The 120,777-nt window shown below is 38.0% G+C and overlaps 3 protein-coding genes across 5 annotated transcripts; 1 reads left to right on the plus strand and 2 right to left on the minus strand.

Moving 5' to 3' along the window:
• Positions 1–66,428: 66,428 nt before the first annotated feature.
• Positions 66,429–68,913, minus strand: LOC134802029 (transcription factor MafK). Its single transcript, XM_063774644.1, has 4 exons — positions 68,754–68,913; positions 67,780–67,898; positions 67,115–67,217; positions 66,429–66,607 (listed from the first exon to the last, which is right to left on the minus strand). The coding sequence occupies exons 1-4, from the start codon at positions 68,799–68,801 to the stop codon at positions 66,461–66,463; spliced, it is 417 nt and encodes a 138-aa protein (XP_063630714.1). The 5' UTR covers positions 68,802–68,913; the 3' UTR covers positions 66,429–66,460.
• An 869-nt stretch (positions 68,914–69,782) lies between these two features.
• Positions 69,783–89,794, minus strand: LOC134801950 (uncharacterized). Its single transcript, XM_063774586.1, has 7 exons — positions 89,657–89,794; positions 88,329–88,480; positions 85,779–85,909; positions 81,755–81,936; positions 79,907–79,986; positions 72,998–77,660; positions 69,783–71,689 (listed from the first exon to the last, which is right to left on the minus strand). Exons 1-4 carry the CDS (start codon positions 89,668–89,670, stop codon positions 81,928–81,930), a joined length of 306 nt encoding a protein of 101 aa, XP_063630656.1. The 5' UTR covers positions 89,671–89,794; the 3' UTR covers positions 69,783–71,689; positions 72,998–77,660; positions 79,907–79,986; positions 81,755–81,927.
• A 446-nt stretch (positions 89,795–90,240) lies between these two features.
• Positions 90,241–115,751, plus strand: LOC134801941 (RNA polymerase-associated protein Rtf1). Of its 3 annotated transcripts, XM_063774571.1 has the most exons (20): positions 90,241–90,414; positions 92,109–92,223; positions 95,327–95,533; positions 96,780–96,843; positions 97,288–97,407; positions 97,806–97,939; positions 98,604–98,711; positions 99,302–99,489; positions 100,137–100,248; positions 101,273–101,414; positions 101,921–102,026; positions 102,576–102,707; positions 104,436–104,564; positions 105,662–105,774; positions 107,168–107,336; positions 108,001–108,099; positions 108,558–108,656; positions 110,255–110,369; positions 111,271–111,382; positions 115,736–115,751. In XM_063774571.1, coding segments are annotated over exons 1-20 (2,331 nt in total). In that variant the 5' UTR covers positions 90,241–90,348; the 3' UTR covers positions 115,737–115,751. The 3 variants fall into 3 exon arrangements, with proteins under 3 accessions (XP_063630641.1, XP_063630640.1, XP_063630642.1); XM_063774570.1 differs by lacking the exon at positions 115,736–115,751 and having other exon boundaries at positions 111,271–111,776; XM_063774572.1 differs by lacking the exon at positions 115,736–115,751 and having other exon boundaries at positions 111,274–111,776.
• The last annotated feature ends 5,026 nt before the right edge of the window (positions 115,752–120,777 follow it).

Below are 120,777 nucleotides of genomic sequence, written 5' to 3' on the forward strand. Positions count from 1 at the left end.
CAGTCACATCATTTTATCACGAAAATTGACAGTGCTACAGCAGTAACGTTGCCACAGAGTAATGCTGCTGCAGTCGCCATATCTTAGAAAGTAACAGAAAACGCGAGCGAAGCGAGCGCGAAAATTTTTCGATATAAAAACCCAATTTGATAGGCAGTTAGACAGTTGTACATTTTTACTTTTAGTATGGAAGTCAGTCACATAATTTTATCCCGAAAATTGATAGTGCTGCAGCAGCAACGTTGCAACAGAGTAATGCTGCTGCAGTCGCCATATATTAGAAAGTGATCAATAACGCGAGCGAAGCGAGCGCGAAATTTTTTCGATATAAATAGGCAATTTGATAGACAGTTGTACATTTTTACTTTTAGTATGGAAATCAGTCACATAATTTTATCCCGAAAATTGATAGTGCTGCAGCAGCAACGTTGCAACAGAGTAATGCTGCTGCAGTCGCCATATATTAGAAAGTGATTAAAACCGCGAGCGAAGTGAGCGCGAAAATTTTTCGATATAAAAACGCAATTTGACAGACAGTTGTACATTTTTACTTTTAGTATGGAAATCAGTCACATCATTTTATCATGAAAATTGACAGTGCTACAGCAGTAACGTTGCCACAGAGTAATGCTGCTGCAGTCGCCATATGTTAGAAAGTAATAGAAAACGCGAGCGAAGCGAGCGCGAAAATTTTTCGATATAAAAACCCAATTTGATAGGCAGTTAGACAGTTGTACATTTTTACTTTTAGTATGGAAGTCAGTCACATCATTTTATCACGAAAATTGACAGTGCTGCAGCAGCAATAACGTTGCAACAGAGTAATGCTGCTGCAGTCGCCATATCTTAGAAAGTTAATGAAAATGCGAGCGAAGCGAGCGCGAAAATTTTTCGATATAAAAACGCAATTTGATAGACAGTTGTACATTTTTACTTTTAGTATGGAAATCAGTCACATCATTTTATTCGGAAATTGACAGTGCTGCAGCAGTAACGTTGCAACAGAGTAATGCTGCTGCAGTCGCCATATATTAGAAAGTGATTAAAAATGCGAGCGAAGCGAGCGCGAAATTTTTTCGATATAAAAACGCAATTTGATAGACAGTTGTACATTTTTACTTTTAGTATGGAAATCAGTCACATCATTTTATCACGAAAATTGACAGTGTTACAGCAGTAACGTTGCCACAGAGTAATGCTGCTGCAGTGGCCATATCTTAGAAAGTAATAGAAAACGCGAGCGAAGCGAGCGCGAAAATTTTTCGATATAAAAACCCAATTTGATAGGCAGTTAGACAGTTGTACATTTTTACTTTTAGTATGAAAGTCAGTCACATCATTTTATCACGAAAATTGACAGTGCTGCAGCAGCAACGTTGCAACAGAGTAATGCTGCTGCAGTCGCCATATCTTAGAAAGTTATTGAAAACGTGAGCGAAGCGAGCGCGAACATTTTTCGATATATTATTAATTTATTAAATCAACATAATTATTCAATTATTTTTGTTGATATCCGTGTCTTCTAAACTTAGAGTTAATTTGGCAAAATCTTTCGTCGGTGGCTTATTCATGTCACAACGTATTAAATTCAGCTCCATCTGTTAGTTTACCAGGGTACTCAATAGTGGTAGCACATATTTGAAAAAAGTTTGCCCCTCCTTCCTTAGTAGCGCCATAAGATTCAGGGGCAAACTTAAGTCAATCGAGTGTTATGGCTACCCCCCCTTTTAGGGGTTGAATTTTTATAGCCTATAACCCGGCCGGGGATTTTCTCGACAGATTAGGAAAGTTTTCATCAAAATCCGTTCAGCCGTTTTCACGTGATGCGCGTTCAAATAAACAGACAAACAGATAAACAGATAAACAGACAAACAGACAAAAATTCTAAAAACTTTTGGAACGTATTCTGTTATCGATTCTAAGTATCCCCAGCCAACTTTTTTTCAAATATCTTCCATGTACAGACTTTCGACCGTCTTCAGCTTTATTATATGTATAGATTATCTTGTCTTGCTAATTATTACTAAATTTTAAATTAAAAAAAATATAATAAAAGTGTAAACCAAGCGGTTTAATTTGATACCAAACTCGACCATACTTTCTTGCAATTTAAATGACCAGAATAGCAACCCCTCACAAATAGCTTTTTATCATTTTAAGCTCTTTAGCTCAATTACCTCTTGATCGACCCTGCTCAAAGTTTAATGACTAAAATATAATGCCCTCAACTATACGTTCACCCAATTTCATTTAAATTAGAACAAATTTACTTAAGTTATTGTGTATCAAACTATCCTCTGATAGTTCAGCTTAAAACATCGAAATGCCGGGACGAGCCCCTAGCCAGCCGTGTGTTCCAAGTTGAATGTAAGAACTTCACTTCAACTCCTAGCCAAATTTTTCGACGTGAGTATATATCTTCTAGACACACACACGTAGAACTTCTTAAGACAAATACAATTTTGATTAGTTAAAATAAAGATTCGTCCCCCTCGCTGTCGAGACCTCAGGCTGCTGGTGCGCTGAGGGTATGTCCTTCCTCCGGGAGCTGGGTCGTCGCCTGCTAGAAAGAGGCCTTGACCCCCGCTCCGGGTTTTTCCTGATGCAAAGGCTGTCCATCGCAGTCCAACGCGGCAACGCAGCGAGCGTGATGGGCACCTTTGCGTCGGGGGCAGCCCGGGACGGGCTTCAGTAGGCAATTTTTTATACTTATTTAGTTTATATTTATATTTAAGTTTAGTTTTTAATTAGTTTTATGTTTAGTTTATGTATTATTTTAATTATGAAATAAATTTTTTACAAATAAAGATTCAACATAGATTGGATCAGGAGACCTTTTTATAGGTCTATAGAGGATATAGTTACTGCTAGAGGATATAGTTACTGTGAAACTTTTACTATGGAACCAGCACCGAAATTTTGTGAGTTGGTTCTTGATTTCTCTCTTTTCTACAGCTTTTCTTGATCTGCCCCTTCGTTTGATTTTTTTTATAGATTTTTAATTAATATAACAAAGAGTGTGGAGCAAAAAAATCCATAAAATTTTTTAAAGCTCCTAACTCTTTATAATAATTAAAAAATCTAAAAAAAAACAAGCGAACTGGCATTAAATTAACTAAGATCTATACCTACACATTTAATTGTGCAAAAATATTTTCGATTATGTCAATACCCAGGGCGGAAAATGGGGACTACGTTTGTATGGAGAAGCGGTCATCCCATTTCCTCTAACTATCAATACCTGAAGAGAAAAATAAAAGTATGTAGCTGCTGCGCCCATCCCCGGGCAGGATTGTCTGCGCGGTTAAGAAAAGTCTGCGCAATGTGCCAATATACATATTATTAATTGTCATTGAAAAATAAAACTCAATCTCAAACGAATTTACATTAAGGATAACACTAAACTTATTTAATTACAGGAACGGGTCGGGGTATTTAAGGCAAAAACAATGAAATCATATCGCGGTAGACCCGTTCGTGAAAATCAGTATGTGTAAAAATAAAAGTGTCTTATCCACACTATGCCGTCGGACTTGGTGACAATTAAACGCGTCGAACTGGCGAATAAAAACAAATTGTAACGAGACCTATTATGCGCTGTGCATACAGTGTGCATACAATTCACAATATACATGGTGTGCCTTTACAAAAGCCTTTTCTGAGAATAGGGTATTTTCCTACTAATCAAATGAGTTACTTTTTTAGAACTGTCAAAACGATTTGCTAATATGGAATTTATATGAAACATTAGATCGTGACGTCACGATCAACTCACCTACTTTTTATATTTCTATCCTATTTATTAAGAGCCCATCAACGTGCACACTAGCGCCACTGCTAAATAATCGTGATTATTTAAATTTAACGACAGGTATTTAAAAAAGGGGTCCGCTACGGACTGTATTGTGTATTTAAGTACCTTTTGAATACATCAAACTAGTTTTTATGTTACTGGATTCGTCAATCTGCGCGTCCAAAGTTAAACCGGCCGTTTTTGTTTTGAGCTCATAGGTCGACGAATCCAGCAACATAGAAACTAGTTTGATGTATTCAAAAGGTACTTAAATACACAATACAGTACGTAGCGGCCCCCTTTTTTAAATACCTGTCGTTAACTTTAAATAATCACGATTATTTAGCGGTAGCGCTAGTGTGCACGTTGATGGGCTCTTAAGTAGAACTTGTGTTTAAAAATAACTCTTATCTGTGTTTTTCTAATAATTTTCTGGTGCTTTATTTCATGCATTGTGTAAAATAATTTACTTTAATACCCTATTCATAGGATGTGCGTTTCAAATGGACAATATAACAGTCAAGGGTAGATACTTTTTATCGATGCGTGGATCATAAAAACAAATGTAACGAGACCTGCATAATTGTTTTCCATCGTATTTTCACGGAAACGTACGAACGTGTCTTGCTACTTCAGTCAGTCTCGGAACAAAAAGTACTGAGGTTGACTGAAGTAGCATGACAAATACGAACGTTTCCGAGAAAATACGATGGAAAACAATTATTCACTACATCTGTAGGTACACAGTGTGCACAACTACGACAAGCAGAAACGTCTGCGAGCGATAGGTGCTACAATTTTTTTTATATTAAAGGAAAAATTGTAAAAATTACACCTCCGGCAAGACTTCTGGCCGAATAAACCGTTTTAATTTCGCTCCGGACATCCAGTACATCCGAATCCGGACACCGAATAGGTAATTAATAACGATTTTATCAATTCGCCATTTTGTCCGGTTGTAATTGGCATAATTATGCGACCCGTGTCGAGTTGTACCACAAAAACGTACCCAGTGCAGTGGATAGGGAAATACAGTAGGCGTGGTTTTTATCCGGGCAGAAAACTGGGTACCCGGGTATCTTAACTATCTCTATACCAAATTTCAACTAAATCGGTTTATAGCGGTTTAAGCGTGAAGAGGAATATAATTTTTTATACAGATACATACCTACCTACCTATTTGATATGTTTAATACTTAGGAATGGTATCAATGTGATAGGTACCATAAATGAATTCGGCATCCCGGATTTATACGAAAACGATACCAAACTTGACCTAGAAGCTTAAATGATGTAGATACCTCAAGATAAAGTTGATCTAAAATTGACATCAACAATCGTATCTTAACCCAAGTAATAAAATTCTTGACCCAAGAATTAGTCTTGAATTTTGAGAATTTAAAATTATTGAACCGTTAGTGAGATCTAATATATTTCCAAACTCCGTGTAAACAATTCGCACAGGACCGAGAAGACGCTGTCGTGTGTCGGAAGCCAAGTCTCATTTTTGGTCACTGAACCAACGGAGTAAGTTAGGTATCTTGGATCAAGATATATCGAATGATATATATGTTCTTGTTCTTCAAGTGTCACAAAGGCCAGTGATTGAGAGATTTAGCCGTCGTTTGATCTAGCTAGCCTACTGTCCCATTGTTCACTGTATTCCCGTATATTAATAAAAAGCGAGTGTTGTCCGCCTGTCCTGTCGAGTAATTGCGTTTGAGTAAAATGGCATGTAAAAGTTTGCTGTTTTAAAAACTCCTGACTGCGGTATGTTGCCGAAATTGTTTTATTTTTGACGTGATATACCCGTACCTATGTATGTCAGGTTGTGTCTACCTTCCCACTTGTAAAGTAACCAATATGTATAGCCTCAAGTCTCCTAGAGAGTAAAGAACACAATAGCAACACACAAAAACGGCGAAGCGGCGAACTACATACAATACGTTAACCCTTTGGCCGCGACTGACTTCAACTGACGCGCGCGGCTACAGTCCAAGCCTTCGTGCATTCCGACAATGTTTACGATGACGCGCCGCACACGATAGGCGTGGCGTTCAAAGGGTTGAAACGCAACGCAACCAATTATGCATAATTTTACCTATGTACAGTCGCGATCAGATATATCGGAGCGGCCGAGGTATTCACAATATCTGAACACGCACTCTAACGCCTTGACAATAGAGGCGTGTTCAGATATTTGTGAGCGCCTTGGCCGCTCCGATATATCTGATGGCGACTGTACTTGACATACCTATTATATGAGTTAACATTTCAATGAAGCAACAAAATCACAAATAAAGACGATATATATACCTACATATACAGGGTGACCTTAGCCATTGGACAAACCCTGAAATCCCACGTAGGGTTACTTCTCAGAAATGCTCTAACGGTATTTTTTTTTAATTCGAACAAAAAATAAAAAAATAAATTATCAAACAAAAGTTATTTCCAATACCAAAGACATATGTAACTTCGTATAAGACGAATAAAGTCTAAGGAAAAAACGTGCCTCAGATTTCAAGTAAAAGTCATTCTCGAATAGATGGCGCACACACCTTTAGCCTATCCTCGGCTAGATGGCGTGACGACACCGTTTCATATTTAACAATTTTAACACATAGATATCAGTGAATGAACATGGATCAAAATGATATAAAAATAACAAAATCATTTTATCCATATATATACATTTTTTGATAACTTTATACGTTTTCATTTTGAGTCTTAGTCGTGTGTCGATAGATGGCAGTAAATTTACAGTGACTACAAAATTTACAATGACAGGACCCCTCTATACTATCTATTCTTTTTGCCAATACTAATCGACAACAAAAAGAAACATACTGTATTACATTGGCAGTGCATTTGACAATCTGTTTGAAAATGTGCGGCAATGATGATATCTGTCAAAAGTCACAATCTTATTAATGTCATAAATCATCAAAAAAGATAATCAAAACGGTCGAAGAAGGTTTCATACTATTTATTACCTCAGGAGCTACTAACACATACATGTTGCTCCAAAGTAAAAAAATCGTAATTTGTTAATTTCTTCGTAACCGCTACACCGATTGTTATCAATGACCTTTTATTTATGTAGACGTGTGACGTTCATAGTTGACAAAATTAAAATTTGATCCAACGATTGTGACAACTTGACAGGTTGGCGTCACCCATACGACTAACTAAATATAGGTTCCGGAACCTATATTTAATGGCTCACGATCGTGCGCCTGGTACCATATCTACCTCAATTTACTTACATCTATGATTGTTATGATACTTTGTATACCTAATGGTTCTAAATACCCTAATGCATATGTACATTTCGGCTTTGTCCAATGGCTGGGGACGCGATGTACAAATCACCGCATTCGATTCAACGCCATCTAGCGTCCCATTCACCAAACATTTCAGTATAGATCACACAAAACAAAATAGCCAAAGGGCACCCAATTGAAATAATTTAAGTGTATCACGGTTTAATCTTTAAAGGGCTTCGGAAAATGGCGGGAAGGAATGCGGGGGGAGGGGGGAGCTTTAATGGGCTAAATATCTTGAGCCCCAGATAATTCGTGGATGGAGGGTTAGCAGAAAAAGTTAAAGGCTTTTTGGTAAAGTTAATAAATAACTAAATGTTAAGTGATCATTCGTAAACCGTATTGTAAATAAGGGTCACCGATGATCAGTTAAGAGTCTCTCGAACCCTCCGCCAGAAAGCCGCTCCCATACAATCGAAATTGCTCTCTTATTTCATCACGACATGCTTAAATTACATGAAATAAATGCCTTTATATTTGTACTTATTTTGTATTTTTTTTTAAACTGGGCATGAACACTAACGTAACATTTATTTAGATTTAGAATTCTTTATTTCATGATAAGAGTTACACTATAAATTTGCATCAATGTCAATGTGTGTTTATGACTGGTACCAGTTTTCAGTGTTAAACATTGTTATAAAAAAATACAATATTAGAAGTTACATATCGCCGCTTCTATTCTCATTTGATTACAAAATGTTGAACTGTAACTATCGTAACCAGAATTTGATTTTTTTTATGATATTGGAGGTAAGTGATTATGCCGGCCCCATGGCCATGGCATGGTAAATAGTAAAACCTCCATCCATCATATCATATCGGGTGTTGTGGATATCCATGGATACCCGCAACACCCGAGGTTTTACTATTTAGTTTTCTAATCAATGAGCATTAGGTACCTATAAAAGTCCATCGCATGAAAATCACAATTTATTGTCATATATAAGTATAAGCTTGTTTCCATACGGTCTTCGATGTATACACAAATAAAGGAAGGGAGGTGACAGGGCTAAGGAAGATCGCTAATGAGATGGACCGACCAAATCAAAGCCCAGTATCGGCCACAGTAAGCGAATGCTCACGGAAAGCAGCTCTACGGGAGGAATGGCGACGTGTCGTTAAACAAGTCGCTCAAAAGTCCACATAATGTCCACGACCACTTTGTCAAGAGTGTAACGAAGAAGAAGAAGTATACACAAATAGAAATAATGTGTCGTTCGCTGGCTACGCTGCTGACGCTACAGCATCTAAAGTATTAGCAAAGAAGATTGGCCGTAAGTCGCGCCATTTGCCTCTGATTCACAATAACGGGACAAGACGGGTAGTTACACTTTTCAATAAAACAGTATTATCGGAAAATGTTGATTGCTCCCCACTGGGTGCGTGGGGACAGACTGAGCCCACGTAACGCTACGTATGCAATGCATTACGAAATCTGGACCCTGAAATTTGTATTATTAGAAACATACTTGAGAAGTGACTTTTGAAAAGGGCTTATATTTGTATGGTGTTGATATATATATATATATAGCTATCCATGCCGTAATCGGCAACGGCGACCCTAGCTAATTACGAGCGTGAGCTCTAATATGGCTGGCAAAGCCGAACTTATTGTTATTGTTATGAAAATGATATAACAGTATTTTCGATCACGTTAAAGGACCTTTAATATTACTTTGATATTACTGTAACTCCTCGAATTTGGAATAAGCTTAGAAGCAGAATACTGTATGTGGGGTATTTTTTTTTAGTTTTACTGAAAAATATATCATATAAGTTCGAAAGTAACACATAATGATAATGAATATATTTACTGTTGATTAATTTAAAAACTGTGACTCATGTGTGTCATTTTATGTTGTTCTAAAATCCTTGTAACTCAAATTTTGACACAAAATCGCCTCTCCTGTAAAATTACTAAATTGGCACTTACAGTCTTATGCCTCTCAGGTACGGAATTGTTCTCCAAATCTCCAACTAATACGAGCAAAAAATTTAACTGTAGTCTGTACTCCTCATACTGACCAACATTTATTATTCAGCGATTAAAAATTACTTGTGTTTTGATTTTTGCCTACTTTGCTCCAAAATTTCTTCCACAATTCAAAATTTAATTAAAATTATCAAAATATATTATGCTAATATAATATGTCGCTTTAAAGTAGACCATCACTACTATGAAGTTGTAACACTTAGGTAGGTACATGAGATAGTGATAAAGCTTTTTTGCCTTATTGATTTCTTTTGCTTCATTGATTTCTCCAACAAACGAAATTTATCCAATGATTTTGTGATATTAGTTTTCGCACAGTTAAGGATGACTCACGCTAGACCGGGCCGTGGCCGGGCCGGAGCTTCCGGAGCTTCGTTTTCTATGGAGAGCATCACGTGATCACCGGGGCCCGGACGGGGCACGGTGCGGGCCCGGCCCGGTCATAGCCCTGACGTCCCGGAGGCCCGTGACAACCCGGAGACTCAATTTTTCTCTTCGGGTGGTATTCTACTTGTTTAAGATTTTTGTCCAATATGCATTGCGTCTCACTCTCTCATTAAGCAAAATGTGAGCCGCAAATACACATTGGACCAAGATTGGACAGATGGAATACCACCCTTCACAATATACATGCCCGGCTGTGTCGGAATATATTTGCCAAAATAAGAAGGTTGCAAAATGTCATAAATTTGTTTGTTAAATATGATGGTATAGCTAATTCGTTACTTGGTCGGTTTATATTAGGTACTTGGCGTCATAGCCCTGACGTCACGGAAGCTCCTGACAGCCCGGAGACTCAATTTTTCTCTTCGGGTGGTATTCTACTTGTTTAAGATCTTTGTCCAATATGCATTGCGTCTCACTCTCTCATTAAGCAAAATGTTAGACGCAAATACACATTGGACCAAGATTGGACAGATGGAATACCACCCTTCACAATATACATGCCCGGCTGTGTCGGAACATATTTGCCAAATTAAGAAGGTTGCAAAACGTCATAAATTTGTTTGTTAAATATGATGGTATAGCTAATTCGTTACTTGGTCGGTTTATATTAGGTACAGGCGTCTTTGATATAACATACGTCAAGATTATATAGGTTGGAGGTGGTCTTGATTCATTTTGTGAAATATGGAGGTGTTGCTGAAATATAATTTAGTCGGATTATATTAAATGAGACACCTATTGATGTTACTGCTTGTAAAACTGATTCAATAATGAGCATGTAGGTGTATAATGAATATTAAGATACTAGTTTTTTCTCACATTCCCACTTATTACTTAGATACTTTTTATTTCGTACGAAGTTCATAGAAATATATATATCAATAACATATCTATAGTTAGTCAAACCAAATTTGTCAGTAAATAAGAACAAAAAAACTATACTCATCCTTTTCTTTTGGGTGCTAGTACTAGTGTAAGACAAAGATAGTATGATTCTCTATATGTTTGAAATGAGACAGCCCTTTGACAAACTATAAAAAACATTTTTATTCATTCATTTAGAGTTCAACTGATCTTCTATAAATCTGCCTGCACAGAGTACAAACATATATCATATTTCAGTTGAGACCAGAACTTGGTTATTGTATGTATAGGCTATGTTTAGGCTTTGTGTTTAGAGTCGCACCAATAAAAGTCTGCAGCGGATTTGATAGCCCACGCAGTGTAAGTGTTATTCATACGTCATAATTTCATAGAAGTTTGACATTTAAAATGACACTTGCATTGCGTGGCCTATCAAATCCGCTGCAGACTTTTCACGGTCTGACTATAGTTGTGGTGGTTAGTTTAAGTGTTGCCAGAATGCAGCACTAGCATGTATTGTAAACCATAGAGTAACTTATGGCTTTGCGCCGCGATTCCCACACGAGTGTGGAGCGGGCTAAACAGTTTTTTGTCAACTTTTCACTATGACATTGATGCATCAAGGTGATTTGTTTACAAACTGCCTGTCGCGAAACGCGATAATCGAAAGTTCGTTATCTGCCTCTCCGTCGATATGCAGAGAGGCAGATATCGAAATTCTTATTTTCGTGTTTTGCAGTAGGTCCTGGGGTTAGTGCTAGTAACGCCCCCTACGCAGAATTTTGCGTAATATTCCCTATTTCCTGCCTAAAATTACCCAAAGGCACTAACTACTGAAATAATACAATAAAACTCTTCGTATATTTTATTGTTCTTAAGTATAGAGTCTGGCTACTGAAATATTACAAAATTGTTTGGCGGGAAATTCAAAAAAATCTTGGGCTGGTCACACTTTGTGTAGAAGGAATTATAGTTTTGATACTAGAAAATATTTTTGATTTTCTGTGAACACGTAGGGTACCTAAGGATATAAGTTAAATATACGTTGACGTGCACTCAAAGCAGCTCACATAATTTCTACCACTATGTAAAGTACAGTCAACCATCAGTCAACGATAAACACATATGTTAACACTTTCTCACCATATACCATTGTAACAAGGCGAAAAATGAAATGTAGTTTAAATAAGATCTAGCTCGATAATACCGTAATATTAATCCATCACCAAAAAAATACATAAGTACTATACCAAATATGCTAAATGCTAAGTATCAAAATATTTGTAGAGCACCAACCTCCTAATTTGTTTACATTTGTTTAGGAGTTGTAAACATTGCAGTTTTTCGTTATACAACGCTACATGTCGACTTCGCACATTGTCGTAATTATTTAAGAGCTTAAATAATAGTTTGCGAACCTCACTCAGTATAGACATTATTAATATTATTTGAAATAAACCCCTTATAAACCGCAAACAATTTGAATGAATGACATAAATTGACAACTGACTTTTAGCTTTTTTAGGGTTCCGTACCCAAAGGGTAAAACGGGACCCTATTACTAAGACTTCGCTGTCCGTCCGTCCGTCCGTCCGTCCGTCCGTCTGTCACCAGGCTGTATCTCACGAACCGTGATAGCTAGACGGTTGAAATTTTCACAGATGATGTATTTCTGTTGCCGCTATAACAACAAATACTAAAAACAGAATAAAATAAAGATTTAAATGGGGCTCCCATACAACAAACGTGATTTTTGACCAAAGTTAAGCAACGTCGGGAGTGGTCAGTATTTGGATGGGTGACCGTTTTTTTTTTGCTTTTTTTTGTTTTTTTTTTTTTGCATTATGGTTCGGAACCCTTCGTGCGCGAGTCCGACTCGCACTTGCCCGGTTTTTTTTAAATCATAGACAATTAGTGATACAATAACGAAATATCTGTCAACAATTTTTGGCTAGCCAGACTCTATTAATGACTATGGGTGGTATTCCACCATCCTGTCCAATTTCTTTGTCCAATGTCATTGCGTCTCACTCTCTCATTAAGCTTAATATGAGCCTCAATACACATTGGGCAAAGAAATTGAATAGATGGAATACCATCCTAAGACGTGGAACGTGTCAGGGGGACCGCTAAATATCCCAAATAAAAAATTCATCTATGAGCCTCTCTTTCGCACAAATATATATAAGAGTGATATAGAGGCAAATAGATTAACTAACGAAGTGGTTCGCGGTTATAGCCCTGACTGTATTGAAGTATCAAACCAGGGCATACTGCATGTGTACCTAACAATATTAAATTACAATTCTGCTAGGTACGGCCATTCCCAGTAGTTTTACCAGTTCCTGGGAATTTCCTTCCCAATAGTCTTACTGATAGTAAGATTTCGCGGCTGATACATACATAGAAAACAGCCATGACTCAGGAACAAATATCTGTGTTCATCACATAAATAAATCCCCTTACCGGGATTCGAACCCGGGATCATCGGCTTCACTAAGGCTTCGGCAGGGTCACTAAGGCCGGTCGTCAAATGATGATGATGTAGCGAGAGGGGACTCATGCCATTCGAAAGTACATACTCATCAACCTGTTAATAAAAAAACATTGGCTTCCTGCCAGTTATAATATTACCTTATTATAGTATTCCGTGTTTCCTGCCGTCACCCTGGAACACTCCAAATACAGCCACTTTTTATGTTCGAACTTTTATGAACATAAAGGTATGGCATGAACAGCATTCATCACGCTACCTAAAAATGTCTATCAAGGACTATTGGGAGTTTTGTTTCACTGGTAAGTCTACTGGGTACAAAGTTCCCAATGGTCTTACTAGTAATTCATGATAGCATAGCATAGCATGTAAACTATCACAAAGTATCAAGCGGGAGGCGATGACTGACGGTATTTGCTCCTGGCCCGCGGTCTATAAGGTGGTTCTTCTGTGGAGTATGACACGAATCCCATAGCCTGATCCCTAGGCAGTCTAGGGGTCCTGGTTGCTGCTGCGGACTCTGGAGGTGTTATAAGTTTGGTGTATTTATTTGCCTTGTATTTATTAGAAAACCTCATTCCCCCAATGAGAGTGCAATTGGACGGTCGACGCAGTCTTAACAACATTTTGCCATCTTATTGACGTGCATTTTTACATATCAAACAGCAAGAAATAAACTATTATTGAATAGGTATTCATAATCTTCTTAGATGTGGCTGCTACAGTCTTGATTTGCCGAGTGATCATCTGATCATCGCTTTCCGGTTGCAACTTTGTGCCATCGAGGAATGTCCATGGTACATACATGAAAAAAAAATTGTTTATAATACCATTCATTGTATCACAATACCTATTTTGAGTCTATCGCGAAGATACATACACACTTTGCAGATCAAACGTACCTAACTAAGACGACATATCGCCAAACGTGAAATACGCGTCGTTAAGGTGTTCCGTCTGGTCTTCATCAGCAGTTTCACTTCATCAAATGTAAATGCTTGATTTGTTGGTCATCGTCATCATTAGTCGTGTGTAATGTTAGCCTTGCATTTTACAAAACTTAGAAATTATTAACACCCTAATACCTAACAACTTAAGTTTTTATTCTATCAAACAGGAATTTACTAAGCAGCAATTACTAAGGAATGAGACATGAAAATAGACACTGGTATTACTATAGGAATAAATTCTTGCGGGATGATCATTCACAGAGGTAGAAAGACGGACAAAGAAATATGTGGGTCTTACCAATCTTATGATATGACCTCTGTTCCATAAGCCATGTTCGTTTGCCTCCTATTTAAAAAAAAATACTACTTTACATAGCGCTGTTTTTTGGAAATACTGTAGGTACATACAGACATAATATTACAATTTGATTTATCTTCAAAGGATCGTAGACCTAAGTATATAAAAGGTTTAAATTTCAACTCGATACCTCCACTCGTTCCCGAGATAAAGGGTCTCGACAGACAGACGGCCAGACGGACGGACGGACGGACGGGCGGACGGACGGACGGACGGACGGATGGACGGAGGGACGGACGGACTGACGGATAGACGGACAGACGGACGGACGGACGGACAGACGGGCAGACCGACAGACAGACGGACGGATACTTTAAGGGTTCCGTGTTTTCCTTTTGAGGTACGGAACCCTAAAAAATAACTTTTGCTTATATCATAGCGCTCTTTCTTTGGACATACTGTGTATGTATAGTAATATTAAATTAATTTTACACCTCTTCTTATTTCTCACGTAGTATGCAAGTAGGTACGTACTACTTGCATACGTGAAAGACATCACTATTAAGGTTATACTACTATTATTTCTAGAACCAAAAATTATACTTACCTACAGACAAACCTACGTACCTATATACCTATACTTACAAATACCTATTTTTAAAACATGATCCTCCTACTCGAAAGCTGCTCTTTTATAAATGCAATACATGCAAACAAAACTGCTCCAACTTAATCGTGTTTTGCTTCAATGTCATGGGTTCATGGGTCCAATATAGATATTTGATCCTTTACAAAAAACTTATCTTCTAGCCTAGCCTATTGGCAGTATTTTCTCGAGCTTTACGCAGTTGATTCAGGAAGTTGCCATACAAGACACAAGACAAAATTTAAGCATTTCGAAGACGACGTTCTCATGGAACACCCCATCTATCTATAGTTAATGCAAATGCTGTATTTGTCAAAGAAAATAAAATCTCTTCACACGATCAGGGTTTCACCCTTAAAAACATGGAAATAATTTGCGTTCGTATGTTTGTTTTGGATACCTAGCTAATGAAATCCTAAAATTCAGACAGACAAATACCCTGGGGCAGAAAACAGCATCAATGTATACTAATATGTAGATATTACAAAGGCGAAAGCAGCAGCAGAAGTAGCTCTGTCGATCTGGTTCCTATGCTGATACAAACGGCGCTACACCATATCATACCAATTAACCAATACCTTGACACGCGGGGTAACACGATACATATACCTGCATTCAACGTGTTCTTGCGTATAAATTCAAATACATTTAGTATCTTTCTACAAATTTAATATCACTATTTTTTCTCTCTTGACATGTTTATGATACTATTCGAAAAACATGACAGCGTCAAATATTTAAAAGTCGTAAAATGTATATAAGTAAAAAGGCATTAAGAAAAGAGTCCACAACATATTATTTATTAGATCTAAGTATTAGAATCTTAGTAATTACAGGCTAAACCTAAAGTGCCATTGCAATGCAAGCTTACGAATAAATATAAACTAGCGACTCGTCCCGGCTTCGCAAGGGTTACACAAAACCTTAAAAAATTATACACCGAAACCTTCCTCAAGAATCACTCTATTGATAGGTTAAAACCGCATGACAATCCGTTCAGTAAGTTGTTTTTGAATTTATCGCGAACATACATACACACAAGCAGACAGACGCGGCGGGGGACTTTGTTTTATAAGGTGTAGTGAAATGGAAACGGCTGCATACATACTTATAAGTCACAGGAAATCTGGAATTTACATATTTAAAGTATTATATTGTTATCTTCATCTGCACGGCTTTTTTGTATGAGGGCGTTGAAAGCGCTAGAGTGTTACTTGCGTCCTGGGCGCCCCGCACTTTTAGTTACATGTAAGGAGCAAAGAGAATATAGTCACTGGTACGGAGTGCCTAAAAAAATATTAAATTATTATACATTTGAACTTCTAAACTAAGTAGTGGCTTACAAAATATACCTACTTTCCAAATTCGTTATCTTATACTTTTTGAGTAAAATAGCTGTGACATATGGACAGACAGACAGACGGACATAATAATATCAATATCCAGTGAGGAAAACGGGAAATATGTTTGTATGGAGAACCGGTCATTCCCTTTCCTCTTAATAGCTTAATATGCTTCGGCACATTATTATACATATTTATTTGTAGGTAAGTTGCCTATCTTACCTTAAGCAGAGAACCAGACGGTGACTGCTGGATATTGGTTTCTGAAATCTTGTTTTTGTTTTACCAAACGTTGTTTAATTCTGTCGTGAACGGTTTCGAAAAAGTCTTGGGTCATATGTAAATAAAGCTCTTTACATCATGTTGTGTATTCTCATTTTTCCGAACGTGTCGACCAAAGTGGATGTACGCCCCATTACCTCTTCATTAGTCATTAAGGCAGCCAGGGCCAATATTTTGAGTTTATTATTTCCTTCCATATCCGCTTACTTCCGATCGAACCATTTTTTTCAATCTGATTGACAGTTATTATGACATTTGTCATGAACAGTCAGCTCGGACGTCCCGGTCGGCTCGGATAGTGTTGGGTAGGACTCGAGTCCTTTCAGTCCTCTGCTTGAAGACTACTCAGTTTTTCAGACTTTTATAATTAAATTAAAACTCGAGTTCTTTTCAACTAGAGAGAGACCCAAGTCTCTTGTAGAGACTTGAGTACTTTTTAGAGGACTCTCGTTTTTTTGACTAAAAATGTCGAAATGCATTGTCTTTATGTATAACTTGTAGATTAGATACATACATAAATCATACACTAACCCTTAATTTCTTTACTGTTATACAGGAAAAACCTATAAAATTGTTCACGGAGTCTTTATTTATAGGCTCGAGTTCTTTTGAGTTGCTCTTAAAAAAGATTACAAAGGACTCGACTCGGGAGAAGTTTTTTAAGCGCAGTCTTGTGAAAACGATCTGTTCTTCAAATTCAGACTGAAGAGACTCGAGTTTCTACAAACACTAGAGGCTCGAACATTGCTCGGACAGCACTAGTGTTAATGTAATAAACTAGTGTCGGGTGGCCCTGACGCCCCGGTCCCGGAACGGCCCGGTCACGGTGGCGCTCCTGACAGCCCCTGTGTCGGCTCGCTCCGGCCCGCCCCGGTCCGGGCACGGCCCGGTCTAGCGTGAGTCATCCTTTATATAAATATATCGTTCATAATCTGAATAAGTTCTTACAAATTTGCAGGTACCTTAAAGCTCATACTATCCCTGAAACAAGGGCCTGAAAAGGTAAAAAATTCAGCACCTGACCCTTCCCCTATTACGTATTTATTGCTCCATACATTATGCTTTTTGGATTTGAACAATGTTAACGTCTCTTTATTATTTGAAAAGCTGGCGACTAGATATAATCACATATAAAATTCATATAGAGGAATTTCATACTTTGTTTTTAAAAATATCGTTTAAAAAGTATTAGAGTCGGGCCAAGAAAAGTCTGCAGCGGATTTGATAGCCCACGCAGTGCAAGTGTCATTTATACGTCATAATTTCATAGAAGTTTGACGTTTAAAATAACACGTGCACTGCGTGGGCTATCAAATCCGCTGCAGACTTTTCATGGACTGACTATAGACGCCGTGAAGGCCTGATTCAAACTTTAAAATACGTCTAAATTTTGCTAAGTAAAGATACGACATGGATCGGATATGTCATCCATATTGTATCTTTAGCAAATCTTAAAATTCGAATCAGGCCGTCAGTCATTTTACGGATCTGAAATTATTATGTTATTAGGCATTACGCAATATGATAGTAGTTGTGAACCAAGGGATGAAATGATGCCTTTCACCCGAGTTAAACACTCTACTTTTCATTTCGAATACGAGGAAAGTAAAATGCAACTGTTTTTCAAAAAAACATTACTACTTAAGTAGAAATTTTTATACTTACTCAGTATTTTTTTTTTTTCTAAATAATTAACAATTTAAGTAAAAATATCGTTAGGTATTTATGGAATGGAGAGTTAAGTTTCAGAATGGACATTGTATAGGTAATAAATCCTTGTAAAACAAAATTTCAATTGTTATTCTTAAAAAAATTAAAAAAATCTTATTTGGTGAGTAAAATGCTCCAGTGCAGAAACGTATTACTTTCTGCACACTTTTTAGAACAACAATGACCCTCTTTCAGAGCATGAGAAATGAAAATTACTTTGTTGATAACTTCTCAAACTAACGAACTCCACACAAATACACACTGCCCAATTCGAACTTTAAAGATACGTCAATTAATAGATCTAGAAATGATAGGGATTAGATGTGTCAGTGTCAAAACTGACGTTTTTGTTTGAAGTAACGTCACATTTGACACTGACATATCTAATCCATATCGTTTCTAGATCTATTAACTGACATGTATTAAAGTTCGAATCGGGCCGACAGTCAACACGCCTAAGGGGTCATCCATTAATTACATCACACGTTTAGGGGGGGGGGGAGGGGGTCAAGAAAATGTGACATATTGTGACATGGGGGAGGGGGGAGACACAAACTTTGTGACGTCACTTTAACTTCATCAGTAACCAAAATTTTATTTTAATCATTTTATTTACTGTACAGTTCAAAAACAAGTTTTTGGAACGATAATCGTTTTTATTAGTTTAATTTTTTTTCATAATCAGTTTTGGGTTATAAATTTACTAATATTTTGACAAAAAATTAATAATACTTAATTCAATTTGCCGATTTCGTTGAAAAAATGTGACGTCACACCAGGGGGGGGGAGGGGTTTGCCAAATGTGACCAAGTGTGACAAGGAGGGGGGGAGGGGTCAAAAAACCTTGAAATTCGTGTGACGTAATTAATGGATGACCCCTAATGAGGAAATAAATTATTCAGCTTAGATGATACAACGTTTGCCTTAGTTATTATTAATTGCTGTTGATATTGACTATAGGTACCTAAGACGACAAACTTTATTAGGATTTGGTGAATTGATTAAATTTTGATCTTGTTTGACACCGCTCTCAACGCGTAGGGCTAAGATGAAGCTTTCTATCATTTGTCACCATGCCTGTCACGTTCTAACAAATATGTAAGTGCGATAGTGACGCTTGGCATGACAGGTGATAAAAATGCGACCATGATTATGATATACCGCTTTGTCAGCACAGCGTAATAAAACGGTATCCGTCACTTTCTATCCCGCGGTGTTAAGAAATGACAGTTATTTTATCACGTGGATAAACGTGGATAAAGCCATCTATAATACGCCGGCTGGAGGCCAATTGATATCTGAATTAAATGATATCTAAATTATGTCATTTAGTTATCATTCGTGCGTGCTCTCATACTGTCCCTAATTGGCGCGAGAGAGACGCACGAGTGAATGAGAACAAAATGACATCATATAGATATAATTTTGATGCCAAAATATCATTTGCGTTTATGTTCGTGATTATTATCTATCTATCTATTTAATTCGGAATCGATGTAACTACATAGTAACTACTAGTAGAGAAAGGCCTCAGAATTTCTATTCATGTTTTTATGAACCGTATTAATGATCTTAAGAGCCAACGGGAGTGGTCATTTCTCCATACAAACGTACTCCTCGTTTTCCCCCGTGGTTTTTGAAGCTAGAGCAATGATTTTTTCAACACAGATTAATATTGTCAATATCTGTGTCGGACCGTTTTGCTTTTTTTGATATTTGTGTTTTTTAAGGCGCTAGAGCCCTTCAAAAATGGGCAAAATGGCCTAATTGACTATGCCGCTATGAGAGGCGTGGCATTAAAAACTGATATCAATTAGCCAAAAAAGCAAAACGGTCCGACACAGATAATTTCATGATCATTTAGATTTCCAAATTTGGTTACGATTGGTTAAGTTTTGGAGGAGGAAACAGAGGAGTACGAAACCTCGATTTTTGAGATCTTTATGCAGGATTTTTCGCCTTGTCCTTATCGCACTACTTTTAGGTGCCGCTTCCGTTAGCGAGACGGGTATATTTACCTAAAATATTTAAAACTCAGCTCCTGTTTCGTCTTAACAAGGGCTATGATTTATCAAAAACTGCTGGCTGAACCTACACTTTAAAACCATATAAAATGATTAAACAGAATTCGCCTCAGGGTTAGCATGTAAATTGGCTCGGGGTTGTCAAACAAGCAATAAAGAGTAGTGAGTGGTTAATATGATTACATGGACCCCATCGGCTGGTTTAAACTCGACTAGGGTGCGTAACATCATAGTGAGGGACATTTTTGAAATATTTGCTTATGCTTGATAAATAAGTTTTTGGCAAAAATTTCATTTTTGGTACAAGCTTTTATCGCTGACTGTACTTTTCTTACGACAGACAACTAATACTCATCGAGACAATTCTAAAAACCCCTAACACAATTAGGTTACGTTGTTTCATCACGGAGCTCCTATGGCCACCTCCTGTCTCCATCATCAGATCAGTTCGACATTACCATATTATTGTATTGTCATCAGAACTACATACAGCTGCCAATTTTCATGACGCTACGATCCTTGGAAGATGGTTAAATTAGTTACCTTAGATTCCATTACATGTTAGTTACATACAGGTCGACCTAATAAAAGCTTGTTAAAAATAGTTTTATTTCTATGTAGGTACCTAATAGCATTTTTAGGGTTCCATACCCCAAGGGTAAAAACGGGAGCCTATTACTAAGACTTTGTGGTGATGGGAAAGGTGGACGGCAGACGGCCTAGAGGACCAAGTACAACGACATGGTGTGACCAAATATCCGCCCAGATGGACATCACACTAAGCAACGCTTTCCACAAAGCAACCGACAGGGAGAAGTGGAGAGCTGCCATAGGAAACATTAGCAAGCGGAGTCATGATCCTCAGCAGTAAGGGACCGACTTAGAAGAAGAATTTTATTACTAAGACTCCACTGTCTGTCTGTCCGTCTATTTGTCTGTCTGTCTGTCTGTCACCAGGCTGTACCTCATGACCCGCTATCAGCCGTATAGCTATCAAGCTATACAGTTGAAATTTTCACAGATGATGTATTTCTGTTGCCGCTATAACAACAAATACTAAAACCAAAATAAAATAAATATATAAGTGCGGCTCTCATACAACAAACGTGGTTTTTTTGCCGTTTTTTTACGTAATAGTACGGAATCCTTCGTGCGCGAGTCCGATTCGCACTTGGCCGGTTTTTTTACGATTTTTAGGCCACTCAGAATACCCATCGATTAGAGCCAGGTATAAAAATATACAAACTTACAAATTTCATCTGCTAAGTTACAATTTTTACAAATTTGCCAGCTGTGCCAAATATATGGCTATGGACAAAGCTATCCTATAAGGATTACTAGATGACTGATGCGGACTCCTAAAAACGTTCGAATCCATCCTTAGTAGGTAACTATATAAATAGGAATCTATTAATCAGGATTAGTAGAAATAGATATTGTAGATGCAGACTGCCTAGAATCCTAGATTATTCTAGACTGATCTCTAGAACAATGCCTGGAATCTGCGTTGGTCTAATTTACCCACATCATTGTGTATAAGACGTAGTGTAGTACTCGTACCTGTAGATAATATTACAAACGGTTATCTAATAATAGTAGTTTATATGACTGCTATATAATGAGGTAGGTATTAAAATATAACAACATCACACAAGTGTTTTAATGCCTAATTATGTACTAGGGTGGCCCAAAAAACATTTTTTTATTTTCCTACGGGGCACCCCCTTATTTTGTTACACTTATTATGCTGATGAAATTCACCAAGTTTCGTAATTTTATCTCAACTACAAGGGGGTGCTCAACCACTTTGAAAATTTTCTACCAAAAAAAAAGTATTTATTATTCAGAATTTTATTTAAGTATCTGGTTTCACACTATTTGCACATGTGATTTATAATTACTTAATAACTTTTAAATCACACTTTCAAATAATGTGAAAACCACTACTTACATAAAAATCTAAAAAATAATAACTTGATTTTTTTGGATTTCATACAACTTTGAAAAATTTCAAAGTGTTTGAGCACCCCCTTCTAGTTGAGATAAGATTACAAAACTTGGCGTATTTTGTCAACATAACAAGTGTAACAAAATGAGGGGGTGCCGCTTCTTCTAACTAGAGTTTGAATTTTTCCCATACAAACGTGAACCACCCTATTATGTACAGTCACATATACACTACCTTCTATATCTACACCCATACACATAATTATTATAAGCTCTCTACGATGTGTTCACGAACCGTGCTAGTTTTAACCAACGGCGCGATTCGGGAAATGAATTAAAGATTCACTAGATATGAAATAGTAAAGATATCCGCGGCAAAAGGTACCATTGCCCCGGCTGAATATTGGAGCGGCGTTAATAATAGCTTAAGCGCCAGCCGCAATAAGGTACCTTTTGCCGTGGAACGTCACATATCTTTACTATTTCATATCTAGTGAATCTCTAATTCGTTTCCCGAATCGCGCCGCAAGGCATTTGCGAAAACAAGTTTTAACTAAAATATCCCAGTTACAACTAGTTTTCACCGAGGCGTTACGGAAAATTAGTTTTAACTAGTGCCTACCGGAACGCGTCTATAGGTATCTATAGACGCGTTTTCACTACGGTGATACGAACAACTAGTTTTCCATAATAAATGGGTTTTTACTGTGACATATACAATGTACTATACCACTAGCGTGGTCGAAGTCTATCTACAACAAAATCGACTCCAAAATCGGATAACCTAATTCATAAATCCTTTTATAAACATCAAACTAAAGAGCATAAATAAATTTCGTAAAGTAGAAATCCCTCCAAATTTAAACTAAAAGCTAAAATACAAAGATTCAACAGTTAGCTAAGCAGTCCCTAAGTGATTGGCCCCCACTACAAAGGCATTAAATTTTCAATTTCAATCACTCCCTGTGTCGCAGGTGGCGGGTCGAGTCAAAAGATTATGGCGGATTTATAAATTTTGCTGAAATATTAATCAATATCTGGGAGACCAAGCTTTTCGCGGGAAACATATTTAAACCCAAACAATGCGCGTTTTACCAGAGATAAGACCTAGCTAGATCGATTTTTCGCCCCCGAAAACCCCCATATAGCAAATTTCATCGAAATCGTTAGAGCCGTGTCCGAGATCCTCGAAATATATAAATATTATATACAAGAATTACTCGTTTAAAGGTTTTTGAAACGATTCTGATTTAAATTAGTTATGGTTTTGATCTTGTTTCGATAAGACCATGACGATAGCTCACTCTGATTGGTGCGAGCGAAATGCACTACAATTCGTGTCATTAGACGTCTCGCTCGCGCGAATGATAACCTACCTAAATGACATCATTTAGATTATCCTTTTATGTCAAATGTACGTTCGTATTGGCCGCCTGTTCCAACTGAATGAATGGGATCATCTTTTGTTTCTATTTAGATAGCTCTACAATTTCGAAGATGGTAATACGTATAAAAAATATCCTAAAAAACCTAAACTTTCAATCGCCTGTAAGGGCCGATACAGACGGACTGCAACCCGACTGCAATTTGTATGCCTCAGCTCAGGGCCTAGGGGGAAGGAAGGTCATGACCCCCATGACCCTTGTATCCGCTTTCCGCCTGTAACTCGGTGACTGAAACCGCCTGAAACCGGAACCCGTTCATTGGTTTAACAAGGCCTGTTCAAGCCGAGTGAATGTGAGTTTTATAAAACTACCCTACTGTTAGGGAAATTACCGGTAGGTAGGTAATTTAATTAAAATCGATTTTAGAAATACAAAGTATGTTAAATGTAAACCTATAACCTCTCACGTCGTATGATGGTCCCTATGATAGTTCCGTCAGTAGGGCTAAGATGGTCGGTTTTTTATCCTCTGTCACGTTCTAACAAGTATTTAAGTGCGAAAGTGACGCATGACATGACAAGTGATAAAAATGCGACTATGATACCGCCGCAGGTCTCTTTAGGTTAATTATTTACCGTACTTTATTTGCGATTTCGGGTTTTTTAGGGCCAGTTGCACCAACCACATTTGACAGACTGATCAACGTCAGCCGGCGCGCCCCGGCGCTTTACTATGAAACTTTCCATACATAAAAATTTTGCGAACTCTTTAACGATACGAACAGTTTGGTGCAACCGACCCTTAATGTTTACAATGTCTACCCGATGCGATGCCTACGTTGGAACCGTTTTGTCGCCTATAGTCTTTGGTTTTTTAAGTTTATAAAAATGCATAGGTATATATGTTAGTCTGTAAGGTATTTCTAATCTGGGCCTTATTGCCTGATTTAAAATGCCAAATTAATAAAAATAAAAAATTGAGAAATATTGTTTACTCTTCTAATGTAGGTACGCTACATTAGAAGTCTTTCAAAATTTCACACATTTATAAGTGTAAATAGGTTCACATTTTGCGTCCATGTTCGCTAGTAAGGTAAACGTACCTACTCGACATGCTAATGCCCAATACATGACACCTTGCTGTCACCTCTATTGACAATGACTTAAGTTTCAAGATGTCATATACTGGGACCGCGTCGTACGTTTAGGTACCTTACCATAGAGAAGAATGCAAGTTAATATTAAACATTAAGAGCTAGCCCATGGGCTATGGCTTCGCTTATCATTAGACGATACGTTGCTCGTTTGCTACCTATATCATAAAAAAAAAACAAATATAAAAAAAAAATATGATGGGCCTTCTTTAGTGCAGGTACCTTACTGGATTTATAATCCCCTCTTTGAAAGTCTTTAAAAACTGCAAACACTATATATTCTAGGTAAAGTTTAAGCTCTGTGTGGGACCTGGATGATCCCATTGCTTTGTGTCATGCTCGGCCGCTTTAAGACGGCCATGGTTTAACCCTTAAATGCATGATTTTTTCTTTTTGCCCGAAATTTATTTATGTATCATGTGATACATATATATAATTAATTACACAAACGGGTCTACCGCGATATAATTTCATTGTTTTTACCTTTAATTCCGACGTTTCAGCTGAGTTGCACCAGCCGTGGTCACGGAAAGACTGACGTCCCAACACCGTTTCCGTGACCACAGCTGGTGCAACTCAGCTGAAACGTCGGAATTAAAGGTAAAAACAATGAAATTATATCGCGGTAGACCCGTTTGTGTAATTAAATATGTGTACAAAACGCGAGAGTTTAAAGTGTTATATATATATAATTGTTTGCCGATTCTAGGAAAAATAATAAAAAAAATATAACTTCGATTTTTTACTGCGAAATCAGTGTTAGAAGTTGAATTGGCTAAATCATATTTATGTAAATATGTAATTTTCAGTAATATATAAATGTTTTTTTTTACTACCATTATAAAGGTACCATATTTGTGATATACCTATGGTAAAGTTTTAAAATATAAAATAATTACATATCCCGAAAAAAACGTTCAAAATCACATACTAAAAATTATCAACTTGTGGATCTTTCCAAGTTTGCCGACTTTTCGTCTTAAAACGAATGTAATTTTTATAAATTAAAAATATTGCGTAAATTTAACCCTTAAATCATCACCTTATTACTTGACGTTTGGTATAAAGGTGCGTTCAAGAACGTAAGCCTTTTTATTTTAAAACAGTGAGCTGTCTAATGGTTTGTAGACATTTGGCAACACTATGCATTTAAGGGTTAAGTATCTTGAAGGCTGGGCTTAAAAGGGATAATAATACATAAAGGAACCTACGAGAAATTTTATTTTTAACAAATAGAAAATAGATTTCGGGAGGACCAGTCTTATTTAATGTAGAGTGTTCACGTAGGCGTAGGTACTTACTTTTAAAAACTCTCACATTTTTAGGGTCCCGTACCTACCCAAAGGGTAAAAACGGGACCCTATTACTCCGCTGTCCGTCTGTCTGTCCGTCTGTCTGCCACCAAGCTGTATCTTATGAACGGTGATAGCTAGGCAGTTGAAATTTTCACAGATGATGTATATCTGTTGCCGCTATAACAACAAATACTAAAAATAGGATAATAAAAAAATGCCGTCTTTTGCGTAGTGATGCGGAATCCTTCGTGCGAGAGTCCGACTCGCACTTGGTTTTTAATTCCTAATTATATTTCTCCTAAAGTGGGAACTACTGGAACTAGTGGAAATACTTAGAGAGGAATTTGATAAGGCAATTGCGAGACTTCAAAATGGTAAAGCTGCAGGTGCTGACAATATTTACATACAATTGATTAAATTTTCAGCTTGTGATCCAGTCATTGATGAAATTTTCATGCTTACGAAACAAATACATACCACAGGCCAAATCCCAAAAGATTTTAAACAAAGTAAAATAGTAGCTCTGCCCAAGAAACCTAATACCTTACTTTGTGAGGAGCACAGAACCCTTAGTTTAATCTCGCATGCGAGTAAAATACTTTTAAAAATAATTCAGAACCGAATCAGACCCATATCAGAGAATTACTTAGGCCCCGACCAATATGGTTTCCGTGAAAGCAAAGGTACCAGAGAGGCTATACTAGCTCTTAGATTAGTAGTAGACAGACGGCTGGATGTAGGACTCGACACTCATATCGCCTTTATAGACCTAGAGAAAGCCTTTGATAAAGTTAACTGGAGAAAAATGATGAGCATCTTGAAAGCAGTAGGAGTAGACTATAGAGACAGAAGAATAATTTACCAACTTTACAAGGAGCAGGAGGCGTTGATGGAAGTGGGAGAGGAAATGGGGAATGCAAGGATTAGGCAAGGAGTGCAACAGGGGTGTCCACTTTCACCTTTAATATTTAATATATACATAGAATACGCCATACGAAAAATTGTTGAAACAGACATGGGAGGGGTAAAATTCAATGGGGAGAAAATACATTTTATACGATTTGCAGACGACATCGCAGCATTTGCAGAAACTTCAGCTCAACTAGAACATCTAATGTTAACAATGGACACAGTGTTTAACGAATTAGGCTTAAAGATAAACATGAAGAAAACGAAAACTCTTACAACTTCAAAACGCAAAACTAGTCATCCACCAATAGTTCTAAACAACACCCCAATTCAACAGGTTGAAAGTTTTAAATATTTAGGCAGCTTAATTACCAGGGACTCCAGGTGCACACCAGACATCGTTGCAAGGATTGCTATGGCAAAAAAAGCATACAACCAGAAGAAGCAACTATTGAAATCCCGTTTGTCATGTAGAAGCAAGAAGCTACTGATTAAGGTGTACATCTGGAGTATAGCCCTATATGGAAGTGAAACGTGGACAATGAACCTAAGAGATAGAAAGAGAATGGAAGCATTTGAAATGTGGTGCTGGAGGCGTATGGAAGGCATTAGTTGGAAAGACAAGATAACGAATGAGGAGGTGCTAAGAAGAGTGAATGAAAGGAGAGCTATCCTGGACACCATCGCAAATAGACGCGGAAAAATGATTGGACACTTAATACGACACGACCACTTCTTTAAAACTATCCTGGAGGGGCGGATAGGACACAAGCGGGGAAGAGGAAAACCCAGACGCAGCTTTTTGGAGCAAGTGAAAGAAAAAGTGGGGGTCGTGTCGTATCAAAAAGTCAAAGAGCTGGCGCAGGATAGGGAAAGCTGGAAGATACTCCACCGACAAGAGAATAACTCTTAAGTTGATGATGATGAAAGTGGGAACTGTGTAACAGCGTGTGATAGGGACAACATTCAAATACTGCTACAAAACAATGCCGGTGCAATATAACACTTTAAACTCTCCCGTTTTGTACACATATTTAATTACACAAACGGGTCTACCGCGATATAATTTCATTGTTTTTACCTTAAATTCCGACGTTTCAGCTGAGTTGCACCAGCTCCACACACACCACGGCTGAAATTATATCGCGGTAGGTTTGTGTAATTAAATATAATGCCGGTATTGCCGGTGCAGTCTCAATTCGAACGGCACCTTAAGCCGTAACACCTAAAAGCACTCACAGCCATTGACTTAATGAGTCCAATGTAACTCGCCGGCCTACTTCGACTTCGCATAATGAGGCTCTGTTTCAAATCGTAGATAAGTTCGTTCGTGGCCTTTTTTAATCGATTTTATTTATTGGGATTATTTGGGGAGAGTTGGTGAACATTTTTTCCCTTGTTTTGGTAGCAAATACAAATATTTATTGATATCACCAATGTTTAATATGTCAATTATGTATAACTATGTATAACTATGTAGACCCACTTCTCGGTTTCCGATGAAGCTGAAAATTTGCAGACGTGTGTAAGTCGGGTGACAATGCAATATTATGGTACCATGGAACTGATCTGACGATGGAGATAGGAGGTGGCCATAGGAACTCCCTGATAAAACAACGCAACCTAACGGTGTTTGGGGTTTTTAGAATTGTCTCGATGGGTATTAGTTGTCTGTGGAAAGAAAAGCATACAGTCAGCGATAAAAGCATGTACCAAAAATTTTTTTTTGCCAAAAAACATTCTGTTCAAGTCGGTGCCAAGTTAGTTTAGACAGACTCTAGCACATAATATACTGGTCGTACAGGCAGGTATATGGTTTATAAAATGTCTGGATCAAAAAGCGACCAATTAAAAATAAATTACCGCACCACTTCCCGCCAGTGAAAAGCGCAAAATTCAACGTGAAATATGCCTTTGACTGTCGGAGTGTAGAAAGGAGTATATGATATATGTTTAGGTACATTGGTTTTTAAATCAAACTTGTGTTTTGCTCTGGCTCTGGCGTAGGCTTCAATATAATATCAATACTTAAATATTTTTATTCGAAAGTGCCTTGTTCCTTCTGTTGAAATACAATTTTGCCGTTTAAAAAAACGTGTTGATGGGAGAAAAGCTATTATATTACAATCACAATCTCTGCGGCGAAAAACAATTATGCTACCAATGATTCCCTCAAAAATCACCAAACTTTAACTTCAAAAAACAAGCTGAAAAGTTAACGCAAAACGATTCAAAAATATCCCAACGTAAGACCAAGAAAGTCGACCGTTCCATTTCGAACGCGTCAGCGCCAGCGCTCATGAATTTCAAATTTGGAATTCGTGTTCGCTTTTTAAAGGATTACCAGTTGTCAAACTAATCCCTTGAATTCTTATTTTTAAAAGAAATTTTTGTTCAGTATTGTTTTAAGGATGCTAGTTGCTTTAACTAGTTGATGTTCCAAACATCATTGGTCTGACAAAAGGCGCAAAAGCTTCGGTGGCTCGGCCATCTTGAGCGAATGGGAGGCGATCGGACGGTGAAAAGAGCGTTTGAGGGAAAACCGATAGCACGCCGCCCGGTCGGTCGACCTAGGTATCGATGGGCGGATGTGGTGGACGCCATGCGGTAGAATGAGATAGCAATATCACTTGCTCCCTCTAACGCATAAATGCGTCCCTTGGAGTGGCCGGCGTTGGCCCATCGTGTAGAGGAGCCATAAAACTGGCGAGAAACAGCACAGGACCGGGATCAGTGGCGAGCAGTCATGTTGGAGGCCAAGACACACTTCTGGTCGCTGCTCCAGAGGAAAGTAAGTATTGTAATGGAGGATATTTTTATTGTTATACATTGTTTGTGTTTTTAGGCTGTAAAAATGGAGTGAAACCAAAATGGGAAATCAGTAAAAACAATGAAAAATAAACTCTAAACATATTTTTTAAACCTAGAGGTCCTGTATGCACTGCACTCACTCAAATCCCCGATTTTAAAAAGCCACGTATCCTTAAGCTGGCTACACACTCCGTCTTAAGCCGCCGCTGCGAGCCAATCAGGCCAATTCAAACGAACATTGACATCAGAATTACATCTAAATGATGTCATGATATCGTGCATTTTGCTCGTACTTGTCCGGACATGTATTGGCGCGAGCGAGACGTATGATAACTGAATGACATCATCATATCATTCTGATGTCAGTATATGTTCGAATTGGCCTGCAACTCTTGTCTGTATTTGTGCTAAATTTACTTTCACATTGTATATTGCTTTGTCTGGACGCTGGTGGCCTAGCGGTAAGAGAGTGCAAATTACAATCCGGAGATCGCAGGTTCAATTCAAACCCCGGCTCGTACCAATGAGTTTTTCGGAACTTATGTACGATACCTATATCATTTTACCAGTCACTTTTCGTTGAAGGAAAACATCGTGAGGAAACCGGACTAATGCCAAATAGTCTCCCTTCATAGTTGTAAAATCAGATGGCCGTCGGATTATACGCCAAGCGGACCCCGGCCCAGACTCCCATGACATGAGCCATGGCAAAAAAACCAGGACAAATAATTTATTCATGTCTTAATTGTAAAATCTAACCGAATAACACATTTTCTAATAATATATGTAACCAAGTTTTCCATTAAAACAAAGATATACGATTTAAAACAACAATAAATCCCGCAATACGAGTATAAACTCACACAAATCCACGATTTTAAAGCCACGTAGCCTTAAGCCGGCTACACACTCGGTCTTAAGCCACCACTACACGAGCCAAGACTTAAGGCGCGGTAAACATCCCCCGACACTCAAAAATACATTTTTCTTCTGGAATAATGTTTTAATAATGCTCCTGCGGTCACAGCGAAAATATGGAGGTAAAGTTGTGTGGAACGGGCTTTTTTATTTACTTTTATGTGACTAAAAAATTCGTATTTTTAGTAGAGATGCACTGGATATTCGGTTACTATCCGGTATCCGGCCTATCCGGCCCTTATTTTAATATCTGGCCGTATACCGGATAGAAACGTTTAACTCACTTACACGCGCACTCATTTCGAAACTAGAAATTCAATAAATTCGCGCGAACGTTCACTACGAAACGGGTCAAAACCTACACAATGCGAACCTGAAAAACCGAAATGTACATAAGTAGATATAGTTCCGCCGGCCGAATATTCGGCGGCCGGATACCGAATGTTCGGCCTGACCATCGACCGGCCAAACAACTATCCGTTGCATCTCTAATTTTAGTCACTTAAGTACCTACATGAGGCCAATTCCAACTTCTATTGATGATGATCTATCTAAATGATGTCAATCATCCATGCGTCTTTCTCGTCGTACGGATAAGTAAGAACCTACGAGAGAGATCTAATGGCTCCTCTACACGATGGGCCAGCGCCAGCCACTCCAAGGGACGCAGCCATGCGGTAGAATGAGATAGCAATATCACTTGCTCCCTCTACCGCATAAATGCGTCCCTTGGAGTGGCCGGCGCTGGCCCATCGTGTAGAGGAGCCATAAGGTAGCAAAATCACATATTTACGGCTTGGGCGCACATTGAATCCTGAGCGTAGTGAAAACACATACTGCTTTTCAAAAATAAAAGTAGTTTCAAAATAATAATTGACCTAAAAAAATAGTACCTATGCATGTAATCGATTATAAAGAAATTGTAATCGATTATGTGCATACTATTGTGTTAATATTTTATAATGGCAATAAAATGTCCTAGAACAGAAAAATGCCACTTTGATACCTCCTAGCAGGGAAGAACCTTGGCCCTTTTCTGAATAAGTGATGTGAAAATAAATTTTGAAGAGAGCAAAAACGTAAGAAAAGGCCTGTTTCTTTTAAATTTTCGTAACGGCTTCCTAATTTTAGAGAATAGGTATAGTAAAAATTAAATGCCGGTATTGGAGAAAAGCCGCTTCCACACCACCATAGCCGCAGCTTGTCCGGACATGTCATGAAATTCTCATTTGTGCGTCGCTTCATATCGCCCAGCGGTTTACACTTTTTACCCCCTGGTGTACATTCAGCGCTAAAATATTATGCTAGTCTAATATGAATACTACCAGTGGGGGATTTACTAGTAAACGGTGGTTGTAGGTCGAATCTTGGAGGCCAATTTCAACTTACATTGTGACATCAAAATGATATCTAAAGATGGCAGTCGATCGTGCGTCTCGCTCGCGCCAATATAATGTACGCACAAGTACGAGCGAAATGCACGCGCAAATGACTTAATTTAGGACTGATTTAGACGGCGCGAGAACTCGTATGCGATTTTAGTTACATTGAGGACTATTGGTTACAGTCGACGTCAAATACATGTTTACAAGGGAATAAGGTGCAAAAGTGTAAAGATATCTTTGACGTCGACTGTACATCCAATTCAGCCGACCAATCAAATACTTACCACAATGTAATTAAACTCGCATGCGAGTTCTCGCACCGTCTAAATGAGCCTTTACATATAGTTTTTGAAATCAGAAGATGACAGTTAGTTATCGCGCGTCTCGCTCTCGCCAATACATGTACCTACGAGCAAAATGCACGATGACTGAATAACATCATTTAGATGTCATTCTAATATCAGTGCACTGTCGACAAGGCCTGTTAAATTGTGACATGAAAATGATATTGATATGATGTTAGTCGCCCTTGCGTCTCGGTCGTGATAATTTGCGGGCATCTTTCTCTGTCACTCTAATTACGCCTTCATTGAAGTACACGAGAAAAATCCCCGCAAATTGCGAATTTCAGTTTTCGCGGTAGACCCTCTGACATCATTTAGATATCACTTTGATGTCACAATGTCAGCTTAAATTGGCATCCAATACGATTCCAATCTAATCTTAGTGAGTCAGTACATATGTTTCAGAACACACTTCTAACTCAATAATATTCGAATAGTCGCAAAAACATGCACATTTATATGCGCTTACGCCGTTATAGAGTTGAACAGTATATGCTAATATATTTTTTGCTTAAAACAGTTATCTGTTGAAATGTTTTCGTAATTTAGGTTTGAGCAGTCTCTATTCGACATGTAAAAAATGGCCGGGAGCGTGTCGGACCATGCTTAGTGTAGAAGAATTTGAAACTGTTGCGACGTCGTATCGTGGCACGATGCGCATGTAGTTTTTGAGATATTTAGCCATGTGACAGACGGACGGACAGAGTCGCGCTAGAAAGGTTGCAATAACTTTTTCGTACGGAATCCTAAGTTTATGGCAAAAATTTAATTTTTGGTACAAGCTTTTATCGCTGACTGTACTTTTATTTTATTTCGATAGGCAACGAATACTCATAGAGGCAATTCTAACAACCCCAAAACCAATAAGTCTGCGTTGTTTTATCACAGAGTTCCCATGGCCACCTCCTGTCTCCATCATCCAGCTCCATGTAAGCAAATTTTCAGCTTAATCGGAAATCGGGAAGTGGGTCAAATATAGCTTCCAAGATTTTATCCACACTAACAGAGCAAGTTGAATAAAAACTTATACACGTTGGCAAAAAAATAAGTGCATTCCCGTTGCCAGGGAGGTTATGGGATTATACTGAGCATCTTCTACTATGGGGCCAACCCCGAAATCGCGAAAAAAAAATTACCCTCCCATAGAAAATGGACCAGCCAAAATGTATGAAATACCCAAATTATTGTTCGCGGTTTCGGGGTTATAGTAAAAGTTGCTCAGTATAATCCCAAAACCTCCCTGGCACCGGGAATGCACTTATTTTTTTGACAACCTGTAATGCATACTGCCTGTGGGGGATCAATAATAAATGTGTCCTTTTAGCATGACAATTTTATTATAGTATGTAAATTGTATCTCTGTTGGTGATCCTAATAAAAAACAAAGCTTGTAAAAAGCGACCTAGATTGGCAATGTTTGGCATGGTGCAATATTGAGAAAAAATGTGCAAAGTTTTAAATAGTTAGTAGTAGGCAACGATAGAAACAATGTTTAGTTAATAATACCATCAGAGTTTGAACCCACGACCTGTTAGACGAACCGGAAGTGGCCGCCAGCGGTGATTGAGCTTCCGGTCGCGCCGGATATTGTGTACAAAGGGCAACTTGCCTTTCTGCACCTGTGGACTACACTGCAGTCTAGTTGCGGATTTTAAGACTTCGATTTATTTTACTACTTCTAAAGAGAGCACTGGTGGCCTAGCGGTAAGAGCATACGACTTTTAATCTAGTTCAAACCCCGACTCATACCAGTCGTACCAATGAGTTTTTCGGAACTTAAATAACTATGTATTTAGATTGGCCCGAAAACAGGCAATAAAACACATGGGCGATGAGGCGACCCTCGGTGCGGGGCCTCATTTTACTTGTCACAAATGCGGGCGATTATGCCGTTCAAGGATCGGGTTGTATAACCACGAGCGGCGCTGTTGCTAGATCATAAATGCTGCTTAAATCATCTGCAAAGATGCACAAGGCTTTAATGATGATGAAATAACTATTTTTACTGTATGGTGAATCAACTAGGGGTTATAACTAGGGGTTAGGTTAGTTAAAAACAACCTGTATGTTTATTCATAATAAATGATGATGATGATGATGTCCTCATTTGAGGCGGGCCGACCCCAAATAAAGGGATTAGGCACGGCAGAAGAAGAAGATGATGATGTCCTCCCAGACGTATCCGTCGACGGCGACACCCGGACAAATCAGGTATTCTGTAAATTCTGACGTGCAGGGGCTCGAACGTGACTTGCCACGACGTGACAACGTGACGTGACGTTTGTGACGTGTCATAATAAATACCTACACGTTCGCAGTGTACACCGGCCAGTTAGTTTATCCCAGTATACAGGATGTAGTCTTAAAGAGCGGCCCGATTATGAGGATTTATGTTCGCTGCAGACAGCGTGTAGAGAAAAGGTTACTTCCGAGCTCTCAACAATGAAATTGTGCTTTATTGAAAAGGTAAAATGGAAAAATTTACCTTCACGAGATTCGTGTTAGACTTCATCATCATCATATCAGCATTTTATCGCCCACTGCTGAGCTTAGGCCTCTCTTAAGCAGACCACTGACTAACAGGCCGCCGGACGATATCGGCCTGTCAGTTAGAACAAAAAATTTACAGTTCCTAACAACTGACCGGCCGATATCGTCCGGCGGACTGTTAGTCAGCTTTAGACTTAGTGAGAGGTTAATGAAACACCGGCTCACCGCTCTATCAACTAAGCTACTGGGACCAACATAATCATTTCAGAAATAGGTCTCTTCTGTAGACAATACATTAAAAGTTTACGACCCAGGTACATGTTTATCATACATTTAAGTCGTAATAAAAAAATGTATCCAGTCTGTAAGAATGCAGCGGACTAAATTTGCTTTTGATTTTCTTAACTTTGTGATGTTTACGAACAAGTTAATAATACAATTAAATGTGTAACGACACTAACGACTAAACGTTTTGACGGTCAGTTCAGGGCCCCATAAAGGCCAAAAGTCAAGAAAATTCTTTGGTCTAATGCTAGATTCGACGCTCTGAGTCTTCGGCCCTAAGCGTTGACCTTGGCCTTCGGCCTCGCCTTTAAAAATATTTGGCTTTTGTTGGTGACCGAGCTCAGAGGTTCTACCTCGAAAAGTCAAAGTTTCATTATCTGCCTTTCTATCGATGCAAGAGTTTATAGCGAGCTTATAGCGACGAAAGTATAGAGACAGATAATGAAATTTCGATTTTCGTCTTTCGCGATAGGGCCTCAATTCTCCTGAAGCTCAGCTTTTGACATGTCCACAAAACGTTTCACGTACTCCATTACAGCTGCGTCCCTGATACAGCCTTCCTGTTTTGGTAGTTTTTGTAACGCCGTTTCACATAAGGGCCATTTTATTTAAAGTAGTCACGTACACGTTTTTATTAATTTGTGAAATTTTATGTTATTTTCTACTCAGAATCACGAGCTCTTTCTATCCTAATAGGAGAATAAAAGTGTCCCAAGGTTTTTATTTCCATTCCGTTACCATTTTTCATAGACTTCGTATGGCGGTCACGGAATGGAAAGATCGAAAATTGTATGGACATTTTGGGATTTTTTTTCTCCTATTAGGATCAAAATACAGTAGAGTCCGGTTAGTACGACTCCGCATATAACAACCAACCGCTTATAGCGACGAAAGTATAGGCACTTGTTTGGTTTTAGTTAGTGTCCGACCGAAGGTTCGGTTTCGGTTTCGGTTTCGGCCAGTTTCGGCCAAAAAATCATGTTTCGGCTGTAGTTTCGGTTTCGGCCAAAAAACGGCCGAACCTTTCGGCCGGGCCGAAACTTACGAAATGGTACTTCGTATTATGAAACTAAACTATGTGACAAAGACCAAAAGTTGTGGAATAAGTAGGACAACAATACTCGTATTAATATGTACCTTACCTACATATACTGATTCATGTATTGTATAGGTACAGAAATTAATTGGTTTATAATAAAACACAATTCCACTAATGAGGGCGCCACTAGACGGTCGACGCAGTCTTAAGAGGCTGTTAATGCGCACACTGTCTAATTGTATCGGAGTAAATGAGATAGCACTGTCACATGTTACTAGGCCTGAGCAAAGGAATAATAAGAAAAGTCATCATCTTCCTCGCGTAACCCCGGAATTTTTGCCACGGCTCATGGGTGCCTGGGGTCCAATTGACAACTAATCCCAAGAATTGGCGTAGGCACTAGTTTTTACGAAAGACACTGCCATCAGACCGACCTTCGAACCCACAGAGTAAACTAGGCCTTATCGGGACTAGTCCAGCTTCTTCACGATGTTTTTCCTTCACCGAAAAGCAAATAGTAAATATCAAATAATATTTCGTATATAAGTTCCGAAAAACTCATTGGTACGAGCCGGGGTTTGTACCTGCGACCTTCGGATTGAAAGTCGCACGCTCTTACCGCTAGGCCACCAGCGCTTAAAGAAATATCTCGCTTTTTAATACAATGAACATTGGTTGGAGTCTGTGCTCAACTACTTATCCTGAAGCCTGAAGCACGGCTTTGACTTCGCATGAAAGTTCGCCTCACTGGGGCACTTCGGACGTTTAGGCGCAGGTGAAGATCGGTACCCGGCCTTGCGATATTGTCAACAAAAAATTCGCGCTCGCTGCGCTCGCGTTTTTGGTTGACCCTGTATCTACATGTTGGCTTGACTGGTGAATGAATAGAGTTAGACCAAGAAAATTCTGCAATTATTTTGATAGCATACGCAGCAGTGGCGGCACGCCTATAAAAGCTGATTCCCACCGGCTGGTTTGTTTTTGGACGTTTGAGCAGAGTTGTAAAGGAAATATGTAAGCCAAATTAGCCCCGGTTTGCCTAATGGATATGTTTGACGCGCCGCCACTGATACGCAGTGCAACTAGGGCAAATTTTATTTATACGTCATCATTTCATAGAAGTTTTGACGTTTAAAATAACACTTGCACTGCGTGTGTTATCAAAATCGTTGCAAAATTATCTTGGTCTAACTCTAGTAATTTTCTTAAAAAACTGCATAAGTAACATCAATTTCAAGGACATTGGTTGTTGACAGCCCCATAATATGTGTGTAAAAGCGGTTTTATGACATTTTTTCAACGATTTTAACAAGTCGACAAAAGGTTCGGTTTCGGTTTCGGTTTCGGCCGAAACAAGAGCCAATGCCGAACATTCGGTTTCGGTTTCGGTTTCGGCAAAAAAACATGTTTCGGTCGGACACTAGTTTTAGTACAAGCTATGTAGCTCATGATTCTGAGTAGAAATAACATAAAAAATGCCAAATTTGAAAAAAAGTGTAGGGGACAACTTTAAATAAAAAGGCCCATAAGCATTGTAATTTTTTCCAGTTTGAACGGAAAATTACCAATCCTGTTTTTCTTCTCGGAGTTCCGATATTTAAACCATTAAGGCCTCGTTTTTATTTGTTACTAGTTGAGTGAATTGCAAATAATTTGTACATAGTTTAAGCATCTGTAATTAGTCTAAAGTTAATTGATTCTATTGTGTTACCACAGTAAAGCCATTTCTATTTAAGTTAGATGCATGAAAGTGTGTTAGCGTATACTATAGACTTATATGTGTACGAATTAAGTACAATAAATACAATACAATACAATTTACATCGTTAATTTTCGTAACACAAATGAATCAATTAAGTTAAGACTAATCACAGCTTCTTAACTGCGCTTAATTACATTACCATTTTTTTGCAATTCACTCAGTTAGCTATTTAAAATCATTACACCTGCCTAAGTACGGGTCCCTCGTAAATACAGCTTGGGCGAATGCATCGCTAAGTGATATTCCGAGCGATTGCGCGTTTCGAGCGGTTTAACATTATGGGCCCTTAAATCGAGCCCTTACCCTATTCTGGTGGCCGGCGATATTTTATTTATTGCGAATTAAGATTTTTGGAATTGGACTGGGTGATTTGAATGTTTTAAAGTAGGTACCTAATTAATTTGATGGGTGAATATTGAATTAGGATAAGTGGCACATTCAAACATAACGATTTCAATGTAACATAATCTTAAGAAAAACCGCCTTCACAAAAAGTTTTAAATCATAAATCATATATTTATTTGTAAACATAGGTTTTTAAAACAGATATAATTGTACACTTAATTTTATTTTATTTTATTAAGGTTCACCAACAATTGTTGAACTTAAAAAGAGTATCACTAAATATGTTTAGCCATTAGGCATACAAATATTTTCCAGATGGTGCATGCATATATACAAACTTAATTTATAAAAATAAAATATAATTTAGTAATTTACATTCCTACATATACCTATATAATTAATATTCTGTATCTGACAAATATTCTCCGATCGAGTAGTATGCTTTCCTAACTAAAAATTTAAACAGACTCTTTTTGGAAATACTTTATGTCATCTAATTTAGTGATATCATCTGGCAGTTTGTTATAGAGTTTAGGGGCCATGCCGCAAATACTTTTTGCCATAAAAGCCGTTTTTATTGATTTTATATAAATTTTGTTGCAACGACGTGCACTATTGGTAACAGAAAATTGGCCAATATTATTTTTAACATAATATACCGCTACTTCGTAAATATATAGGCAAGGTAATGTGAGCATGTTGAGCCTAATGAAATTTGGTTTGCTGGTTTCGGTTTGTGGAACCCGACACACTGATCGTAGACATTTTCTGTGCCTTGAAGGCCATATCTCGGTCTGTGGAGTTTCCCCAGAATATTAAGCCGTATCTCAAAGTTGAGGTAACAAAGGCTTGATAGGCGGTTAATACTGCTGTTTCATTGACAATTTTAGCCAGGTTATATAGAGCAAAGGAAAATTTATTAAGTTTTTTACATATTATGTCAATCTGATCCTTCCAAGTCAATTTATTATCTAAACTTAATCCTAAAAATTTTGTCAAATATGTCTCCTCAATAAGATGCTCTTTATATTTTACAGTGAGTTTTGGTAATTTATCAACTCTTTATCATAATTTTGGTTTTGTTTAAGTTTATGCGCAAATTATTCTTATTCAGCCAGTCAATTACCGTCCTCTAAAGTTGTATTTATTTATATTTGAAATGTTATTTATATTATTTATAAGCATAATGCATGTCATAAGAATTACAATTACCGCCAAGACTTAAAATGCTTTTTGTGCTCTATTTTGTATTTAAAATTAATGAATAAAAATTTTAAATATATTTTTTTGTAATAATTACGTGTCTATCTATAAAATGAATACAATCCTAAAACATTGTCAACATCCCTATTCCCGAAGAATACATATCGCCAAATATAAAATATATTGAGGTCTCCGTTCTGGCCATCAGCAGTTGCACTTTATCAAAATTCACTTTTTTGAATGTATTTACATTCAAGTGCTTGATTTGTTGATGGGAATACCGGAATACACAAATAACTATATATAAGTACTTACGTATGTTAGCCTATAAGAATTGAGGAGTTCCCTGAAACGACGGAGTTCTGAGGTAAGTAACAAACAATAAAAAAAAAACACAACCGTAGTGAAACTACTCCTTTTGAAATTATGAAATCGGTTAAAAAGTGTCATAAAAAATAATTTATCATAGTATTCACAATACCTCCCCCACTATTTCTGTTTCATATGATAGCAATCGTATACTTTGTAGTCAATGATATTACATCTACTGTGCGACGGAGCGCTCAGACAACTAGCTTTTTAGTTTTACTTCTATTATTGTTGAATTCTGCAGTATGTTTGTACTTTTTTTTATGATCATCATCATCATCATAACTTAAGAGCTTTGCTCTTGTCGGTGGAGTAATCGCCAATCATTTCTTTCTTGTGCCAGTCTTTTAATTTCCACATACGACGCATAATTTTTTATTTTTTTTATGATATAGGAGGCAAACGAACAGACGGATCACCTAAGCGATTACCGGCGCCCATTTATTTATTTTATTTATTTATTATTTAAATACATTTACACGGCATTACAGCATATGCCAATACACCGCATAATTAAACTAATTACGTATTACAAACACAATAAATATATATAAAGTAAAATACAGGTAAACATTAAAAGTCAAATGCAAGTGCTGGAAAGCCTTTCATCCATCATCTCACAAAACCTCAGACACTCCCGGCACACATTCGCCCATCTCCACGCAAACAAGTCACACTCTGGTGCTGATGTCAGGAGTGCGTTGAGCAGCGATAACGCGCGGAGGAGTGGCGAGTTTCTGTGCGATACTGTGCGCGCCGCCGGCACGGCCAACAGTGGACGCGTTCGCGGCCTCAAACAGACTCGAGGAATATCCGGGACGTACAACCTCACGACTCGAGCTATCAGTTCCGGGCAGTCCGAGTCACCGCGCAGTATACGACAAACAGTAGTCAGTAAGATGTTGTTACGCCTTACCTCTAGAGAATTATATCCAAGGCAGCCTAGTATGAATTTTGTTGGGTACAAAAAAGGGTAGTACCCATATCTTTTTTTGTACACAAATCTCAGAAAGGCCTTTTGGATTTTCTCTAGAAGTAGGGCGTAAGAAGACTCGTACGGGTTCCAAATAATAGATGAGGCCTCAAGCTTGCTCCTCACTAAGGCGTTGAAAACCATCGCAATGGCCCCAGTGTCACGGAAATCCTTGACATTGCGGATCACGAAGCCTAGTTTACGAAAACATCCTTTGGCGAGGGTCTGCATATGCTCATGAAAAGTGAGGCGCTCATCAAAAACCACCCCAAGATCTTTGACAGAGAAAACTCTATCAATAGTCTCGGTCCCCAGTGTGTACTGAACATGTAGAGGAGTGGAGGAACGACTGAAAGTACATACACAACACTTCGCTGTGTTAAAAAGAAGCTTGTTTGCAATACTCCAGTTGACCACCGAAGTAATATCGTCTTGCAAAGAGGCACAGTCTCCGCTACTCTTAACATCATATATAAGTTTCAAGTCGTCGGCATATAGTAAACATTTTGCAGACTTGACGACCGATTCCAAGTCGTTAATCATTATCCCAAATAAGAAAGGACCCAATATCGAGCCCTGACTTACGCCAGATCTGGTATGGTACGGAGCTGAAATAAAACACCCATGTCGAACGTACTGCCTTCGATCGCGTAGATAACTGGCAAAAAAAACTAATAATTTTGGCGAGAAGCCTAGAGCATTCAGCTTGCTCATCAACACGTCGTTGTCTACGCGATCGAAAGCCTTTTTAAAATCGAAATACACGACATCGACCTGATTACCCCTGTCGAGATACTCAGAGATAGTGTCTGTTAATATTAGGAGGTTGGTGTTAACAGAGCGATTTGCTCTGAAACCATGCTGGGAGTTGGACAAAAAGGGTTTTAACTGAACTGCTAATATTTTATGGACGATAGATTCAAATAACTTCGCCAATGTTGACAGTACAGCTATAGGTCTGTAACTGTCAACACTGTCAGTGTCACTAGTCTTCGGGATAGGCGTAACCCTTGTTGTCTTCCACAGCTTCGGATATGTTCCAGTCGAGAGTGCTAAATTATACATAAAATGAATAGGAACTTTTAGCTGGTCTATGCATCCTTTGAGTATATACGCTGGAATATTGTCAGGTCCAATAGAACTACTAGCTTTCAGTCTCTTTATACCAGCAATAACCTCCTGAATAGATATGTTTGTAATATTAATACATTGCGCCGAACCGATCTGGTTGCAATTTTGAAGCGAGTCTACATCTAGTCGAGGGCAATCACACAAAAATACGCTAGAAAAAAACTTAGAGAAAGCTTCAGCTGCTTCGACTCCAGTAAATCGCTGCCCTTCCAATACGACTTCATTAGCAAATCCACCCCTGGACTTAAGAGTATTAACATGCTGCCAGAACGAGCGAGGGTCACTTTTCACCTTACTCTGAACTTGATCGACGTAGCTATCATACGCCGAGGCAATTCTTTGTTTAATATTTTTCCTAAGCTGGGCAAACTTGTTGTATGCATCTAAATTGTTGGTAGCCTTCCAGGTCCGGTGAACACTAGCTTTCCGCGCTATGTCAGCAATTAGGTCAGCTGTGTACCATACTGGGTAGCGTCTACCAGTCTTGTTTGCGCGAACCTTTCTAGGTATACAGATGTCAAAAAAACTATAAATTACCCTATAAAAGACATCTACTGCAGTATCAACATCTTTAGCCTCAAGAACTTCTTGCCAATTCTCTGCAGACACTAATTTATACAACGATTCATAGTTTCCTTTTTTAAAATCCCAGTCTTGCCGGGAATCTAAATTACTAGCACTAATACGCTCCGAAGTCGGTCGCAGCGTAACTTCACTTAAAGGGACCAATATCTCTAACGGCGGGTGATATGCATCCCGTTTAGGTACCAATCCACCGCCTGCGATTTCAGAGACACTTACATTACGGATACGCTCTGACACCAGCACAACGTCTAATTTACCGCCATACGCATTCGTCACTTCGTTCATCTCATACAAGCCACACGTTGCTAGAAAATAAGAGTAATAACATTGAATACTTTGCGACGTATAAAGTGGATTTAGGTTTAGGTCTCCAAATATGATCACAACCCCATTTAGTTTGTCAAACATTTGTTCTACAGTTTGGAACCAATACATGTATTTATCGTCTGTAGCACTAGGAGGAATGTAAACCACACACAGGTAACAAACGACGCCGGCAAAAGTCAAAGAAATCCACAGGTCCTCCCCAGTAGGGGTCTCGAGGTCTCGACGCCTCTTCATATTGAGTCCAGGGCGTGCGGCAAACATCACACCACCTCCACGCGAACCAGTAGCACGGTCTCGACGCATTGCGCTCCACCCACCACAGGAAAGCTCAGCATCATCAACAGAATCGGTAAGAAAGGATTCAGTCACAGCGACAACGTCACAATTTAACGAAAGCAAGTTTAATCTAAAATGCTTAAGCTTCGTCTTTAAGCCCCTGACATTCTGGTAAGTGACATTCAGCATTGATTTGAAATTGTCCCTGGGTTTGGTATTAGGAGCGGGAAAGGTGGTTTGGTCTCCGAAATAACCACATCTTAACTCTAGCATTATTAGGCCAGACCTCCGCAGAAAGACACTTATCATAAATAGCAGGCGGGACCCCGATTTTGAAGGATTTATATTCTCCCTTTGGTTTAAGTACTTCTACCGTGCAAGTGCTGTCAGGAGCTAATGTTTGCAAATACGCTCGGACTTCATCCGCACCCGAAATCATATTCCAAAGGTGAATATATTTTCGATACTCATGCCCATGGACACCCGCACCACCAGAGGGGTTGTAAGTGAGCGTTTTCCAAAAAAAATCATTCATGTCTTCAAAATATTGACTTCTTGGGCTCATTTTACTCCGAATCATTTGTGCATTCACACCTCATACATGAAAAAATGTATCCCAAAATATTGTATGAAAAAATACTTTTCCAGTGCGTCACGTTCATACAAATAAAAAAAATATTCATACAAAAATGTGACGATCTGGAAAGGAAATCCCGGGACACATTTTTTCATGTATGAGGCGTGAATGTACAAATGATTCTGAGTAAAATGAGCCCAAGAAGTCAATATTTTGAAGATATGAATGAAATGTAATTTTTTTTTGGAAAACGATCAAGTGCGTAGCTGGCCTTTAAGATGGGAGTACGCTCTTTTCTTAAAGATCGTATCGGTCCGGAACTACCGCGGGCGACAGTTTATTCCACAGTTTAGCTGTGCGAGAGTGTGCGAGAGTGTGCGAGGCAGGAAGTTTCTGGTGAAACGCAGTTGAGGACTGCCAACGTGCCAACCATCCAAGTGCGCGCTTGTAACACCTCTGGAGTTGCAGGCGTCCATAGGCTAGGTGACTGCTTACCATCAGGCGGGCCGTAAGCTTGTTTGCCACCGATATGGTATAAAAGTGGTGAATATGGTAATGTTGTCGCGTCGTTATTAAAAGTAGACCCGTTTAACACTTTCAGTACCAAGCGCCCCATTTCCATGCCTACGTTGACAATTTGTATGGGGTTTGTTATTCGCTCCTAACACTTATAAATCTTATAATAGTAAAAAAAGTCAAAAATTATGTAAACATAGGTACTTTTAATAATGTTTAGTATCCAGAGAGGAAAATGGGGACTGCGTTTGTATTGAGTAGCGGTTGTCCCCTTGAGCGAATCTTTGCTGAAACTAAGTGATAAAACATTCAGCAACATCGTCTGGTCGTTTTCTATTATTTCCCTGGAGACATTTATTTAGAAATATTGTGAACGTTAAAAATGGCCGTCGACTTTCAAGTGTCTGAGTGCTTTGTTTAGTTAAATGTATTAAGAGAAAACTTTTAAAACCCTGGGGGTGCCCAATGGAAACCGCGGCAGGCGTGGCTCACTCCGCGATTTCGTCGCTTTGCAACAGGTACATCTACATAACTATACGTACATCTACTATAAGTACATCCGTCCCACACCAATTTTGCTGGTGGCTAGCCATAAGCCGCGCGTGGCGCTGTCGCCACCTAGCCGTCATATCTGTCCTAATCGTAATAGACGCGTTTTATTAGAGAGTGAACCTTCTGTACCTAGTACTATTATTTATTCTGTGACCGTGGGAATATGACCTGAAAAAAGTAGCCAGCCCTGGATGGATTAGACTTGCAAGAGATAGAGAGAAATGGCAATCTTTAGAGAAGGCCTTTATCGAAAGACAAGCTGTTGTTACAAAACCCAATCGTCGGAAAAGAAATACTTAATATTGTTATCACTGTAGACGAGCAATAAAGGCTTATTTTATTCATTTATTAAGTGAAAACTTCAATGATATATTATACATTATACAGGACAGGGTAATTAAACTAATTAAGGGCTGATTTAGACGGCGCGCGAACTCGCATGCGATTTTAGTTATATTGCGGACTGTTGGTGACGTCCAATTCAACCGACCGATCAAAACCCGCAATGGTATGAAACTCGCATGCGAGTTCTCGCATCGTCTAACTCGAGCTAGTCATGGGCATTGATGGCACGTGGGCGGAGGTCGGAGGATCTTGAGGAGTCAGAGAGAAACAAGCGTGTGCTATCTATGAAGTATATTGGGAAAGTGAAATGAGTACATCAAAATCCGCTATCCTAAATTAATTATTATTAATTACAGCGCCACCTATGGACTGTATAGGGAACTGGAGGTGTATCGATTATCGATAAGGGTGGTATTCCACCTTTCCAATTTATTTGTCCAAATTGCATCTCACTCTCTCATTAAGTAAAATGTGAGACGCAATATACATTGGACAAAGTTTATAAAGGTCAGATAGATGGCGCTGTTAAATGCACAGGCATTATATTGGAAGCTCGCTTAAAACTTAATACTTATAGCTTAAACTTTTTTACAAATAAGTTTCAGTCTATTAAGCTTAACTTATTTTTTCTCTATGGTATAGCCCAGCCCTGGTTCAATCCGATAAAATCAAAAGAAGTTATAAACTGTACTTTAGCGTCGCGCCTCGGCTTCGCACGGGTTACCCTTAACAAATTATACACCTAAACCTCCCTCAAGAATCACTCTATTGATAGGTGAAAACCGCATGATAATCCGTTCAGTCGTTTTTGAGTTTATCGCAAACATACAAACAAACACACAGACAGACGCGGCGGGGGACTTTGTTTTATAAGATGTATAGATAGATATACGGCCCGATTCGGATTTTGAAATAGACATCTATTAGACATCTTTTAGGCATCACCAAGATACGATAACGATATGTTTAAGATCTAACCTGTCAAATTTGACATTTGCGCGATTCTGGAGATACTGTTGAACGATTTCCACAGGATATGACTTACACATCTAACTAATAGATATCTTACTCTATCTAACGTAAAAGTGACATTGGATGCCCGAATTGCGCTGCAAAAGAGAACTAGTTGATATCTAAACTATAACGTATCTAGAATGGATCTAGTACGTGTCGTGACGACTGTCGTCTCTTGTGAATATCTTGAAGTTCGAATACGGCAGATAGATAGATGAGTATTACAAATATGAGTGAAATAAATATCAAATCAAGTTGAGATATTGAAAGTTCGAATGCCCCTTCGGGTCGTTGACAGTCTGGAGTCAAATCTAAAGTAAAACTATCTTTAAACTGGAAGTCTCTCATCCATGACTTTCTTGGAACTTTTCATACGGGCACTGAATTTGAAATTTTTGATAGGAGCCTGATAAATGGTTGGTACACCCCAGGCCAAAAGTTTTTTTTTATGATATAGGAGGCAAACAAGCAGACCCATCACCTGATGGTAAGTGATTACCGCCGCCCATGGACACCCACACCAGAGGCGTTTGTAAGTGCGTTGCCGGCCTTTAAGAACAACAACGTTGGAAACAACTTTGGGTTTTTAAATATCTCAAGTTTATATTATTATAAAATGAATTAATTGTTATGAAATGTATTATCACTAGTAAATTGTAATTGTTGAATTTTGTATTTTGTAAGCTGTTATTTATTTTTTAATTTAATTTTAATTAATTTATAATGTACTTTGACGATGCAAAAGCGATTGTAAAATCCTACTTGATTAAATGATATTCTATTCTATTCTATTCTATTCTATTCTATATTTAATTCGTTTTTTGATACGTGCTAATAAAAATCTAAATAAACTAAATATAGGAGCAGAAGATACTTATTGACATTTTCAATAGCAACATCCAAACTGTAGGGTCCGGGCCGGAGCGTCCGACACTTCGGTTTTCTATAGAAAGTACCTTTACTTATTTATTATTCATTCCATGCATTCCTTGATCACCGATCACCTGTCACAGAAAAGGAAGCCTCTTCCCGGGCCCGGACAGTTCTAGCGTGAGTCATCGTTGTGCTGTGTTTTATTTTTATCTTTTTAATCTTCTACAGTAAATTTATATAGTTACTTTGGCTTTGGCATTGAAGTGTACAGCGTAATCGATAATTTCCATATGTATTCCTATATGTATTCCCCAAATATCTCCTGCTGCCAACTGCTAACTTAAATCATCCCTGAATGGTATTGATAGGTAGTAATATCGCTCAGGAGTTAGACTAACAAGTCTAGCAATTTATCCGTTTTCAGGCTTGCAACAAGTCATTTAACTTAGAAATTACTGTGTTTGCAATTCAATTGGGTAGCGCATGATCTGCAATATCTGCATGCTGATACTAGTAAGAATAGAGGATTGGCTCGATATTAAAAAAAACCGGCCAAGTGCGAGTCGGACTCGCGTTCCAAGGGTTCCGTATATTACACAATTTTTAACAATCAGTGCCGGATTAAGATATGTTGATGCCCTAAGGATTTCTAGGTGCCCCCTCTCCCTCGGGTCATCAAGATTACATTGATTTTTTGGTAAATTGAGAGAAGTTCATTGCCGCGTTACAGCTGAGAATGGTAATCAGTCACATCATTTTATCACGAAAATTGACAGTGCCGCAGCAGTAATGTTGCAACAGAGTACCTAATGCTGTTGCAGTCGCCACCCGAATGTCACCTTTATCATAGCTTAGAAAGTAATAGAAACGCGAGCGAAGCGAGCGCGGAAATTTTTCGATATAAAAACGCAATATGATAGACAGTTGTAAATTTTTACTTTTAGTATGGAAATCAGTCACATCATTTTATCACGGAAGTTGACAGTACTGCAGCAGTAACGTTGCAACAGAGTAATGTTGCTGCAGTCGCCACCCGAATGTCACCTTTATCATACCTTATAAAGTTATTGAAAACGCGAGCGAAGCGAGCGCTAAAATTTTTCGATATACAAACGCAATTTTACTTTTAGTCCCAACCAGGCGCGAATCCAGGATTTCATGCAGAGAAGGGATGGGACAGTTTTCTATCAGCCTAGCTTCGCATAGGGCTCGATATTTCTTAGGCTTCGATATTCGAGGTTGTTTTCATGCATAAAATATGCAAGAAAGCAGAGCTTGGAATTGAATTGGCGAAGTGTGAGAAAGGCAGTAGGCCTAGCTGCGAAAGAGGAAAGCTTGGATTTGGATCCACGCCCAAGTGTAATTAAGGCAGAAGGCCTCGCATAAGACCTAACGCCGAACCGCAAAAGAGTGGGTTGAAATCGAATCTATGCATGTAATCACGACTCTTCTACTGCTACCGATTGTTTCCCAAAGAATTACGCGCCATTATTTTTGCAAATTAGCTTTTGGACAGCTAAAAAAAATCGTGTGGTAAAAACGATGGGACATTTTTTTATCCCTTTAGGATCGAAAGAGCTCGTGATTCTGAGTAGAAATAACACAAAAGTGGCAAAACAGGTCACAATATATAAAAATGGCAAAAAATTCAAGAAACGCTCACAACAGAATTGCGGATAATATCAGTTTAACAACTAAATAGGCATTTATATATTATTCTTATGTAATAGTCTTGAAATACCGCATTACGATATATTACCTTCAAGTAATAGGGCGTTTATCCGCTGTAGCAATATCCTATGTGAGATTATATGTCTGAGTCTGAAATTACGTGGTATTCTTGAAAATGTTGCCTTGATGTAAGAATAGAGGGTTTTAGTGTCTGTGTCTGTCCCTAATTTTAAAATTTGTTCACCTTTTTCAACCTGGCATTTTGGTGCCCCTCCTGAACGTGGTGCCCTAAGCACGTGCTTGTTTTGCTTATTGGTTACAAAGTCTTTATTAATTCAACCATTAAAGTCGACGAGTACAAAAAACTTTAAGCTAGCTCTCAATTTAACATTTTTTTAAAATTTAAACATTTAAACATTATTAACTCGTAAGTAGGTAAGACCGTTAAATATTTAAAATGATTATGTTATCAGAAAATTATCACCAATTACTCTAAGAAAACTACTACTCTAAGTAATCCGGCACTGTTAACAATGTATTTTTTATGTGAAACGTGAGTGAAATCTCTTTAAAAAATCCGTAGGGGTCGGATTAAAAACTGTAATTAAGTCCGACTCACGCTTGACTGTACATTTCTAATAGGTTTTCCTGTCATCTATAGGTATAGACCTATTTTATGTATTTTTTTCAAAATTTTAGACCTAGTAGTTTCGGAGATAAGGGGGGGGGGGGGGTAATGGTCATAAAAAATTATAAAAAAAAATTATTTGAAATCCTTACAATAAGCTCTTTCATTTGATATGTAACATGATATAGTTTGAAAAATATTTTTTTTCGTTTTTTCATTTACCCCCCAAAAGTGGCCCCCATGTTTAAAATTCATTTGTTTACGTTACATGTCCGTATTCGGGTCACAAACTTACATATGTGTACCAAATTTCAACTTGATTGGTCCAGTAGTTCCGGAGAAAATCGGCTGTGACAGACGGACAGACAGACAGACAGACAGACAGACAGACAGACAGACAGACAGACAGACAGACAGACAGACAGACAGACGCACGAGTGATCCTATAAGGGTTCCGTTTTTTCCTTTTGAGGTACGGAACCCTAATTAAACATCGCGACCTCTTATTTTTATATTAAAGGAGAAATGGAAATTATCGCCGCGTTGGGCAAGACTCGAACTTGCGACCTTCCGGAACACCGGTCCGATCGCTCTTAACTAACTGAGCTACCGAACCTTAAAGTACAAACTTTCACCTCAATTTCGATCGCACCAATTAAAATTACACTTTTATTCTAACTTCCACCCGAAACACGCTAAAAATCCACCGATATTTCATTTAAAAAAACTTTCGCACACTACATCCTCCATCACACCGTCACCAAACTGCGAACAGAACAATTTGCCGTCCATATATTCGTGTAATTTGATTTGCTTCGCGTAATATCTCACTTTCAACACGTAAAAATCGAAAAAGAACACAAAGTTGTAGGCGTTTAAGTCCTTTCTTGATAGGTGAGTAATATAGTACTGTGTTTTTTGCGTACATTGGTCCGTGCTCTGACGTATGACGGACATTAAATTTGCATCTCTCATCGTGCTCGGTGTTTGATAAATTGGACCTTTTAAGTCGGACGCTATTACACCGTTGTGTATTTTAGAGGCCGCGGCTGGATGAGTAAAAGGTGCCTTAGGCACCAGACTTGTAACGCTGTGTCTTTAGTAAGCGTACAACTCGCGAACAACTCGCGAACGCGACGCGGCGCGGCGCGGCGCGACGGGCCCAAGGCGTTCGCGTTCGCAACGAGATCGCCCACGTAGGACACTTCTATAGGCATCAAAGGATTGATTCACCCCGCGCCGCATCGCTTCGCTTCGAGTTCGCGTGTTGTTCGCCTACGTAGTACGCTGCGCTGTGTAAGTAAATAATAACAGCATCAGTTGCGAGTGTGACACATTCATTCATAACTTGTGACTTTCAAGTCCAACAATGATTATTACCCATAGCCACACCAGTTGGCAAAACCTTATCCCACTCATAGATGTAAGTAAATTGAGGTAGATATGGTACCAGGCGCACGATTGTGAGCCGTTAAATATAGGTTCCGGAACCTATATTTAGTTAGTCGTATGGGTGACGCCAACCTGTCAAGTTGTCAAAATCGTTAGATCAAATTTTAGTTTTGTCAACTATGAACGTCACACGTCTACATAAATAAAAGGTCATTGATCCCACTAGCGTTATTGCGATAGGTTCTTTTTTATCATTACAAAAGTGACGTTTTAATGTCACTTTTGACATTGACAGATCAGTATCATATCAAAAACAATCGAATCACTAAAAGGTTATTGTCGACCGCCATATTGGTAAATGGTAACATCGCCACGAGGCGATGAATCACGAGATTCATTTCTTTGTTTTTGTTTATTAATGTTGTTTAAAGTGTAATATTGATATATAATAATATTAATATGTAGTAAATTCTGGCTAGAGCCCTAGAGGCCATTATTTTACAGTTTTATACCGTACGAGTACACTGGCTGAAGTTTATTTATTACAAACTGATTACAAATAATAATATTGATTCGATCCCACGTGGGATCCACTTTGACGTTGGCGAAATCATCGACAGTATCGATGGAGCTGTATTACATAAAGATTGAATTGAATCACTAAAATTCCAATTGATCTGTATTATCTATGCCCGGTATTAGGTTGCTAGAAATAAAATTTCATGTTGTCTCAAGATGTCGTTTTAAAATGAGAGCATCACTTCAATCGTATCGGCTATGAACCTTATGATCGCTCGAAAATATGGTGTGACAGGAAGCCAGCATTCATGATTTTTTGTCGGCCAATAAAAAACAATTGGCTCCAATGCAGGGCGAAATCAAGCGCTTGTTTGTTTTATAGATTTTGCATAAAAGGCATATTTACGAGTAGGTATATACCCAAAATCCGCCAAGTCTGTCAATTTACTTGATAAAATGAGAGTCGGCGCTACATCGTAATGCATTTTTTTCACCCTGAACTCTGAAATTATCGAAGAATCAAAAAGTTTACCAAATTGTTGTCTAAAACAATACATAAACACTGGAAACCCAGGAAACCATCTTAAATACGAACCGGGGAAGGAAATGAAGCCCTTGCCAGATGAAAGAAGTTGAAACAAAGGAACAAAGGTGAGTCGAACTGTCAGCGCGATTCGGGAAATGAATTAGAGATTCACTAGATATGAAATAGAAAGATATATGACGTTCCACGGCAAAAGGTACCTTATGGCGGTTGGCGCTTACGCTATTATTAACGCCGCTCCAATATTATTGCGGCGCTATGCGACGTAAGCGCCAGCCTTACCTTTACCCGTGGGACGTCACATATCTTTACTATTTCATATCTAGTGAATCTCTAATTCATTTCCCGAATCGCGCCGTGTGGCTCCCAATCATAGAGTAGGGATAAACTTGAGTCGGGGGGGCTAACGCGAAATTGTAATCAACCCCCGACGTAAAGGGGACCACTGATTAAGAGTTCGCCGGACGACATCAGCCTGTCAGTGAAACGCAAAATTTGACAGTTCAACTGACAGGCTGATATCGTCCGGCGAACTGGTAAAGAGGGGTGTTATGTTTGATGACAATGATGACAATAATGTCTGTCTGTGGCATCGTAGCCCCCAAACGGACGGACCGATTACGATGCGGTTTTTTAGTAGCTTTTACCAATAAGTTTCTGATTCTGAATTTTAGTATAAAATAGCTAGTGATATAGCCGAGGGATCTGACTAGCAAAATTTTAAACAAAAGTATATTGTATTTTAAGAGTAATTTTTAAGATAAGAGATAAAAATCCGCGCGACGACCATACCTAGGTATATGCCGTCTCAATGTTTTGTTCCATTATAATTTCCTGACTTAACGCCCCCTCTTAATGCAATTAACGCTGTAGATTGAATTTACCATTAAGACTTTGACAGTATTAATAAAATAAACATACAAAATTGGTCAACTTATACCAAAATAGCAACGCAGTGAAAAAACTAAACGGTAAAAATTTTAACTGTAAAATGTCTGTAGGTAGAAACTCCAGGGCTAGAAATATGATATGATATTTGCGATAACAAATGATTACTTCGAAATAAATCGGTCGAGATGCCGGGAGCTAAAAGTGAGAAGTTTCTGCCATCTATCGGGATATTACCATTGTTACTATTTGAGTTTAATAAGTTTTATGACAAAATATATTTTTTTTCAACGGGCAACTACTTAGTACCTACAGTCATTAAACTTATATCTATAACAATCATAATACATAGGCAGAGGGGTAGATAATACATAGGTAGGGTAGAAAAGGGGTTTCAGTCGATGTGTGGAAGGGCGGCACCGTCGTCGAACCCAAGCCACCTGGCGGTGGACTTAAAGCGGTGGCGTGTGCCTCGGATGCACATGCTGGTGGCGCGTATAACGGCGATACTGATCCTGCATCTCAGCCAGCCCAGTATGGTGCTTAGTGGGTGGTTCCCAAATAAATATTAGCTATTAATCTTATGCCTTGAACTTAAGTATCAAAATGCGTTTATTTTAAACTATGTTACACACAGCATGTGCCTGAACTGCACCTCCTAGTTATAGTTTAGTTTTAAGAAACATTTGCTGTGCCCTAACAGGTTTCATGAGTGAACTTACCCTAATGTAATATCTGTCTTGTACCACATGATTATTATGCAATAAATTATGAATTATCATGGAATTAATTTATGAATTATGAATTCCACCGTTGAGATATAGTTAGTACTCATTAAAACATTTCTAACAAACTCAAACACAATAAGGTTGCGTTGTTCAACACAGAGTTTCCATTTCCACCTCCTGTCCATCATGATCAGCTCGATGGTATCAATAATATTGCACTGTCACCCACCATACGTAACGTATGTTATTAAGTTTCAGCTCAATCGAATAATGGGAAGTGGGTCAAATTTAATTTGTAAGATTTGATTACAGACAGATAAAGGGACAGGTGAAAGTAAATAAAAGCTTATAAAAATTATAGGCCATTATGGAATTAAAAACGGAAATAAATTGACGCTATAGGGTGGCGAGGACATGAGGACAATTTACAAATTAAAGTTAAGCTCAGTTTCTAGTTCCGTAAAACCACCGAACTATAGTCCAAAAGCCCCCAACTATAGAAATTGTGACCATAGTCCAAAATTAACTCAAACATCTTCGTTCAGACGTGACTATTATTTGTATGTCGTAGATCCAAGGCAATATATTTGATTGAATGGTATAGAAAAAAACTCAGAAAAACCCAAAAAGAACAGTGGTATTGATTTTAATTACGTATTGAACTTATGGACCGCAGTTGTAGTACAGTTACCTGTAATCAGTGTTGGCCGAAAAGTTAATGCGAATTGAAAATGTTGGCCATTAACCATTATAAATTGAACCTTAAACCGTAACGGACGATTACAGTTTACGATTCAATTTATAATGGTTAATGGCCAGCATTTTCAATTTGCATTAACTTTCGGCCAACACTGCCTGTAATAATATGTTACTCTTTGAAGGCCGCAAAAATATCTAACACCATAAGGCCCTATAAGATCGTGTCAGATGTTTTTGCGGCCTTTGTTGTGTAACATATTATTGCAGGTGACTGGACTGTAGTAAATATACTAGGGTGGTTTGAAAACAAATGTGTTGAGGAATGTTGTGTACTTTTTATGAAACCAAGCTTTATGAAAAATGTGAGGAACTCTCTAAGTTGAGATGCTTATTATGGCTTCATCTAATTCGCGTACTTTTATTCTTCTGCCAGCTAAAACCATAATATTCTGAATTTCTGAAAGAAAAATTATATACCTAAACATACGAGTAATACCCAAGAATAGTTTATAAAATAAATTGTCTCTGAAACTACAGCGTCAAACACGATGAGAATATTTCTTACAAAATACTGGTACTTTATTAAAATTTATTTAAATCCGCGCGTGTTTTTTATCCCGTCTCGTCCCACTGTGCATAATTTCTGTTTCGGTAATTTTTTCGTCTAAATCAGAGACTAGTAAATATTATAGACGGACAAACTCCATACAAAACCGCACCGCGTTCCCTGCCTGCCTCGTCATTGTATTGTTGTAGGTGTCGCTCTATACAATTTTTTTTTCATTTTCGCTTTTTGCTTACAAAATCTGTAATTTACTGCTATTTATGAATTTTAATAAAGACTAAAGTGCAATTAAAGCATCATATTCTTATTGAAAGTGTTTTTGTCTGCAATATAATTTTGATGTTTGTTTAATATTATATCAATAAATAAAAGGACGTCTCTACATATAGTTCTTAGAGAAGGTTACAAAATTCTAATATGTACTAGGCAACATTAAACAAAAAATGCCTAAAATGCTTTATCATGCTTTAAATTACGTTTCACAGCATTTACAACTTCACGTTTTGAAATTATAAATAGCAAAAGGGTGACAGTTTTCATACGCAAATATCTAAAAGGTAATTAACAATCCGTTTACAACCATTTCTGCCGCATTGTATGTTTGTCCGACTGGTATGTTTGGCCGTCCGGTGGGTCGGCCCAAAGGGCCCTACCGCAAACTACTTTCGACATGTTGCCTCCCTGTCGCACTTACGTACGAATTTACCAGTGTGACGGAGAGGCAATACGTTGAAAGTGGTTCGCGGTAGGCCCTCAGGTATCGCTGGGAAGACAGTGTGATGACGGCTCTGCTTCAGCTTCGCGTCAGTAACTGAGGGCCTACCGCGAACCACGTTCGACGTGCTGTCTCTCTGCCGCACTTGTAAATTCGTACGCAAGTGTGACATGGAGGTAACACGTCGAACGTGGTTCGTGGTAGGCCCTCTGGCAGGGAGTTGCGCAGGATCGGGACAGGTGGCTCTCGTTTCGGAGGCCAAGCTTCTCTTTGGATCGCTGAGCCAAAATAGTTAGTTAGTTAGTGTATGTTTGTCATTCTTCTTTATTTACTAGTCTCGTCTAAATTTACATACACTACACGTATTTTGATCCCACTTCACTTTACGGCTTGCATTTTAAGTGGCATGCAATTCTTTTGCATTATGAAGTAACTGACGATGTGTTTGTTTGTTTTAGACTGTATTTTGCGTTCATTTATTTTGATTACTTTAAAAGGACGTTTAGTGATAGTTTAAAACAGTTAATTTTATTTGACTAACGTCATGTTTCAATTTTTGTGTTTATTTTAAAAGTCTTGCAAAGCAAATTGTAATTTCCGTAATGTATATGAAATGTAGATATGTATTTATAACAATCAAAAATTATAAACCATGATTAATTCCCTTACTCATTCATTATTGCTCAGTACAAATAATGAGTCATTATCATTACTTATTGAAGCGTACATTTTTTGCTAAGTTTTACTAAACGACTCGTTTTTTGTTACTCGTATCAGCTATTTTTAGTAAGTAAGTAAGTAAAAAAATATTTCGACTTTAAATACGTGAGTGACCCTTTTTAACAGATTTAACATGTCTGTGTCTCACGGAAAATTTGTAATATTAATGAGTTATACTAGTAAAAGTAGTGAGTAATATTAGTTCTAGTAACATTAGTACCTCCAAACGCCGGCTGCCGCCATAACTCAGACGGATTACAGCACTGATCAATAGATCAGGGCTTTGATCTAGAATTCTGGATCTAGTGATGTATCTACATTTTTATTTTTCAATAAGACATGGATTCTGGCTAGCCAAATATAAAGAACTTTCCTAATAATACCTATAACCGTCACATATTTCCAAAATTTTAACAATTCATCGTCTCCATTTCTGTTTTAAAAATGCTTGTGAACTCCCATGGATATATATAGATAAAACATTCAAAAAGTGATACACTAAAAAAACATAAAATGATTGAACCTGTTCAAAAATTTCGCGAGTTCGGTTAAGAAATGTAACTAGTAGAGAAAAACAGCTGAAGACACGAAAGCATTTTTACCCAATTTAAACGGAGGCGCTTCGTTCGCACTTCGCGCTTACTCAGTTAAAATGACCCTGCGCTGTGGCATGGTACCGAAGATGAAGGCATTAGATTGTCAGACTGAGCGTTAATGATTTGGAAAAAATGTTGTATATTTAACGGGTGTTCAACATACATAAATGTTTTGTAGTGAACATCGTAATTATTTACTGATTAGGGCCAATAAGCCGACCAATCATTTCGCACTCAACCGTTTATCTGGCATCTCGTGTGTCGAATGACAATGATGCGCCATTTTTATTTTGTGTTTGTTTTTATTTCAATAATTGGGTTTCTTGAAGCGGTAAGTACATTTAACAATCTGAAACAATGAAAAATGCACCAAGTAAATATATATTTTAACGATTTGAAGTAGGTATACTTCAAATCGTAACCTAGTTATAATTAACTCACGTTTTTTTGTGCAATTTGCTCGACATGTTTCGTTCCATAACGAGTAGCCTCAACAGGAGCACGTGTTGATGGACCGGCGCAGACTGTCACTCACTTTTTAACCGACTCCAATTTCATAGAAGGAGGAGGTTCTGTATTCGGTTGTGGCTATGTTTTTTTTTTCTATGTGCGTTCACCGATTACTCCGACATCCGTAGTCCGATTTGAGTAATTATTTTTTTGTTTGAAAGTAGCTACCTCCGAGTTGATCCCATTTTAATTTGGTTCTGTTCTGATGATGGGATCCATGAGGAATTGAGGGAACTCCTCAATTTTTAAAGGCACATACATGGTGTTTTGGGCGTTTTCTTAAGCAATTCGAGCATTTTCTCCCGAAAACCACCAATTTGATGAAGTAGACCTTATGATGATGATTATTTTGATGATAATGATGATGATTTATTTAAATGTAAGTATGTGCAGCGATTACTCCGGCACCTGTGATCCGATTTGAGTAATTCTTTTTTTGTTTGGAAGAAGTTACCTCCAAGGTGTTTTCGTATTATTTTTGGTTCTGGTGTGATGATGGAATCCATGAGGAAAGAGGGAACTCCTCCATTTTTAAAGGCACGTGTTAAGTGACTTCAGGGTTTTCTAAAGTAACTCGAGCATTTGCTTCCGAAAACCACCAATTTGATGTACTGCAACTGTAGCCTTACCACGAGTTTGACATTGACATATTCGCTAACGTCTTATGCATCTAAATGTAACTTTTTATGCATCTCGCTTACACTAAGGTTAGTACGAGCGAGATGCATAGGAAGTAAGTTACACACATGCTAGCGAATATATCAATGTCAAACTCGTGGTAAGCTGGTAAGGCTACTGATCGGGGGTTAGGGTTAGGAGTTAAGGGGTCAGGGATTAAGGGGTCGGGGAATGGCGGTTGAAGGGTTGCTGGTTCAGGATCGAGGGGTTCCTGGACCAGGGATTGTGCTGTGAGGTTGAGTGATCAGGGGGCTGAGGGATTGGGTCAGTGGCGGGGCGGGCGGATGTATTTAGTTGACAGGAATTATAATTTCCCAGACGGACTCGAGAAAATTCCTGATTACATATTTACTAAAGTAATAGCTACACGAATTTAGTGTTAAACATGATCTTGTTTTTCATTCATGCGTCGCGCTCTTAACAATGCGTTAAAACTAAAAAAAAAGCCAACCGACTTCAAAAAGGATGAAATAAAATATTATCCTTTTGAAAGTCTATGCGTTACCAACTGATATGTTTGAAGTCGGTGCCAAGCCAAGTAGTAAAACCAGTCAAAAATAATCAGCTTTATGGCTATAAATCCCATTAGAACTGTACTAATAACTATTATAAATGTGTAAGTCTTTGTCGCCTTTTCATGGCTAATCAACTGAACCGCTTTAGGTGAAATTTGGCAAGAAGGTAAATTTCTTGAATTGTTTTATATTTTTAAATGTAGTCCTCTGGATAAGACGGGAAATTACTCAGTCCCAATCTCACACTTGCGTGCTATAGACTGTTCGAGCATTAGTAAGAAATGCTCTTTAAAAAATACGACGGAAAAAAATGCATTGGATTTCCACTAATGTGCCGACAAACATGGTACAGACTGTGCCAAGAAGGTTTGATCGTGTGTTCTGAGGTGTGTTCTTAGATACAATCAACGTCAAAAATATGTTTACACTTTTGCACCTTACTCCTTTGTAATAAGGCGAAAAGTGTAAACATATTTTTAACGTCGACTGTACCTACAGAAAGTACGTTCTTTGTCGTCGTGTAAGGCAATCCAACGTAGGTACATCCTTATTGAATGGCACCAAAATCATGGTATGCCTCAAAATTTGGCTTGGCACCGACTTCAAACATATCAGTTGGTAACGCATAGACTTCAAAAAGGATAATATTTTATTTCATCCTTTTTGAAGTCGGTTGGCTTTTTTTTGTAAAAAGTTTTTTATGTCATTTGTATTCGGGTCACTTACGTATTTCTCTGACAGGGTCAAAAAATATAGAGTAGCGACTAAATTACGTGAGTGACCCTCAAAATAATAAGTACTTAATTATTTTTTTAGAAAAAATATAAAGTAAAGCTTATATCTTCAACCGACTGCGAGTCCAACGAAAAGATGGATACAACAACAGTGACCTACGAAACCGTAATCAGGACCTTAGACAGACATACAAAAGTCATTCGAAGCAACTACACTGTGTTGCGCGCTGCGGGGCCTATCGCAGTGAGAATTTGTTTTCATGTATACATTCTAGCCAAATCTCTCGACTTCTATTTTATTTAAAGTGTGGACACGAAAATACGACAAAGAACGTAAATCTTTTGTGGCTCCTCTACACGATGGGTCATCATAATACTGCTTATGGCGCGGGCGGCGCGGCGGGATGGCGATGGAATGGCCACGGTGTCGGTTTTTCGTCCGCACATCAAAGGTGTGCCCATACCATAATGCGTGCTCTCACCCATCGCATGGCCATCTCGCTGATCCAGCGCTGGGCCATCGTGTAGAGAAGCCATAACCATCGCATGGTTATCTCGCTGGTCCAGCGCTGGGCCATTCAATAGGTAATTAATGTGGATTTTCAAGCAGCACAAAACATTTTCAGATTAGTTTAAAAATCATGCACCTGAAGGGTTCACGCAAAATTGAGATCTTCAAGGTAGAGAAGGTGGATTGTCACAACCCCATCACGTACCAGCTGGTTAGGCTGATCAATATGGTGCTGACCGACGAATGTAAGGTTATGCCAGTAAGTATGTAAATTGTAAACCTAAGTTTTATATAAGGACGAGTAGGTATCTCTTAAGAGGATAGGGGACGATTGATTCTCCATACAAACGTAGTCCTCATTTTCCACCCTGGATATTGATATTACTAAGTATGTCAAAGTTGTTTAGACAATTTAATGTATTTAACCATAGCTATGTTACGATCGGGTCGTTAGAGTTTTCGATTTTTACTTTATTATAAGAGTTACGGAGCTTTTAAAAATGTTTTTTTTTGTTTTTCGCTCTTAATTCTTATAATAATTAAAAAAAGCAAAAAAAAAAATCAAACGGTCGGGCATAGGTATGATTAAAATACGTCAAATTGTGTGAAAATATTTTCAATGTTAATATCCAGAGAGGAGAATGGGGAAAACGTTTGTATGGAAAACTGTTTTCGAGTCGGTCGTCGTCTTTATTCGGCAACGTCCTAAATACTGGACAAGAACATATTAAACTTGGACCTCTTTTTTTTGTATTACTTTCTTCTTAATTATCAGTAATCAGTGTATTTATTGCTTTCATAGGTTACACAGGTTGGTACATTATATTGGTTCAGCTATGAAACCCTGTAGGGCACTGCAATATAACTTAAATCTAACTTAATTACTATGGCTTAAAGCCGACTACTGACTAACAGGCCGCCGGACGATATCGGCCTGTCAGTTAGAACAAAAATTTGACAGTTCCGAACAACTGACCGGCCGATATCGTCCGGCGGACTGTTAGTCAGTGGTCGGCTTTAGGCTATCTTGAATACATTGTTTACAATAACATGCGATCATGCATCATATTATATATGTCGCAGTCAAAAGTGTGAACTGGTCAAAAGAACTTTTAACCGACAAAAACAGGCAAAACTACTTTTGACTGAGCATGTTGGTCAAAAGTAGTTTTACCTGAAAATCATTGGTTAATAGTAATTGTGACTGTTACTATCAGTCAAAAGTACTCCCAGAGATAGGTAGGTTAGGGTTATTTTTTTTTGCTACGCCCAAAAAACGAAACTGTTCCCAGAGATAGGTAGGTTAGGGTTATTTTTTTTTGCTACGCCCAAAAAACGAAACTGTTCCCAGAGATAGGTAGGTTAGAGTTATTTTTTTTGCTACGCCCTAAAAACGACACTGCTGCCAGAAATAGGTATGATTTTCAGGTAAAACTACTTTTGACCAACATGCTCAGTCAAAAGCAGTTTTGCCTGTTTTTGTCGGTTAAAAGTTCTTTTGACCAGTTCACACTTTTGACTGCAACATATACACAATCATTGATACTATTGAGCGCGATACTATTATTATTTTCAGGGTAATTATGTATCGGAGAACATTAACCTTAATGACTTTTCCTGGATTCTTGCGAAGGCCGTTGGCGAATCTGGCAGGTATTAATAATACTCTTCATAATACCTACTTCATCACCCACATATATAAAGAAAATAATTTTAGTGCCACTGAGCACTACGTAGGTAGTGCGGGAATAAGCACTTTTCCATGCCTACCTACGATACACGTGCGAATAGGTAATTCGTAAACGCAACTCGTGTAGATTTAAAATACTCCCTTCGGTCGTGTTTTAGTTTACGGTTAAAGATTCTTTATTCTCATAAGAATTACAAATTTAATTCACTTACATGAGAACATTTATCACCACTCGCGAATTTTATACTTTCCCTCCTTGTATCGTAAAACTATTATTTGAGTAGGCCTATCCTATAGCATTTTTGCAAAATTGTATTCAGATGACAGCTGTCACCATACCCAAGCTATTTAAAAAATACTATAGCAAAAAGCACTTTCGAACCGTCAATAACCTACAACAGCGCACAGTCGAGTTTTTAATAGTCTTTTTTATATTGTGTTATTTATTTTTGTTGGTCTGTGTTGTTTTTTTTAGGATTACCAACAGATAATACATCTTACATGCTCTTAAATCTATATAACAATCATGACTGATGCTTATCTAATTATAGGCAACCACAACTTATATAAGTGTCTTGTTAGTTGTTAGTCTCTCAAACAAATTTGTCAGTAGAAATTTTCTATGGGACGATAACCCTTTGCGTCTACGTTTATTAAATATGCCACTTTTTTCTACTGACTTAAATGGTTTGACAGACTATATTTCAGTTATTTATTGTACATCTTGTGTTTCAGATACGAGTTCCAGCTGCATTATTATTCTGAGAAAGGCCTGGCAATATGCAACAGCGTAGTTTGTGACATTCAACAGTCGAAATCATAATTAAATATTAATGTTAGATTATGAATGACGGCCGCCTAGCCTAGATAGGTACCGTCAATAATATTTCTTTAAACACACTTTTATTATTGCTGACCTTACTTTCTCTCCTTTGCATGTTTATGAAGACTGCATCATCACTATCATCAGATTCATCAGATTAGCCCCATGTTAACATATTATTGCATTGTCATCGGAAATACGGAAGTACCTACGTACCTCATATTTAATTACACAAACGGGTCTACCGCGATATAATTTCATTGTTTTTACCTTTAATCCGACGTTTCAGCTGAGTTGCACCAGCTGTGGTCACGGAAAGACCGTTTGTGTAATTAAATATGTGTACAAAACGCGAGAGTTTAAAGTGTTATACCTAGGTACGTACCTCATTCAGTAGGCTCAATCGGACACCGGGGTAGCGGTTGAAATTTAACTTACAAGTCATTAAATAGGTACCTACTTCAAAGTTGCATAGAAATATACGCGGTGAAACTAAATAAGAGTGTGTAAAAACTTTCAACTCTAGAACAGTAACTCCGTAACGTAATGATTCAGTGAGTTCAGGACTTTCAGGAGTTAATGCAAAACAAACGTGTGCCTCAAATTTTAGCAAAATTAATTAATATTTTCACAATGGCTGCCTTGAGTCATTTGTTACTTGTATTCAGCGGATACTGTGACTGTAGACTTGGGAAATAGTTGTTTTACAAGGGGGCAAAATTGCTAACCCATCGATATTAATATCCTAGCAAGCGAAAGCTGTCGACAAAAAAAATAGAAGTGGTTTGAATTGGAATCTTGAGCGTTGCCAGGGTTTTAATAAGACAAAAACAATCCTTGCTCCCGAGTGAAACACAAAATTTTTCACCACACCAACGCGAGGAAAATACTTACTTACTGTAAAACATTAGGTACTTACAAATCAAATTCAACTGAACGTTATTTAATAATTTATCATTCAAATTCATCGCTTAAATGTCAATTCTATTAGCCCACATGATCATCAGCAAACAATTCAAAATTTGCATCATTATCAAATAGCTACATTGCCTCACATGTGGATAAAATGCAAACGACCGATATTTGAAAACCCTATTTTTTACTTAGACCAATCCCAATCTCTACCCGGCAGGTGGGAATCGTACGGTCGCCAAAGACACATCAGAGCAGTCAAGATGTTCACAAATATCTGAACCACATACCAAGTGATCTCAACAAAGCCTTATCAAGACGTTTACTGCTTGTTCAGATATTTTTAAGCACCTTGACCGTTCCGATTTCTCTGATGACTATAAGGTTTGGTCGGGTAAAAGAATCATAGTACCTATATTTTGCTCAGGGCAAGAGAAACAGTATGAGGATTCCCTACAAAGGTTTCTCAACAACACCGCGCCATATTCTGCCCTCCTAAGCTAAAAGGGCGTATTTTCAATGAAAATTTGATGCAAATACCGCTTTTTAGCTTAGGAGGGCAGTATTTGTTTACCCTAACTCCGCAGTTATCGCGTTTTACAAGCACTGGAGCAAGCAAAGACAAATTAGTTATTTCTTTCCCCCTATTTATTTATTACGGCTCCTTCTGCTTTCGTTATTTTTTGTTTATAAGTGTCATTTGTTTATTTGGCTGAATTATGTACTTCGTTTGTTTTGAGCTTTGTTAATTTAGACCCAATTTTAACCAGTACTTTTTGACGGTTAAAATTAATGTTTGGATAAAGAAGAATAATCTTCTTCCTCGCGCTATCCCGGGTTTTTGCCACGGCTCATGGGAGCCTGGGGTCCGCTTGGCAACGAATCCCAAGAATTGACGCAGGCGCTAGTTTTTAGCTAGCAACTGCCATCTGACCTTCCAACCCAGAGGGGAAACTAGACCTTAGGTGTTGAGATTAGTCCGGTTTCCACACGATGTTTTCCTTCACCGAACAGCAACTGGTATTATAAAGTGATATTTCCTAAGTACATAAGTTCCGAAAAATGGTACGAGCCGGGGTTTAAGTCTGAACCCGCGACCTCCGGATTGAAAGTCGCACGCTCTTACCGCTATTAGGACACTAGCGGTTAAAAAGAATAATAAAATGCATAAAGTGGCAAATTTAACCGCTAAACTAAAAAGGTACTTATCTCAAAAAGTTCCCTTTATACTCTTACTATCGGTACCTATGTATTATAAATATTTAATTCAAGTGCCTAAAGTGCTCCATAGAGAGGACCTTTAAGGAAAGAGGACTATAATTAAATTGATTTATAAGGGACCCTTTTTTAGTTACCTACTCTTTTACTTTTATTTCGGGGAAGGAAAATATTTTTTTATAGGTAGCAAGCTTTTAGTTGAGCGGCCTACACTACCGTCGGCCGGCGTCTAGTCAACTCTATGGCTGCTGCTCGACGCAACGTTGGCGCAACTGCGTTGCGAAGCCATTTTCCATAGCGCTGACTAGACGCCGACGCCACAGAATAAATAATAGTACTAGGTAGAGGTTCACTCTCTAACAAAACGCGTCTATTGCGACATATTAGGTCCTTACCTATGAAATTGGCGTTTTTGTTCATAGATATAAGTCTGATCCTAGTTTTTTTTTTTTTACAAAAGTACATACACAATTACAATAAAACTACAGTGCACTCAATAAACAACGATTTTACATACAATTTATTGTTATTTTTTATTGTTAAGTGTTCAGAATTAAGCCTTGAAAATAGGTCTTTTCATGTGCTGTCGGTTCGAGTATTAAAATTACTTATATTTTTCTAATGGTACCAATTTTCAAGAAATGGAGATATTGAAAACATACCTTAAAGGTGTCAAAAATTACTGGAAAAATTTTGTTTGGTTTGAATTAGCCATCAAAAAAATATCCGCAAAATTAATTGTATGGAAATTCGTGTTTCGTTGAAATTCTCCGAACAAAACGCCAATTTCATAGGTAATGACCTAATATATGACCGCTAGGTGGCGCAGGCGTCCGTTCCGTAGCGGTGCGCGGCAACTGCTACTGCTATACACCAAAATTGGTGTGGGCCGCATATACTTGTAGCGACGCGACGAAATCGCGAAGTGAGCCACGCTTGCCGGCCTAGCCAAGGTGAGAATGGCTATAGCTACGCGGTCTGGAGTCCGGAGAGCCTCTTTCATCCCGGATGCGGTTGTTGTCTTCTTGAATTAGCTTCATGTGTCAGCTTTGGTTTTGTGTTAAGGTAGAAAATCAAATGGAACAAGTACATTTATCAATCACTTATATGTAGTGCATAATTATTTTCCATCGTATTTTCACGGAAACGTACGAACGTGTCTTGTTATATTAGTCAGTCTCGGTACATAAAATTACTGAGGTTGACTTTAGTAGCATGACAAATACGAACGTTTCCGAGAAAATACGATGGAAAACAATTTTGCACTACATAGGTACCTGTCTTTTTTTATAAAATGGAAAAACTGACTTGGAGGAACTGAGGTAACTTTCAATAAAACGAAAATATAGCATACTATCTTAATATTTAATCTAAAATAAATTAAATAAACTTATTCTACCTTACAAACTAACATACACCCATTGTAAAAAGTAGGTAGATAAGTATACAATATGATAATCTCAAATCTTAATAGTTTTGTTTATAAACATATACTTTAATCTTAGAGCATTTAGTAACTGGAGACGCCTTGGCTGTTATTTTCTGTACAAAACAGTCTGCCGATTTTTGCGGGGGAGGGGACGTCAAATGTATTGCTATTTCTACATGATTTCTACGTAACGTACAAATAGCCATGTCAGTCCATACAAAAGTTTGCACAATTGTGCAAGGTTTTCGGCAGCTTATCCCTCGCTCTTAAAGGCGACTCCGGTTATTAAATACTCTTAACCCCCTTATTCATAAACGCGCTACAAACCAGCTAATAATCGTTTGACATTATCTGTCATTTTGTATTTGTAAGAAAGGGATAAAACATAATTTAACTAAATCAGCGGGCTCAGCACGGTTCCATTTTTATCGACTATCACTATGCGCGTCCCTTTCGCACTTACATACTTGTTAGAACGTGACAGGCATGGTGACAAGGGATAAAAACGCGACCGTGCTAAGCCGCCAGGTCCATACAGTTTTATGGATAAGGGGGTAAGGGCCTTTAATTTAAAGGGCCACTCCTCACTAGCGTCTCCGGAGTGTCGGCATCTAATCTACTCTATGGCTGCTGCTCGACGCGCCGTTGACGCAACTACGCAGCGACGCCATCTCCATCGCCGACGCTCAAAAGACGCTAGTGTGGGGTCGCACCGATCACTGTCCATCACTAATTTTAAAACATACGAAACACTAAAGTATTACGCTATTACACTAATTATTCTATATTTAACTTAAGGCAGTAGTTCTAGCTCAGGCGGCAAAGGTATGTTTTTCATGACAGCAAACCGTTTGAGGGCATCATATTTGCTCCGGAGAGCCTCTACCTCGTCCCGGATGCGGTTGTTGTCTTCCTGCATTAGTTCCATGTCGTGCCATTCCTGGGGACATAAAAGTCTTTAGAGGGTCAAAAAATATATAAAGAGTAAATACATGGTTAAAACCCACAGATCATTTCAGTTTAGCCCATGGTTGACTGGTAAAGAATGCCTTCTGGCATTAAGTCCGCCATTCATACATTTGTAATATCTATATTACCATGGTCACAATAAAGTATTATGATTATGATCATGTCATGCGCAATAATATTTAATTAAATTAATTATAATGGTTCCTCAACTAAGTAACTAAGTAACTTCTAACCAAACAATAGTTTATAGTCAATAGTCAATGGTTTATAAATGATTGTTGATGGTTTTTGTGTTTTTTTCGGATTTAGCAGTACTATTTTAAAATGCAAGTTTGGTTAGCATATAATATATTTATAATATTATATGCTAACCAAAATAGTAGTATAGCATATAAGCATCCTTTATATTATGTGAATTTTTTCAGAATTTTTTAAAGATATTTTTAACTTTTATGTTTAAAGTTAGTAATGTTCATACCTGGCTTTTCTCAGTTTCCAGTTCATCCTTTTGCTCGATTCGTTTGATGCGACATGACGCCGCGTAGCCCCTGTTTTTCAGCGTTCGCCGCCGCTGTTTCATTCTGAAATACAACAAAACATGTAAATAATAAATAGTTAGATACCATTTATGTACATGGACGTGCATGAACTGTAAGGGGCAGCACAGGAGCCCCTTTATTGGCGCAAAGTGTAAATATGTAGCTTAAGATGGCAGGACCTACAATGTACAAGAACACGTACGAACTGTAGAGGGCAGCACTTGCTTTGGGCGTGAAGTGTCAATGGACATTTTATGTTTCCGATTCAGAATACAAGAGGGCAGACCCTCCGACACAGGGCCCCTATAGTCTATGTTACCACCATGCAGTCATGTTAGTAAGGCGTATGGCTTTCAATCCCAAAATCACAGGTTCAAATCACAACTCAATCCTAATCCCAATGAGTTTCTTAAGTATAAAATATCATTTACTTCACCAGTTGTCTGAAAAATATTGAAATCCCTGGACCTAATCTCAATAAACACAATCTCTGATTGGAAGGTCAGGTGGTGGATTTTCGGAAAAACCAATGCCTGGGCCAATTTTTGGTACTAATTTGTCAAAACAAATCATGGACTACTTTAGTATGCAACCAGATAACTACCTGACTATCTGGTCCCTGGTCAGCCCTCGCATCTTGAGCTGCCTGTTCAGATCTCGCACTGAGATCGAGACCAGCTCATCATCACTGATCTCCGCACAGGGGGTCGGCGACAATGGTGCCTGTAATATTATGTACACATATTATTTTGGTTTTACCATAAATTTACACATCTGGGCGTGTATTATTTTGTTTGCTTGCCTACACTTTAATAGCGATAGAAATATTTTATATAAATCTTGTTAAAAATGTAGTGTGTCAATCGAACCTAGAGAACCAATAGACAAAAAAACCGGACAAGTGCGAGTCGGACTCGCCCACCGAGGGTTCCGTACTTTTTAGTATTTGTTCTTATAGCGGCAACAGAAATACATCATCTGTGAAAATTTCAACTGTCTAGCTATCACGGTTTGTGGGATACAGCCTGGTGACAGACGGGCGGACAGCGGAGTCTTAGTAATAGGGTCCCGTTTTACCCTTTGGGTACGGAACCCTAATAAATTAATGCACACACATGTAAGGAGAGTATTGTGTATTGTACTAACAGTTTGATAAAGCAACCAGACATTATTAGACTGCTAAAAACTTTTCCGTTTTTGTCAATACCATAGAATAAACATGGCCAGAATAATTTATTTCCATAGAAAGTGTCCAGATCCCCCTATTTTATACTAAGCAGTAGCCTAAGGCTTTAAATTAGGCTATCTTTTGCTTCTGGCGTCGTTTTTGGAGAGCGGATAGAAGAAATTGTAAATAGTACAGTAGGTAATAAAATTTGTTTACAAACAAATTAAACGTAGGTAAACAAAGTATAAACAACAAGCCAATAAATTACTACAACAAGCATGCCTTTATCGACTTTCTCTGGGCTCGGGAACGCTACGTAGCCTCTTATAAGCGTCATTGTAAAGTTTTTGCAAGTCATGCTGGGAACTTCTAGAATCGTAACCTAAATGCAGGACTGAATAGATACAAACCATGATTGCTTTCCTTCCGCCCAGCTGTTTTAATAAATCATTAGGCATAATAAGTTCGGACACACCGTTTGGCTATAGTTTTTTGTCGTTTGGACAAAATAAATTCACGAAATTCGTGCAACAAAGTTCAACTCCACAATAATCACAATGACGTCAATGACAATTTCTATTGACAGGTAAACTTTTTTTATAGTGTTGGGACGGATAAGCCATTGAATCGGTAAAGTATTACACGATGATGTAGATTTGTTATATGGCAACAATTTTACTCCACTGACATTCTAGTTGTCTATGAGTAATTTCATTCATTCGCGCATAGAGTAACTTATATATACTGAGATAGAGTATACACTCAGCGTTGAGACACTACGCCATCTAGCGAAATATGTCAAAATAACTTGCACTAGGGTAATTTTTTAGGGAAATTTTAATTCTGTTCATGGTTGATTAGGGTAATAAAACTATTCTTTGTACGGTTAAATTAATATAATAAATAGTTTGATTACCCTAAAAACTAAAGGCATCCTGTTAATCATTAAGTAAAACAACTTTAAAAATGGTTAAATTACTTTATTTACCAAATTTTATAACATTTAACAGCAATTTTAAACAAATCCACTAACAAAGTTATAACAACACAACAATAAGTACTATAAAAATCTTTTAACAATTTAACATACAATAATTACTCGTCATATCTTGACGAGTAAGCAAGTTATCGTAAGCCCCCGGATGACCCGGATCTAGGACCTATGATCACCTAGGTACTACTAATGGAGGCTTTGACAATCGAACTGGAAATACAAATTCTTTATTGCAGTAACTAATAATACATTGCAGTCGATACCTAAGCATATTCCAATTATGGTACATTATAATTGTAGTTTGGCAAACCAATATGTCAGTAGGAAAAGCGTAAATTGCTATTTGCCGTTTGTACTGGTCTGGTGGTGGTGTTTGTAAAGGTACCTACAAGTCGCGCGAGTGTCTAAAAATACCTACGTTAAACATTATAAGCTTAGTGGTCTGCCTGATTATAAAAAAAAATCTATAATTATCAGGTAGTCAGTTTATATTGCCTACTACCTATATTTTACAATATTCTACATAATTCACAGATAGTAAACGGGTACAAAAACGGGCGCTGAGGCTCTAGGATATAGTCACAAATAAATAACTAGATTATGCTATTCTGTCTAAAAAAAATGTGAGGAGTGAGATCGTCGGAGGAATCTTCTGGCTAAGGATTATACCTTTTCTGCTACCGGATACTTTCTGCTAACTTGCTACTAAGAGCTGTCTCTCACAGCAGAAATTATCCTGTTACACTTGTGACAGGATAGATTTAGCCCTTCTATTTCTATTAAGGAGATCACCATAAAGGATGACTCACGCTATTAGACAGGGCTGAGACCGAGCCGGAGCTCCAGCGCTTCGTTTTATATGGAAAGCACCACGTGAACACCGATCAGCCGTCATAGAAAATTACGTGTCGAACGCCTCGGCTCGGATCCCGCGCGGTCTAGCGTGAGTCATCCTTAATTTTTACTTAAAATGTAACATTACGTTAGCTATGTTTGTACGGACGTCAATCCTGTTTACAGAAGTTGTTGGAAGTTACAGAACCGACCTCTAGCTGACAATATTCGTTACCATACATGTACCACACACTCTCAAAAGACACAAAGGAGACTGGCGAAGCCACGTCACAACTAGTAAAAAAAAATGGGTGGATCAACTATTCCTTGACGTTATGTACATTATAAGCGCTTATTACACTTCCACACCGTCGGGCCTTAATACGATCGTGGCCGACGGTGCGCCCGAGCAAGATCGTTTTGCATTTCACGAAATATAAGAGCATCGTCAACAATATTTGACATGTAACATATACTTTGTCTCGAATTGGCAATCATGGTTGATATTTTTGTAGTTGAATTATTTTTTACACCAAGAAATATTGTGAACGATGTGACAATATTTCATGAAACCACATGAAACGTAAAACGATCCTTGCCCGATATCGGGGCCGACGTCGCGGCTCATCGTTAACCGTCTGAAGGCAGGATAAGTGTAATAAGCCCTATTGTGTCCAGGGACTGTCTCATATCAAACATAAAGTGTCATTCTATGGAACTTGCTAACTATGTAAACATACAACTACGTAAACATATTGAAATTGCCTCTGAATGATGAACTTACTTCTGACTTTTGTTTACATAAGTAGTTAGCAAGTTCCATAGAATTACACTTTAGACAAATAATCTTTCAGAAAGAGTCTTTGTAGTGTTACGCTGATACTAGCACCCAAAAGAAAGGGATGAGTACCCATTGTTTTGTAGTTCAGAAAACCATAACTATGGCAATGAGTGGTAAAACAAGTTGATTCACCCACTTACACACATGTAGTGGCCACATGTATCCAAATACAGGTACATATCTAATATCGCCTGGCAAACCAAGCATTTAGTTGCGAAATTCAAATTTCATATGGGAGATAGAATTTTCCCGCCAATTTTTTTTCAATTTGCTGCCTTTTCTTCTAACAAATTTGGTTTGCCAGACCATATACCTAACGTTACATTGTTAACTTAGGTATTTGCTAATTTTAAATAAACTAGGTAAACTACTTACCTGTACTTAATCTATAGTTTGGGAAGAGTCGTTTTTCAGTGGAGCATTTTAAGCAGAAAGAACAGAGAGGCTATCGCAAAAACCGAAATTCGCAAATTGCGGGGATCTTTCTCTTTTACTGCAATGAAAAATTATATGCCTTCATTGGAGTAAAAGAGAAAGATCCCCGCCATTTGCGAACTTTTCATTTTCGCGGTTATAGCTCAGTACTCTCTTTTTCGTAACAGTTTTTTACTGACAATTACTTGTTTACCAAACTATAAAATTACAGATTTCAATACCTTTCATGTTAATATATATTACTGTGTCAACTTTTAAAAAGGCTGCTCCGCTCTCGCTCGGCACTTTTTCACACTTCTGAGGCATATCACACGCGAACTGATTTTTTAAAATAGAAGTTTTCTTTTTCTCCGGGAATCTAATATATGGTCACTACTGTCACTAGTTAAGTAGTAGAATACAACTAACATTGGAAGGAAAAATTGATGGCAAGAGAGGAAGGGGAAGAAGGAGGGTCACCTGGCTTGACAACGTAAAAAAGTGGACGAACATGGATAACGCAGCCACACTGGTAAGAATGGCTAAGAGCAGGAGAGAGATGGCAAAGGCGGTCGCCGACTTCCGTTAGGGCATGTCAAATGAAGAAGAAAAAGTAGTAGAATTAAGTAATACGCTTCATACCCTATTAATAAATTTAGTACCGTGACTAGGTATACATATTTTCTTTACTAAGCGCTTATAGCTTATATCGCTTTTTATTACATTAAACCATTGCCGAGCAATTTCGAAAGGGCGGGTGTACAGTCAACGGTAAAAATATGGGTGTACAAATCATTTCAAGAATATGTCCCATAACTGTTATGTCAGTGAATTTAAGAACTATGGGACATATTTTTGAGTAAGTTGTCTACACCCATATTTTTACCGTTGACTGTACCATGGATTTCCGATGGTCGATTGTGGCCTCGGCAGCAATTAGAGGGCGTGGTTACTTTTTGTTTAGTTTAAGACATCTATTTCAATTCATAATTTACTAGCTTTTGCCCGCGACTTCGTTTGCGTGGAATTAGTAATTTAGGTAGCTATTATTTTATCCATACTGCGTTTTGTCGATTCCCCATACAAACTTCGACGCCCCTTTTCACCCCCTTAAAGGGTGATTTATTGAATGAAACCTATCCTTTCTCCTTCCCCGGGACTCAAACTATCTCTATACCAAATTTCAACTAAATCGTACACCAGCGCATATTGACAAAGTTTGTTATGCAGTTGTTGTTAAGTCCCCATACAAAATTTCACCTCTTTCAGGGATGATTTATGGGATAAAAACTATCCTATGTCCTTCCTCGGGACTCGGACAATCTAAATACCAAATTTCATCTAAATCGGTTCAGCGATTTAAGCGAGAAGAGGTAACAGACAGACAGATAGAGTTCCTTTTAGAATATTAAATATTAAATTATATTATATTCAAAAAGTATGGATATGGTAGCTCAAACCAATTTGTCAGTAAATAAGAACAATAAAACTATATTTTGCTTTTGGATGCATAGCACTAGTGTAAGATCTTTAGATACTATGATTCTCTCTGTCTATGTTTGAAATTAGACAGTCCTTTGACATACTATACTTAGGTACACCTATTTGTAGTAAAATAATTAGATTTATTTCAATCTCTATTCGAAAATAAACTCGTCTAGTTTCACATAATTAATACGTATCGCCCGACGCTTAATACGTAAACAATACGTAGAGTAGAAGTGAAATGCTGATATCACTGTCGATAACTATAACGTATAGCTGCGCCCCTTCCGTCAGTTAAGTAGGTACACAATAAGTAAGGTATGTGAATTGCTTTAGTATGCTTTGTTATAACTGTATCCAAGAAATATTTTTCGGAAATAAACAATTTATTTTTTTATTTTATGACCGACTTATATCGGGCTTTTATTACTCGTAACAGTCGTAATGTAATTTACAGCTAGACTTTTGGCGCGCGAATAATATCTGAGGGTCTACTACAGCCAACATCACAAAATCGAAAAACGTTATTCTACCTGTCTACCGGCACCACAGCCGGTAGCAGTATTGGCTTAGGTACAAACAGCAATACTCTTAACTATCCATCGGTGGACCTTATGCTTTTTGTAATAAGGTTTAGAACATGGTTGCATAAAGTGTGCACGCATTGTGACCCCGGGTTCGAATCCCACCTAGGGCGAACTTTTTGTTTATTTATATTTTTATTTTTTTCCGTTACTTTTCCGTTTCACAAAATATCAGAAGATTGTTAACAATATTTTAAAATTAAAAAAAAAAATTGCCTTGTATTGCCGATAATATTCAAGGCTTAATATTTTTTCGTCACCTTTCCTCTTAAAAAATATATTGGTAACGGACATAACAGTGTCCTGATATTATGTGGAACGGAAAACGAATTAGGCGACTATTGTCGTAAGGAAAAATTACTAAAAATAATAACGTCTAAAATGTCTAAATACCTATTATTGTCAAAAAATTTAAAAGACTAAAAGTATCAATAACGAAGTACAAAAATGAAACTAAGTCTAACTGTGAATAGTCCGAAAAAAAATGTCGAGAATTGTATTTTCTAAATCAATGTAACCAATGCGATGTCTTAACATCTCAGGTTTAGGCTGCGTTTCCACCAGAGGTGTGCGAGGAAGCTGGGTGCTTAGCCAAGTTGCAAATCGTTTACACTCCGTAGCGAACGAAACGCCCAATGTCTCTGTCACACTAATATAACTGAATAGTATACTTAACCGTTATCTGAGACTGTCTGTTCGTCTGTCTGTCACCAGGCTGTACCTCATGAACCGTGATAGCTAGGCAGTTGAAATTTTCACACATGATGTATTTCTGTTGCCGCTATAACAACAAATACTAAAAACAGATTATAATAAATATTTAAATGGGGCTCCCATACAACAAACGTGTTTTTTTCCCGTTTTTTGAGTAACGGAACCCTTCGTGCGCGATACTGACATGCACTTGGGCGGTTTTTTTTTACATTATTATAATTCGTAATTTTTCCTTATAGGCATTAATCGACTAATAATTCCGGAAAACTGCTTTTAGCATGCTTACTAACTAGGGTGGCAGAGTAAGACCAAGGTAACGTTAGTTGCAGTGTTTTTCAAAGCAAAGACTTGCAAAGTGTTATTTTAAAGTCATAATGTCATAGCTGTTTGACATTTAAAATATAACACTTGCATGTCTGGTCTGAATCTAGCAAGCAGCTTAGGTATGTTTGACTTAGCACAAAGTATTCGCTTGTGACTTGGGTTCTATTCCCGCCATCGGTGAATTTTTTCCTTTTTTTTTTTACTTTTTGCGCTGAATTTTTCCTTTCAGACAACCGGCTTAGGTAGAAACAGCAATACTCTTAACTATCCATCGGTGGACCTTATGCTTTTTGTAATAAGGTTTAGAACATGGTTTCATAAAGTGTGCACGCATTGTGACCCCGGGTTCGAATCCCACCTAGGGTGAACTTTTTGTTTAGTATTATTTTTATTTTTTTCCGTTACTTTTCCGTTTCACAAAATATCAGAAGATTGTTTACAATATTTTAAAATAAAAAAAAATATTTGCCTTGAATTGCCGATAATATTCAATGATTAATATTTTTTCGACACCTTTCCTCTTAAAAAGTATATTGGTAACGGACGTAACAGTGTCCTGATATTATGTGGAACGGAAAACGGATAACGCCTAAAATGTCTAAATACCTATTATTGTCAAGAAATTTAAAAGACTAAATGTATCAATAACGAAGTACAAAAATGAAACTAAAAGTCTAACTGAGAATAGTCCGAAAAAAAATGTCGAGAATCGTATTTTCTAAATCAATGTAACCAAGGCGATGCTTAAAATGTCAGGTTTAGGCTGCGTTTCCACCAGAGATGTGCGAGGAAGCTGGGTGCTTAGCCAAGTTGCAAATCGTTTACACTCCGTAGCGAACGAAACGCCCAATGTCTCTGTCACACTAATATAACTGAATAGTATACTTAACCGTTATCTGAGACTGTCTGTTCGTCTGTCTGTCACCAGGCTGTACCTCATGAACCGTGATAGCTAGGCAGTTGAAATTTTCACACATGATGTATTTCTGTTGCCGCTATAACAACAAATACTAAAAACAGATTATAATAAATATTTAAATGGGGCTCCCATACAACAAACGTGATTTTTTCCCGTTTTTAGGGTTTTTGAGTAACGGAACCCTTCGTGCGCGATACTGACATGCACTTGGGCGGTTTTTTTTTACATTATTATAATTTGTCATTTTTCCTTGTAGACATTAATCGACTAATAATTCTGGAAAACTGCTTTTAGCATGGTTACTAACTAGGGTGGCAGAGTAAGACCAAGGTAACGCTGCAGTGTTTTTCAAAGCAAAGACTTGCAAAGTGTTATTTTAAAGTCATAATTTCATAGCTGTTTGACATTTAAAATATAACACTTGCATGTCTGGTCTGAATCTAGCTAGCAGCTTAGGTATGTTTGACTTAGCACAAAGTGTTCGCTTGTGACTTGGGTTCTATTCCCGCCATCGGTCAACTTTTTCGTTTTTTTTTTTACTTTTTGCGCTGAGTTTCTCCTTTCAGAAAACCGGCTTAGGTACAAACAGCAATACTCTTAACTATCCATCGGTGGACCTTATGCTTTTTGTAATAAGGTTTAGAACATGGTTTCATAAAGTGTGCATGCATTGTGACCCCGGGTTCGAATCCCACCTAGGGTGAACTTTTTGTTTATTATTATTTTTATTTTTTCCGTTACTTTTCCGTTTCACAAAATATCAGAAGATCGTTAACAATGTTTTAAAACTAAAAAATTGTTTTATCTTGATTTGCTAAAAACGTTAAATGAATGTAGTTCATTTTTATAGAATAAAAGTGGATGACAGGATAGATTTATCTCTGGATAGATGGACATATATTTCAATTTATAACTAACATTATTAAAGATATTTTGTTAATCGACTACTATGAAAATCTCTGCAGAGTTATCTTGGTCTTAATCTAGCAAGCAGATCTATGTATGCTTGGCCCAACGCAAAGTGTTCGCTTGTGACCTGGGTTCAATTCCCGCCACGGGAGAACTTTTTGTTTTTTTTTTTTTACATTTTGGGCTGTTACCCTTTCACAAAATATCAAAAGATCGTTAACAATAACTATTTGAAAAGTCGACCGGCGCAAAATCACCTTTCATAACAAATCATCTATTTCAATTTATAATTTATAATATTTTTACACAATTTGATGTCAAGTAGGTACATATCAATCACAGACATGCCGCATCGTTTTATTTTTTGAATTTATTGAGCTATAGCTTATAGGGACCGAACGCGTTGGAGGGTCTGCCACCAGTCAGCTGCAGAGAAAAATGTCATACGTAGAGGCATAGCTAAGTAATAATAGTTAATAAGAATAATAAGTATAAATTAAATTATGTAAAAATAATTTTCCATAACGTCAATATCCTGAGAGCAAAATGGGGACTACGTTTGTTTGAAGCGGCTGTCCTATTTCCTCTTAAAATTTCGTATGCCTTGTCCCGTGTACGTGGTAGTACGTACCACACAATTTGGACTGTAATTTACAATTTTCATTCATATCAGTAGGTTATTAAATCAGTAGCAAATGTTTAACAAAGGCATACGAAGGGTTACGTATTATTAGATATTAAGTATAACGGAAAACTTCTGTAAGAATGCTTACTAGGATGGTATAGCAACCGTTGACCGGCCTTCCTACAAAGAGTGCCCTGGGCCCCGGGTAGATGTAATAACCGGTATTATACAAAAAGACAGGTGCCATTTGACTAAAATTAGGTACTGATTCAGGTAGTGTGTGATGTGCCTTAAATAGTCGTCGAGTGAAAAATTTACTCATTGACTTTCGGTCCCTCCTGCTCGCTGCTTCTTGGACTTTAGTGAGAGGCCTAACTGAGGCGATTGGTAAGAAGTTACTAACTGACCCAGTCCGTAGGCTGCCTGGATCAAGGTCATTTTTATTATGTTCACTGAGAAAAGTATAATATTTTTTAATTAGTTTTAGTCCCAAAGTTCAGTTGCCTTCTATTAGAAAACTACCGCACAAGTTCTTTACCAACCGCCTGAGATTGGAGTCACAGCCCGTAACATTGTTCTGCAGCTTTTGGAACTAAGTACCTTCTTTTCGTAACTATTTATAAATCGTCCGCTGTTTAAGTGCACTCCTGCAGCCTTGAGACTCTTCTTGTGTTCTGAAAAAAAAAGCAACAAAGAAAATTTTATTGAGTTTCAAAACATTATGTAACTATTGTAATAACCTAAAAATTCTAAAAACAACTTGATTAATTTACAGTCATATTGCTGGCATTTTGCTTCGGAAGAAAGTGTGAACGCATATGACCTGAGTTCGATTCCCCAGGAAAGGTGAACTTTTTGTGTTTATTTTAAAATATATTTATTTCAAAATTAATAAGTAAACCCGCGCTATTGTAGATGGATGGATTATCTTTCAAAATGTATAGAAGTTTTGGGGGTTTCAAGCTTTTAATTATCGCTTTTTTCACTCCTTATTCATAATTGTGATAAATCTTTGATTGTAATCATGGTAAACCATATAGCCAGCTATAGCTCAATAAATATTAGTGGTACTTATAAAAAAAGTGCCAACTAAAATACTTATATGCATTTAGAAAAATAAGCATGTAAAAATTTTGATATCTTCTGTTTTTCTGGACCACCATCAACAGTGGCGCCAACTGGTGAGCAAAGAAACGCTAGCCCTCATTTACAGTCATATTGCTGGCATTTTGCTTCGTCAGAAAGTGTGATCGCATAAGTGACTTGAGTTCGATTCCCAGGAAAGGTGAACTTTTTGTGTTTAATTTTTATTTGTAATTTTGATTGCAATTTGTATCCTTTTTTAGTTTTAACAAGATTAAAAAAATATGCTTCAGCTAAATAAATAATGTTCTTTACTAATTCTTATAGTTCGTTTTTTTAGCATTAGAAAGAACTTGAAAGAAGGTAAGCGATCTTGACATGTCTTTTAATTGAAAAGCGCGTTTTAAAAATCAGTAACTATTTTGCTATTACTTATGAAAGCAGAAGAATATAAATTATCGTATTAGATTCATAATTGTTACATACTTGCCGTAACTTATTTTTAAATTCTCCATCATCAGATCAGCTCGATGGTACCATAATATTGCATTGTCATCCGATTTATACATGCATGAAAAATTTCAGCTCAATCGGACACCGGGAAGTGGAGATCAAATTTAACTTGCAAGATTTGATTACAGACAACGGGACAGGTGAAACTAAATAAAAGCTTGTAAAAGATTTCAAAATTAATAACTAAACCCGTGTCGTACGTTCGATCCCCGACCGCGATGTAAATTATGTATTTACAAAAAAAATATAGAAATTAATGGGCGGTATCTTATCTTATCTTATTTTATACCTTTAACCGAGCAATTCTTGTTATTTATTTCGGAAACGGCTCTAACGATTTCGATGAAATTTGCTATATGGGGGTTTTCGGGGGCGAAAAGTCGATCTAGCTACTAGGTCTTATATCTGGGAAAACGCGGATTTTTGAGATTATTATATATTTTCCGAGCTAAGCTTGGTCTCCCAGATATTTTAAACATAAATTTACACACGAGTGTGTATTGAATGGCTTAAGAGCCAACAGAGTGGTCATTTCTCCATACAAACGTACTCGACTGTTTCCTCCATGGGTGTTGATGCTAGAGCAATGATTTTATCAACACAGATTAATATTGTCAATATCTGTGTCGGACCGTTTTGCTTTTTTTGATATTTTTATTTTCTAAGGCGCTAGAGCCCTTCAAAAATGGCCTCATTGACTATGCCTCAATGAGAGGCCTAGTATTCAAAACTGACATCAATTAGCCAAAAAAGCAAAACGGTCCAACACAGATAATTTCATAATTATTTAGATTTCCAAATTTGGTTACGATTGGTTAAGTTTTGGAGGAGGAAACAGTCGAGTACGAAACCTCCATTTTTGAGATTTTTACGCAGGATTTTTCGCCTTGTCCTTATCGCACTAGTTTAATTAAGGAGCCGCTTCCGTTAGCGAGACGGGTATATTTACCTAAAATATTTAAAACTCAGCTCCTGTTTCGTCTTAATTAACACAAGTTCGCAATTCCTGTACCTATCGCTGTTATATTGCGGTGCATGAATAGATATACCTATTTTGTTGACTGTAATCAAACACTCAAGCAGATTTTACTTCACATAGCTCAAAGTGGCAAAATAAAGCTATCTAATGAAAAATATATTTCAAGACGTAGGACGACTAATGCATGGATTATAAATTATCTACTTAAAACGATATTTAAATCAGCGCTGGGGGTCTACCGCGAACACCGAAGTTTGCAAATTGCGGGCATCTTTCTCGTTTACTCCCATTACGGCGTATTTAGAGTGACAAATTCATAATTCTCTTTAATTGAATTTAGCTGACCTGCTAGATATCCAATAGTAGTACTTGTGTAGCCTGCAGTCTCTTTCGTTTGTCTTGTTGGTTGGAAACATGGGGCTCACCTGTAATTTTAAAAGTCCATCATACAAAAAGAATACAGGTACAGAGGTATGTACCTACCAGGTAGTGATCGGTAGATTTTTAGGGTATACACTCAAAGTTAAGTATTGTCGAGGCTCGCGAAGGCCGAAGGCCGAGTTCCGCGTAGGGTTGCAGGCCCGAAGCGTCACACGAGAGGGGGAAGTTGGAGCTTAAACACGACCCAATAGGAAAAGTGTCTTGACAACCTCACGTCGGGCCTACGGCCTTATGTACAATAACAAAAATAAATTACAATTGAATATAAATAGGTATCTTATATATAAATTACAATTGAAAGTTGAACAAATATCCGTACATTTAGATAAGTTTACACGTAGATGTCGCTGTTTCGTGCAGTCAAAATTCTGCTTCGCGTAATCATGATTTTTAACTTTTTATTTACTGGGAATGGAGCTCACGGCCAGGCTGTGCTATTACAAATTGGAATTTAGACAAATTGCAATTACAAATTGGGATTCTCCTGTATTTCTTCGATTTTTCTTGGGATAATGATGACCATCAGTCCCATTATTACTTATAATGTCTACCGTGGAGTCAACATCATAATCTGCCACTTTTTCGGTTTAGCTTAGAGGTACGATCGAGCGTATGTTTTGGCTTGGCACTAATTGTTCGCAAAGTATCTGAGTTCGATCCCCGAGACTTTTAATTTTAATACGTATACTCGTATAGTACAGAGACGAATTGTTTCATTATTTTCCAAAACGTACTATTCTATTTTCTTTCCTCAGCAGCCTAGTGACGTCTGGATGATGTCTGTGTTATGTTATAATGTTGGGTGGCTGATGGTGATGGATGAGATGGCCCTACATATTTCTTAAAAAATATTTTACTATAATAGCCTATAATTATGTCGGACTACTTACCTGCCGCCCACAACTTCGTTTGCGTGGAATTAAATAAATAAATTTTCGTTGAATTGTGTGTAAAAAATCTAAAAAGTAAGTACTTATAGATCTTGATAGCAAAGTTACGTACACTTATCACCAAACATCGGATTCTAGGGGGCAAATTGTATGGCGGATAGGGATCCCGTCATACAATTTGCCCCCTAGAATCCGATGTATGCTTATCACTGTGATCGTTCGATTCGCCAGCACGGCCTGAAATGACGGCCACGGTTCCTTTAAACAGTTCCAGTTCCATCGTCAGGGTTTAAAATCACATCAGTACAATGGTTTACGATCTCTTCGATAAGGAATAACTTAATAGTAAGAAAACTTAACTTATCGCAATAATGCATATTTGTTCCTGAGTTATGGATGTTTCTATGTAAGTATATAAGTATTTATATAGGTATATATTTGTGTGTATTATATATATCGTGGTCTAGTACCCACAACACAAGCCTCATTGAGCTTACTGTGGAACTATGTCGATCTGTGTAATTATTGTCATATAATATTTATTATTTAATCCTTTGGATTAGGCTGATCAAACAACAGTCCACCTACCCTGCCTATGTACAGTCAGCCAAGAAAGTGGTAGATCACTTTCTTGGTTGACCGTACCTACAGATTCGATGAAGGTGTTATGGAGCTAGAAGAGCCTAGAAATTAAACCAAAGTCAAGTCTTAAAGTGTAACTAGTAGTCGCTCCCTGGGATCTTTCTAGCATTTTTGAAAGTTGGATATTGTGTATTGTGTAAAAGTTATTTTGTAATTTTCAGTTTTAGTTTCTTAATTTTATTACTTGTTTTATTATTAGGTATTAGCCAATTGATGTGACCTGGTTAAAAAGAGTGGCACGTTCTCTGCACGGCGCGGCGGCGGCGCTGATGTGGTGGAGTGTGCGCGTAGGTCTCGTCGGGACGTCACAGGCGCCGCGTCCCAGGACGGCCAGGATCAGCAGGGCAGTACTGTGTGCTCTCCGGAGCCACAGGTGGACTGGCGTCGGTAGTATTACTCCCTCTGGAATTTGCAGGTTTACACATTTAGTCAAATGTTGGATTTCACGTTACTACCTGCGACATTTGGCCGATCGTTGATAAAATCCAAGGCGAAAGTGCAGCCAGCCGTGTGGCCCGTGAGTTCCAAGTTGAATGTAAGAACTTTGCTTTGCTTTGCTCGGTCGATCGAAAAGGGCTATAGGCTATATATAAACGAAACTAAATAAAGGAATTGTGAACCTCTATATAACTATTACCGGATTTGACGCAGAAGAGCCACGTTACAAAATTCGACAAGTTTACTGGATTAGTAGTCTTCCTATGATTATTTTTGTAAAATTTTGTGACCATCTGGTCATGTCACGCCATGACAATATAGTTTTTGTTTATCGATCCAAATTTTGGAAATTTTTATAATGCGGAAATTGGCATAAAGGACTTACGGCTCGACCACGTCATTGAGCGATTGGCGACGGCGGCAGCGACAACCATAGATGGAAACGAAAGGTCCGATCGCTGTGTCTCGCTTCAACCTATTTATATAAATACATACTTAATTTGAAAAAGACGGGTAGTCTTGTCTCGCGAGCGAGGCGAGATGCTGTTGTCGTATCCGTCCTGTGCTAGGCCTAGGTACTAATATATTATGATCTCAATTTGACTTAATTGCATTATTCTTCTTCTTTCTCACGTTATCCACCACTCCAGAATCGATTGTCTGACACTTTGTTTATTGTTCACCTCATAGGTACAGATACCGCCTATATACAAGCACAGCAAGTTATCTTACATATTTTCATTAGGTAACAAATTAACTGGTTATTCCGTTATATTTAAGGACTATTTCTCATTTGCTTTATCTATCTTTACAAATTACTAGGTACCAAACTAACTTAAGCAGGTATTATTACTAACAAACTAGCTTCTAATCTATTTTCGTACCTACTTTTATGATATTACGGTTATTATAAGTAGGTAGGTATTTAAACTTACTGTAGTCTATCGGTTTTATTAATTTGATTTTATGTTCAAAACCTTTTACTAGTTATACTATGTACCAACATATTGACTACAATTATATATGTCGGTACATATCAGCCGATTGATGCCTTAACTATACTAAGGCAAACCAACTTTGGCAGTAAAAAAAGGCGCGAAATTGGAAATTTGTATGGAATTCTACATTTTTCAAATTTGTCGCCATATTCTACTATAAGTATAACAAAGCTGGTTTACCGGAGTATATTTAGGTAACTAATGACCCATGTAAGGCCCATAGTGCCTTACCTAGCCCACTTTTTAAATACTAGATCCTTTTTACAAAAACCGTTACAGTTAATATAAAACACTGTTTTCTAACACTGAAGGGTACCCAACTGGTCAGCTCAAATTTGATTAATTTTTATATATGTTATAGAGTAGGTAGTCTAAAATAACGGACACGTGTTTTATTTAGCTGCCCATACTTCCTGGGAGAAATTGGCCTCCAAAGTACTGAAAAGTGACAAAACGCTCTAACTTCTGCAGAGAGTTTTATTCAAGCAAATTTCAAGTTAATTACTGGTTTGCATATACGTTACAGAACATGAAAAAATACTGGACACGTGTTTTGTTATTTCGACTCAAGCTCATATTTTACAAAAAAAAAACACACTTCAAAGTTTCATAATTCTTATCCTTTCACTCGAACTTCACGTTAGTTATCTTTTCGTTTTTTAGGGTTCCGTACCCAAAGGGTAAAACGGGACCCTATTACAAAGACTTCGCTGTCCGTCCGTCTGTCACCAGGCTGTATCTCACGAACCGTGATAGCTAGACAGTTGAAATTTTCACAGATGATGTATTTCTGTTGCCGCTATAACAACAAATACTAAAAACAGAATAAAATAAAGATTTAAATGGGGCTCCCATACAACAAACGTGATTTTTGACCAAAGTTAAGCAACGTCGGGAGTGGTCAGTATTTGGATGGGTGACCGTTTTTTTTTTTGCTTTTTTTTTGTTTTTTTTTTTGCATTATGGTACGGAACCCTTTGTGCGCGAGTCCGACTCGCACTTGCCCGGTTTTTTTTTTTATCATGAAAACTAAAAACTTCCCGGTAGTGAAGAAAATGTTATCAATGTTATCATGGTTGTAAACCGGTTTGGACATTAAGTCCTAGCATATTTTAAAACATCAAAGATCCTAAAAGTGTACATTTGAAATATTTGAATACCCTGTTAGGCGCGCGGCAACGTGTTGGCAGCGCCGGGCGGCGAATTTACAAAAGCTATACTATTTCAGTCACGACTCAGATTTTAATAGGTGAGCTTTTGTTTATGCATATTACTTGACAATATCTATACCGTTTCGGTAAAAAGTAGTCACTGAAATGGATTAGCTTTTTGCATACATATTTTCAAATATTATTCACGCCAAAACCTAGTCGAGTTTAGTAAGTTCAGGCACGTTTGAATGTGATATCTAAATTTTAATAATACTTATTTACTCAAATGGTTTAGATTTTGTCGCGATATATTTAAACATTAATGCTCTCACAATACCTAGTCGAGCGGAGTCTCGCCGTCATTATTCAATATTATTCATCGAGTATTATTTGTACGACACTAAAGTTCACTGAATATTGATTTCAACAATTATTTTTTTACTAAATTACTTTTCACCTAGTATTCATGTAAATTGCCAAAAAAGTAGTTTAGGTTAGTTTGATCTGCAACCTCCAAGAAAACGAAATGTTGCTGGAAAAGTGGGTTAGGTTAGGTTAGAACTGCGACCCCCAAGAAAACGAACTGTTACCAAAAATGTGGGTTAGGTTAAGTTAGAACTGCGACCCTCAAGAAAATGAACTGTTGCCAGAAAAGTGGCTTAGGTTAGGTTAGAACTGCAACCCCCAGGAAAATGAACAGTTGCCAGAAAAGTCGTTCTATGTAAAAAAAAGTCGGTTCGCTGTTTGGTCGCAGTTCACCTAACACGCTCTTCCTCGCTTCGCTCGTCGTCGTACCTATCTTGACTCAGTGAACTCTGTCAAATGACTAGACGATATCGTATTAATAAATATCTAGCAAGTTGAATGATTTGACCATAGAAATGTACTCAAAACGTACACATAGTAATAATCTACATAACAATAATTCTATAAAGTAAAACGTTGTCATGATGAAAATTTGGCGAATCTTGGTTGCCAAAGTAAATCATCTGCGAAAAGTTGTCTGGCAAGTGAAATTCGGACAATAAAACTTCGGAGAAAAGACAGAACACCGTAGTAAATCTTGGTCCTTAAATAAATCATCTACTTCGTTATGTACCAATGTATTACAAAATACAGTCTACTTATAATTGTATTACGATTTCACATTAAACATGTCCTAATAAGAAATCTCAACTGATATAGTTCTTAAATGAAAAAAAAATTAGGCATTTTTAAGTAATTAGCACGAACGGTAGTTAATACAATACAATCGGAGTCATTACTAAAATATTATTCAAGTTTAGATCGCAACAAACTAGCATTTGTAGCAACAATATCCATATTAATTTAGCCAACAAAGTCTATACGATTTCAGTAAATTTCTGTACTGTAATGGATTAGGGTTTGGTCAAGTTTTGTCCAAACAAAAGCTAATCCAGTTCAGTTCGCATCTGGACCTTATCAGTATAGGCTTTGTAAATTCGCCGCCGGGCGGGCGACGTGAACACACGGTATTTGAAGTGAAGCGCGTGAAACGATGACAAGTATGACATTTTGAAGTGTGTTTTTTTTTGTAAAATATGGATTCGAGCCCAAATAGCAAAACACGTGTCCATTATACTATACTACATATACATATACATACTACAATAATAATTATGACGATGATTCGTACATGATTCGGAACTGTTCCCTGCTGATTTCGCCGTACTGCCGTACTGCGTCCCGACCGGTCGGTGTCGGCGTCCTCCTGTCCGCCCACTCGCCTTTTGAAGACTCTAGATATGCTGGACTGCGGTGCGCCACCTAAATACGAAATGGTTTGTGCTCAACCATAGACTAGGAATTCTCTAGACCGAGTTCAGAGCAATTATTTCATGCAACCGATGATGCCAAGGAAGTCGGTTAAAAATGCGGGGGTGCGCGGGACGAGGTGAGCAAAGTCCCGTGCCGTGATTGGTCCGTTCAAAGACACTTTCGACTCGAACATGGAGTAAAATTACCGTATGCGTGGCAGAAGGGGTAGCGCGACTATGCTAAGTCTGGAGGATGTTTTGTCTGTGTGCTCAACTAACTAAAACTAACCCATATGAACATACCTCAGACACTGAAGTCAGAGTTTGATAGTTCATAATGTAAAATAATAATAATAAGCACTCTAGTTAATAATGTAAAACATGGAATAGGGTAGGTGTGTTAGTTTTCGTCCAGATCTAGTTTTCGACCACTTGATGAAATTTGAATATAAACCTACATTAGTGCACAAATTTGTACGTATTGCAATCCTTAATGTCAAAACAATATATCTGTCTACATAAAAATGATATTTCGCATTTAGAAAATTAAAAATCAAATACATATATATTATTATTTGCTTTTCTGTCAAGTGGACGAAAACTAGAGCACGGACGGAAACTAGCGCAATGACCCTATATTTCCATTAGTTGAAATTTCCCGCAGTTGAAATTGCCCCCCTGCACTTATCGCACTTTCTTGATTTTCTTATGTTCCCATCGTGGGCCAACATTACACCATTAAGATTAACTGGAAAGATCCCTGAAAGAGATATACGAGTATGTTCGCATTTGTACAAATGATGTGTGTTTTTTCTTGTTTTATGTTACTTTTTGTACAATAATAAAAATCACTAAATGTAAGCCTATAATATTTAAAGAGTTCCCTCATTTCCTCATCGATATATCCCATCATCAAAAATGATGGTCATCACTCAGGTCCTGGAACTTCATAGTGTTCAAGTACCTATACCTACCTACTGTTAATATAGACCGGTAGTAACGAAATATCACTGAACGATCACGTGAACCGCGGTTCCTTTAAAGATTTCCAGTTTCATTATCACATTTCGGGACAGGGATATTTACGATCTGATCATCTTCGATGAGGAAAAATATCGTAAAAAAATCTTATCACAATAAAGCCTAGATTTCTTGCTGAAGTTAAACTTCCGATGGCAGTTCCTTTCTTATAAATAGCGCCTGTACTTATACCAATACTTGTGGTGTTATAAATGTGATTGCAATAAACTTAACTATAAATAAAACTAAACCTAAGCTAACCCATAATAACTATTGAACTTTATAACCCAACTCGCATCGTTACCTACTTACCTATTAGCTGTATCTACCTAAGTTAACTTAATTAACAAAATTGTATGAATGACATAGGGCATCCGATAGCTGGCGCAGGTAGTAATGTATGTAAAGTATGAGCATGAGCGTTATGTGAGCATCTACTTAAAGGTTCCGTCACACAGGCGCGTTTTCCGGGCGGGGCGTGAGCGTTTTATATGTAAAAAATTGGCAAAAAGATCACTATTGTTGTATGGGAGCCCTACATAAATATTTATTTTATTTTGTTTTTGGTATTTGTTGTTATAGCGGCGACAGAAATACATTATCTGACAATTTCAACTGTCTAGCTATCACGGTTCATGAGTTATTGCCTGTTGACAGACAGACAGACAGACAGACAGACAGACAGACAAGCAGACAGACAGATAGCCAGACAGACAGACGGACAGAAGGACGGACAGCGGAGTCTTAGTAATAGAGTCCCGTTTTTACCCTTTGGGTACAGAACCCAAATTAAAAAAATTGTGAACCTCTTACTTGAAGAATTATAATTTTTTTCTTGCTCATCAAGTCATCACACATAACAGCGAAATGCCCAGGGTGCCAAGATCACAATAGTTGATAGAAAACGCCAATCGAAACTTAAATAGTGCGTGTCTTTTCGCAGCATCTATCACCCCGATACATTTCTTTTTATCGTTTGGCGTTTGTCGATTAAAGATTTGAGTCTAATTAAATATACCTATACAAATGTCCCGTCTTTTTACGAGGAACAATCTATAAGCGCCATCGGGATCTATAGCACTTACGACCTTCTTCGGGAAAACAACTAAGTTCTAATTCAAAATACACGTTGTGTAAACAAACACAATTTGCTTTAGTAGGTAACTAGGTACCTACCTACCTACCTATCTACTATAGCAAATTCAACGCATTCACACATTGATACTACACACTGTTTTGTACAAGTAAGTACACATAGGCTATATTAGACCCAAACCAAGCGGACGACTGGGATCATATCTCTATCTCTCTCACCCCACTTTCAATCATGCGAGCGTGTATGAGAAGTTTTACGACCCCGGTCGTCCGTTTGGTTTGGGTCAACTATAGATATAGATTATTTGTTGTACCTTGACCGTTAAATTGGTTCTCATCCGGTTCCAGGTCATTGGAGTCAGGTGAGGTGTATCTGGTTGCTGTGCTGTTAGGCCTGAACCCCTGGAGCAGGGCTTCCGCTGCCGGATGCTTTGTCATTGGAACGCGGGTTGGGGTTTGGAGAGCCCTGGATTAGAGCATAGATGATCTTAATATATTATGATGTGCTATACGCGTGCGTCCGTGAGGGACAGAACATAAGCAATGCGAATTGGATGTTGCCCACCATAAAGCATACCAAATTTACGCTGGGGAATAAAAATGTGATACTGCGACAAGGACAAACAATTAGCGCTTTCTCTGCTACTCCTACTGAAAGATACATAAAACTCTCCCATTCGGTCATTTCCCCCACTCCTCATGCCTGATCCAGTTATAGGTACTTTATTCTTATTCTTTATTCTTTATTCAGGTAAACACTAAGTATAAGTTTACAGCTCCAGCCAATTGACATATCATAAAAGTAGTAGGTACACTTATTGTATTACACACTTATCTTTAGAATTAAACATACATATTATGTATTACTAAGTTACATAGAGATAAAAAAATAATAATCTGATATTAAATAACATAGGTTGAATTTTAAAAAAATCTTGATACTACGTTGTAGGGACGGCTACTTGTCTGCGAATATGTCTGCGTTTTGGACTGTAGCTATGAAGTTATTTAGTAATTCTATTGCTCGGTACGTGGGTGCGTTTGAACCGTGATAGGTGCGAACATTTGGATATGCGAAAAGGTTTCTGGCTCTACGTGCGCTACGCCCTACTGCAGCTATGTAGTTGTCTGGGGTAAAAATACGCATACGCTCCAGAACGGATGGGTTGTCAATACGATTTCTTAAAAGCAGACAATAGTGTAAGGCAAGCGTTTGCTTACTAGATTCATGGTTTAGACTTGAGTGTAAAGTTAGACCTAAGAAAAGTCTGCAACGATTTACATAGCACACGCTGTGCAAGTGTTATTTTAAACGTCAAACTTGCACTGCGTGTGCTATCAAAATCGTTGCAGACTTCTTTTGGTCTAACTCTAGTAGTGTTTTAGGCAAAACTAACCGGAAAATAGCATGAATTATAAATATTATATCATGTTATGATGACAATTCTTTGACATGTATTATAGCTTACATATTAAAAATACGCTTTAGAATCCATTTCGTATGTACTAATCAGCGTGAGCGATTATTATACATCGATAGTTTACAAATAAATACAGAAAAACACATCATGGTCGCACATCGGGCCGGTACAGGCCGGTTAGCACTATTATTTTAAATGTTCCCGCTCGATATTTTACTTACGAGAGTTGCTGCATCCCCGAACGCAGCAAAGTTTTTCAGATGCGGCCATTATCTACGCCGCCGAGTTGGCCGTAAAACTAAAAATCAAGACACGAATCACGATATTCAGAAATGTTTGTTTTGAAAATCAGGTTACCTAGTAAAAAGTCAAAAAGACAATTGAAAGACAGTTTAGGTATTTTTTTAATTTCATTGCAGTGACATTATGCCAGTACAATATGATTTTATGTAGCAAAAATAACAAAAGTATAGCCGGTCAAACAACTGCGTCAGTAGAAAAAGACGCGAAATTCATATTGTCTATGTGACGATAACCCATCGCGCTTATATTTTTTAAAATTTCCGCGTTTTTACAGACCATAAATACTGATAGCCGTAACAGACTACCGCACCGCTTTTTTTTCTGCGTATAACTAAACGCTGAGCACCGTGAAATGTTGCCCCAGGAAATAAAACAAGTGGGTGAGGGGTAAAATGGTTGCCGTTACCGGCGACATCTCTAGATTCATTGACAAGACATACGCCCCCATACTTCATATTGGTAGTTCTAAGTGAAACAGCCCTGCATTCGCGTTCCCGAGCTAACCGCCCGCCCGAAACAACTTCAGTTCAGTCTTGGCAATTGGCATATAGAAAGAAAGCGTAATTTACGTGGTCTAGTATTTTATTACACAGCTGCTAAGTGCTTCACAATGGCTAAAAGGAAGAATAAACCGTTCTTGGATTCGGACGCCAGCAGCGAGTCCGATATGGATTCAGTAAGTCATGTTTTTCTTTCAAATACGTAGGTTATAAGATCACGCTTGGCATCCACGATTTGACGCCTTTCTTCTGATAATTTGTCTGCGTATTTAGGCCAAGATCAATGTCTGGCGCGCCTAAATCCGTCTAATGCGCAGTTTTTACAAAATACCTAGGATTGTGGCTTTTAACGAAGAAACAAGCATCAAAACAACGTTGTGTTATGGCGTAGAAAACATCGTTATTTTTGTCTTGTTCGAGTTGTAATGGAATCAAAATCGCATGAGTCATTCGATGTTTGTTATAAAATGCCGCATACCAACGTATAACCTCTGCTAAAAGTCCTTTAACACGTATTGAGGGTGAGAAATTGCCAAAAATATCTAATTTTCGCACTCTTGATGTGACATGCGATTTTCATTGATGAAGAGAATTCTGCACTCTTCTATTATGTAAGAAACTTTCACTTTTTGCAAATAGTGGATGCTGTAGTATAGACAGTCTGAAATATTCTTTGTCAACTGAGAAATTGGGTTATGACTAATACTTGTGTTTCAAATACTTCTGCAGAATCAATACATAAATTAAGAATATGGTGCTAATTCATTTATATCAGGGGTTTTAACCCGTGGAACGCCCTAGTATCACACGTGTGATACTAACTCAAATTGGGTTGTAGCAACTCAGTATCAGGCGTGTGTTACTACAGATCAATATGGGTCAAATTGCTTTGCATCAATTTGTTCTACGGGCGTTCAACGGGTTAATACTGGGTCAGGTAATCTCAAGAAACAGGTCACCAGGCTAGATGGCAGCATGTAAATGGTGCAAAGAGTCCCAACGATTGTTTATTGGGTATTGAGGAAACTCAGTATTTGATACAGTTTTTTTTGCCAAACCTTGGTTTTACTGTATGTTGTAGCGTGTAGCAGAACCAAATGGGAACTCTGTAACTATGCTAGTTTATAATTGTGGTCAATAAGCTGGTTTAAAAAAAGCAGCTTAGGCTGTGGAGGCGTGCCTTGCTTAACCTGTGGCATTGTGGCTGCATATGTGTTTGCCTCGGGTGACGCACCTCATCACAGACCGAACTGTTTGACTCAGCAATATCCACTAGCTGCCCAGAGGCCTATAAAAAGGTTTCCTGTTCCATTCTAATTTGAATCTTTATTTTGACAAATCAACATTGCATTTGTCTTGGCATGTTTTGATGTCTGGGTGGGCTAGAGGCAGTGGGGGATTTGCAGTTTTTGCCGCCCTAGGCCCCAGACCGTGTAGCCGTCCCTTTCTCAGCACCCATCATATGAAATTCATTTTGAGTTATTTCTTGTTATCATTAGCAAATTTTTTGTAATAATTTGCCACCCCTAAATATCTTGCCTCCCTAGGCCCTTAGGGCATATCTGCCACTGGCTAGAGGATATACTTGCAGGTCGCACATGCTGTGCTTATTTGGATTATTATATTTTAAATTATAATTTAATACAATTTAAGCCAGTGAATAATGTATAGCTGTTAAGATATAATTTAGATTAAGTAACAATGTTGCTATGCCCTTACGGCTGCATGTTTGTAACCTAAGATATGAATAAGACCTACTGTAAACTCATGTATTATGCAATAAATGATATGAATATGAATATGGATGTCTGGCCAGTTTGGATTGTAAAGCGTCCATAAGAAATCTGTAATTATATTATTTATCCAACAGCAATTCCTAAACTTGGCCAAGAAGAAAAAGAAGCCCGGAGAATCCCCGCCCGCCAAGTTCAACAACAAGTCCTCAGACAGTGAATCTGACAATGAGGGAGGCAGCAGAAGAAACTGTAAGTACCATTTATGATTTAACACCTACCATAGACCATTTTTATATCCGAAAATGACAAATCAACTGTCCCAATCTGTCCGATTAATCTGTAATTTTAGTACAAATTGGCCACTCACTGTCATTTTAGGTATCACAGCTTAGACATCGGTTTCACGCTAATTCTGGCGTCAGTTCAGTCCATCAATCCATTCGAGTTTTGACTGATGCCAGAATGATGGAAAATGGACATGGTTAGACGATCAGTCCAGACTGACAACAGACTGATAAAATTACGACACAGTTGCCGTTTGGACACAGAACGCAACACAGTCATTTAGTCTTGTCTAATATGGTGACTGACGCGAGAATGACACAAACAGGTTACACGATCAGTCTCCTATCAGTTTTCTGTCATTCGAAATGGACTGACGAATATTATCTAAAAATTTAAATGTTCATCAGTGCAGACCATCAGTCCATCAGTCCGCGTGTTACACGATAATTCTCCCGTCAGTCTGACCAGACTGATGGACTGAACTGACGCCAGAATTAGCGTGTAACCGATGTCTTAGACTTTTGCTGTTCTACTAGACTAGATTATTCTCACAATTGTCACCTTTGAAACCCAACCGAAACATAAAGTATAACCCTACATATTTTCTTTAGGATGAAAATATAAACAGAAGATTCAGTTAGTCTTCTTCCTCGCGTTATCCCGGCATTTTGCCACGGCTCATGGGAGCCTGGGGTCCGCTTGATAAGATAAAAAAAATAGTTTATTCAAGTAGGCATATTACAATGCGCTTATGAATGTCAAATAAAAGCTACACCGGCTCCAACTCTACACCTCTGCCTCGATTATAGTTCGTTTTTTTAGGGTTCCGTACCTCAAAAGGAAAAAACGGAACCCTTATAGGATCACTCGTGCGTCTGTCTGTCTGTCTGTCTGTCTGTCTGTCTGTCTGTCCGTCTGTCACAGCCGATTTTCTCCGGAACTACTGGACCAATCAAGTTAAAATTTGGTACACATATGTAAGTTTGTGACCCGAATACGGACATGTAACGTAAACAAATGAATTTTAAACATGGGGGCCACTTTTGGGGTATAAATGAAAAAATGAAAAAAAAAAATTTTTCAAACTATATCATGTTACATATCAAATGAAAGAGCTTATTGTAAGGATTTCAAATATTTTTTTTTTATAATTTTCGAATCAACAGTTTAGAAGTTATACAAGAAAATAGACAAAAAAAGACCATTCCCCCCCCCTTATCTCCGAAACTACTAGGTCTAAAATTTTGAATAAAATACATAAAATAGGTCTATACCTATAGATGACAGGAAAACCTATTAGAAATGTACAGTCAAGCGTGAGTCGGACTTAATTACAGTTTTTAATCCGACCCCTACGGATTTTTTAAAGAGATTTCACTCACGTTTCACATAAAAAATACATTGTTAACAGTGCCGGATTACTTAGAGTAGTAGTTTTCTTAGAGTAATTGGTGATAATTTTCTGATAAGATAATCATTTTAAATATTTAACGGTCTTACCTACTTACGAGTAATTGTAAGGTCAAATTAAAAATAATGTTTAAAAAAAATGTTAAATTGAGAGCTAGCTAAAAGTTTTTTGTACTCGTCGACTTTAATGGTTGAATTAATAAAGACTTTGTAACCAATAAGCAAAACAAGCACGTGCTTACGGCACCACGTTCAGGAGGGGCACCAAAATGCCAGGTTGAAAAAGGTGAACAAATTTTAAAATTAGGGACAGACACATCGTTTTTACCACACGATTTTTTTTAGCTGTCCAAAAGCTAATTTGCAAAAATAATGGCGCGTAATTCTTTGGGAAACAATCGGTAGCAGTAGAAGAGTCGTGATTACATGCATAGATTCGATTTCAACCCACTCTTTTGCGGTTCGGCGTTAGGTCTTATGCGAAGCCTTCTGCCTTAATTACACTTGGGCGTGGATCCAAATCTAAGCTTTCCTCTTTCGCAGCTAGGCCTACTGCCTTTCTCACACTTCGCCAATTCAATTCCAAGCTCTGCTTTCTTGCATATTTTATGCATGAAAACAACCTCGAATATCGAAGCCTAAGAAATATCGAGCCCTATGCGAAGCTAGGCTGATAGAAAACTGTCCCATCCCTTCTCTGTATGAAATCCTGGATTCGCGCCTGGTTGGGACTAAAAGTAAAATTGCGTTTGTATATCGAAAAATTTTCGCGCTCGCTTCGCTCGCATTTTCAATAACTTTATAAAGTATGATAAAGGTGACATTCGGGTGGCGACTGCAGCAACATTACTCTGTTGCAACGTTACTGCTGCAGTACTGTCAACTTCCGTGATAAAATGATGTGACTGATTTCCATTCTCAGCTGTAACGCGGCAATGAACTTCTCTCAATTTACCAAAAAATCAATGTAATCTTGATGACCCGAGGGAGAGGGGGCACCTAGAAATCCTTAGGGCATCAACATATCTTAATCCGGCACTGATTGTTAAAAATTGTGTAATATACGGAACCCTTGGAACGCGAGTCCGACTCGCACTTGGCCGGTTTTTTAGCATTAGAAATAAGGTAAACAATCTTGATGTGTCTCTTTATTGAAAAACACATTTTATATATAAGTTACGGCAAATATGTAACAATTATGAATCTAATACGATCATTTATATTCTTCTGCTTTCATAAGTAATAGTTACTGATTTTTAAAAAGCGTTTTTTAATTAAAAGACTTGTCAAGATCGCTTACCTTCTTTCAAGTTCTTTCTAATGCTAAAAAAAACGAACTATAATCCCAAGAATTATCGTAGCCACTAGTTATCACAAAAGCGACTGCTCCTAGTCCGGTTTCCTCACGATGTTTTTCCTTCACCGAAAAGCGACTGGTAAATATCAGATGATATTTCGTACAATAAGTTCCGAAAAACTCATTGTTACGAGCCGGGGTTTGAACCCGCGACCTCCGGATTGAAAGTCGCACGCCTTTACCTCTACCTTAGCGCTCTTAAGGCCACCAGCGCTCTAGAAGATTCAGTTTGTAAATGTATAATCTTATCTTTAATTTAAATATTTCTTTGACAAATAATAACAAAAATCTTCCTTTCAGCAAAATCATCATCATCATCCAGCTCCGACTCCGACAGTGATGCAGACAGCGCCTCATCAAAGAAAGGCCGGAACTCCCGGAAAGCCTCCATGGACCATTCGGACGACAACCGGAAAAAGCCGGAGCCGAAGAAAAGTGAGGTCCGGAAGAGTACGGATAGCGCGGGGTCGGGGAAGAAGAAGGATGTTTATAGTGAACCAGAAGAAGGTATGCATATGTTGAAATCTTATCCTGTAGCCCAGCGGTCGGCAACAGGCGGCCTGCGAACCTCTCACTTGCGGCCCGCGAGCCTCCCTGGCTAATGTATGTACTATTGACAAAGGACAATGTCTGATAAAGTGATAAATATTAACAAAGTGCGGCCCGCGTCAACGTCGTTAAAAAATATGTGGCCCTTGGCTGCTAAAAGGTTGCCGACCGCTGCTGTAGCCACATAGAGGCAAGTCAGAAAGTCAGAAGGATGTCCGTTCCATAGTAATTAGACTGTAATTCCTTTATAAAACAATTACTTTATGAAATATAACGAAATATTGCTAACTTGGCTTCTAGACTGATGGATGCATTACACCATTTTATTTACCTAAAGAGTGCCGAGAATAGTTATTTGTACAACAAGAGATCAAAGTTTGTATTTCTTCGAGTGCTTATTTTGAGTCCCGTGCAAGCGAAAGATTCTATAATAGATTCACGAGCGTAGCGAGTGAATCTAATTTAGAATCTTGAGCGTAGTAAGGGATTCAAAAGCGCACGAGATGTAAATAACTTTGATCTTGTGTAGTACACAAAATTTTTCACCCTATGCAGTGAGAACATACCTAGAGGGACAGAGATAATAGAACCCAAGTATATCGAACTTGTATTAGACCCCGCATGTTGAAATGACATTTGACTATAAAGGTCACTTGAATGTCATTTTGTCTCACTCGCATTAAGAAGCAAAGTACCCTTGTTCGAGCTGCTGAGGTGAAAAAATATTTTCTTAATTTTTGGTTTGTTACTATACTTGCCGCGGAAGGAAGCAGCTAGAGGCCTTTGCCACGAGGCAAACTGAATTGAGAGACATACTCTGATGCAAAAATAAAATCACAAACTACCAATTCAGGATGGAAAGGCTAATATCGTCGGGTGGCAAGCAAAAGTCACTAAGTACCACCACAAATTCATAGCCATAGTGAACCATATTAGTACTAAAAGAAGGTCGATTTTTGTTTAAATTTTTTTTAGTAATTAGTAACGTGTTTGTCACCTGACGATATAATATATTAACTATACAAGTATACACTATACAGTGGCTGAACAGACACCTCAGATTATCAGACCTTGTTTTTTATAATCACACAATATGTTTCAATTTGGAGTTAACAAACTTCACAAAGTGTGAGCTTATGATATATAGATAGATATAGTAAGACTTTGAAACGAGGAAGTCTTCTGAAATTCTTATCTTGTCTAGGTGAGGTATCGTCACAGTCATCGGACAATGATTCAGTGGACTCTGAAGAGGAATTTGATGATGGGTAAGTTAACACTATATGTCAGTAAAAATATGTACATCTTACTAAATACATATTACATAATAGTAAATCGTTTTGACGACTCAACTAGCTTGTTTCATTTATTTCGCAAAAAGAACATCTGTTTTCTGAATAAAATTTTACTTTACCACCCTGTCACTTTTACCACCGTCAATCCAGTGTCAAATTGTACTGGTAACCATGGTTACTCCATGTTTAACTGGTAAACCCCGGGTTAGTGGAATGGTGCAAGTGGGCCTAAGTATGTAATGTACTAAATGCAAAATTCATTACCAAGAACATGCCAGGTGGCTTCATATTGTATTGGAAATGAGGTGCTTGCACTGAAAGTTTTGTCTTGCCAATTTGTAGACCTTAGAGTCCTTATGGCATTAAAATAATTAGGTTTAAAAAACATCAATCTATAATTTAATATTTGTTCCTCAGTTACGACGAAAACCTAATGGGGGATGAAGAGGACAGAGCGCGCCTCGCCGCCATGTCAGAGAAGGAGAGAGAACAGGAGATCTTCAAACGTATCGAGCGGAGAGACCTCATGAAGACCAGGTATGTTTATTATGTATAAATCTAATGGGAGAAGAGGACAGAGCGACTAGCCGCCTTGTCATAGAAGGAGGGAGAACAAATCTACAAATGTATAGAGCGGAGAGACCTTATGAAGACTATGAACAGTCAAATTTTCAGAACTGCCGAGTCGGGACTATTTCGTGACCATTATGTTGTTGTGTTACTTGTTCTTTCTTTTTTTTTGTCACGAATAAACGCTCTCTATTCTTTATTCTCAACTGTAAAAATATGGGTGTAGCCAACTTATTCAAAAATATGTCCCATAGTTCTCAATTCGCTAACATAAGAGTTATGGGACATATTTGGGAGAGAGACATGCTACTTTTATATGTTTAAGATATTTTAAGACATAAATATATCATTGTTTTATATTCTAGATGGGAGATAGAACGTAAACTGCGCCTCGCCCGCCGCTCGGCCACGGAGCGCTCGTCGTCTCCCGGCGAGATCGCCAGGAGACGGGACGCCAGGAGACAGAGGAAACAGAAACAGGAACAGAAACAGGCTAAAGGTATGTGACACATTTACTGTGCTCATGATTCATTTTTGGGGTTCCGTACCCAAAGGGTAAAACGGGACCCTATTACTAAGACTCCGCTGTCTGTCCGTCTGTCACCAGGCTGTATCTCACGAACCGTGATAGCTAGACAGTTGAAATTTTCACAGATGATGTATTTCTGTTGCCGCTATAACAACAAATACTAAAAAGTACGGAACCCTCGGTGGGCGAGTCCGACTCGTACTTGTCCGGTTTTTAATCCCCCACTAAGGTGAAATTTCTCAGAAATAATCGCTATCAGAAATCCGTGCCTCGCTATTATACAGGGTAATTTTTGGATCGTTAACCATATTGTGCATGGTGATTAGGTAGGCCGTACTGAACAACTTTTTCTATGGGACCAACTACGATCTCACAAAATTTTTTTTGGCCGCTTCATAGATTTTGGTCGAATGGATGTCGACGTTTTCTATGGAAAGGCCAAATTTTTTCTTGGGATTTCGGGGTTGGTCCCATAGAAAAAGTTGTTCAGTATGACCTACCTAATCACCTCGCACAATATGGCTAACGGTCCAAAAATGACCCTGTATATCATGCAGTAGCAGGCAGGGGTTTGAGATTGCTAGAAGATAGATGAAATAAACATGCAATAATGTGATTTTTACTATTTTGACAGCTGCAGCCGCTGCAGCGGAAGCGGAAGAAAAAGAGAAGGAACCAGAGAAAGAGAAAGAAGCACCACCGCCGAGCCCCGGAGAGATATTAGATGACCCCAAAGACTCCGGTAAAATATTACACTGCAAACAAGAATAGTAGATCGTTTTTTTTTGTACTATGTCGGTGGCAAACAAGCTAACGGCGCGCCTGACGGTAAGCAGTCTCGGTCTAATGAATCTTTCGGAAAAAATGCAAAAATATAGTCAACAGTCCTGTGTCCTGTTGCCAATTTAAGGGTCAAAACCAGGGATGTTGTGATGCAGATTTTTTGACATCCGCGGATGCGGATGCGGATATTTAAAGGCTCACATCCGCGGATGCGGATGCGTATGTCAAGATTAGGTTCTTAAAAAACGTCAAATATTACATTTTTAGTAATTTTTATTAAAAAAAACGAAACATTTAGTATTTGAGCAAGAATATAGGTGCGTTATATTTAATAAACAGTAACTTGGCCGACTTTTCTAGATTTAGACGATTTCGTTATAGGTAATGTCGAAATTACCTAGCACTTACGCCGCCGCTAAGACGTTCCTGTACCGACTCGTTGGACATCCGCATCCGCATAAGCTCCGCATCGATTTTGCGCGGATGCGGATGCAGATGCGGATATTCGCAACATCCCTGGTCAAAACTACATCCGTCTTAATTTTTCAGAGCCGTCAGAGCGTTCAGCCTCCCCCCTATTCGGCGCGAAAACGGAGCGTAAACGCAACGTGGACGACCGGCGGCAAAACGCCATGGCCGCTCTAAGGGCCCAGCGCGATGCTAAGGTCACAAGGGACAATTTGGCGAGGAAACGAAGGGAGGCGGAACAAAAAGACAAGGATAAGGATGATGATGATGTAAGTTACTTTTTTGACCTCGTAAGGCCCAATGTGTATTACAATGTACAATCTCTTTCAATCTAATTCGAACCTTTTAAACACTACATAAAGTAGCATTTCATTTGTTTCGTTGTTTTCTAAAACGAACGAAAGTCACCCGGCCTTACGAGGTTAATATTCCTCGAAAACTTCAAGAATTATCCTCTAGATCAGGGCTCTCCAAACCCCGGCCCGCGGGCCAAGGTAAAAAAGTTTGGAGACCCCTGCTCTAGATTATTATTATTTGTATCTCCTTGGATTTCACGGGCCTATAAATCCCGGTCTTTTGATGCTTGCGTAGGGATATAGATCCGACACGTAGATGCCCCTTTCAGAGCTTTAATGTCATGTAGAACGCCTGCTGTTACAATTAGCAATCTAAAAAAATATTTCGAAAAACACCTACACATTCATTAAAAACAAAACATTCAGTCGGAAATCCCACAGCAAGCGCAAAGGTGCCCAACACGCTCGCCGCGTTACCGCGTTGAACCACGATGAGTATCACCACCAACAACGACTCGGAGCGGGGATAAAGGCTTCAATTGCTCAAACAATTCCCTTAAAGAAATCTCTTGCCTCTGAGCACCAACCAACAGCCAATGATTAAATTATATTATTTACAGGATGCAGATGAAGAACTGATAGGCGGTTCGAGCAAACAGAGCGTCAAACTGAAAGCGTCAGACATCTACTCTGACGACTCAGGATCTGACTCAGATGACAATAAATCACAAGGTAAATACACTCGGTGCCATATCTAGTAATTACCTTTTCTTGCGTTCCTCTAAATGGATCTGAATCAGATGACAATGGATTTGACTCAGATGACAATAAATCACAAGGTAATTACACTCGGTGCCATATCTAGTAATTACCTTTTCTTGCGTTCCTCTAAATGGATCTGAATCAGATGACAATGGATCTGACTCAGGTGACAATAAATCACAAGGTAAATACACTCGGTGCCATATCTAGTAATTACCTTTTCTTGCGTTCCTCTAAATGGATCTGAATCAGATGACAATAAATCACAAGGTAAATACACTCGGTGCCATATCTAGTAATTACCTTTTCTTGCGTTCCTCTAAATGGATCTGAATCAGATGACAATGGATCTGACTCAGGTGACAATAAATCACAAGGTAAATACATTCGGTGCCATATCTAGTAATTACCTTTTCTTGCGTTCCTCTAAATGGATCTGAATCAGATGACAATGGATCTGACTCAGGTGACAATAAATCACAAGGTAAATACACTCGGTGCCATATCTAGTAATTACCTTTTCTTGCGTTCCTCTAAATGGATCTGAATCAGATGATAATGGATCTGACTCAGGTGACAATAAATCACAAGGTAAATACACTCGGTGCCATATCTAGTAATTACCTTTTCTTGCGTTCCTCTAAATGGATCTGAATCATATGACAATGGATCTGACTCAGGTGACAATAAATCACAAGGTAAATACACTCGGTGCCATATCTAGTAATTACCTTTTCTTGCGTTCCTCTAAATTTGTCCATGAGTATAGTTAAAACTAACCTATTGTTGGCACCCTACCAATGGTTAGCACTTTAACGCTAGTCGTGCGTTTCCGTGAATTCGGTTAATACACGCATATTTGTATTCGAAATTCTCCGTTTACAAAATAAAAAAAAATCTTAATTTCCTATGAAATTTTCCTGGCATTTCCGAGAACTTTTCTACCTACCTTTTTTGAAACCTGCACATCTGTAAATATACTATTTTTATTCAGGTCGCGGTCGTCGGTCCAGCGCGTCGTCGAGTTCATCCTCGACCGGTGGAGAAGAAACGGAGAAGAAGAGAGAACGGGAAGAAGTTAAAGAAGTCAAGTACGCGGACAGCAGGGATCAGATCAACAAACTTAGGCTAAGCAGGTTTGTGATTTAACATTATAACGCGCAAATGAGCGTTTTCCAAAAAAAATGTACATTTCATTCATGTCTTCAAAATATTGACTTCTTGGGCTCCCAGATCGTCACATTTTTCCACAGATCGTCACGACGCGGTCCCAGTACGTGTCATCTTGAAACTTAAGTCATTGTCAATAGAGGTGACAGCTAGGTGTCATCTATTGGACATTAGCATGTCGAGCACTAGTACTTTTACCATAGAGCTAATTGTTATGGTTTTAAGATGTATTATGGTTATATAAAGCAGGTGTCAAAAAGCTTCGAGTGCGAATAGGCGGGTCCACACAGAACGAACCGCATTCCCTCGGCCGAGGCACGTCTACACAAACCGAGCTGCCTCGCGCGGCAATTTATCGCGAGGCGGCTCGTTCTGTGTGGACGAAAAATAATGACGCCCTAGGCGGTGATTATTTTAACAAGTTCCATTATTTCAAAAATGTTGTATTACTTGTCTTATATATTGTTGGCAGGTTTAAATTAGAAAGATTAGTGCACCTACCATTCTTCGCCCGAGTGGTCACAGGCTGTTTCGTCCGGATCGGAATTGGCAACAACAACGGAAATCCTGTATACAGGGTGAGTTATAAACTGCATGCAAAACTGTACGAAATCCAAAAAATAAGTCAAAATTCGTATATTATGATGATTGAATTGAACTTAAGATGTGAAAAAGAGAAGAAACGTGCACACAGTCGCACTTCTCACTAGATACAAAATCCAATCTGTAATGATGACTGAAATACATAGAAAATGACACATGTCAAAGTCAAATTTTGAACATCTCAATCTCTTTTTGTGTACGGATGAGTCACAACACGCACCGTTTTGCGCATGCCCAGTTGGGCATGTGCTTCGGCAGAGGGGAAATAATGCTAATACCCCTTCCGGTGTTGCTCGAAGTTTATATATAAATTATCGCGGAGACCGAGCTTTGCGCGGAAAACGTATAAAAACTCAAAAATGCGCGTTTTTCCAGAGATAAGACCTAGATCGTTTTATCGCCCCCGTAAACTCCCATATAGCAAATTTCATCGAAATCGTTGGAGTCGTTTCCGAGGTCCCCGAAATATATATATAAATAAACAAGAATTGCTAGTATAAGATAAGATATAATATAAATTTCAGGTAGCAGAAATAATAGACGTATACGAGACAGCGAAAGTGTACAATCTGGGGAACACGCGAACGAACAAGGGACTGAAACTACGCCACGGGACACAAGATAGAGTATTCCGATTGGAGTTTGTCAGTAACCAGGTAAATATTAATTTTTCACGCCACACGGAAATGTGGCAATAGATGGTCTAAAACCAAGCTGGAAAGTAGGCAATAGCTGTACCTGAACCACCACTACTACAATGTTTCATTGTTATCATCATCTGTCATTGGTGACGGTTCGCTACAGCAATGAGTATCATTTAAAACGTAAAAATCAATAGGTCTTTTTTGGCCCAACTTTTTCCTTCAAAAATAAAATTAGGTTATGTATAGGACCAATTTCTTGTTAAAAAAAAAGAAATGTCAAAACCATTCAGTTCATTTTTTTTACAATTATCCATTCAGTTCACGCTTAAGGCGTTTTTTACTTTTGTAGCTGTTTGTGGTTTTTTTAGCAAAAACGCTTCTAAGTTTAGAGTCGTATTCAAGCAAATAACAGAAAAACGCCTCTTAAAAGTGATAAAAAAAGTAAAAAAGGCGGGATCTGAAAATACTTACTGAATTGGATAGTGTAAATTGTGTTTGACTAAAAATACAAGAAACACGTATCTACACTCGCTATAAAAATGAGTTCTTCTAGTGAAGAAAATGATATTCTTACGCTGACGCCTACCGAAACTCAAGAGACAGCACAGGCAGTGGCTAGTAGTTTGCTACCAGAGAAATCGCGGGCTAGTACTTATAGTTATGCAAATATTTTCTTATTTCCTCGCAGTAGTCGTGAAAAGCACTATGTAATGCCTCGGCCGGAAACGCTAAAGATGGACTCGTATTATTTGAGGGCCTCCACTAACGTGTCGGCCCTCGAACGCACTCGTCCATCTTTTAGCGGTTTTCCGTCCTCTCCTACAATGTACTATTGTACAATCAGCAACACTCTTAACTGTCCATCGGTGGACCTTATTGCCCTTTGTAATAAGGTTTACGAGTTAACAGTGTGGGCGGTGGTATGTGTCAGTTACAGCCTGGCTAAAAAGAGTAGAAATTAAAAAGTGGCAACACTGTAGTGTCGTCCCTTTCAAATCAATCTATATGCCGTAGGCCGATCGGAAGATCAGGCAGATCGTAATGTTCCTGTGTAATGTTTTGATGATAGTCACATTAAACCAATACATAGGTCGGATAGGTTCGTTAGGTTGCTTCAGATGCCCGAAGGGCAAACTGCCCAGAAATAGGAGCCCCGACGCGGGGCTCCGTCGACTCAGGGAACGAGTCAAAGATTTTCACGTTTCACGATATGCCTGATCTTACGACCGGCCGCCGACATATATAAGAGAACGGGACGACACTAGTGTTGCCACTTTTTAATTTCTACTCTTTTTTGCCAGGCTGTAACAGTGTGGGCACAGAATAAATAATAGTACTACTGTACAAAAAAGTCACTTCCTACAAAACTGAAGTTTGACAGCGCTTCAGGGACGAATCATGTTGTGGCACTATCGCTTTCGGCTATTTAGGGTTGTCAAAATTCAAGTCATTATCTTATCTGTGGTCGTGCACGCAAAGGGACGTGAAGTGGTGCCAACCCTAATAATTGCTCGGAGCAATGCTGAGCCGAACGGAGCCGAGAATGCCCGAAAGGAGGAGTGTCGCTCCGCTGGTTTGGGGGTGGTATGTTTGGGGAAAATCTTACATAGACTGACCTAGCCTTATTTTTTGTCTTAGACTAAACAATAAGTCTGACACATTTGTAACTGCAATCAGTCCCTGATTGTAACACAAACCAAACTGAACCTTATTCCCCTACTAACAAAGCTCAATTTGCAGGAGTTCACGGACAGCGAGTTCCAAAAATGGCACAAAGCTATAAAGGACGCGAACAAAAAACCACCCACCATGGACTTTGTGAGGAACAAGATAGTAGAAGTTAAGGAAGCGCTTATGTATGAATTTAAGGTAAGGATATGCCTTCTTTAAATGATGAAAAAGAAAATATTTTTTCACCTCAGCAGCTCGAACAAGGGTACTTTGCTTCTTAAAAACAGTGAGCAAAATGCGATTTTGCTCACTGAGTAATTTTGTCTCACTCAGTGAGCAAAATCGCATTTTGCTCACTAAGTGTCTCACTTGACATTCAAGTGACCTTTATAGTCAAATGTCATTTCAACAAGTTCGATATGTGGGTTTTATTATCTCTGTCCCTCTAGGTATGTTCTCACTGCTTAGGGTGAAAAATTTTGTGTACTACACGAGATCAAAGTTATTTACATCTTGTGCGCTTTTGAATCCCTTACTACGCTCAAGATTCTAAATTAGATTCACTCGCTACGCTCGTGAATCTATTATAGAATCTTTCGCTTGCACGGGACTCAAAATAAGCACTCGAAGAAATATCAAACTTTGATCTCTTGTTGTACAAATAACTATAGTAAAAGAATATTTTACAGTACATATGGTCCTATTTTCCCGCACTAGTGCGTAAAATAGCACTTTTCGTGCGTATGTTAAAAGTTTAAAGGGCCATATGTACTGTAAAACGTTGTACGATACACGTGCGAATAGGTAATTCGCAACTCGTGTCGATTTGCGAATTACACAGAATTTATCGCCACTCGTTTCGAATTTCCTCTTTTCCGCACTTGTATCGTAAATAACTATTACGGGTGCTACTTGTGCTAATTTTACCTTATGAACGCCAAATACGGGGTGTTAGTTAATCATGTCCATAACGCCGAAGACGCGCTTTTTAGGCAAAATCACTTCCGTTCTTTCAAATTTCTTGTATGATTCTATTGTAATAATGTTGGCGTGTGAGTGACATGTTAGAATAAACAAGGCGGTTATAACCTTAATACCTCACATTTATAAACGTAACGTCTTGTTTTCGACGTTTTGTGTTCCGATAAACTGATGTGGAACTTTTCCGAAATTTAGGTTCTTTTTAAAATGATCCATTTTGCTCTTGCCTGCTTCAAGTTTAGATTATTAATTAAGTAACTTTGTGTTATTTATACATTACGTTTTTTCTTACAATTTTTTTTTATCTTTCTCAGGAAGAAGACGTAGAAAAAATAGTACAAGAAAAAGATAGGTTCAGATCACATCCCACAAATTACGCCATGAAGAAAACACAACTCATGAAAGAAAGAGACGTCGCACAATTAAGGTGAGACAACAATATGTTTGCGTGAAGAGGAAATACGACCAATTAAAACAAACGTACCTAAGGTTGATTTTTGATCTGGCTGACGCATGAGTTGTTTTTAGTAGAGATGCACCGGATATTCGGTTACTATCCGGTATCCGGCCTAGCCGACCATTTATTTAATATCCGGCCGGATACCGGATAGTGACCTACTATCCGGCCGGATACCGGATAGTAACATTGCTTGATTTTGGAGTAAACAAATTGGATTTAAGAAACAGCCACGGTCATAATCGTACTTGTTTATTATTTATAAACAGTTTAAACATTCCACTGCCTTGCACGCGCACTCATTTCGAACCTAGAAATGTGTCCACGCGAAACGTTCACTAGGAAACAGGTCAAACCTGCAGAATGCGCACCTCAAAAACCGAAATGTAGGTATAGATTCGCTGGCCGAATATTCGGCGGCCGGATAACGGATATTCGGACGATGGTCAGGCCGAATATCCGGTATCCGGCCAAACAACTATCCGTTGCATCTCTAGTTTTTAGTCTCGTAAACATCAGTTGCTGGTACGTTGTTGGAGTGAGGAGCTGCAACCACTTGGAACACGTAGAAAAACAATAATTTTTTCACATCACCTATTCGAAAAAGGGCCTTTTCTTCCCCGCTAGGAGGGATCAAAGTGGCACTTTTCTTCCCTGCTAGGAGGGATCAAAGTTGTACTTTTCTGTACTAGGACACGATTTTTCTTTCTTGCATACTATTTTTTTTGTTGGTAAAATACATATTTTGGTACATAACAATTTCCTTATAGTTGATGTGAAAAGCAGTATGTGTCACACGGTATCAAAATTATTTCGTCTTGGGCGTTAACACTTGAATCCCTCATTACGCTCAGGATTCAATGTACGCCCTTGACGGAAATAGGTATATCATTTTGATCCCTTGTAACACAAACTACTATAGTCATTTCTCTGTTGAGAATTTTGAAAATTACATTCAGGTAAAGAAGTTAATTTAAAATAATCAGCTATCTGTAATTTGATGAATTTTATTCTCAATCAGAAAAAAAAACAAAAAAAATGTTTTACTTTTTCGGTAGACGATTGTTATTCAACTAACGGAGCGGCAGCTGACGTTCACGAGGCGTGAACGGAATTTGTACCCGGTCTATAACTCCCTTAATGTCTGTCTGTCTTTTTTTATAATTAAGGCCAGAGCACACCGGCTGCGTGCACGGCGCGTGCACTAAAACGTAGGAGCCGCGCACGCACACGTCACGCAAGCGGTGTGCCGGCTCTCATAAGGATCTGTATATTACAACGTGCACGTCTACGCACACGCATCCGGTGTGCACAGGCCTTTAATAAATCTATTTTTTTTTATAACTTGTGTTTTTTAAAACAGGGGTGACGACGAAACAGTATTCGACTTAAACGCCAAAATACAAGAGTTAGAAGAGCGGGCGAACCACCTCGACAAAACTAGAACATCCTCTATACAGAGCATATCGTACATCAATAATAGAAACAGGAAGATGAACGTGGAATCAGCGGAGAAAGCCATTATGGAGGAGGTTAGTTAATACTAATATTATTAATATTAATATTCCCTATTATATATAAAATTATTTATATATAATAGGGAATATTAAACAAAAAAAGAGGGCGCCACTAGCGCCACAATCTGACGGCCATATGCGAAACAGGAAATTCTTAATTTCGTTATTTACCTCTCTATGAAGCGCTGGTGGCCTACCGGTAAGAGCGTGCGACTTTCAATCCGGAGGTCGCAGGTTCAAACCCCGGCTCGTACCAATGAGTTTTTCGGAACTTATGTACGAAGTATCATATGATATTTACCAGTCGCTTTTCGGTGAAGAAAAAACATCGTGAGGAAACCGGACTAATCCCAACAAGGCCTAGTTTACCCTCTGGGTTGGAAGGTCAGATGGCAGTCGCGTTTGTAAAAACTAGTGCTTACGCCAATTCTTGGGATTAGTTGCCAAGCGGACCCCAGGCTCCCATGAGCCGTGGCAAAATGCCGGGACAACGCGAGGAAGAAGAAGAAGAATAAGTTATCTACCTCTCTATCACCCTTGCATGTTCGGATAAAGTGAATTCGATTTTCATTGACATGGTCCATATCATCACACAAAATTCAAGTGCTAACCACGCGATCTGAATTTTCCATATGATTTAGAAAAGTCATAAAAAACATATTTTATTACATGTTTACAGGTGAAAGCTATGAAGGGAAAGAAAACAGATGACCCGTTCACCAGGCGGCATACGAAACCGGTCATGAACTTCAAATCTCACCAGGGAGGCAGGGCACAGGTATTTTTATACAATAATTTGCTTGTTACTACTAATATACCACCATAAATAATCCATATCCATAATAAACCATTTCAGTGAATATGTGACTAACAATATTACCTATAGCTTTTAGAACTCATGTATTGGATTTTAATCCCTTTGCGGATAATTCAGAGATACAATAGTAATAGCGCATAGTTCTATGTCTTTTTTCCAGATAAGAATAAACTAGTTATTTGTGTAAATTTATTCTGCCATTGTTGCATGCCGAAGTAACAAACATCTCTTACTCTTTACCTCGAAATTTATCCCCTAAATGTATGAATTGAGGGTTGAAGTTCCCTTAGTTTCCTATGCGAATAAAAACTTTTAAAGCGAAACTAAAAATAATAAATAAATTCAATACACGAAAACATTTACGACCAGTCAAACTACGTTCCGTTTTTCTCTAACATTTTCAATATATTTATTTTAAGGAACTAATGCGGAACGAGGAAGCGGCGGCGGAAGAGATGAAACAGAAAGAGGAGGAAGAGAAAGCGGCGAGAGAGAGACAGGAGAGGGAGAGATTAGAAGTAAGTTTCATTAGGGCTTCCTCCATAATAAGGTGATTCGCCATTAACTGGCCGCCCTAAACTAAAAACCGGGCAAGTGCGAGTCGGACTCGCGCACGAAGGGTTCCGTACCATAATGCAAAAAAAAAAAAAGCAAAAAAAAAAAAAACGGTCACCCATCCAAATACTGACCACTCCCGACGTTGCTTAACTTTGGTCAAAAATCACGTTTGTTGTATGGGAGCCCCATTTAAATCTTTATTTTATTCTGTTTTTAGTATTTGTTGTTATAGCGGCAACAGAAATACATCATCTGTGAAAATTTCAACTGTCTAGCTATCACGGTTCGTGAGATACAGCCTGGTGACAGACGGACGGACGGACGGACGGACGGACAGCGAAGTCTTAGTAATAGGGTCCCGTTTTACCCTTTGGGTACGGAACCCTAAAAATGAATTCTATTCACCTATAAACAGAATTCATTTTAGTAAACAGAATTCAGTTTTCAATAACTGGCCACTTTATACTAAAATGAATTCTATATATAGGTGAATAGAATTCATTTTTAGTTTAGGGCAGCCAGTTACTGGCAAGTTACCCTATGTAAATTAAATTGTTTTGCTGAAAACACAATAGGGTATTCGCCAGTTACTGGCCACTTTTAGTAACTGGCCGCCCGAAACTAAGAATGAATTCTATTCATCTATAAATAGATTATTAAAGAAATGTGTACTCGTATTCAGAAATATAGATTGTGCTGTACAGCGGTGGTAGCATGGTTGCATTTTTATAAATTGTCACTTTTGCTCTTAAATACTTGTTAGAACGCGACAGGCACGGTGACAGGCGATAAAAATGCGACCGTGCTACCGCCGCAGTTGTGATAAGTGTTCACACTAATTGTAAAACGTTGACGTTTGACAATGCGGTTACTATAAAAAATGACACAATACAGTGCCATCTATTTTAGCCTTAGAGCATTTAGTAACTGGAGATGTCATCGCTGTCATTTTCTTTACGAAACAGACTGCCGATTTTTGCGGGGGAGGGGACGTCAAATGTGTTTGCTATTTCTACATCGTTTGTACGTATAAATAGCCATGTTTTTCCGAAGAGGGGTAAGCTCTTAATGACCACTCCAGTTATTAAATGCTCTAAGATTTTAGCTGATAAACTCAAAAGGTATGATTTTTTCTTAGACAGATTTAGATATATTTTATTCTCTTGATTAATTACTTTATTCATAGTATTAAATCATTTAAAAAGCGCTGGTGGCCTAGCGGTAAGAGCGTGCGACTTTCAATCCGGAGGTCGCGGGTTCAAACCCCGGCTCGTACCAATTAGTTTTTCGGAACTTATGTACAAAATATGAGTTGATATCTACCACTCGCTTTTCGGTGAAGGAAAACATCGTGAGGAAACCGGGCTAATCCCAATAAGGCCTAGTTTCCCCTCTGGGTTGGAAGGTCAGATGGCAGTCGCTTTCGTAAAAACTAGTGCCTACGTCAATTCTTGGGATTAGTTGTCAAGCTGACCCCAGGCTTCCATGAGCCTTGGCGAAATGCCGGGACAACACGAGGGAGAAGAAGATTAATACATTTGAAACATTTCCTTTTCAGCACAATCCAGACTCAGAAAGGCCGAAATCCCAATCTACGGACAACGCGAGTCTGTATTCGCTACACGACTTCGACATCAATATAGATTTGGACCTCCCCGTCGGCGTCGGTAGCAGTAAGTACACTTTTATGACCCAAGTTCCCCGTGAACGTCAGCTTCCGCTCCGTTGGTGGGTTGAGAAACAATAGCAAGTACATACAGACACGGAGTTAGACACTACCCTTCGACATCAATATAGATTTGGACCTCCCCGTCGGCGTCGGTAGCAGTAAGTACACTTTTATGACCCAAGTTCCCCGTGAACGTCAGCTTCCGCTCCGTTGGTGGGTTGAGAAACAATAGCGAATACATACAGAACCGGAGTTAGACACTACCCTTCGACATCAATATAGATTTGGACTTCCCCGTCCGCGTCGGTAGCAGTAAGTACACTTTTATGACCCAAGTTCCCCGTGAACGTCAGCCGCCGCTCCGTTGGTGGGTTGAGAAACAATAGCGAATACATACAGAAACGGAGTTAGACACTACCCTTCGACATCAATATAGATTTTAGACCTCCCCGTAGGCGTCCGCGGTAGCAGTTAGTACTTCTGATTCATTGTCACTTGTAAACGTCATTTCCTCCCGATTCAATAAGTACATATTATTAGACTTCGTAAACGTCAGCCGCTGCTCCGTTGGATTGAGAAACGTTAGACACTCCATCACGTACAAAATACATGCTACACTAACTGTAAAGGGGTAAATATAAATCTATATCATAAAGGGTGTTTTTTCAACCCTGAATATTGTGTACGGCGAATATGAAGGTACTGAATAGTTTTATAGAATAAGATAAAACTGACGGAGTGCCTAGCCAACGTGCCAATCGTTTACGCTCTGTGGCGTAGCGTAGTCATCTCTCTCTATCACCCTTCCATATTAGTGCGAAAGAGACAGCTGCGTTTCGTTCGCTACGATTGGCACGTTGGCTGCTTACCCTGATCAGATATTGACATGAACCGTTTTGTTCCAGAAGTTAGTTCAAACGTAACACCAAAACCCGCGGTCACAGCGAAAGTCAAAGAGAGCGGACCGAAACGTTCGCTCAATCTCGAGGAATACAAGAAAAGGCACGGACTCATATAGTATGTGATCCTGATCATTGTGGGACTCTTTCATTGGTATAGTAATGTGAAAAGTTGCGAATTGTGACGGTGACGTATTGTTTTATTTTGCCTGGATTCTTGGCAAGCGGTCAGCGTAGGATATGGACGCTTGTGACTAGGGAATATCTGTAAAATATACAAAATTCGACAACTATCGTTTTAACGGTCAAAGGGTAAGCTCAGGTTTACTACGAATACTACGATCATGCCGATAGAAATACAATTTTTCACCCAAGAGGTTAAAAAAGGCTTTTTCCATCTTTGAAAAATGGCTATTTTTTATCCTCTAGGAAACAAACATTTGGCCTTCGAACGTGGTAAACTATCTTGATCCCAATTTTGATTTACCTATATGTGACGTTATCTATGAAAAGGGACCTTATTGTCGATATAATGGATAAATACAATGCCGCGCGACGCTATGCGGCGTAAGCGCCATCGACAATAAGGTCCCTTTTCATAGATAATGCCCCATATAAGGTGTGCTCAGATAATTCTGAATATGTACTTCAAAAAGTAGGGTATTTCTGAAAATCAATCAAAATTTCATCATATAAGTGCATTTTCGGAATAACTCAAATACATCTGACATTACTTTGTATGCCCGTTTGGTGATTAGTCCAAACATTGTAAACTTGAAAGGTCCTATCCTAATTGTAATCATTATAAAGTTTTTTTAACTTTTTACTTATGTACAGAGATGTCGAATCAAGCATAATTTATGCTTATGTATTTATTCTGCATAAATACTTTTAGTTATTCTTTTAATGTCCGATATATCCAGATAAAACCAGATAATGCTACATGATTAACCCTCCTTTTGCGTTGCCGTAGTCGGGTAAAAAGAAACATTTACCTAACGAAAGTTACAACTGGCCTTAACCTCCTGAGACTAAATGTACATTACAATGTACATATTCGTGCAACCTAATTTGAACCTTTCATGAACCAAATAAAGTAGCATTTCCGTTGTTTCATTGCTTTTCAAAACAAACGAAATTCGTTCTAATTTACTTATAGAATAAGGTTCAAATTAAATAATTGAAAACTTTGTATGGTGGGTCTTACGAGGTTAAAGTTATTTTTGTTACTAGACCATAATGTACAGCCAGAATGAAACAAATTTAAATAATCTGATAGTGATAAAGCAACATCTAAGGCGAGGTAGATCCAGACCGATTCGTGGTGTTTTCTATCGAATTAACTTTTTTGTAATTGTAAAGTTGTTTAGGTAAATTCGAAACTTAAACTTGTTAGACCGAGAATACCACATCTGGGCGTATCTCGCCTTAAATACCCACTAGATGTAATTAATTTAGTTATAAATAGCTTTAAATTTATTTAATTCTTTTTGTATTATTTATAATGCTAGATGAAACTTTGATTTGTAATTTTAAACCAACCACAGACAAGACATCCTCCAGACTGAGCATAGTAGCTCTCCCCACTCTGCCACGCATACGGTAGTTTTACTCAATTTTCCAGTCGAAAGTGTCTTTGTGTGACGTCCGTGTCTTTGAACGGATCAATCACGGCACGGGACCTCGCTGACCTCGTCCCCCGCACCCCAGTATTTTTGGCAGCATCGGTTTCATGAAATAATTGCTCTAAACTCGGTCTAGAGGATTCCTAGTCTATGAAACCAACCTAATTTTATCAGCAAAAGTGATTAGTAATTCGAGCAAAATTATCTACACACTAGTAGGTAATATTGTTTTGGATAACAAATTAGTATAGAGACGGACCGACCTAACTTTGCATGACATTTACATTTGCCACGGTGTGTGTGTGGCAATGGCTATTAATTAGTGTCAAAATTCTATGAAAATTACGTTTATTATTGACCCTTCCTCACTTTGTTCTGTGAAGTCGCTGCAATGTTAGTTTAGACGACTCTTAACTACGCTTTAAACTTGGGATGTGTCCTTCCGTATAAAAATGGACCCTCAACCGATTGTATCCCACCTAATCAAAAGATTTTATCAATCTTCCAAATAAGGGTTCTCAATTTGTACACAACTATAGGTCTACCGTTTAACTCGGGCAGTTGGTAAGAAGTTATGGTCTGCTGTATTATGCTAAGTAAAAATGTAATACATATATAGTTGGTCAAACCAATTTGTCAGTCAGTAAGAACCAGGAAAACTATACTCATCCTTTTCTTTTGGGTGCTAGTACTAGGGTAAGACAAAGATAGTATGATTCTGTCTATGATTGATATGAGACAGTCCTTTGACAAACTATATCAACCTTTTACCAGGCACAGTACGATTTATCAAGCACATACGCGCCAATAGAATTTCAACTTTAACATTACGATTTAAGGTTCAGATTAGATCGCACTTCCGGGAAATGTGACTTTTCTTCAAATGAATCCTCAAGCTGGAATAATAGGCATATAATATTGGAAAATCTTGTAGATTGATACGGCCTGGAAAACTAGTTAACTAGTTACTGTCCCAAAATTCTGCTACCTCTATAGTGCGACATAAAATAGTAGAAAGTAAGGCGTATCCAGACTAGTAAATTTTTCGCCAATCTGATTAAATTGACCGATCGAATCAGGACGTGCGGACGCAAACGCCAATTAGGCTCGCCGAGTTCAACCGCCATATCACCATCAATCTAAAATTGGTGATTGACGCCAATTTCATTTCTGATCAAATCGACCGAAAATCCATACTAAATTGTTGCCATGTTTAAGCGTTTTACGTCATAGATGTGACAGTACGGTCGTAGGAAGTGGCGCCCTCAATAATTTTCTACAATTTCTTGCCGGACTATACTAAAGTCTGTGCGGAAAGAGAAGAGTCGTAGAATGTATGGGCTCCCCTACATTTCACGACTCTTCTCTTTCCGCACAGACTAGCACCGCTTAACTTTACCAAGCTCATGAGAGAAATGGTACCTTTAGTTGTATTTGCGATCAAAAGTACCCACTAAATCTGTTATACGAACATGTGAAAGCAATATTGTTATACAAATAAAAGCATCTATACATGTATCTGGTTGTTTTACCATTTTACCTATTCCCTTGTAAGTTATGTTTAAATGAGATTATCGAATTCACTGCCAGCGCAAGCTACACGCTACGAGCATTGCCGATGGCCGACGGGACCCCTCCCGTACATTTAGTTACTAATTTTACTCGGGGGGGGGGGGCTACTCCCTCTCTCCCCTACCCTGGCGACGCCCATGCATACAGGGATAAAGTCGTTGTTTTAAAGTTTTAAATTAGGGTAAGGTATGTGTTGACAAGGATGATAAGATTTGTTTTTCACTTAGTCCGGTTAGCGCCACTTGCGCCATCCCACTAACCTGGGGTTAAGCGGTTAAACCGTTAACCTAGTGTCAAATTGTACTAGTAACCATGGTAACCCAGGTTTAACCGGTTAACCCGAGTTAGTGGGATATTGCAAGTGGCTCAATTGTAACCAGAGCAACGAATGACAAAGTTGACAAATAGCGATCAAAACACAAAACAATTGCAGACGGTAAGTATACGTCATCGAGATATGACCCTGTCTTACTTCATCCGTCTGGCATTTACTTTAAAGCTCGTAGAATATTAGATAAACATTACCGAACGATCAACCTTGACTTTAAAACTGGTTATGATGTTATTCTATACGCCGAAAGTGGCCAAAACCTTTGCGTCTGTCACCGAAAAACGAGTCTTATATTTAATTCATAAGATTCAAATTCAATTAGAAATAAAACTTCATTTAGTATTCTAAAACTCGATAAGTAACAAATTTACATTTAAAGTAAAGCTCGTATCTTCGTATTGGTTTAGTTGCAAGATACGACGTTGCTAAAAATTGTGACAGATTTCTTGGTGAGTTTTGGTTCTAATGTGAATTTTAGATACATTTTGCGTTAAAATTGATTTAAAGATGATCAGTTGTATTTATACTATGGTGTGAAATGTGTTATGTTGTATTAAGTGTTAGAAAAGGCCAGAAGGTTAGTATTTTAATTATTATTTATTGTTTTTTTTTTTGATAATACACTACTGGAATAGCATTACTTTAGACGTTGTATTTTTGTGTAAGTTTTACTTTGAAGTGACAATATTAAAATATCTAGAGCGTCTTGAAATTGTCCCGAATTTATATAGTTAATCAATTTGTAAACCTCTTTAGAGTATAGCCAAGGTGTTATGCTTCCAAAATTGCATTGTGACGTTTTCAGAACACAACGACGAAGCTCTTATCTAGTCATATTACAATTTTTTGTGCACTATTAGTGTATTTTGCACTATAAATACCATAGGCAATAATTATTCGCATTCTTTCTTTAATGACTTAATATTTTATTTGTATATTTCAGATGTCCATCGCGCGGATACTACTACCAGTTATCCTGTGTGCCCTGTCAACCCTGTCAAAGACATTCGCACAAATACAGATTCAGATCCAAGTCTCAGAGTCTAACGAAGTCACCGTTCGAACCACTGGCCAATCAGGGACAAGAGATCTAAACGCAAACCATAAAGAACTATTCCATATTACAGATGAATTGCTACAGAAAGCCTTATTTACACTAACTGGACTACAAACTGAGGTTTTCTTTGATAACAACAACGATGTATATAAGAATTATGAATTAGAACCAGTTAAAACGGTTCTAAAACCAAACGGAACTAAAATAAACGTTATACAAGAGGAAGTTATTTTGAACAGGTTACAGACGTACAATAATTACGCAACGGAAAATTCCCAAATAATTACACTAACAGGAAATATAGAGGATAATGTGACGTGTGTGTATAAACAGAAGGACGTATTTCCCGCAGAGATAATACATGTAATTGATGTACACAGCATAAATAAGAATTGGAGCATGCAATCTAATTTTGGAAGGGATTTTTCTGAAACGCAAAACATTCCTATTGCTAATGCGTCTTTTGCTGTAACTTTAGGTCCAAAACAGGACGCTACAGCGATTTTAGGTGCAACTAAAGTAACTGTTTTCATACAGATAGATTACTTAGCGATTTTAACCGGCAATGTTCTGGCGAAATTCGATAGTTCTTACGTTTGGGGCTACGAGCATTATGATATAAAAACGATTATGGATGAAGCTGGAATGCCGCATAGTGTAAGACTTAGTGAAGAAATAAGTATAGAATTTTACACTAACTGCACTATAAAAGTTTATGGAGACAATGTATTTGCGATGAATAGTGTAAATCAATGCTTCTTTACTGTGATTAATGTAACAGATGATGAAGATATTAATTGGAGAACAGGAAAGATGAAACATAAGAAATTAACTTCTAAAGCTCTTCCAAAAGTGTTTAAGCAACAAGGAAACAGGGCTATGAGGAACTCGGGGACTAGTCTTTTATTTGTTTCGTTATTTGTGATAATAGAAAGACTTTGAAATTTGTTTGTGTAGTTTTTCAATCCACTCTGAAATTCCTATTCGTGTTAAATTATTGCAAAGTTTGTTTAAAAACATTTAGCATGTAGATTCGTGTGAACTTGGGTTGAGCCAAGCAAGGTTAGGTAGGTAATAAAAAAACATATTTTTAGGTAGGTACCTATAACTACTTACCTAAAGTATGGACACGAATAAATCTGGTCGTGCATGATATGGTAAATCTTTAAAATGAATGAGGTTTTCAAGCAGCACTTTTTTTTTAATGATTAGCAATCATAATATAACGTTAAGTTATTTGTGAGTTTCAGCATTATATATTCTCTAATTTCTTTGTATAACCATTTTTATAGCAACGAAAACTTGCTAACGCCAACAAGCGTTGGCAGTTTACTTTATAAAGCTCTCGTAACTTGTGTGTTGCTTTACATTGCGGGCCGAATTATTTTGTAACCGTTTTTCTTTAGAAAAAATGCTAAGGCCTTGAGCCTTGATGTTTTATTAGCAGGAAATTAAAATAAATTATGAAATCATGCCAGCTGCGTGATATCCTGTTAACCCGGGTTATCCTCTTTACCATATAAGGAATCGTAACATAATGAAATATTTCTGTAACCACAATTATCTACTTCTACTATTAATAGATTACGTTGACTAGTGACGAACATACAATTACCATGTAACATATATTTAAGGACATGGGATAAAATTATTATCTCAGTTTGTAGAGGACTTCTATATAGGTACAGAATTGGTGAGTAGATCTGTTTTAATAAATGTCATCCCCTGGCGTGGGATGTAACATGTGTTGATACGCTGGCCCCATCCCACTTCCGGGGCTCTGTCAGGAGGCCAGGGACGGCAGCAGACGACGCCCAAATTACCAAGTGTCGCAAATACGCATTCTTGAAAACGAATTATGTATTTGCGGCACTTGCAATTGAAACTTTCGGTCCTTGGTCGTCAGACACCAAAAAACTAGTAAAAGAAATTTCTACCAAACTAATCTGGGTGTCTGGCGACCTACGAGCTGGCGCATTTTTTGCACAAAAACTCAGCCTCACTGTGCAGAGGGGGAACGCGGCCAGCGTCCTGGGAACAATGCCTCAGGCTAATTTAGGGCTAGATTTATGATTTATTTATTTTGTTATTTAATTTCAGTATTGTTCTACATATATATAAGTATATATATATGTAGATTATATTGTTCTACATATATATAAGTATATATATATGTAGAACAATTAGATTGTGACAAATACTTATAAATGTCATATTTTCTTTTTGTTTAAGTGCAGTCACCACATGAGATTGTTATGCCATTAAGGGTTCATGCTAAATTGGAAATTCTATAGCGTAAATATTGAACAACCAATTTAGCTGGGACCCTAAATGGCGCAACAATCGCGGAGCGTGATGTTACAATAGATACCGGGTGTGGCCTGTAACACGAGCAAATATATTAAAACATAGATTGTGCTCCTCAAACAATGACTTTTGTTCAATAACTTTAAAAAAATATGAAGTCTAGACTTCCTATTTTTTATACAAATTAAATATATTTAGAGATAGTTTGTATTATTATTTTTTAGCTAATTTAATGTTTTATCTCTCTCTTTCTCTCTTTGCCTGGCCCTTTCCCATTTTATTTGGGGTCGGCCCTCCGTATCATGCGTCTCCAGGTAGCTCGGTCCTGGGTCGTCTGTTTATTGACTTGGGCTTCTTTGAGGTTCTTATTTACTACGGACATCCATGTGATTCGGGGTCTTCCTCGTCCTCGGGGTTTAGTTTCGATATCTAGCACTTTTCTGGTAATTTAATGTTTTATATTTATTTAATAGTGTTGTAATAAATATTGTAATACACAAAAGTAATATTATAAATTAATACCGGGTGTGTTATTATAAATTAAAACATAGATTGTACTCCTCAAACGGTGACACTTTTGTTCAACAACTTTTAAAAATTATGTAGTATTTAGACTCCCTATTTTTCATACAAAATAAATATTATCTTCAATGGACGCCATCGCCACGCTATATCATTTTGATTGACGTTGCTTGTCACGCCTTAAACATAACAAAATTCGCAATACATTGCGTCTTAGAATTTAACTTTAAAAGTGTATTAAAACTCAAAATACAAGTTATTTTTAAAAGTCGCTGAATAAATGTTAGTCAGTATGAGGAGTACAGCATACAGTTTATTTTTTTGCTCGTATTACAGGCCACACCCGGTATACTAAAACGGGTCTCTCACGTATTTTAAGTCAGTTGTACGGAGTGAAACATGTCGAGAGATATTCGACATAAAATGCGTGCGTTTAAATATATTTAAGTATGTACTATGTTATGTTACTTAAATATATTATGTATAATATATATATGTATGTATAAATAAATAAATATTATAGGACTATTTTACACAGATCTACCTAGTCCCACAGTAAGCTCAATAAGGCTTGTGTTGTGGGTACTAGGCGACGATATATATAATATACACACATATATAAATACTTATATAGTTAGAAAACATCCATAACTCAGGAACAAATATTTGTGATGAACACACAAATAAATGCCCTTACCAGGATTCGAACCCGGGACCTCCTGCTTCGTAGGCAGGGTCACTACCGACTAGGCTAGGAGGCCGTTAAATATATGTATTATTATTAATATGTATTTAATTGCGTTGAAATAGTTGATGGTAGGCTCATAAAATGAAAAGTAAAATTATTTATTCTCCATTGACAAAAAATGGCCAAAACCTAAACCTAAAATTTGTCAATTTCTTAAGGACGCTCTAATAAATGTCATTGCCATCGCCATAAGATAGGTACCGTTACCGATGGAACGTCACATATGTTCTATTTTTTACCCCTAACTACAACTTTTCCATTTTTACAGGGGTCAACATGAATCCAGGTAGCCCTGGTCTACGGTGACTTAAATGACATCAATGCGAACCTAAGTCCGAAGAGGGCAAATGTTATTTTACAAAGAAGCGCTTAAATTAGAGAATCGCAAAATAGCACGTCAAGATCTTCAACAGAAGCAATAAGAACAAGTAAGAAACAAAAATATAACACTGAAGAGGATTATGGCAACCAGAACGAAGTACAGAGTCAGTCAGCAAACACGACAGAAAGAAACGTATTAACAAACGAAGGTAGACCAATAAGTCATACCAATAATACAGACCCGATCACCAAACAGAATCTGCTGGATGATAAAACAGAAATATGCGCAGGCAACAAACAGAACTATAACAATAAGTGTAAAGATCTATTGCCAAATGATACTCCACAAATAAGCTTAAGAAACAAACGCGACAGTGGAATGAAAAAACACAAGACCAATTGGCTAAAAAGAATTGGAAAGGGAATTGCAAATACGATGGAAGAAATAATTGTAGATCATGTAAAAAATAAAATTGTTGGAGGAATAAACAATATTATAGATGATTCGTCATTAGAAAGAGCAGAAACGTCAAGGCATAGGTATAGCAATCCAGATTATCATGAAGATAATTTGTCTTATGAGACGTACCACAATAGCAACAGGAGGCCTGTCAATAATATACCGGCACGGCATGAAGACACGGCACAAGGAAACAATATCGAAGAAGAATCACCACCGAACAATAACTTCTCGGCTCAACAAGAAAATTTGGCTCAACGACGTGGCAACAGTGCAACAGCGAATCATATACATAAACAGTATTTTCTTTTACTTTTATTAGTATTAGCTGTAATATTTTAATATTCATATCATAAAACGATAGAGACCATAGTGGACCAAACTTTCTAAGAAAGTATTTATTTAAACCAACTCCGCTTCTCCGTAAATTGCGAAAATATTTACTCTATTAAACTTTAGTTTAAATAGTACATGACACTGTTTTGTATTTCGTCGTCCTTATAATTTTTATACTTATCCTTAACTTGCTTGTGAAGCGCGAACTGCTTCTTTAAAAAAATATAGGTACAT

The sequence above is a fragment of the Cydia splendana genome, chromosome 23, assembly GCF_910591565.1.
Source record: "Cydia splendana chromosome 23, ilCydSple1.2, whole genome shotgun sequence".
NCBI lineage: Eukaryota > Metazoa > Arthropoda > Insecta > Lepidoptera > Tortricidae > Cydia > Cydia splendana.

What these genes read in the sequence shown, in the direction of transcription:
- LOC134801941 (XM_063774571.1), top strand. Translation starts at nt 90,349, where the DNA reads ATGGCTAAAAGGAAGAATAAACCGTTCTTGGATTCGGACGCCAGCAGC. An exon ending in GGGAGGCAGCAGAAGAAACT is followed by an intron (nt 92,224 to 95,326) that starts GTAAGTACCATT and finishes TCTTCCTTTCAG; the next exon opens with CAAAATCATCATCATCATCC. An exon ending in AGAGACCTCATGAAGACCAG is followed by an intron (nt 97,408 to 97,805) that starts GTATGTTTATTA and finishes TTTATATTCTAG; the next exon opens with ATGGGAGATAGAACGTAAAC.
- LOC134801950 (XM_063774586.1), bottom strand. An exon ending in GAACCAATTTAACGGTCAAG is followed by an intron (nt 85,910 to 88,328) that starts GTACAACAAATA and finishes TTTCGTATTTAG; the next exon opens with GTGGCGCACCGCAGTCCAGC.
- LOC134802029 (XM_063774644.1), bottom strand. Translation starts at nt 68,801, where the DNA reads ATGCCTAATGATTTATTAAAACAGCTGGGCGGAAGGAAAGCAATCATG. An exon ending in GCGGAAGGAAAGCAATCATG is followed by an intron (nt 67,899 to 68,753) that starts GTTTGTATCTAT and finishes ATAATATTACAG; the next exon opens with GCACCATTGTCGCCGACCCC. An exon ending in ACCAGGGACCAGATAGTCAG is followed by an intron (nt 67,218 to 67,779) that starts GTAGTTATCTGG and finishes GTTGTATTTCAG; the next exon opens with AATGAAACAGCGGCGGCGAA.